The sequence below is a fragment of the Bos indicus x Bos taurus genome, chromosome 22 (genome assembly GCF_003369695.1).
Source record: "Bos indicus x Bos taurus breed Angus x Brahman F1 hybrid chromosome 22, Bos_hybrid_MaternalHap_v2.0, whole genome shotgun sequence".
NCBI classification, from domain to species: Eukaryota; Metazoa; Chordata; class Mammalia; order Artiodactyla; family Bovidae; genus Bos; species Bos indicus x Bos taurus.
The window spans coordinates 2,500,952-2,630,710 of NC_040097.1; the positions used below are offsets into that span (position 1 = coordinate 2,500,952).

The following is a 129,759-nucleotide window of genomic DNA, read 5'->3' on the forward strand; positions in this document are numbered from 1 at the left end:
TGTGTGACCATGACTTCTGGAAGACGGCCCACTCTTGCAGGGCCTCGATTTCCTCTTCCGTCCGGTAGGAACAGGAGCCCTCCCTTTTTCAGGTTGGGTGTGAGATGTCATTAAGAGGAAGCCACTCATTCAGCAGAATCGAAGTCAGCATCGTACGCCCAGCACCCGGTAGGCATTCCATACACAGAACCCCTTCACCTCTTCAAAAGTGACCCCGTGACACAATAGGAGATCCAGTCAGTCCATCCTAAAGGAGATCAGTCCTGAATATTCATTGGAAGGACTGATGCTGAAGCTGAAACTCCAATTCTTTGGCCACCTGATGCGAAGATCTGACTCATTTGAAAAGACCCTGACTCTGGGAAAGATTGAGGGCAGGAGGAGAAGGGGATGACAGAGGATGAGATGGTTGGATGGCATCACTGACTTGATGGACATGAGTTTGGATAAACTCCGGGAGGTGACGATGAACAGGGAGGCCTGGCGTGCTGCAGTCCATGGGGTCTCAAAGAGTCGGACACGACTGAGCGACTGAACTGAACCAGCCCTCACCTTGGGGCATCCATCACCCACTCTGCACACAACAGTTATCACAAAACCATTTAACAGACAAGGAAGCGGAGACTCCCGCCCAGCACAGAGCAGCCCTCGGACCTGGAGAGGCCCAGGCCTGGGGAGACCTGAGCCACTCGCGGCCTCGATGTGAGCATCCTAGGTGCCTGCCAGCGATTGCAGAGGCAGGTTCTGAGTTTCCAGCCCCTGGAGAAGGAGCAGGCCTGTCTCCAGCCTCTTGGGGGAGAAGATATGTAATTATTTCGGGCAGATTGAATACTTCTGACAGCAGGGAGGAGGGAGCGCTGAGCTTTGCAGGCCGCTGGTATTTCTCTCGCAGTGAGTGCAGCAGCCCGAGACGCTGTAATTAGGCCTGGTAATAACAGGTTCCGTAACTCCTGCACCCTGTCAGGGAGAAGAATCCATCTTATCGGTAATTGTAGGGTTGGCGGTTTCTGAATGTCTCTTTCCGCTAGGCCGGGCCTTTCCCGGGGGGGCGCTGGCAGGGCTTTCTGAGTGAGCACTTGCCTGGGCTGGGGTGCAGGAAGGTGGCGGGGAGGGGGCAAGTCCAGAGGAGCCAGCCCGAGAGCTGAAGCGAGGAGCCTGAGAGCTGAAGCGAGGAGCCTGAGAGCTGAAGCGAGGAGCCCGAAGCCGCCACCTGCGTCCTAGCCCCGGCCTCCCCGTGCCCACCCTCCCCCAACCCAGCCTCCACCAGCAGCCAGCAGGCCGCTGCCACTGGGCGTCATAGCCCTGCTGTGCTCTCGCTGTCCCTGGCTCCCGTCCTCCCTGGAGGCAGCTGCAGAGCCCTGGGTGGTCTGCAGGCTGGCTTCATCCGGCCCAGCCCTCCCCGTCCCCAGCTGTCTCTGCCCAGGCCGGCTGGGCTGCCCCCTGGGCTCGTGCACACGTGATCTTGCCTCAAGGTCTTTGCACCTGCCATTCCCTCTGCCCACAATGCTTGCCTCCAGAGGCTCCCTCCCTGGCCTCCTGCGGGTCCTGGCTTGGATGCTCCTGTCTCAGGAGCATCTGCTCCCGGGCCTCCAGCAGCTCCTGATTGGTATTCTTTCACCGTCTCCATCTCTCCTCACTCTCCGTTTCCCCCACGAGCCTCTCAGCTCCGGGCAGCCAGGGGTTTTGTCTGGCTGGCTCACTGCTGTGGTCCAAGCGGCTGAAACAATGCCTGTGAGACGGCAGCTGCCCAGTAAGTGGCTCACAGCTGACTGGGCTTGCGTGTCCTCTGCCTCACGTGAAGCTCCTTTCCACAGTGGATCTCACACAGCCGCTGGGGTCTGTACATCCCACTTTGGAACAGAATGTGCCATGAATGTGTGATGCCACGTACAGGGGAATGAGTGAATGCCCACGAACCACAGCCTTCAAGAGTCGAGGCTCTGGGGTCAGATTGGTTGCCTTCTCCACTTACTAGCTGTGTGTCCTTGGGCAAGTTGCTTAACCTGTCTGAGCCGTAGTTGTCTAATCTATAAAATGGAGACGGAAGTAGTCTTGGCTTTGCGGGGCTGTGGTGAGGACTAAGTGAGACCCGTCTGTATAAAGTGCTTAGAACAGGGCCTGGCTCACTGTTACTCTTGGGAAAATAACTCTTCCTGTAAATAAGATTGAAAAGGCGGTCAGGGCGAGGAAGTCAAAGACTGAGGGCCCTGGAGAGAAAGCTTGTCATCACGTCACCTCTGCTCTCGGTCTACACTGACATGAGCTGGAGTTGAAAGCCCTCTTTGCAGCCAGCGTGGGAGGGGAGAGGGTGCAGACTAGGGGAGACCCAACCCCATTTGTAACTCGTGTGTGGCTGGATCCGGCTCCCATTGGCACAGTGGGGTGGATAGCAGGGTGCCACGGCTGAGGCACTCAGTGGGGAGAATGTACTGGGCTGGAGGGAGATGCACTGGGCTCGGGGAGTGGTCTTTGGCCAAGGATGTTGCTGTCAGGGTCATAACTCATTTACCCTCTGTCCAAACCGGCAGCCTCGGTTCCTGGCTTCAGCCCATGTGTGGACAGACGTGTCCTTGAGTCTCCTGAATTGGCAAGTGGGTTCTTGACCGCTAGTGCCACCAAAATAGTTATGTATAACTGCTATGATACATTAATTGCTGTTCTTAAGGCAGCAGAATTGCCCCCTCCTCTGTCTTCAGTCCCCTCTAAGAGTGTAACATGCTGTGTGTGGGTGCCGTTCCCCACTAACCATTTCATCTTCTTTTTCATTAAGGATATGGCTGTGTCCCTAACAGCTGAAGCTGAAAAAATAATAGAGCAGATTCTTTTTCTTGTTGTTTTTTAATTAATTTATTTTAATTGGAGGCTAATTTCTTTACAATATTGTGGTGGGTTTTGCCACACATCGACATGAATCAGCCATGGGCGCACATGTGTCCCCCACTCCTGAACCCCCCTCCCACCACCCTCCCCATCCCATCCCCCTGGGTTGTCCCAGAGCACCAGCTTTGAGTGCCCTGCTTCATGCATCAATTTGCGCTGGGCATCTATTTCACGTATGTAATATACATGTTTCAAATCATCCCACCCTCGCCTTCTCCCACAGAGTCCAAAAAGTCTGTTCTTTACATCTGTGTCTCTTTTACAGCAGATTCTTAAAACACAGACACTTTTTCAACGCAAACAGCATTTAAACATATTCACATTAAAATCTTTTTCTTTAGTTAGTTTAAAAGACAGCGGTGCTAGGGCTTCCCTGTGGTCCCAGGATGAAAGCGCCATGATTCCCGTGCCGGGTGAGGGCTGCATCCTCGGCTGGGGAGCTGAGATCTGATATGCTGCACGTCCAGCAACGCTCTGTGGCTCACACGGTATTGTTAAAAAGCAGTTTAAAAGCCCTCTGCTGAGCATTTAATGAAAACAGATTGACTGAAGGAAGGGTAGCAATGACGCCTTTTGCATTAACAATAATATTTGGAGGCTAGGTAGAGAAAATATCAAACGAGAGTGTGGACATTTAAAACTGCTTTTTATCCGGCCTTTCTCTTTTTACTACATCTTGTGTGTATTAGAAGATGTATTCGAGATACTCAGCTTCAGTCATACTTCAAATGCCCAAAGCACTGAGGCATCTTTTGACATCCGCAGAGTCATCAGTTGACACGGATAGGACGAACTCTTAGATGTTTAGGTTTTGATTGGCTAGAGTCTCTCAGCTGAGGAATCTGGTCTTGTGAAGCTTTTTATAGTCCTCCCTGGCATGTTATAAATAATGTTTCGTTAGATAAAAGGGCATCTTACTGTGGGCACCGTGATGGCAATTGTTCATGTTCAAATAGGAGCACACTTAAAAACTGGCACATCTACGTCAGTGTCATTAGAATATGCTAAGCAGACTCCAGGGTGGTTGTGAAGTTTCTCCATGTGAATTTTTAAATGTTTCATGCAAAGCAGTCATTACCTTTGTAATTATCCCGAGAGTTCATTTGAAAATTTTCTTGTGCTTTCAAAACCTAATACAATTGGAATACAATTGTAAATCGAATACTTGGCCCTTGAAATCTTGTTCTGATGACTGCATTTACAAAATCAAGCACTCAGTGAAAAAAATGCCTTGAAAACCTAACCTGAGACCAGGGATTTGGCGTCTGAGCTTTTCCCCTGGTGAATGCATGGAATTAGATGATGCAAGACATTTCTGTGGGCACTTTATCTTGAAGGGTGTTTGCTGGTTTCTATAGAGAAAGAGCTACATTTAATACCAGATAAGATTCAGTGTGATCTCAGCTACCCCAGCTGATCATCAGAGGGCCTAATTTCAAAGAACAACACGGGAAGGATGTCCAGGGAGAATCATTTCATGATTATTTCTGCTACTGCATTTTTTGTTGCTTGTGGACTGGTGGCCATTTATGAAAGATACTGGGAGTCAGAACAGATCTCCACCACCGACTGGAAGAATTATCAGGGTGTGTGATTAACCAGGATTAAATTGAGCCTTTAGCAATGGAGGAACCAACAGATACCACCTCAGTTATGACCTTTTATTAAACCCGAACATCTTTGGGCCCTTTTAAAGTGTCTTGAACATTTAAAAATAGAAATAAATTCTGGCCTTAAAGACTTATAAAAAAACCCCACCAAATTCCTGTGACATCATCAAGCTTATCAAAACTTGACCAAGGGAATTTGGGATGTGGGAAACACAGATTTTAAAAGCTGATTTCCACATCTTTGCGATCCCATGGACTGTACCCCACCAGGCTCCTCTGTCCATGGGATTCTCCAGGCAAGAATACTGGCGTGGGTTGCCATTCCCTTCTCCATGGGATCTTCCCAACCCAGGGATTGAACTTGGGTCTCCTTCATTGCAGTCGAATTCTTTACCATCTGAGCCACCAGGGAAGCTCGTGTCTTAGAAGGGCAACACTAGCGTTCTTTCGGCGGCCACAACTTCACCAAGCCTTGTCCATCCCTTTAGCAAAACGTCTGTCGGCTGTCAACATCCGTGGATCATTATGTCATTTCAGTTTTTTAAAAAGGGTTCTAAAACCTTTAGTCCTTCAACACACTGGAGAAAATACGCGTCCTAATTCTTTGCATCTTGAGGAAGTATAGGAAGGTTCTTCTCTTCCTGGATGATCTTCGGAGGAGCTGGAAGCCTGGACTGAGAAGGATGAACTTGACTGGGGGAGCATCCATCGTCATCACCTGCACAGCATGGTCCTGACACTTCACACCCCCGGAGACGCTGGGCGCGGGAGGCCACAGACCCCACTTCGAGAAGCAGCTCTTCACAGCTCCTGTCTGGTTTCCCTTTGCTGCTGGGTGTGCCACTGACAGCATGATTCATCACCTTGTGGGTCACTGGAATGAGAGGCGCACAGACGTCTGTGGAATGTCACCGGCGGTGTTTTCATGGAGGCTCATCACTAATGTGGTATCGCCGGCACCAGATTTCAGTGAAACCCCAGGCATCCCGCTCTTGATCGCTGCGGTTCTTAACACATCTGGGTATCTGATAAGGCAGGTCCTCAACCCTCTTCTTCAGGCATGTCCTGGCCCTTCTTGGGTTCCACGTAATGGGTGTGTGTGCTGTTTGTTCCTTATTTAAATCGATAAATAGTTCACATACAATAAACTCATCATCCTAAAGTGATCAATTCAGGGGCTTTTTTGTTTGTTTTTAGTCTATTCACAGGGTTATTCTCTCATCACCTCTATCTACTTCCAGAATGTACTCAACCTCCAGGTAAACCCTGAGCCCTTTAGCGGTCGCTTCTCATTGCCCCTCCCCCCAGGAAGCCACAAATCCACTTTCTGACCCTATGGATTTGCCTGTCCCGGATCGTTGATCCAAAAGGAATCGCATGGTATGTGGCCTTCATGTCTGACCTCTTTCACTGAGCCTGAAGTTTTCCAGGTTCATTCCTGTGATACCAGGCGCCAAGACTCTGTTCCCTGTTTATGGCTGAATAATGTTCCCTTGTATGGGTAGACAGCGTCTTGTGTATCCATTAATCAGTATGGGTGTTTGGGTTGTCCCCACCATCTGACTGCCGTGAAGAGTGCTGTTATATACATCCACGTGCAAGCTTTTGTGTGCCTCATATGTTTTCCATATATACGCAGGAGGGAAGTTGCTGGGACATATGATGACTTCTGTTTAATTTTGTGAGGCCCCTCCAAACTGCCCACCACAGCAGCGACACCCTGTACCTTCCCACTGGCAGTGCCTCAGGCCTTCAGTTTCTCATCCTCGCCAGCACTCCTGAGTGTCTGTCGTTTCCTTATGAGAACTGGCCCAGTGCGTGTGAAGTGGAATCTTCTTGTGGCTTTGGTTGACTTTGCCTCCTGACTAAGGATGTTGGACACCCTCTCACGTGGGGTGACCCTCTGTACCTCTTCTTTGGAGTGGGTTCAGTGCACTTGTGTCTGGATGTTGAACAAACCTCTCTGCAGCACCGCTTACCCCTTCTCTGCCGAGTCCGTCTTCCCCTGTGAGTTCGTGCCTCTCTGGCGGTCTGCCCCGCCCTGGTGCCGTCCACCCTGGCCCCAACCATGGCAGGTGTCAGTCTGTACGTCACTGCCCCAGCCACAGCGATTGGATCCTGGGTTATCACATGACTGAGTCCTGGCCAATCAGAAATGACCAGACTCGTCTTTGCCTTCTCTTGCCCTCAAGGACCTAAAGCTGGAAGAGGGGTGTTGACGCCTCTGCACCCCTCTCTTCACCCCAACAGGCGACCTGCCTGGGCAAACAGCCTGTGCATAGGTGACCCCACGGAGGAGGTGAGAGAAACGGGCACTTGACCCCTGTAGTAAGCTTCACCTGGAAGCCGATCTACTCTTTGCCTTTTCAGTTAGTGAGGAAAAAAGCCCTATTTGTGCTTAAGACAGCCTGGGATCGGTGCCTGAAAGGATCCTAAACCATCGTCACGCCAAGCCTGTGTGACACGCAAATTCACACGTATTTCTACTTCTGCGTTTAAAAAGAATAGACTCTGCAGATATGAAATACGGTGCAGCCAGTGCTGAAATCACAAGATAACTTGGCCTCGATGGGCTTGTGAACGCCTTTCTCCACACCTCGCTTCTGAAAACCTCTGGGCTGCCTGCTGCTTAAACACCCTCCACACACCCTGAGCCGCAACCAAGCTGTCTCATGCCAACACTGCCACCCTGTTGCCGAGCAGTGTCACAGCCGGTGTCTTCCTTCACCCTTTTGCTGCGAGGAGTTCCGCCACCCCTCCCCCTTGTATCTGCTTTTATTAAAGATCTGCTGCTACTGCTGCCAAGTCGCTTCAGTCGTGTCCGACTCTGTGCGACCCCATAGACGGCAGCTCACCAGGCTTCCCCGTCCCTGGGATCCTCCAGGCAAGAACACTGGAGTGGGTTGCCATTTCCTTCTCCAATGCATGAAAGTGAAAAGTGAAAGTGAAGGCGCTCAGTCGTGTCCGACTCTTCGCGACCCCATGGACTGCAGCCTACCAGGCTCCTCCATCCATGGGATTTTCCAGGCGGGAGTCCTGGAGTGGGTGCCACTGCCTTCTCCAGTCAACTTGGCTCAATTCAAGCAGCCCCTTCCTGTGCTTCTCCTTGTCCAGTCACTTCTGGAAATCACGCTCTGGAAACCTGTGACCTTTCCTTCCGTTTCTCTATCCTGTTATGTACTTCTCACCGCAGACACGGTCTGCTCCCCTCCTGAAGGATCAAGGGGCCTTGAAAATGCTAGCGGTACTGGCAGTGCTGTGGTTTGTTTCAGGAGCTCACCACCCACCCACCCCCCCAGCAAGCCCCAAGCCCCTCCCACACCTGTTCCCTAGACAGGAAGCGCCTGTGTCCTCCTGCCCTCGCTCTCAGAAGGTCTGACACAGAGGAGACCCCAGCAGGGTCTGTCGAGGGAACACCCTGCAAGGCTCTGCCTGAGGTCTGTACTGAGCCTCCCTCTGGGCCAAGGCCCCGTGGCTTAGAGCTGAGACCCACGGCCTTCCCCACCCCACTCACGAATGGCTGCAGTGGCTCCTCTTCTCTTCTGAAATCAGATTCATAGGTAGCATTACCTACGTGCAACCCATAATCTAAGCAACTCAATACAATGCCCCAGTTGTAATATGAAAGGAGAATTACTTGTCACAGAATGACGCGTGTGCCATGACCTGAATGCTCAGGCAGGACTGTATATACCAGGAGAGAGGGTCAAGCTCTCAAGGGATTGTGCCTACTTATTATTATTATCATTTGGATGCGTCAGGGCTTCGTTGCTGCACGCAGGTGTTCTCTGGTTGTGCCCAGCCAGGGCTCCTCTTGCTCGCAGCGTGCAGGCTTCTCATCGCTGTGGCTTCCCTTGTTGCGGAGCACAGGCCGTAGGGGGCAGGCTCAGTACCGGTGGTGCACGGGCTTAGTTGCCTCGCGGCATGTGGCATCTTAGTGCCCAGGCCAGGGATCGAACATGTGCCCCCTGCACTGGCAAGCAGATTCTTCACCACCGGGCCACTAGGGAAGTCCCCTTGTTTAAAAAAAATTTTTTTTTTTAATTTATGGCATGTGGGATCTTAGTTCCCGGACCGGGGATTGAACCTGTGTCCCCTGCAGTGGAAGCACAGGCTCTTAACCACTGGGACGCCATGGAAGTCCTTGATGTTACAATGAATGCGTTTGGGTCTGAGAGAAATAAGACTCTTTATAACTGAAAAACGTCAGGGCTAAAACATACGTTTCTGCACACGGGCAGAGTGTACTGTGTATACAGCAGCTGCGGGTACAGACTCAGCCAGGTGCGGTTTACGGTAACCGGGGCTGCAGGTGGTGTTATGAAACGGTGAACAACTCTTGGCAAAGTCCGGGCAGACAGAAAGCATTGCCTTCCTTGGTTTACACAGTGTTTCCACCCCTGGCAAGTTCATGTGTATTTAAAAAAGTATAAAATAACCTTGCAAAATATAATAAACCCGCCGTGTGTTTAAATGCAAAATAGAGTGGGATTCTAGACTCTAGAGATCACAAACGGGGTGCCGACAGGCCTGCCTGGCGGGACGGCCCTGCGTGTTGAGATGTCCAGCTTCTGGGATCCTGTCTGCTGGGTGGGAGTAGCCCCGCCCTCCCAGCTACCGGAACGAACATAAACACCCGTAAAAGTCCACATGCCCCTGGGGGATAAAACTCCCTTTGAGAAATCCAAGTTTAGAAAGGAGTCTGGCAGCTGCAGGGGCCAGGCTTGTCTCTGCAGCCTTGGATAAACGGTTCCCTGAACCTCAGTTTTCTCCTCTATTAAATGGGGCTTTTTGCTGTGAGGCAAGGTGGTGCATTCATGCGTGGCAGGCTGCTCTCCCTTCCTCCCCTGCTGTCTTCAACCAGACCTCAAAGCCCTTACTCTTCCTCCCATTCGAAGAAGCTGGGCTGCCAGCCCTCCTAGCCCTGTGTGCTTCCAGAAGCTTCCGTGGGCTGGCCTTGCGTTGCATCTGTGATCACTCACGTTCCTAAAGCCTCTGCCCTCCAGAAGCCTGACCCTCTCTAGGTCTCTGATTCCTTCACACACTTGTTGCTAGGCTTGCTGTGGGCCTGGGAACACCCAGGGAGGGTGTGAAAGGAGCACAGACTGGGTCGCGGATCTAAGGTGCAGCAGAGAGGGCTTCCTGGAGGAGGGGGTATCTGGGCAAAGCTCAGCACGTGGGGAGACTTTGGACATGGAGCGCTGAGGACAAGAGCATGGTGAGTAGAGTGGGTTGGGGTCAGCGTCTAGGGGCTGGGATGTGGGAGGTGGTCAGATAGTCACTCTGTTTGTCGGGGCCGAGTTCAGGTCCTCTGTGCACTGCCTTGCACACAGCATCTCCGCTCTTAGGTCTCCCGGCCTCCAGCATGCTCCTCCAATCCTTTTGCTGAGAGAAATCTTCTCCAGATTTACTGTTAACCTTGTCCAGCCCTGCTCAGACCCTCCGTGGCTTCCAGCTCCCGCAGGACATTCAGGTCTTGACGAGTTGGACTGACCTCTATGCTTGCTCACACCGTCTGGCTTATTAATTTCTTCACTCAGTACATACTGAGCGTGTGCTGTGTACCAGATCCTGCTCTGAGAGTGCTCAGTCGTGTCCGATTCTTTGTGATCCCGTGGACTGTAGCCCACTAGGCTGCTATGTCCGTGGGATTTCCCAGGCAAGGATACTGGAGTGGGTTACCATTTCCTACTCCAGGGGACCATCCCAACTCAGGGATGAAACCCATGTCTCTTGCGTCTCCTGCATTTCAGGCACATTCTTTACCATCTGAGCCACCAGGGAAGCCCAGTCCTGCCCTAGAGGCCAGGCAATTAGTAAAACCAGAGAGGTTCCTGGCCTCATGGGGTTGACAATTTGATGAGGAAACAGACAATAAAGAAAAGACAAAAATGTTAAGATGACAGAGTTAACAGCAGGTCGGGCTTGCCAGGTGGCTCAGTGGTAAAGAATCCGCCTGCCAATGCAGGAGAGGCAGGAGACGCAGGCTCGATCTCTGGGTTGGGAAGATCCCCTGGAGTAGAAGATCCACGGCAACGCACTCCAGGATTCTTGCCTGGAAAATCCCATGGAAGGAGGAGCCTGGTGGGCTGCAGTCCCTGGGATCGCTGTGAGTTGGACACGGCTGAAGTGACTTAGCAGCAGCAGCTGAGGATGAATTCTGATCGGACTTGGTTGATCTTCACTGCCCCACTTCCTTTGGCCAGGGGTTCGTTTGGGGATGGGCACGAGTTTATTTTGGCTGATAGTATTTACAGGAAATTCTGTCAGGGACTTCTGGGAACAATTTTCCTAGAGAGAGATGTGCACCGAGTAAGCCTTTTAGCCATAGCCTCCCGTCATTTTTGAGTGAGCTGCTATCATGAGGGGATGTGACACGAGGGCTGTGGCAGCCGTCTTGTGGCCATGAGGGGAGGTGGCACAGCATGCAAAGAATCACAGAGTGGCAACATAGAAAACCTGGTTACTTCAGTGGCATCACTGAGCCCCTGGACAAGAGCAGGATCCTTACTTTGGGATTTCTTGTGTGGTCAAACGTGATGTCTCAGGCAACACTTTTTTATCTCTGTGTTACTGGTTGTAGAGTCTTGAGTTACGACTTCCCTAGGGCCTCAGGCAGGTGGAACAGGCTGAGTGGCTGGAGCCCTAGGCTGGCAGCTTCTGACTTCAGCAGCGCTGTCTGTTCCCCAGCAGCTGAACACACCTCTGCACACCCCGGAGGGATGGGGCAAAGGCTAGGAAGCCTTTCTTGAGGTCCGATGAGTCCAGTCCAACTGTTGACAACCAAGCCCCTCTCAGGAATCACCCTGTGTTCCAGTCGTTTGGAATTACTCATAGTTCCCCAGACACCCAGGCCCTGTCTAGCTCCATGCTTCTGTACTTGCTGTTCTCTCTGCCTGAATGCCCTTTCTGGCAGACTCCTACTCACCCTTCGAAACCCAGTTTGAGATGAAACGTCGCCTGTGGTGTGAAACGTCTCCAAGCTGCGCTTTGGTGTCCCTTCTGTGCTCCCTCCGCCCCGTCAGTCCCTCCCCTTGCTGGGTGGTCTCTGCTGCCGTGGACTGGGCCTCGGTCCACGGGGCCTCGGTCCACGGACTCCGTTTCTCTTACACATATGGTCCCGGTTCCTAATTCAAGGACTGGAGGCCTCCACCGAGAAGCTAATGGTTTTTGTTGGCGAGAGAGTGTTCTCAGCTGGCAGAGCGAGGACAGAGGGTAGCAGCACCTGGGCTGTTCCGAGGTGACTCTGCGCGAAGGCGGCCGGGACGGCCTGCGGCTCTCGGGGCAGGTAGAGGCCTGCCCGCTCCCAGCCCGCCCGCCTCCCTCTAATCTCTGCTCTTCTCTGCGTCTCACCGGGCAGCCTCCCAGGGGCCGGTTCCTCCCTCGCCCTCCCTTAGGCCTCTCTGCCGTCTCTGGGATTCTGGGAACACCCACCCCACACCCCGTCCTTCGCGTGTGCTCGGACATCAGAGCGGGGGACCAGTGATGGTCCTCCCCACTTTGGGGAAAACTAATTAGGCTGGATTCCTCGAACCACTTTGAAGGGAAAAAAAAAAAAATAATGCCCGCGGTAGTCGCTTATCGGAACAGTTATTACCTGGAGGCTTGCCTCTCCCCTGTGCTGGGGCAGGCTGTGTCCCCATTCCACTGCATACCTGTTTTTCTAGAAAATCCAACCTCTGAAAGCCAGGCGCTTAGGTGTGCAGAGCGAGGGAGGTGAGTTCGGGTTCCCTCTGGGCGGGGCCCCGGCCACTGAGAACCGGTTCCCAGTTGCCCCAGGGATGCTGGGCTTCAGAGAGGAGGTAGGGCTTCCAGGCCAGTGACCCGGCCGGGCCTCTGCCTCTCAGCACAGCATGGGAGGCGCTTCTGGGTCCCTCAGAACTGGGGCATGACAGGTCCTAAGAGCTCAGAGCGCCCGCCTCTGCTGACTGTCAGGACTGGGCACATGGGGTCCCCACCACCCCCAGGGAGAGGCTGGGTAGGGATCTGGGCTTGCTTCCCCAGGGACCACCCAGCCCGCTGGCCCGCTATGGGGCTCCAGCTCAGAGCCGCAGAGCCAGCTGGCGGCTGCCAGGATGCCGGCTTCGGTTGGAAAGGCCGTGCAGGGCCACAGGCAGGCAGCGCGGTGGACCCTTGGGCGGCCGGAGTTGACCTCCTGAGATGCCTGGCACATTCCCCTGTCCTGAGCTGGGAGCAGAGGCTCGGAGGGGTCCAGCCCCTGGTTAACGGACCCCCAGCTGGGCGAGGGGAGGGGCTGGCCGCCGGGCAGGCAGGTGAGGCTTGGCAGAGGGAAGCTCTCTGAGCTTTTATGGGGCTTCAGAAGTTTGGCATGGTGCAGCTCAAGGTGGGCAACGCTTCCTTCTCGGGGTGGGGGGAGGACCCCTCCCTGTCTTGGGTCCTGACGTACCTGCCGGGCAACAGGTGGGCCTCAGAAGCAGCTCATTGATGGCTCCAGGTGGGTGATGTGGGGACCCCCCACTGAGGCCTGCAGGGAGGGACCTCCGGCTCCAGATGAAAGGCCAGAGGTGCCCCCTGTCTCCCCAGCTCCCCACCTGGAGCCCGGGAACCCAGAGCCTTCTGGGAAACCGAAGTGCTTCCCTTTCAGTCTCTGTCCCGCCTGCTGCATCCTGCCAGCCTTGGAAGGGGCGTCCCAGCTGGGCATGCAGGCACTGCAGGGCCCCGATAGGAGGGAGCTGTTGGTGGGTGTGCTCCCTCGCCTCTCTGAGCCTCAGTGTCCCCGTCTATAAAATGGGGGCGAGAACGAACGGCCCCCCCACCCCAGCACCCCGAGAGGGTCTCAGAGGAGAATAAACGAGGTGAGGCAAGGCTGAACCCGGGGCTTCCTGGCACTGGCCCAGCTCGCGCAGATGCTGAGGATGGAGAGAGGGAGCCTGGGGACACCGTCCTGAAGGTGGGTGGCAGGACAGGCCTTGCTGGTGTCTGCTGGCCGACAGACCCTGAGCCCATGCTTGCCCCCCGAGGAACCCTCGAAAGCGAGCGTCGAGGGAGACTGAAGTCCGGGAGGACACTGGCAATGGGGTGATGGCAGGGACCAGGTATCTTGAGGGCTCGCTGTGTGCCAGCCCCCCGTCTCAAATGCTTTACGTGTCCTGACTCATCGAAGGCCTGCCCGCCCCGTCCAGGAGGCTGGTGTTTTATGGCCGTTCTCAACCCAGGGGTGAGGACCTGAAGCCCAGGGAGGTGGGGTCACGGCCTGTGGACATCGCACGCAGCCACAGAGCACAGCCCGAGGGTCTGAGCCGGCCAAGCTCCGCAGCCACCACTTCTAAGCCCAGGGTCACGCTGCCGTCCAGAGCAGGCACGCTTGGGATCTTCACACCGCACAGAAGCGTGGGATCAACATTGTAAAGCGGGAGAAAGGAACCTGGGAGATGCCCGCTGCACTTCCCAGACTCAGCCTTCTGCTCACACGCCATCCATGGTTGCCCGGGGCCTGCGGGACCCTACATGTGCCTCACCCTCCGCTCCATTCACCTGCCCACCCCGCCTGGTCCAGCCTGACCCTCCCGACCCCCTTGCTCCCTGGCACTGTGCCCAGCCCCTCTCCCCTTTTCCCCACGCCCAGCTCAAGGCCACCTTGACTCCCGAGTCACCAATACCACCACCCCCGCTCAGCTGGGGAGTTCCCGGTCCTGCCAGTGAGACACAGCGCTGCGGGAGGCTGACACCTGCTGGGTTTAACAGTGTGACCGTCCAGTAGATGCTGAAGGGTCGTAGAAAGTCTAGAGAATGGGAAAGCAGAGGCAGCGAAAGGTCTTAGCCGGCTCCCTCCCTGGGAGGTAGGTGCTGTTATTATACACAGGCTCTGCGTGGTTTCAGAGCATTTCCTTCAACTTCCACAGAAAGTGGGTAGCCCCACCTTTTCATTTATTTCAGATCTACCCCAGAGGGTCAGTAAGTCCCCCATTAAGCCTAAGCCACTGTCATGGGGTTCACGATAGGTCCTGTCCTCCAAAGCAGTGGACCCCCAAGAAGCTGCCGTCTTGGGTTGCAGAGGTGGGCGAGAAAGAGGGTCTTCACTGGATTCTGGTCAGAAGGGTCAGGGGCTGTGGTCACCCCATAAAGTGAGGGGTGTGTGTGTGGATAGCGCTCAGTCACGTCTGACTCTTTGCAACCCCTTGGACTGTAGCCCGTCAGGTTCTTCTGTCCATGGGATTCTCCAGGCAAGAACACTGGAGTTGGTTGCCATTTCCTTCTCCAGGGATCTTCCCAACCCAGGGATTAAACCCTCGTCTCTTGCATCTCCTGCATTGGCAGGCGATTCTGTACTGGCACATCAGTTGTGCAAAAAGTGAGGTTTGTGGGTCACTAAGTAACCCCGGCAGCCCAGAGGCCTGGCTCCTCGGAGGCCAGCGCCTCTGCCCGCACCCCATGGGCTGCAGCACAGTTGCTCAGAGCGGGCGTTCCTGCTGGCGAAAGAAAGAGGGAAGAAGCGCCGTGTGCAGAGGCAGGAGGATGGAGCAGACCAGGGAGGGTGGGGCCTCGCCCACCGTCCAGGCTGGAGCCTCGGAGGCTGGGCTGTCCCTCCAGGTCGGAGCCAGGAGAGCCTAGGGCCCAGAGAAATGGCTCCCTGGTGGCCCCCCAGCCAGCACCGTGGAGGAAATGAAAGCTACCAAGTCAGAAGGACTGCCGGGCAGCCTGGCTTCAGAGCCATTCCTCACCAGCAACAATTCCAAGAATGCGCAGCCAGAGGAGAAGGGAGGGGGCTGGGGGAGGGGATACGGGGTGGGGGTGTCCCGCCTTTCCCCAGGGAAGCTGAGGACCCAGAGCCTCAGCATCTGGAGAAGACTCCGACCCACAGAGTAGTGGGGGACGCTGGCTCGTAGGGGATGCCCACTGCCTGCCGGGTGCTGCCGTGACCCCACAGTCACACTGCTGGGGCCCAGCAGGGCCAGGACTCACACCCATGCTCACACGCTGATGGGGAGTGCTCTGCGGGAACCCCTGTGGGCAGGCCTGCTGTCTGTTCAGCTCCCTGCGTGGCTCAGAGGCGCCATAAAGGCCCTCAGAGGGGTCACTCCAGCCTCCCGCTCACTCTCTGTAGCTGCAAACACGTGCTGCCTCAGGGCCTTTGCACTTGCTGACCCCGCTGCCTGGGACTGATGTTCAGTCACTCAGTCGTGTCTGATTCTTTGTGACCCCATGGACTGCAGCACGCCAGGCCTCCCTGTCCATCACCAACTCCCAGAGCTTGCTCACACTCACGTCCATCGAGTCGGTGGTGCCATCCAACCACCTCATCTTCTGTCGTCCCCTTCTCCTGCCTGGGAGGCTCCTGCTCTATTGCCCGCTTGGCTCACTTCGTCTTTCTCCGGAAAAGCCAGTGACTTGGGCTGGAGGCAGGGGCCAGGGGGACACACGGGTGGACGTGGCCTTGTCCCCACCCTTGAGAGGAGTCTCGAGAATTCCAGTGAAGTGAGGCAGGGGCCAAGGGTGGGCAGAGAGGAGCCGTGGGGTTCCAGAGGTGAGCACGGCCTCAGCCTGGCTCAAGCAGAGGGTTCCTGGGGGAAGTGATGTTTCCTCCTGGCCAGGAGGCTGACTGGGGCCTGAAGGCAGCTGAGCGAAGGCGTGGAGGGAGCCTGGTTGTCAGGGGCCCGGGGGCCCTCGAGGACACCCAGCCTGTTCCAGGGCTCTGTGGCTGTGGAGGCTGCTGCACCGGCTCTGCTCGGAGCCCGACCAGAGGGCATGGCATCCCCGCTGAGAGGGAGCCCGGAAGTCAGCCAGCCAGCGGTTCATCTCGGTACCGGACAAAAGCTTTGTCCCGTCACAGCTGACTCATACCCCTCCAGGGTGGCTCGAAGCTGGGAAAACCATCTCCTCTCCTCTCTTCTCCTCAGATATTTTAGGGGCATCTTAGCAGGAGGGGAGAACGCTGAGCTGAGTTGCAACTTCCGAGTGTCTTGGTTTTTGAAGAACCGTTCCAGCCCTGGTGTGTTCAGATGTCTTAGAGCAGCCTTTGTCTCTACCAACCTGGGGCTCGTCTTGGGGCTTTTGTCACTGGGTTTATGTTTTAAGAGCATGCCCGTCAATTTCTTTGCTGACTGACCTCCAGCACGAATCTCTTGAAGAAGGTGCGGCGTTATGGGCCAGGATGTCCCAGACGGTGCTTCTCAGGGCGTTTTATCCGGCGTGTCCCGGGGGCCGGGTCACCATCCACCTCTGCTCTGATGTTGCTCAGTTGTGTCCGACTCTCTGCGACCCCATGGACTGTAGCCCGCCCATCTCCCCTGTCCGTGGGGTCTCCCAGGCAGGAACACTGGAGGGGGTTGCCCTTTCCTCCTCCAGGGGAATCTTCCCAACCCGGGGATCGAAGCTGGGTCTCCTGTGTTGGCTTCTTTACCGCTGAGCCACCAGGGAAGCCCCCACTGGGCTGCTGTGCTTCCCTGTCAGCCGCGGCGCACGGATGTGCCCAAAGACGGCCCTGCATCAGGTGCCTCCCTGTGGTTCTGCTGTCTGCACCCCGGAAACCTCTGTTTTAGGGATTCCAGGCTGCTTTCCCATGCAGTCCAGTGACAGGGACCAGTCAGACCATGAAGGGTCCGGTGGGAGAAGACGGGTGTTTCCCGGGGCAGGAGGGTGTATCAGACAGCAGCCCCATAGACCCCAGCTGTGCCAGGTTTGAGCACAGCTGCCTCAGGGCCTGGGGAGGCAGGCTGGGGTCTCCGAGGACTCACTCGGGTCTCTTTCATCCCCCTGCCCCTGAGCCCCTGCCAGCTGCCGTCCAGGAAGCCAGGCCAGTTCTGGGCCTGGAGTGAGGGGACGGTAGCCTGGCGGGGCTGCCAGAGACGCTCCATCTCTCGGGGATGTGGAAGAGTGTGCCGTGGAGAATGGGCACAGCTGTGGAGGTGGTGGGGGAGACTGAGGCGCCCTTTCCCTGCCTGGCGGGGCGATGGGGACTCGGGGGAGTGCCTCGGAGGTGAAGGGAAGCCAGTTCCCAGGAGACAGCTTCAGGCCTGTGTGCCCTGACATCCCAAGTGAGTGATGCTCCTGCAAGATGCCCACATGCAGAGGCTGCAGGTCAGGCATCAGAGAGCCCGCCTCTGGGTACCACGTCTGAAGCTCGCATTCATCTTCCTCTCTAGCTTCACTGTGGCTCCAACATACCAGGCACCCCAGACACATTATCAGTTCTGCGGTTGCTGTTCAACTATCCGCTCCAGCCAGACAGGGTTTGGGGTATCTGTTTGTTTATCTAATACATTCACTGCCATCACTTCCACCGCTCATGCGCCTAGAAGGTGCTCAGCAAAGACGGATGGAATGAACTCGTGCCGTCCGCTTGGAGTAAGCCTGTGGGAAGCCGTGTCTGTCCCCGGGGAGACAGGAGACACAGGCATCGGTGACGGCCATCTGGGACGTGGCAGAGCCTCTGACCGAAGCCAGCCCAGGGTTCAGAAGAGCCCAGAGGTCACTTGGTCTGCTGGCTGGCAGGGGCCAGGGCAGTGGAGTCGGGGGAGGAGCACAGTGTGGAAATCTGACATTAATACCGCAGGACCTAATTCATGAAAACATCTAATTACAGGGTGCTGCGTTTAATTGTAATTTTGGTAATGACCTGCAACTGCATACAAATTATAGGGTAATCAACTCAAAACGTGCTTACAGCTGCTGTAAATGCCGTTTAATCTAATGGGGAGTGCCCCGGCCAGGGTCTGCGGGGTGCGGACCAGGGCACGGTGCTGGGAACGTCCTCCGTCTGGCTTGTGATGTCCCCGCCAGGGGGGCAAATAGCGTGGAGCTGGGCTGTGAAGGCCAACTACCCTGCACCCCCAGCCCCCGGCCATGACGGGGGACTTGCACACAGGCTCCAATTTAAACTGCAACAGGAGAGGCTGAGGTCAAACCCAGACTGAGCCGGAAGAGATCGGAGGGTGAGCAGGAAGGTCGACCTGCTGGCTGGTCTCGGCAGGTGGGAGCCCCGAGACAAGGGCTTGGCTGTGCCGGCTGCCTTCGTACCTGCAGGATAGACCAGTTAGAGGCTGGAGTGCCTGCGGGTGTGTTTTTATTTGGGCTGCTTCCCAGGTGGCATTAGTGGTAAAGAACCCGCCTGCCAATGCAGGCAGATGTAAGAGACGCGGGTTCAATACCTGGGTGGGGAAGATCCCCTGGAGGAGGGCATGGCAACCCTCTCCAGTATTCTTGCCTGGAGAATCCCATGGACAGAGGAGCCTGGCAGGGTGCAGTCCACGGGGTCGCAGAGTCAGATGACCGAGGTGACTTTGCACGCACAGCGCTCTGAAGGGGCAGAGCTGCGTGTCCTGGACCGGGCACCCACGCTCTCGTAAGCGCATCCCCCCTCGGCTCCTGTGGTCGCCCTGCAGTGCCCTGCCTCTCACGCTCACGTGCACCATTACCGTCGATCTCGGCGGTACTGACTTGCCTGCACGTGTCCAGAGGCAGTGCCCCTGCTGAGAGGGAGGTGGGCTTCGGGGCCGGACACCCAAGGACTGAACTCTGCCCGCTGCCCCTTGCCGGCTGAGCGGCCTCGGGCAAGCGGTTATGTGCGTGCATAAAACGCTCAGCTTGCAGGCTCAGGCAACATGTTCTCCAGCTGCAAGGATGGCCTAGCGTTGCGGTAAGAGTGTGGGCTCTGCAGCCAGCCACCTGGCTTCCCATCCCAGCCCTGGCACCCGTGAGCTTCGTAAACTTGCCTCCCCTTGGACAACCCTTGTTTCTCTGTCTGTAAAAGTGGGGATGGTTGTAAGGACTGCTGCCTAGCTCAGAGAGTCTGTGGAATGAATTCATGAATAGGAAGGGCTTCGATAAAAAGAAATGTCAGCTGTGAGTCTGCGCTGCGTGCTGGGAGTGAGCTGTGGGTAAAGCAGGGGACAGGCTAGCCCGTGTTCCTGCACAGGTGCACAAGTCTCTCTCCTGGATAACTTTCCCTTGCTGATCTGCCTGGCGAACTCTTATTCATCCTTCGAAACCCAGCTGCTTTCCCCCTCTTCAGTCCAGTGCTGGCTGCTCTCCTCCTTCTCAGAGGCATCATCCATCAGGTGCCGCCTGTTCCGGTGGCATCACGTTTGCGAGGCCATTGGCTTGTTTCTGTCTCCGAGTGGGAGTGTTTGGGGGCACATTGGTGGCTGGCATCGTAACCGCAGTGGGCACGGCCGCTCAGAAGAACTTCCTAAATGTTGGTTGAACTGATCTGATTGAATTAGCGAGCAAGGAGAGGGGGGGACTCGGGGGACTCTATGCCAAGGTAGATGTTTTTGGATGTTTTGTTTAAAAAACGAAACATTCATAAGGGGAAATATATATATGTGTGTATATATATATAAAGCAGTAAATAATTACATCGAGTAAAAGTAACATTTTCCTTGTCAACCTCTTGATTCCTCTAGAGGCAGCCACTGTTGAGTCTCTGGTTCTCCACTGCACACGTTTTCTGTGCTTCTGCACACAATATGTATTTCTCTCTACACATGGACCCTCGAGACACACTTTTCTGCGTCTCCTCTTTTAATCTGCTAGTGAAAATCCTGCCGCTGCGGAGTTCACAGACCACCCCACTGGTTTTCGTGGAACGTGGTGTTCCGAGGTCCGGGTACCTTGTGCTCTATTAAGCCTTCCCCCACCCTCCCCCCACCCCCCGCCGTGTGCAGACAATGGGCAGTTTCTGGTTTTCGCGCCCCTGGGCCAGGCTGCAGGAGCAAGTCTGTACGGCCCCAGCCTGTGTGTCTGCTGCAGCGGTGAGGTCCCTCGACCGGCCGGGCCTGCCCCGCACTGCTGGGCCTTTCCCTTGCTCTCAGTGCTTCGCTCTTTCCGTGGCTCTTTGCTCGGTTGTTCTGCTCTGCTTTAGAGGGTCTAGAAGCCTTACCTATCCCATGGCTCCCGCCCCGCTTCAGGGCTCTGATGGGAAACGCCGTCGAGGGTGAGAAGAGGGACAGATGGGCTTGTCCCTGAAACTTCCACCCCGATCAGCGCCAGCCAGCTGGGGCAACACCGCCCTGTCTAGTTTTAGATGGGTTTCTTTTCCTGCAGATGTGGAGTTTCTCAGCTGCGGAACCATGTCTAAAGGCCCTTCTCTCTCCATGTTCTAGATCCAGGGACCCTGAGGTCCAGGCAGAGGGGCTTGGAGGGCAAGGCCCTGCCTGGAGCAGGGTGTGGGGGGCGGGATGTTTGGGGGCAGCAGTTGACACTCCCTTTCCCCAGGGTGGGGGGCCCTCATCGGGGGCCTGGAGCCCCGTCCCTCAGCCTAATCCCGTTTTCTGCCCAGCTGAACAGCGGAGAAGGCTTAGTTCTCGTCCCATTTTAATGCAAAGGAGGCTGCCAGGCCTGGCTTGTTCTGAGCCCGGTGACAGTGGCCGTGAATGGGGACCCCAGTAACCGGGGCAGAAGTGTGACAGGGCCCTCCATCATGGCATTGTCCGACAGCCGGGACGTTACGGCTGCTCCCAGAGCCTCCGGGGGCGGGCCGGGGGCCTCCGCCGGGTATGCTAAGCAGACAGGGGCCACCCGGCCTGGCCCGGTCAGTGCTTCCATTGTGTCCGGAGCTCGGACCTGAACAATTCAGACGGCCCCCCAGCTGCTGCCCGCCTTCCGCCCTCCTGACACGAGGCCCGGACGTGCGGGTGTGGGTAGAGGGGCTCCCAGACTGCTGCCCTTGGAGCGGCCATGCGGCTGCTGGGAGCCAGGGCGGGCACCCCTCTCTGGGGCTCGGCAGCAGCACTCGCCCCCAAGAGGAGCGTTTCCGAGTGCTCGCCGGGAGCACCTGCCAGGCGGGCCCTGCCCTGAGCCCCACGGTGACTCCAGGTCTGGTGACCTGGGCCGGACCCGGCACTCCCTCCAGCTTGCGACGGTCACACTGCAGACCAAGTCAGCAGGCCTCGGGGGGCCCAGGAGGCGTGGTGGGGGACTGCAGGGGGCAAGGAGGGCAGGGCTGTCCGGCAGAAACGAGGTGCAGGCCAGGCGTCTCATGATGCGTGTGACTTCCACGCAGTCACAGTAAAAGAAAGGAAAGGGAAACAGGTGAAATGAATTTCAGGAGTACAGTTCATGGGACTTGCCCGAAATCTCACCTCAGCACATAACCTCTATTGGAAATACTATTAACGAGACATTGTGTTTATGAAACACACTGGGCCTTTGAAATCTGGTGAGTGTCAGACCCCCGCACCGCATGTCTCAGTCCTCTTGTATCTGCCGAGACTCCACATGTGGCTGTTGTGCTGGGTGGCTCAGCTCCGCAGGGTGCCAGCGGGCACGCCCACCCTCCCCGGTGACCCCGGGCAGCCGCAGCTCCTGTCCCGCCCCTCTGGGGGGCTGGGTGGGGGCGCCGGGGTAGTGCAGGTCGGGGTGGGCTAGATGGGGTATCTCCCAAGCCCGGCAGCAGTCCCTTTGCTGGATCTGCCTTCACTGCACCCATTTCACAGATGTGGAAACAGAGGCCCATTCACACAGAGACGCGGAGGGAGGGCGCAGCTGAGCCACTCTCTGACCTGCCCCTCATCGACATTTAGCTAGGAGAGTCCTCCCCACTCCAGTCTGTTCAAAGATCTGCGAAGCTCCTTCACTTACAAAGTGAAAATGCTGTTACTGCCCCCGGAGTGGGGGAAGCTGGGATGAGGGGCAGCTGGGTGGGGCAGCCTCTGGTACATGTGTGCTGAGCAGCTGTAGGGAAGTCACTGCCCTCCTCATACAGCGTCTTGCGGGCACGTCCAGGGTCTCTGCACCCACAGCAGGAAGGCGGACACTTGCAAGCTTTGAAGGGCGGTTCCCAGGCCAAGGGTGGGAGGGCAGAGGGGGTGGGTGTGGACACAGCGCCCCTCTCCTTCCCCCTCACCAGACCCCATTGATCACAGGAGGCTCCCATCCTCAGAACCACAGACTCGCCTGCTCAGCCAGTGCATTTGCGACTGGACACCTTCCAGGCCGGAGCGGGCACAGCTGGTACCGACCGCAGACTGAGTTATGCAGCCACCAGACACGGGGCGGAGGGGGCGAGCCTGGAGGAGGTGATGGGGGCTGGGACACGCAGGTGTGGGATGCCCCCACCCTCTGCCTCCCTGCCCCTCTTCTCCCCGACGCCCCAGCATCTGAGCCTCCCCCAGCCCCCGAGCCTCCCCCCAGCCCCCATCCGCCACCACTTAGATGGGCCAAGCAGCTCCATTAGGCGGAACTGGAGACTGAGGCCTGGAGGAGGGAAGGGGCTTGTCCAGGGTCACAGAATAAGTGACCTCTAGAGTCTGGGACCCTTTCTCCTGGTCCAGAGGTACCTGGGGACCCTCCTAGCAGCCTGAGTCACACGCTGTCGCCCACGTGCTCCAGCACTTGGGAGGGTCAGCCTCAAAGCTCTCAAATCTGCCCTCTCCCTGGCCTTGGATCTGCTCTGCCTGCCGGAGGCTGAGGGGCACATTGCTTCACCTTTACGTTCTCCGTGATGCTAACCCAGTCGCTTCCCGCTGAGTCTGTTTCCTCATCTGTAACGTGGAGAGTGAATTTCACAGCTGGTTTCTGGAGAAGGAAATGGCAACCCCCACTCCAGTGTTCTTGCCTGGGAAATCCAACGGACAGAGGAGCCTGGCGGGCTACAGTCCATGGAGTTGCAAGAGTTGGACACGACTTAGCAGCTAAACCAGCACGGAGCAGTTGGGGGCCACGTGAGAAAGACCATTATAGCCTCAGCCCTCAGGACACACTTGTCTGACCCTCGACCCTGGGCATCCTAGGTCCTGGCCTGAACGGGAAGAACTGGGGAACAGTGAGGGGTTCCACACTAGCCTCGTCCAGGGAGACCTTCAAGGACAGGACATGCAGGCATGGGTGAGATCACCTGGACACAGACATGGAGAGAGCAGGGAGGATGGGCTCAAAGCTGGACCGACTTGAACTCGGGTCCCATTAATCAAGGTCTATACCTAGAAGAAGGGAGGTGAAGTTGTGCTTAGGCTGCCCAGCCCCTCCTGGCTCCTGTGCCTGGAGCTGGGTGAGAGGAGCCAACCAGGTTTGGGAGGTGACTGCACACACCACTCAGTGAGTGAGGCTGGGGAGATGCCCAGCTCCGTCTGAGTCTCTGCCGGCTGCCCCCGGTAGGGGAGGAGGTGGGGCTGTGCGCCCAGAGGGCCAGGCGGGGCTCCGGTGGCCAGAGCACAGAGTTGGGCTCCTGCTTGGCTTGGGGGAGCATGTCCTCCCAGGCAAGCTCGGCAGGATGGGGCGGGCTGACGCGTAGAGGGGGAAGCGCCACATTCAAGGAGCCTCACGTGGAGGCTGATAGATGCAAAAGTGGGCTCTGGTGTTGAGTGGGGGGCGGGACTCCGGGGTCCACAGGGCCCCTCCTGCTCAGAGACGCAGGCCTCCAGCGGGGAACAATGTTCCCAGGGAGCAGTGGGAACCACTGCTGATTACAAATTGCTCTGTGATTTTTCTCCCGTTACCAGGGCGACAGCAGGCTGAGCATCTTAAGCAGCAGTGGGATGCAGCCGGATCTTTTAAAGCCGTAGATGGTTCCCCTTCAGGCTCCACACATCCTTGCTCCACCCCCACCCTCCCTTCCCCTTGCAGCTCCAGTTCTCCTTAACACTGTTCCGTCCCTTCCTTCCTCTTTCCTTCCCCCTCTCTTTCCCTCCCACCAACGCTGCGCTCACACGAGGGGTCGTACCTGCTCCCCTCTCACCTTCACACGCTGAGCCTCCTCCCTGCGGTTCAGGGCTTCTTGCTCCCAGATCCTCTGGGCCTCAGTTTCTGCATCTGTAGAATGGGAAGGGTGCGTGCCTGGGTCATGCCCACCCCATCTTCACAGGGTCACATCCACTCACCCTGCAATTCCCGGGCCAGTGCCCCCTCCTGCAGGAACTCTCAGGAGGGCTCCAGGCTGCAGCAAAACCCTCCTTGACTCATTCATGTTCACACGTGGGTTCTTTAACCTGTGCCATTTTGTGCGGTACCCACGGGCCCATGTGTGGCTACTGAGTCCTTCACATGTGGCCGGTACTGTGTTTTAAGACAATGTTGGGGATATATTGGGTTAAACAACATATATTATTAGAGTGGCTCGCATTGCCTTCTTTTCACTTTTAGAAAATTTTAAGCCAGCTGAGTGGTTTGCATTGTGTTTCTGCTGCAAATGGCGTTAACAGGGGTAACCACGGAGCAATGGCAATGGTGGCGGCTGCTGTGGACGGGGGTGGGGCTCGTTTCATGCGGACGGAACCCCGTGACGCCGTGTCCATACTGTCGGTCTGATCACCAGGGAGAAGGAGGCGCGGAGGAGGAAGTTGCTGGCCGACGGCCCCCTGCTGGGAGGCTGTGCTAGGACCCCGTCTTGGTGGGCGTGGGGCGGGGTGTGTGTCCTTAAAACAAAGCCCACAGATGCGGGGCTTTAAGGCAGAGAGCGGGTGGCTTCAGAGCCGATGGGGCTGAGCGGGTGCTGCAGGGTGTTCAGGTCGGTAGCAAGGTCAGTGACCGCGTCCGGGGCGTCCGGGCGTGGGAAGTGCTGAGACGGTCCTCCCGGAGCCTGGAGCCCCTCGCCCGCCTCATCGCCCCAATCTCTGGCATCATCACCTTGTCCGAGTGGGCCTAACAGCCGGGTCCCACCTGCTGCCGTGTCCTGAGCCCACACGTGTGCGGCCTCGTAGCGGCTTCTGTGACTCCCTCATCTGTGAGCTTGGTATATTCAGGCGTGTGTGTCTAGCACACATGCACCCGTGGACGGGAGCCCGGCAAGCGCCTCTGTCCATGGATGTGTGTGTGTGTCTGTGTGTGTATGGCTTCCCAGGTAGCTCAGTGGAATTGTCCAGGCCAGAACATGGGAGTGGGTTGCCATTTCCTCCTGCAGTGACTCTTCCTGACCCAGGGATCGAACCCGCGTATCCTGTAGCTTCTGCATTGGCAGGCAGATTCTTTACCCCTGAGCCACCCGGGAAGCCATAGTACACACGCACGTACTGTATCCAGTGTGTGCACACATGCACACGCGTGTACATGTGAGCACACAGCACCTGCACGTGTACACACATCTGTGTGCTTCACACAGTGGCACATAGAGACGTATACACACGTACGCATCTATGTATGTGAACTGGTGTGGTCAGGCATCTTCAGTTTGTAAAAACTGTTAGAAAATGCCAGTTGGATGCCAGGGCGAGGCGGCTTCCAACCGGGGAGCGGGGAGCACTTTCTGTAGCCTCCAGGGCATACGTGGATCACTGTGTGCCCAGCAGGCGTCTAGCACGGTGCCCGCAGCCCCCGGGGCAGGACGACACGTTCCGTAAATGGATGAACGTGCTTGCGAGACAGGGGCCCTGCACCCAGGACTCTGCATCATCTCTGTGGCCAGCGCCTGGCCTGAGCGCCGGGCCCGGCTCCTGGCAGCGTGCTCGTGGGCAGGCACGTGCGTGCGGGCAGCTCGTGCACCCCTTGGACCCCCGGCTTGGCCGTCGCTCGCTCTGTGCAGACAGCTGGGCTGGCCCTTCTACATTGGCCCCTGCAGACCGCCTGGCGGCCCTGCTCCAGGCCCGGGGGGCTGACCCTGGGGCGGCTCCCACAGCCTCCCAGCCGCTGGGCGGAGGGTGAGTGGGGCTCCCTGCCCCTCCCGCAGGCTGGCAGCAGGGCAGGGGGGCACTGAGTCCACCAGGGCCTGTGGCTCCTGCCTGGCCACCCGCTGCTCCCCCGGGCACTGGTTTCAGCTTTTCCGAGCCTCAGGCCTCAGAGGGAATGTCTCCCCACCTGCACCCCCATATCTTCCTGGCTTCTCTGGCCGGCGCCTCTGAAACAGTGTGAATCACCCACCCACAGGCTGCCCGTTCCCCGCCAGGACCCCGTCTGACACACCAGGCAAGTCCTCCTGCATAGCTGAGTCTCGGTTTCTGTGAAATGGGCGTGCTCACAGGCACCACACCCTGCTGAACAGGTTAAGGCAGAGAATCCCAGTGGCATAGCCAGCCCATCGCCCGCTCCTGGCAGACGGCTCTTGTTTAACTGGGCTGCAGGGGGCAGGCGGAGAGGGCTCCACCACGGTCAACAGCTTTGACTCTGGAGCTGGACGGTCTGGACTGCGATCACATCTTGGCCGTGTGGCAGCTGTGTGACCTTGGGCCAGTGGCTCAGCCTCTCTGAGCCTCGCCTGTAAATCGGGAGTGGTAGTTACTAGAGCACCTCACACATGAGGACTCTGCACGCTCACCAGCTGGGCTGTCCCTGCCCTTCCCAAGTGGCCACGGATGCCCACGTGTGCGGGGGAGAAGCTGAGCGCCCGTGGTCTGCAGGGAGCAGCAGGCACCCCCCACCCCCAGCATTTGCAGAGTGGAAGCTGAGACCCCGGCACACAGGGCCTCGTCTGCCTCTCCGGTCACCCACCTCAACTTCCTCTGCCATGTGGCTGGCGGGTGGACGTGGCCAAGCGCTCCCGGAGGCTGCATGTGGGTCCTTTCTTCTCGGACGGAGGGGTGTCAGGTCCGGGGGCTCTGTGGCCTCAGGGTATGCGCCCTTCCTTCTGGGGTGTGTGGGGGGTCACTCCATCTGCCCTTGGGGACACACAGGGCCTTCCACCAGGCCAGCAGCATCACGGCCCCTCTCAGGGCAGGCACCCCCCACCCCACCCAACCCCGGCCGTGTAACCAGAGCCGCAGCGCGGGGAGCCTGGCCAGGGCCGGATCACACAGGTATCAGCTCACCGCCTGGGTCCCGTTTCCCTTCACACGAGGGCAGCTAACAATGGCCGACAGTCCCCACGGGGGGCCCGGCTCCCCGCCTAGGGAGAGGCCCCGGTGAGCTATCGGGCCACACGATCTCGCCCCTCAGAGAGGCTGCCCTCCCCTGCCGACAGGGTGCACAAACAGGGCCTTCAGCGGCTGCCAGCGCCCGGGGAGCGGCCGGAACCGGCCCCCCGTGCCAGCCAGGCCGCGCGGCTGCCTCTTCCCCTCCGTGTGAACCTGCCCCCCTACACCTGGGCCTGGGTTTCACCCCATGAAAGCGCTTTGTTCCCGGGCCTGGACGAAACTGGGCCCTGCCGGGCGAGGGGCTGCCCCGCCTCCACCCACAGAGCCCGCTGCCCCCCGAGGGCCCTCAGACCCCGGCGGGCTGAGGCAGCATGTCCAGGAGGCAGGCAGGGTCGGGGGTGGGGGTACTGCTGGGCGAGGGGGGCGAGGCTGCTGTCGCCTCAGGTGGCCTTAATTTTGTCTCTTTCCTGCCCCACTGGACGCCGGACTCCTTTGCTCTAGAAGTTTCTCTGCAGCGGCGCACGGGAGGCCAGGACTCATGGTCCAGGAGGACAGGCCCAGGCCTTCCTGGGGAACCCAGGAGCCTTTCTGACCCCTGTGGAGCCCTCTCGACTCTTCACCTGTGGGTCCAAGCTGATGGTGGCCGCTGGCCCGGTTGCTGCAGGCTGTGGTTCTCCGCAGCACAAGCTGGCGGTGGTGACCTCAGGCCGGGCAGAACTGTAGCCAGGTGCGAGGGGTCCCCACGGGGACATGCAGAGGCCAGGCTCCCCTGAGACCTTCCCAGCCACACCTTTCAGGGGCTAACCCTGAAGACGCCCGGTTGCAGGCTGAGACTCGGGGTTCTTTTGTTTTCAATATTTGTTTGTCTGCACAGGTCTTCATTGCGGCACGTGGGGTCTTGGGTCTTGGCTGTGTTATCTTCTACGTTGCGGCACGCGAACTCTTAGTGGCGGCATGCGGAATCTAGTTCCCTGAGTGGGGATTGAACCAGGCCCCCCCACCGCGTGGGGAGCATGGAATCTTGGCCACTGAGCCACTAGGGAAGTCTGGGACTTGGGGCTCTTGAGGGAATTCAGCCCACGCAGTGGCCTGTCCCCCCAAAAAAAACAGGCTGTGGGTCTGGGTGGGCCAGGTGCTGGGCGAGCCGGACCGTCCATGAAGTAGCCGCTTGCCCTGTGTGGCGACTCACATTTGAGAAAGATGAAATAGTGTCTCCTCCATCGCACTGGCCGCGTCTCACGTGCTCCTGGCCAGGCGTGGCCGTGGCTGCCACACTGCTCCACGTGGAATTGTCTCTGGGCGGCGCGGCCGTCGAGCCCGAGCACAGTGGACTAACACACACTTGCTGGGCACCTGCCGTGTGCCAGGCTCCACCCTGACTGTCTGCAAACCGGCGGGTCGGAGGCGCCCTCTGAGCCTTGCTGCTCACTCTCCCCGCGTGCATGTGTGCGGCATGCACACTGCTGGCACCAGAGAGAGCAGGGTCCCGGCCAAGCTCACAGCACACGGCAGAGGCATGTGGGGTAACACAGCCCTGAGGGTGATGGTCCCCAAGGGAGGTGCAGGCCGGGTGCTGGGAGCTGGTGTGGAGGAGCCCCCCAGCCCTGAACTGGGGCAAGGGATGCTTCTGTTTCTCCACCCCGAAATGTGCAGGCTGGGCTGAGAGTGAGTGCCAGGGTTTCCGGTCTGAGGTGAGCACCCACGACTCCCACCACCAGTGTTCTGTGGACCCGAGATGTGCTCCGTGCATCCAGGGACGGGGCGGCCACTACCTCCTCTTTAGCAAGACGCAGCCCAGCCTGTTCATGGCTGTGGCAGGCGGGATAATGGCCCCCCAAATCACCTGTGTCCTGGTACCTGGAGCCTGAGTGTGTTAACCTCGAGTGGCAGAAGGGCTTTGAATATGTGGATAAATCTAGGGTCTTGAGATGGGGGATGAGCCTCAGTTGCACAGATGGCCCTGATGTGATCATCGTGGCTTCATGAGGAAGGCAGGGGGTGAGGGACTCTGAAGACGGAGGAAGGGGCCAGGAGCCGAGGAGTGCAGGTGGCCGCCAGAAGCTGAGAAAGGTGAAGGCGTGGGTCTTCCTCTCAGAGGCCCCAGAAGTGACCAACCCAGGCGGCACCTGCCTCCAGCCCAGGGAAAGTGACTGCAGACTTCTAACCTCCAGACCTGGAAGTGGGTAAGTCTGCACTCAGTTTGTGGTCATTTGTTACAGCAGCAAGAGGAGTCTAATACACTGCATAGTGGTCAGCGTCACGGGTTTCAGCGCCTGACGGAAACAGCTGTGAGTCCCAGCTGCTACCATTTCTAAGTGCGCAATCTCGGGCAAACGGCTCCATTTCTCTGTGCCTCAGTTTACCTTAGCTGGAAAATGGGTCTCATAATGATGCCCACCTAATAGGGTTCAGTGCAAGCAGGTTATTCAGAAAATGCTCCCTCTTGGCATCATCGTCAGAATCTCTTGAAAGGCAGTGTGTGGTTTGTGACGGTGTGGTATCCAGAACAGGACCCTCTGGGCTGTAGAAGTACTTTGTCTTGCCTCAATGAGTTTATCCGTAGAATTGCAGTAGTGACGGGATACTGTGAAGATTAAACGAAACGCTCTGCATATCTCACTAGCATAGTGCCCGGCCCCTGGTAAGCATTTTGTCGTTCAGTCTCCAAGCCATGTCCGACTCTTTGCAACCCCACGGGCTGCAGCATGCCAGACTCCTCTGTCTTCCACCGTCTCCCGGAGTTCTCTCAAACTGATGTCCATTGAGTCGGTGAAACGATCCCCTTCATGGATCACAGCCTTGTCGTGGTGAAGGGGCCATGTAACTCAATGAAGCTAGGAGCCATGCCATGCAGGGCCACCCAAGACGGACGGGTCATAGTGAGGAGTTCTGACACAACGTGGTCTACTGCAGGAGAGTGACCACCCACTCCAGTATCCTTGACTGGAGAAGCCCATGAACCGTAGGAAAAGGCAAACAGATATGACACTGGAAGATGAGGCCCCCACCCCCACCCCAGCCCAGGTCGGCAGGTGTTCAGTGGTAAGCATTTAACCAATGCTAATTATTACTATGGGTTTCCCTTATAGCTCAGTTGGTAAAGAATCTGCCTGCAATGCAGAAGACTCAGGTTCGATTCCTGGGTCAGGAAGATCCCCTGGAAAAGGAAATAATAATAATTATTATTGATGTCATTGGATACCTGGCCCCAGTGCCCCATCCTGGGAGCCCCAAAGGCCCGGCTGAGCATGTAGCCAGGAAGACTGCCCGCGGTGCCCAGCCTGGGGGCAGGCAGGTCAGGGCCGCGCTGGCTGGCTGGGCCTGGCTCTCTGCATCTCCGCTTGCTCTGCACCCACGCCCCTCAAGCTGTCCAAACACAGGCCAGGTGCCCCAAGAGGACCCCCAAGCAGCAGCCCTGAAAAAGGCTGGCGCCCACAGCGTACCCTTGTTTGCTCTCTCACAGCCCCCGGAGCTCCCTTCCCTCTGCGTGTTTGCTGAGCTTCCTGGCAGCTGTCGGCTGTGCAGGGCTGGCCACCCGGTGGACCCGGGCCCCAGAGCTCAGTCCTCAACCTTAGCTCCCAGACTCACCTCTTGTCCCCCTGGCTGTCGAGAGCCATTGAGGAGCGGCCCAAGCCAGCATTGCTGAGCGCCCCCTGTGAGCCTGGCCCCCTTCGCCACGGCCCACGGAGGTTGGTTCCTCAAACCTTCCCGGGGACACTTTGAGCTGGTACCTTCTTTCCCCATCGACCAGCCAGGAAGCCAAGGCATGGAGCCGCCAGGTAGAGCCCCAAGTTCTCACCACTCCTAGGGGTTAGGTCTGATCTCCAGGAACCTCGGCTGCTCTGTGTGGTCCCCTCTGAAGCTGTCACGTAGAATCAGGGGCTCAGAATCACGTGATGGAGCATTTTAAAGCAGAGTTGGATATAGGAAACCGAAGACAGAAATTCTCAATGGCACTATGAGATCTTAGAGGGAAATCAGAGATCCTTTACTGTCAGGCTCCTTATGTCTCACTGCCAAGAGCCCCTGAATGTCCCGGGGTCCCCCACCTGTTCAGTCCTTCCTAGGAGGCTGGGAAAGACTGAAGGCAAACAGAGAAGGGGGCGGCAGAGCCTGAGACGGTTGGGTGGCATCACTGATGCAATGGACGTGAGTTTGAGCAAGCTCTGGGAGTTGGTGGTGGACAGGGAAGCCCGGCGTGCCGCAGTCCATGGGGTCCCAGAGTCAGACACGACTGAGCCACTGAACAGCAACAGACACGGGTGCACCTCCTTGCCCGGGCCCAGCATGGGGCTCTCGCTCCCCTAGCCCGCACATCCTCCGCGAAGCCCCCTTCCCACTTGTCTGCATAAATTAGCACCCCCGCCTCAGAGCATCTGGTGACAACCAGTGCCGTGATTCTGCAAGGCCTGCGGTTTTCCTGTTGATTTCACGGCCATCCCAGGGCGGGGGGCGGAGGAGCATCAACCACAGGCAGCGGCGGCTCTAGTTCCCCAGCAGACAGCCCCCTCCCCACCTTCACACCGTGGCTGTGAAGGGACCTCACGCAGGTCTCATCTGGGGGGTGGGGGTGGCTTAAAAGTCCCTTGACTTCCTCCAACAAAGGGAAGCTCACTTCCTCAGGGGCTCTCCAGGGCTGAGCCAGAGTCATCCTGGGGGAAGACCGCCCCCCTTCGGTGGTCCCATCAGAATGTAAAAGCCACTACTGTGTGACCCAGAACCCCCACTTTTAGGAGGCAGGAAAGCTATGACCAACCTAGACAGTGTGTTAGAAATGCAGAGATATCACTTTGCCGGCAAAAGTCCATCTGGTCAAAGCTGTGTTTTTTCCAGTAGTCACGTGCCGGAATGTGAGAGTTGGACCATAAAGAAGGCTGAGCACCAAAGAACATATGCTTTGGAACTCTGGTGCTGGAGAAGACTCTAGAGAGTCCCTTGGACTGTAAGGAGATCACTTCTTTTCACAGAGGCTGCCCCCTGCTTCTTGCAACCGAGGCCAACTCCTTGCTTTTCCTGAGTCTGCAGAAGCCTCATGGTGGGGCAGGCAGGGGCAGCCTCTGTGGGCAGGAACTGGCCCAGAGGGAGCGACAGGCCAAGTCCTCAGGGTGGGGGTGAGCGTGGCAGGTGAAACCAGCCTGGAAGCCCCAGCTTGGGCAGGCTGCAGGCCGGTCAGGAGAGGTGGGCTGCAGCAGAAGCCCGGTCCTGGGGCCCCTCTGGCCACAGTAAGGAGTTTGAATTTATTCCAGTTTGATAATAAACCATCACAGTGGCTGAAGGAAGGAGCCAGAGGAGCAGGCAGGGGTGAGAACGCAGTGTGGCCCGTCCCAGCAGGGAGAGCCAAGTGCAGCCAACCACCCGAGTCCAGGCACCCCGCGAACGTGGGGCCCCTGCCTGCTTCCTAAGGAGACGATGCCTTGGAGCAGGGAGGTTGGTCAGGCCGGGGTCTCGGGAGGGTTTTCTCAGGTGGTAGCCACAGTAGAAATAGAGCCATGGGTGTAAGCAAACCATTCACAGCAGAGACGGAAAAGGCCCAGATGGGCAAACTCACTGGTGACCAGGGAAGCCCAGGTCTCGCCTGCATCTAGTAGACTGGGGCCGGTGGGGCTGGGCAGTGCCAGGTGAGGATGTGGGCGTGAGGGCCCCTTGGTGCCCTGCGTGGGAACAGTAGCTGGTGGGGCCGCCTCCGGGGCTCAGCAATTCTGCTCCTGGAACTGGTCCCCAGACTTGCTCACAGGTCCCTGTGAAGCCCCCGTCCTACAGTGCTCTCTGGGGCAGTGAGCTCACAGATGCGTGCACTTGACCTCATGATTGCACTGCAGAAAGAATCTCTCTTGTGCCCATTGTACTGCCGAGAAGACTGAGGCTCAGCAGGTCGGAGCCCTGGTGCCCAAGGCACTGAGTGTCCGGAGCTAAGGTCTGACCCTGAGGCAGCTGTCGTGTGTCTTCAGTTCCTAACCCAGTTCCCATCACAGGGGTGGCTTCTGCTTGGAAGGTGGCTGAGAAACCGGCAGGAGGTGGGCGTGCAGGCTGCACTCTGTCCGTCATCAGGAGAAGGGGGCGGCAGAGGATGAGATGGTTGGGTGGCATCACTGACACAATGGACGTGAGTTTGAGCAAGCTCCGGGAGTTGGTGGTGGACAGGGAAGCCTGGCGTGTTGCAGTCCATGGGGTTGCAAAGAGCTGGCCATGACTGAACGAGGGAACAGGATCCTGGCATGAGTCCGGGCTCTGCCACTCAGCAGCTGTACGACTTCAGACCGGCCGCCCCTTTGCTCGGCATCCTCCAGCTTCCCATCTATGAGATGGGCACAGGGCACCCACCTCAGAGGCCTTAGTGAGGTTTCCTGGGCCAACCCCTGACACAACTCTTTCTTCTCCTCCTCCCCACTCCCCAGGCACATGGGAGAGCTCTCCCATCACCACTGAAAATTCAGTAAGGAAGGCTTCTCAGAGGGGCGGGACTCATGGAAACTGGTTTGCAGAAGCTGAATCCAGGCCTTCACCCCAGCCGCCATCCCTCCGTTAGGCAGATAGCCCAGCAGGGCTGCTGGACTCTACCTGAGCAGTGCTGCCTATCGGGGGCCAGGGGCCCTGGGTGCTCTGGATGGAAGAGCCAAGGTAGGGGAAAGGCAGACTCCCCAGGGGGGTGTGGACAAGCCTGCACCCGGGCCTGGGGGCATGTCGAGGGGTTCATAGCAACCAGGAGCCCAGCCCTTTTCTGAGCACCGGAGCCGCACCCACCTGACTGCCTGAGCAAAGACCCTTGAACTTGGCACCCTAGCTCAGCCTGGGCCCAAACCGAGCAGAGAGGCCAGGCGCTGAGCCGCCAGCCTTCCTCGGGGTCAAGCTGGCCGCTGGGCTGGGGTGGCTGGAACCTTCCAACTCTCAGAGGCAGAGACCAGGAACCAGTGGGGCCCAGCTCACAGCCGGCCTACCACCCGGGGCTCCCCGGGCAAGTGTCCCACCCATCTGTGCCGCCAGCAGGGCAGCAGCGGTGCCTGGTCACCGGATTGCTGCGACCGTGCAGTGAGCCAGTCGGGGCATTAGACACACAACGCGGATAAGCCCCTGGCATTGTTATTCCTGCAGATCCTCCGGGGAGCATGAGGGCCGTGGAATCCCATTCGTCAGGACCGTCAAGTCAGGAGAGCCCAAGTTTTGCTGCAGTAACAAAAGCCCCAAATCCCCAGTGGCTTTAGTGCAACAAAAGTTTCCTTTTCACCCATTCAACATGCCCCAAATGGGCTAGCTGTGGCTTTGCTGTGTGCCGTCGAGTCAGGCTGACGGGGCAGCCAGCATCGGGAACGCTGCCAGTCGCTGTGGCAGAGAGAAGGAAGCAGGGGCTGCTGCCAGCTCCCAGGGTGTCCGCCTGGACATGAAACGCATGACTTCCCCTGAAAACTGGCCAGTGCGGGTCACACGGCCAGCTGCAAGGCAGGACCATGGCCCTGGACGCACCTGAGGGGTGGAGAAACAGCTTATGTGTGAGCGGTGCCAGTGACCACCTGCCTGCCCACCCAACCTCCTTTATTATTGTTCAGTGGCTCAGTTGTGTCCAACTCTTTGCAACCCCATGGACTGCAGCACACCAGGCTCCTCTGTCCTCCACTATCTCCTGGAGTTTGCTCAAACTCATGTCCATTGAATCAGTGATGCCATCCAACCATCTCATCCTCTGTCGTCCCCTTCTCCTCCTGCCCTCAATCTTTCCCAGCACCAGGGGCTTTTCCAGTGAGTCAGTTCTTTGCATCAGGTGGCCAAAGTATTGGAGCTTCAGCTTCATCATCAGTCCTTCCAATGAATATTCAGGACTGATTTCCTTTAGGATGGACTGATTGGATCTCCTTGCAGTCCAAGGGACTCTCGAGAGTCTTCTCCAACACCACAGTTCAAAAGCATCCATTCTTCAGTGCTCAGCCTTCTTTATAGTCCAACTCTCACATCTGTACATGACTACTGGAAAAACCATGGCTTTGACTAGACGGACCTTTGTTGGCAAGGGACTGTTGGTCCCTTGCCAAAGGTCTGTCTAGTCAAAGCCATGGTTTGACTGTATGACTGGACAACAAAGGTCCGTCTAGTCAAAGCCATGGTTGGCTGTATGACTGGAGTCTTTATAAAAAGAGGAAATATGGACACAGACATGCGTTGAGGGCAGACAGTGTGGAGAGGGTCATATACAAGCTGAGGAGAGAGGCCTGAGCAGACAGTCTGCCACGGCCACAGAAGGAACCTGCCTGCTGATGCCCTGATTTGGGATTTCCAGCCTCCAGAACTGAGAGGTGATAAATCTCTGTTATTTAAGCCACCGAGCCTATGGTACTCATACCGAGGCTGATAAGAGTCCTGTCTCATATGGAGAGAAGTACATTAGAGGTGTGCACAGTGCTTAGAAAAGGGCCTTACTCCATCATCGATGAGGCAGCTGAGGCCCGGGGAGGCTAAGCAACTTGCCCTGGGTCACACAGCTCCGGGGTGCCTGATCTCCTGGTGACCCTGCTGAGCTCCAGTGTGAAGTCCCCTTCCGAGGGCGCTTTGCTGGGTTCCTGCCAGCCTGGGCCTTCTTTGCCCGTAGCTGGGGCTCAACCACGCCAACTGATCATCCTTTCAGAGGTCAAGGGAAAAAAACGGAACAGCAGAGAAGGGGGCCAGGCTGGCGGAGGTAGGCTCTTACTCAAGGAAGTAATTATGCATTAAGTGGAAAAGTCCACCGGTGTGTTTAGTGATTCAGCATCGCCGAGTCCCTGAGGGATGTGCAGCCCTGGCTGCCTTCCACTGGCAGGCAATGTGTCAGCATGCCTACCAGCGGTCGCCTCTCTGCCGCCATCCAGGTGTGCTGGCGGGTAGGGGCCAGAGGCAGGTGGACTGAAGGCTGCTCCAGGCAGAAGACCTTCCCCTGGGGAGAGGGCCTGGCGTTTCAGGATGCAGTGGCCTGGCACCTAATCAAGTACTAAATTACAGGCCCTGAGAGCTAAGCCTCAGTTTCCTTGTCTGTAAAATGGGTATCTCTCTGAAGAGGAAGCTCCAGGACCTGTGGCCTTTCAAGAACCTGTTGCCGGCTGGCCCCTCCCCAGCCACGCCCCATGGGAGGTCAGAGAGGATCAGGGCGAGGCTGCAGAACACACAGTCCTTCCGGAGCACCCAGGGTGGGGGCAGGGGGTGCATTTTGCAACAGCTCTGGGGCGATCCTGCCAAGTAGCCCTGACCAGCTTTGCGGGGGGCGGGGGCGGAGCCAGGGCTGGTGTGTGGGGTGGGTAAGTGGATGCTATGGACTGAATTTTAGGGGAAAGTTTACTAGAATGAAAAGCAGCCGCGATCACTACAACTCTGCTCCCAACACCCCTCCATCTTGGCCCTGGGGAGGGGGACCATAAAGCACATCAGAGAGGGGAAGGGGTTGGCCTCAGGGTGCACAGCCAGAAAGCGGCCAGGCCACGCTGCCCGGCGGGGACCCTGAGCACCCAGAGCAGGCCTGGCACAGCTAGAGTCACCAGATTTAGCAAATAAGCATGTAGGACACCAGTTAAATCTGAATTTCAGACAAACGATGAATTAGTATAAGTATGTCCCGTGTAATGCTGGGTACACGCTTGTAGTAAATGTTTTGCTTATCTGAAATTGAGAGTTACCTGGGCACTTCGTATCTTATTTGGGACAGGGAGGGGTGGGAGATGGTGGGGTTTCGACTTGGGGTCTCTCAGGCCAGAAACTCTGTGTTTCAGTCCTGACTACCACTCACTGGTCCCACAACCCCGTTGGGTTACTCACAGCTCAGCCTGGGTTTCCTCCTCGGCCTTGACATTACCGCCCGCATAAGGCTGGTGTGAGGATTCCCTGAGATGACCTTGTAAAGCCTTCAGCTGGGGGCTGGGCGCAGAAAGGACTCAATACGCGCTCCCTGTGTGTGTCCTCCACTGAGTCTGGGTGCGCAGAGGAGCTGTAATCAATCATTAGCCACGTGTCTCAGGCAGCAGGTCTCAGACACTGGGGGTCTCAGGGCCCCTTAGCGTTTAAAAAATCATTGCAGGCCCAGAGCTGTTGTGTATGTGTATATCGACATTTGCAGCGATGGAAATTAAAGCTGAGAAAAAACAGAGGTCTTTATGCATTCGTTGCTTCATGACAACGAACTCACTGTACTCACAGGAATAATGCACTTTTTTTTAATGAAAAATAGCTCTGTCTTAAAACCAGCAAAGCAGCCCAAAGAGTGGCCTTGTGTTTCACTTTGCAGCTCTCTTGAGTGAGGTTAACACAAGGCCAGCTGGGTTCTCACACCTGCCAGGGCTTTGAAGCTCTCGCGAGATCACGCCTCACGTAGCCTCTGGAAAACTCCGTGGAACACCTGCCTGCGAGAAAGTGAGAGTGAAAAATGCAAATCTCTTACTATCATCAAGAAAGTAGTTTTGATCGTTTGTTCTCTGGATCCCCTGAGAGGTTCTGGGACCTCGCTTTGAGAATCCCTGTCTAGGACTCCTTTTGGGAAGATGCCCCCTGCCCCGCCGACCCCTGAGCCTCACCTGGCCGCGATGGCGGTGGGGCTGCCCCAGGCCTGGGCGTCGAGGTGGTGGTCCGGGCGCTGCCCACTCCGCGGCGGGCCTTCCCAGCTGCTGTCGGCGCTGAAGGCAACGGGGTGTCCCCTTGGTATCTGCATCCATCCCCCCATCTCTCCAGGTAAGAGGGGCGAGCTGTGGTTGGAGGCCTGCGTCCTGGGCTGAGAGCCGGGGCTTGGTGGGGGGGAGGCGGGGTCACTGCCCTGTGGGAACAGGGCTCGGGCCTCGGAGGTGGTCTCTCTTTACACACATAGAGACACACGCACACACCGTGCACACACTCGCTGGGGGCCTGCACAGGGCGGGTTCCGGGACCGCGGGTGAACGGTGAGATCTGATGTGGCCTCCCAGGGGATGCTGGCTGCCTGGTCCGTGTCTGGCCTCTGGGTGGGTGTGCGTCTCGTGGGGGGCCCTGGGGGTGGGGGGCCTCCCGTGGGGTCTGTCTGGGTCTGGCCTGGGCGGGTGCGCGTGTGCCCTCGCCGTGTGGGTGTCTGGTCTGCCCCTTGGTGTGAGCCCCTCCGGTGTGTGCAGTCCCCCTGGGTGTCTGGCTCCTCCCCCGTGTGGCCGCGGGTCTGTGCGTGCCTGCCCACGAGCACGTGTGTGACACTTCCTTTGCGTCAGAGGCGGCCATCCTGGGGGCGGAGCCGGGGGTGACTGCAGGCTCTCCCCTTGTCTCCAGCACGTTCTTCTGGGGCCAGGAGCGTCGTCGTGGCGACCAGCGGCCACCTTGTCAATGGAGCAGATGGGCCTGTGACCACGTCCGGGGGCTCCAGCTGTCCCTGCCACCCCCCTGAGCAGCCCCCAGGGGAGGCCACCTCTGTCCCCCAGGCCTGGGCCCCAGAAGCCCACCTGAGCCCGCTGCCCCCCAGCCTCGGCCCGGGTAGGGGCCTGGCACGTCTGGGAGTGGATGTGCGTCTTCACTCGCTCTTTGTTATTGTTGTTTTTATTTTTATTAAAAATGTTTTTTTTCTTGAGACAGAGTTGGTAGACAGTATTATGTAAGTTTCACGTGTACAACATCATGGCTCACGGTGCACAGTTTTTATAGAATACGGGCGGCACTCCCTGCGCTGTGCACGGTGCCTCTGTGGTTCCTTTATTTTACACGCAGCCCCTGTCCTGCCCTCCCCACTCCCCTCTCCCCGAGAGTAGCCGGTGGCTTGTGCTCTGTGCGGGCGAGTCTGTTTCCTTTTGTTATACTCGCTAGCTGTCCTTTTTAGATTCCAGGTATAACTGATATCACACACTATTTGTCTCTGACTCATTTCACTTAGGGTGATGCCCTCCAAGTCCGTCCATGTGGCTCCAAATGACAAACTTTCATTCCTTTTCATGGTTGAGCAGTATTCCTGTGTGTGTGTGTGTGTGTGTGCGCATGTGCACACATATGTACCATATCTTCTTTATCCGTTCATCTGTTCATGGACGCTTAGGTTGCTCCGTATCTTGGCAACTGTAAATAGTGTTGCTATGAACATTGGGGTGCATGTATCTTTTTTCAATTACTGTTTTCATTTTTGTTAGATGTACACCCAGAAGTGGAGTTGCTAGGTCATATGGTAGTTCTGTTTTTTAGTTTTTTGAGAAACTACCGTATTATTTTGCAGTGTCTGCACCAATTTACATTCTCGCCAAGAGTATACAAGGACTCCGTTTTCCTGCATCCTCACCAACATTTGCTATTTGCAGTCTTTTGGATGATAGCCATTCTGACAGATATGAGGTGATGGCTCATTATGGTTTGAATTTGCATTTCTCTGGTGATTAATGATGTTGAGCATCTTTTCGTGTGCCTGATGGCCATCTGTATATTTTCTTTGGAAAAATGTCTATTCAGGTCTTCTGCCTGTTTTTTGTTTTTTGTTTTTTAATTAGATCAGTTTTTTTGTCTGTTTCCAGTATAAGCTGTTTATATACTTTGGATATTAACCCCTTATCCGTCATATTTGCAAATATTTTCTCCCATTCAGTAGATTGTATTTTCATGTTGCTGATGGTTTTCTTTGCCATACAAAAGTTTTTACATTTAATTAGGTCCCATTTGATTCCTTGTTTGTTTTTTGCTTTGGAGACAGATCCAAAAAAAAGTGTTGCTACCATTTATATCAAACAGTGTTCTGCCTATGTTTTCTTCTAGGAGTTTTATGTGTTTTGGTCTTATATTTAAGCCTTTTAATCCATTTTGAGTTTATTTTTGTATATGGTATGAAAAAATGTGCTCATTTCCTTCTTTTACAGGTAGCTGTCCAGTTTTCCCAGCACCGCTTATTGAAGAGACTGTGTTTCCTCTGTTGTGTGTTCTTGCCCTCTTTGCTGTGGGATGATTGGCCGTAAGTGTGTGGGTTTATTTCCGGGCTGTGTGTTCTGTCGTGTTGATCTGTGCATCTGTTTCTCTGCCAGTCCCAGACAGCGTTGATTACTGTAGCTTTGCATATAGTCAGAAGTCAAGAAGCGTGATTCCTCCTGCTCTGTTCTTCTTTCTCAGATTGTTTTGGCCACTTGGGGTCTTCTGCGTTTCTATACAAATATTAAAATTATTTGTCCTAATTCTGTGAAACGTGCCCTTGGTGTTTTGATAGGGATTGCGTTGGATCTGCAGATTGCCTTGAGCAGTGTGGTCACTGTAACAGTCTCTGAATATTTTAAATCCTTTACTTTTATTGGAGTAGAGTCGACTTACAATGTTGTGTTAATGTCAAGTGCACAGCGAATTGATTCTGTTACACATATACGTCTATCTGGGCTTCCTCGGTGGCCGAGCAGTAAAAAGAACCTGCCTGCAATTCAGGAGACTTGCAGGAGAGGCAGGCTTGATCCCTGGGTGGGAAAGATCCCCTGGAGAAGAGAATGGCAACCCACTCCAGTAGTCTTGGCCTGGAGAACCCCACAGCGCCTGGTGGGCTACAGTCTGTGGAGTCGCAGAGTCGGACTCAACTGAGCAACTGAGCAACACCTCCAAATACATGTCTTCACTGTTTTTACGGCTCTTTTCACGTCTCGGCTATCACAGAATGCTGAGGCACGTTCCTGGCTGGTTTCTCTCTCGTGTGTGGGGTGTGTGCATGTAAATGCCAAGCACCGGGTTTATCCCTTGCCACGCGCTTCCCCTTGGGGAACCGTAAGTTTGTCTTCTGTGTCTTTCGGTCTGTCTCTGTTTTATAAACAAGTTCATTGGTATCTCATTTTTAAAAATTACATTCCACATATGAGTGATATCGTGTGATGCTTTAACAACATTTATTCCTGCAGCCCAACGTGCGCTGTCTTTTCGTCTGCGTCTCCAGTTTCTTCGTCAGACTCTCACAGTCTTCTGAGCACCGGCCTTTGGCCTCCGTCGGTAGGCCGATCACCAGGTGCTTTAACCTTTTTGATGCAGTGGTAAATGGGATTGTTTCCTTAAATTCTTCCTACAGTTTGTTGTTAGTGTATAGAAATACAACAGATTCCTGTATATTAATTTTGTATCCTGCAGCTTTACTGAATTCATTGATTAGCTCTAGTAGCTTTCTGGTGGTATCTTTAGGATTTTTCTATGTATAGTATCATGTTATCTGCAAACAGTGAACATTTTACTCCTTTTCCAGCTTGAAATTCTTTCATTTTTCTTCTCTGAATGCCATGGCTAGGACCTCTAGAACTATGCTGAATAAAAATGGTGAGAGTGGATGGGCATGCTTATCTTGTCCTGATCTCAGACGCCTTTGGGTTTTCAACACCGAGAATGCTGTTTGCTGTGGGTTTGTCAGGTATGGTGCTTATCATGTTGAGGTATGTTCCCTCTATACCCACTTTCTGAAGGGTTTTTTTAAATCATAAACGGATGTTGAACTTTGTCACAAGCTTTTTCTGCATCTAGTCAGGTGATCACGTGATTTCAGTTCTTCAATTTGTCAGTGCGATGTGTCACACTGATTGATTTATGGATCCTGAAAAAGCCTTGCGTCCCTGGGATAAATCCTGCTTGATCATGGTGTCTGGCCCTTTGTTGTTGGCTTCAGTCTGCCACTCTTTTGTTGAGGGTTTTTGCGTCTATGTTCATCAGTGACGTTGGCCTGTAATTTTCTTTTTGCGAGATCTTTGTCTGGTTTGGGTGTCAGGGTACTGCTGGCTTCCTAGAATAAGTTTGGAAGTGTTCCTACCTCTGTGATTTTTTTTTTTTTAATAGTTTGAGAAGGATAGGTGTTCACTCTTCTCTAAGTGTTTGGCAGAATTCACCTCTGCGGCCGTCTAGTCCTGGACTTTGGTTTTTTTGGGAGTTTTAAAATTACCGATTCAATTTCATTACTGGTAATTTGTATGTTTATACGTTCTATTTCTTCCTGACTCAGTCTGGGGAGATTGTACACTTTTAGGAATTTGTCCACTTCTCCTAGGTTGTCCATTTTATCATCATTCTTTCTTGGTTAACAGATATTAACCCTCAGCTATGTGCTGGGCACTGGAGACCCAGTGGCCATAAAGACAGACAAAGTCCTACCCTCGGGAAAGTTAACAGCATGTTAATTAAACCTCGTGCTTCCTCAGTCCGTATAACGCACTAGGTCCTGTGTGTTGCAATTTACATGCATTAGTTCATTCAATCACTGCGATAATTCTGTCACCGCTCCCATTTTATAAATAGAGACAGGCAGGCACAGAGAAGTGATGTCGCTTGCCCTAAACCGCACAGCAGTAAATGGCAGAGGCAGGCTTGAACTCAGGGTGTCTGCTCCAGCGTCCCTGCTTTTAACTACCACTATCCTGCACAGCCTCTAGGAAGTGAGAAGTAGCGTTTCAGATAGCGGTACACGCCATAAGGAGACAGAAACGGAGGAGGAGGGGTGCTGAAGCCAGGGTGGTTGGTGCTGTGTCCTTGAAGTGTTGGCATTTGAACTGAGTCTTATGAACCCGAAAGAGCCAGCCCCGCAGAAGCCAGAGGGACAAGCACAGCACGCTGGGAGTGGATTCACCTGGCTGCAGCTGGGAGGCTGGCTTGACGGAGCCTGGGTGGAGGCAGAGAGGCCTGGGAGGAGGCTGTGACTTCCTCGGGGGAGAGACGATGGCAGGTCAGTGAAGAGGGCGGGCAGACAGAGGGGGGGCCCAGGGAAGCAGGGCCAGAGCATGGTGACCTGTCAGAGGTGGCTAGAGGAAGTTCATGGCACTCTGTGCCTGGCATGGGCGTCCCGACCGGAATCCACTGTCTTCCTTGAGCCTCTGTGGAGCCGGTGGAGGCTCGGGACCCTGTGTGTGGCTGGCGTGGGACAGCCTCGGCCAGAGCCCTTGTCCCTCCTCCTGGTGGGGGGCTTTGAAGCTGTCACTTCTCATTCCCCTGAGACTGTCCTCCCTTGAACCTGGGGATGGGCGACCTCCTAGGGGCTCAGGGAACATGTTGCAGTCTCTTCTGAAGCTGCAGGGCTCGGCTGCAACTCAGGTGGAGAAAAGGACTCCCCTGACCCGGGTCTCGCTGAGTGAGTCCCTTGAGTTTGGGGGCAGGGAGTCTGCAAGGATTGGGGTCCCTGGGCCTTCTGCTGGGCACAGCACATCCCCGTGAGGCCTCGGGAAGGCCCAGTTCCCAGCCCGGGGAACTTTGAGCTGGTTTTAAACATAATTGCAGAAGACATGTGAGTGTGTGCACACAGACGTGTGCTCACGTATGTACATCTGGACGACATGCAAACTTGATCCTCCCCACCCGCATGCGGATGACTCTGCCGCCTCTGGGGTGCCCTGTGTCAGGAAAGGGCTCCCCCAGGAGGCACGAGTCCTGGCCTTGATGGTCCCTCTGCTGTGCGTGTGGTCTGGGGTAGAGGCCCGCACCTCCCTGGACCTCAGTTTCTCTGTCTTGAAAACAGGAGGTTTGGTGCACATCCTAGGCCGGGTGCTGCGTGCACAAACGCCACGTTCAGCGTGCGGTCAGGCTTTGCGCCCTCCTCGCGGTGCTTGTCAACATACAGAAAGAGGAGGAGGCTTTACCCTGAAAACCTGAATACTCAGCCCTTCTTGAAAAACCACACGGTCTGGCCACAGGGCGGCCCACATCCCCACTCGGCCGCCGTGGGCCCGAGCTGAGCCGCTCACCTCCCGCAGTTTTGTTACACACGGACCTTCAACACCAAAGTCCTGGACTTCCTAATTCTTGACTTGGCCTCTTAGGATTTTCACCTATTTAGTCTGTTTTGTTGAAAAGCCACATTTAGAAATAAACCAAAGAGGGAAAAAAATACCTTTGCCCAACACAGAGCCAAATGCTTATTACCGTATGCCGTGTTTGAGGAGCCTCATCCTTGTGGGGGGAATGGCAGTAATAGTAGAAGTAGTGGGTTTTTTCAATTTTCACCGGAGTATAGCTGCTTGGCAAGGTCGTGTTGGTTTCTGCTGTTCAGCAAAGTGAATCAGCCATACGTGTATGTGTACCCCGTTTTGGATTTCCTTCCCATTTCGGCCCCCACGGGGCGCTGAGTAGAGTTCTCTGTGCCACACGGTACTTCTCCTAGTGACCTGTTTTATAAGTAGCAGTGCGCATGCGCTAATCCCGGCCTCCACCGCCCCCTCCACCGCCCCTTCCTCCCTTGGTGTTCGTGTTTGCTCTCTAGCTCCGTGTCTCTCTTTCTGCTTTGCGTGTATGTTCATCTGTACCACTTTCGGAGATGTCATACATATATACGTGTGTGTGTGTTAATATACGGTATTTCTTTTTCTTTCTGACTTACTTCACTGTGTATGACAGTCTCTAAGTCGATGTATGTCTCTGAAAGTTAACCAGTTTCATTCCTTTTTATGGCTGAGTAATATCCCATTGTGTTAGGTGCCACATCTTCTTTATCCATTCATCTGCTGTTGGACATTTAGGTTTCTTCCATGTCCCGGCTATTGTAAAGAGTGCTGCATGAACATTGGGCTACGTGTGTCTTTTTGAATTACGGTTTTCTCAGGGTGTAACCATCGGAGAAGGCACTGGCACCCCACTCCAGGACTCTTGCCTGGAAAATCCCATGGACGGAGGAGCCTGGTGGGCTGCAGTCCCTGGGGTCGCAAAGAGTCAGACACGACTGAGCGACTGCACTTTTTAACTTTTCACTTTCATGCATTGGAGAAGGAAATGGCAACCCACTCCAGTGTTCTTGCCTGGAGAATCCCAGGGACGGCGGAGCCTGGTGGGCTGCCGTTTATGGGGTCGCACAGAGTCGGACACGACTGAAGCGACTTAGCAGCAGTGGGATTTCTAAATCAATGGTAGCTTTATTTTTATTTTTTCTGGAACCTCCACACTGTTGCCTATAGTGGCTATATCAGTTTACATTTCCACCAGCAGTGAAAGAGGGTTCCCTTTTTCTCCAGTAAATCCGCTCCAGCATTTATTGGTCATAAATGTTTGGACGATGGCGTGAGGTGATACCTCATTGTAGTCTGATTTGCACGTCTCTAATAATGAGCATTGTTGAGCGTCTTTTCATGTATTTGTTGGCCATCTCTGTGTTTTCTTTAGAGAAATGTCTGTTTAGGTCTTCTGCCCAATTTTTGATTGTTTTTTGTTTGTTTCTTTGATATTGAGCTGCATGAGCTGTTTGTACATTTTGGAGATTCAGTTCAGTTCAGTCGCTCAGCCATGTCCGAATCTCCGCAACCCTATGAACCTCAGCACGCCAGGTCTCTCTATCCGTCACCAACTCCCAGAGATTAATCTCTGTCAGTTGCGTCATTTGAAAATATTTCCTCCCATTCTGATGGTTGTCTTTTCATTGCTTTTTTAATATAAAATATATTAACTATCTATTGTCTTTTAAAAAATAATTGTATTTAGTTACTTTTGGCTGTGCTGGGTCTTCATCACTGCACATGGGCCTTTTCTAGTTGCAGCGAGCAGGAGCTAGGCTCTAGTGGTGATGCACGGACTTCTCGTTGGGGTGGCTCTGTGGAGCACGGCTGTGGGGTCCTGTGGAGCACGGCTCTAGGGCACACAGGCTTCTAGCTGTGGCTCGCAGGCTCTAGAGCCGCGGGCTCAGTCGTCGTGGCACGTGGGCGTAGTTGCTCTGTGCCATGTGGGATCTTCCCAGACCAGGGAGCGAACTGGCGTCCCCTGCGTTGCAAGGCAGACTCTTAAACCACTGGACCACCAGGGAAGCCCCATTGTCTTTTACAGCGTTGTGTTCATTTCTGCTGTACAAAGTCATGAATCAGCTATATGAGTACGTGTGTCCCTTCCCTTGTGAGCCTCCCTCCCACCCCCTCATCTCACCCCTCTAGGTCATCATAGAGCGCTGAGATGAACTCCCTGTGTCACACAGCAGTTTCCCACTCACTTCAGTCGTGTCCAACTCTGTGATCCCATGTACCGCAGCACGCCAGGCTTCCCTGTCCATCACCAACTCTCCCGGAGCTTACTCAAACTCATGTCCATTGAGTCGGTGATGCCATCCAACTGTCTCATCCTCTGTCGTCCTCTTCTCCTCCCGTCTTCAGTTTTTCCCAGCATCAGGGTCTTTTCCAATGAGTCAGCTCTTCACATCAGGTGGCCAAAGTATTGGAGTTTCAGCTTTAGTGTCAGTCCTTCCAATGAACACCCAGGACTGATTTCCATTAGGATGGACTGGTTGGATCTCCTTGCAGTCCAAGGGACTCTCAAGAGTCTTCTCCAACACCACAGTTCAAAAGCATCGATTCTTCAGTGCTCAGCTTTGTTTATAGTGCAAAGTCTCACATTCATACATGACTACTGAAAAAACCATAGCTTTGACTAGATGGACCTTTGTTGGCAAAGTAATGTCTCTGCTTTTTAATATGCTGTCTAGGTTGGTCGTAGCTTTTCTTCCAAGGAACAAGCGTCTTTTAATTTCATGGCTGCCGTCACCATCTGCAGTGATTTTGGAGACCAAAAAATACAGCCCCTCACTGTTTGCATTGTTTCCCCATCTATTTGCCATGAAGTGATGGGACTGGATGCCATGATCTTAGTTTTCTGAATGTTGAGTTCAGAGTGTGAACTCAAAAAGCCAGCTTTTTCACTCTCCTCTTTCACTTTCATCAAGAGGCTCTTTAGTTCTTCTTCACTTTCTGCCGTAAGGGTGGTGTCATTGCATATCTGAGGTTATTGATATTTCTCTCAGCAATCTTGATTCCAGCTTGTACTTTATCCCCCCTGGCATTTCTCATGATGTACTCTGCATGTAAGTTTAATAAGCAGGGTGACAGTATACAGCCTTGACGTACTTCTTTCCTAGTCTGCTGGCAATGCAAGAGGCCTGGGTTTGATCCCTGGAGGAGGAAACGGCAATCCCTCATAGTGCATTCACGCACAGGCACACTGCAGTGTGGTCTAGAACACCAAGTGCTTTCCCACCAGCTGGTTCCCCACCAGCTATCTATTGTACACGTGTTAGTGTGTGGGCCTAGAAAGACGGTGCTGCTGAACCTATTTGCAGGGCAGGAATAGACACAGATGTGGACGATGGACTTGAGGACCAGCGGGGAAGGAGAGGGTGGCATGAATCGAGAGACTGGCACTGGCACGCATGCACTGACGGGTGTGAGACAGGCGGCTAGTGAGACGCTGTTGCACGCACAGGGCGTTCATCCCAGCGCTCCACGATGACCACAAATGACCCACTTTGTGCCTTCCTCTGGCTGCGTATATGCTCCACTGTGTGTGCACCACCTCTTCTTTGCCCGTTCATCTGTTGATGGACATCCAGGCTGCTTCCGTGTCCTGGCTGCTGTAACTGGCGCTGCAGGGAGCCTTGGGCTACACGTGTCTTCCTCAGGGTATGTACCTAGGAGTGGGATTGCTGGCTCATGCGACGGTTTTATTTTTAGTTTTCTCAGGAACCTCCCTACTGTTCTCCGCACTGCTTGTATCACTTTACATTTCCACCAGCAGTGAAAGACGGTGCTCTTTTTCTCCAGTAAATCCTCTCCAGCTTGTACTGTTTGTAGATTTTCAGATGATGGCCGTTCTGACCAGTGTGAGGTAATATGCCTCACTGTGGTTTTGATTTGTGTTTCTCTGATAATTAGGGGTGTTGAGCGTCTTTTCATACAGCCATCTGCAGTCTTCTTTAGAGAAGAAGTTTAGGCCTTCCGCCCATTTTTCGATTGGGTTGTTGGTTTTGTTTTTGATATTGAGCTGCATGAACTGTTTGTATATTTTGGAGATTAATTCCTGTCTATTGCTTCATTTGCAATATTTTCTCCTATTCAGAGGAGAATATGATCTTCCATCTTTATGGCTTTCTCTGCTGTGAAATAGCTTTTAAGTCCCATTTGTTTATTTTGTTTTTATTTTCATTACTGTAGGAGGTGGGTCAGGAAGGCTTTCCTGTGATTTATGTCAAAAAGTGTTCTGCCTATGTTTTCCTCTAAGTCTTATAGTGAACAGTCTTACATTTAGGTCTTTAATCCATTTTCGTGTATGGTGTTAGTAGGTTCTTATTTCAGTCTTTGACATGTAGCTGTCCAGTTTTCCCAGCACCACTTACTGAAGAGACTGTCTTTTGTCCATTGTATATTCCAGCCTCCTTTGTCAGATGAGGTGATTAGACGTATGTGGGTTTATCTCTGGGCTTTCTGTCCTGTTGGATTGACCTGTGTGTGAGTTTCTATGTCAGTACCAGACACTTTTGATGACTGTAGCTTTGTAGTATTGTCTGAAGTCAGGGAGCCTGACTCCTCCAGCTCTGTTTTTCTCTCTCAAGATCACTTTGACTATTTGGCATCTTTTGTGTTTCCATACAAAGTTTAAGTTTTTTTAATCTAATTCTGTGAAAAATGCCATTAGTAATTTGATAGGGATTACATTGAATCTATAGATTGCTTTGGGTAGTATGGTCATTTTCACAATATTGATTCTTCCAATCCAGCAACATGGTATTTCTTGCCATCTGTTTGCATCTTCATCAGTATCTTATAGTTTTCCGAGTATAGGTCTTTTGCCTCCTTAGGTAGGTTTATTCCTAGGTATTTTATTTTTTTGCAATAATAAATGGAATTGTTTCCTTAATTCCTCTTTCTGATCTTTCATTGTTAGTATATAGGAAAGCAAGAGATTTCTGTGCATTAATTCTGTATCCTGCGACTTTACCAGATTCATTGATTACATCGGTAGTTTTCTGGTGGCATTTTTAGAGTTTTCTATGTAAAGTATTATGTCGTCTGCAAACAGTGAGTCTTCTTTTCCAATTTGGATTTCCTTTATTTCTTTTTCTTCTCTGATTGCCATGGCTGGACTTCCAAAGTGATAGTGAATAATAGCGGTGAGAGTGGACATCCTTGTCTTGTTCCTGATCTTAGAGGAAATGCTTTCAGTTTTTCACCATTGAGAATGATGTTTGCTGTGAGTTTGTTGTATTTGGCCTTTATTATGTTGAGGTACAGGAAACAGGGATCAAGACCATCCCCAAGAAAAAGAAATGCAAAAAAAAGCAAAATGGCTATCTGAGGAGGCCTTAAAAATAGATGTGAAAAGAGGAGAAGTGAAAGCAAAAAAGAAAAGGAAAGATATACCCATCTGAATGCAGAGTTCCAAAGATTAACAAGAAGAGATAAGAAAGCTTTCCTCAGTGATCAGTGCAAAGAAATAGAGGAAAAATCAATAGAATGGGAAAGACTAGAGATCTCTTCAAGAAAATTAGAGCTACCAAGGCAACATTTCATGCAAAGATGGGTTCAATAAAGGCCAGAAATGGTATGGACCTAACAGAAGCAGAAGATATTAAGAAGAGAAAATACACAGAAGAGCTGTACAAAAAATATCTTCATGACTCAGATAATCATGATGGTGTAATCACTCACCTAGAGCCAGACATCCTGGAATGTGAAATCAAGTGGGCCTTAGAAAGCATCACTACGAACAAAGCTAGTGGAGGTGATCGAATTCCAGTTGAGCTATTCCAAATTCTGAAAGATGACGCTGTGAAAGCGCTGCACTCAATATGCCAGCAAATGTGGAAAACTCAGCCATGGCCACAGGACTGGAAAAGGTCAGTTTTCATTCCAATCCCAAAGAACAACAATGCCAAAGAATGCTCAAACTACTGCACAATTGCATTCATCTCACATGCTAGTAAAGTAATGCTCAAAATTCTCCAAGCCAGGCTTCAGCAATATGTGAACTGTGAACTTCCAGATGTTCAAGCTGGTTTTAGAAAAGGCAGAGGAACCAGAGATCAAATGCGAACATCTGATGGATCATGGAAAAAGCAAGAGAGTTCCAGAAAAACATCTATTTCTGCTTTATTGACTATGCCAAAGCCTTTGACTGTGTGGATCACAATAAACTGTCGAAAATTCTGAAAGAGAGAGGAATACCAGACCACCTGACCTGCCTCTTGAGAAATCTGTATGCAGGTCAGAAAGCAACAGTTAGAACTGGACATGGAACAACAGACTGGTTCCAAATAGGAAAAGGAGTTCGTCAAGGCTGTATATTGTCACCCTGGTTATTTAACTTATATGCAGAGTACATCATGAGAAACGCTGGGCTGGATGAAGCACAAGCTGGAATCAAGATTGCCGGGAGAAATATCAGTAACCTCAGATATGCAGATGACACCACCCTTATGGCAGAAAGTGAAGAGGAACTAAAAAGCCTCTTGATGAAAGTGAAAGAGGAGAGTGAAAAAGTTGGCTTAAAGCTCAACATTCAGAAAACGAAGATCATGGCATCCGGTCCCATCACTTCATGGGAAATAGATGGGGAAACAGTGGAAACAGGGTCAGACTTTATTTTGGGGGCTCCAAAATCACTGCAGATGGTGATTGCAGCCATGAAATTAAAAGACGCTTACTCCTTGGAAGGAAAGTTATGACCATCCTAGATAGCATATTAAAAAGCAGAAACATTACTTTGCCAACAAAGCTCTGTCTAGTCAAGGCTATGGTTTTTCCAGTGGTCATGTATGGATGTGAGAGTTGGACTGTGAAGAAAGCTGAGCACCGAAGAATTGATGCTTTTGAGCTGTGGTGTTGGAGCAGACTCTTGAGAGTCCCTTGGACTGCAAGGAGATCCAACCAGTCCACCCTAAAGGAGATCAGTCCTGGGTGTTCATTGGAAGGACTGATGTTGAAGCTGAAACTCCAATACTTTGGCCACCTGATGCGAAGAGCTGACTCATTTGAAAAGACCCTGATGCCGGGAAAGATTGAGGGCAAGAGGAGAAGGGGATGACAGAGGATGAGATGGTTGGATGGCATCACCGACTCGATGGAGATGAGTTTGGGTAGGCTCTGGGAGTTGGTAATGGACAGGGAGGCCTGGGGTGCTGCAGTTCAAGGGGTTGCAAAGAGTCGGACACAACTGAGCGACTGAACTGAACTCAACTGAGTATTGCTCCTCCAGGTTTCCTTTAATTTCCTTTTGTATGGAATATCTTTTTTCAGTCCCTCACTTTCAGTCTCTGCGTGTCCCTAGGTCTAAAGTGGGCATCTTGTATGGGTCTTATTTTTGTATCCATTCAGCCAGTCCATGTATTTTGGTTGGAGCATTTAATCCATTTTCATTTAAGGTAATTATTGGTATGTATGTTCCTATTACTATTTTCTTAATTGTTTTGGGTTTGCTTTCGTAGGTCTTTTCCTTCACTTGTGTTTCCCACTTGGAGAAGTTCCTTTAGCATTTGTTGTAAAGCTAGTTTGGTGGTGCTGAATTTTTTTTAGCTTTTGCTTGTCTGTAAAGCTTTTGATTTCTCCATCAGATCTGAATGATATCCTTGCTGGGTAGAGTAATGTTGGTTTGTAGGTTTCTCCCTTTCATCAATTTAAATATATCTGGCCACTCCCTTCTGGCCTGCAGAGTTTCTGGTGAAGAAATCAGCTGATAAACTTTTGGGGATTCCCTTGTATACTATCTGTTGCTTTTCCCTTGCTGCTTTTAATACTTTTTGCTTTGAATTTACTTTTTGCTAGTTTGATTAATATGTGACTTGGCGAGTTTCTCCCTGGGTTTGTCCTGTGTGGGACTCTCTATGCCTCCCAGACTTGGGCGACTGCAGTGGGCCCGTGCTGAGTGACTCATTTCCCTCAGTTTTGTTACACCAGGGCCCCGGCATCTGAGCATTCAACACCATAGTCCTGGATTTTCTAAGTTTTGATTCAGCTTCTTACGATTTTGGCCTTTTTAGAGTCTGTTTTATTGAAAAGCCACTTTAGAAATAAGCTCAAGAGGGAAAAAATACCTTTGCCCAACACAGAGCCAAATATTTATTGCTCTACACTGTATCTGAAGAATCTCACCCTTATGGGGAGAATAATAGTAACAGCAATAATTAATAATACTAATATTTAGCATTGACCCATTGCTCTGCTGCTGAAAGGGCCATGCACTTGTTACTGGGAGGGAGGACCTTCACAACAGCCCTGTGAAGTAGGGATTATTCCCCACTTTTCAGGTGAAGAAGCTGGGGCTCAGAGCACAGCTGAGCTGGGCATCTTGGAGAGAAGGCAGGCCACAGGCTTGGGAATTAACATTATTCTACGGTGCCAAAACTGTGGTGTTGGAGAAGATTCTTGAGAGTCCCTTGGACTGCAAGGAGATCCAACCAGTCCATCCTAATGGAGATCAGTCCTGACTGTTCACTGGAAGGACTGATGCTGAAGCTGAAACTCCAATACTTTGGCCACCTGATGTGAAGAGCTGACTCATTTGAAAAGACCCTGATGCTGGGAAAGACTGAAGGCAGGAGAAGAAGGGGAAGACAGAGGATGAGATGGTTGGATGGCATCACTAACTCAATGGCCATGAGTTTGAGTAAACTCCAGGAGTTGGTGATGGACATGGAGGCCTGGCGTGCTGCAGTCCATGGGGTCTCAAAAAGTGGGACACGACTGAACTAAACTGAACTGAAGGTGCCACATGAAGGCTGGCATTCTTCTTAAAGGCCTGGTTGCCCTCATGCCAGGCCCGTTCCTTACCTGGAGAGATGGAAGTCATGGGGTGACTTCTGGTATCATGTTATGTGATTAACATTAAGTGGTCTGGGGAGTGTGGTCAGAGCCTCCCCTTTGTCAGGTGCTGTGAGACAGGAGCAGGACCGCAGGACTGGGGAGCCTCTACTCATGGTAGATGCCGGAGGTTTTCCAAGGTGGGGATAAAACTGTGACCTGGGGTGGGGTGCAAGAAACGTCCATATGTTTCCTCTCCCTAATCCCATCTGTCCACCCACCTATCCACCCATTCACTCATCTGTCCACTTACCCTCCCACCCATCAGCTCATTCATCCACCCACACTCATTCACCCAACCATCTACCCATCCATCCGTCCATCTACACATCCATCTACCAACCCACCTTCTTACCCCTTCATCCATATCCAACCATCTATCTATCCACTTACCCACCCACTTACCCACCCATCCATTAACATCCGTCTGTCCATCCAATTGGGCTTCCCAGGTGGCTTAGTGGTAAAGAATCCACCTGCCAAGCAGGAGGCATGGGTTCAATCCCTGGGTCCAGAAGATTCCCTGAAGAAGGAAATGGCAACCCACTCCAGGATTCTTGGCTGGAAAATTCCATGCACAGAGGAACCTGACAGGCCTATCCATCTATCCATATACCCATCTACTCACTCATCCATCCATTCATCTTTCTACCCACCCACCCAGGCACTTATCCATCCACCTACTAATCCATTCATTCATCTATCCAGCCACTTACCTAATCATCCACTATCCATCCACTTATCCATCTACCATCTACTCACTCATCCATCCACCCATCTGTCTTCCCATGCACCCCCCACCCACTTACCCACCTACCCATTATCCATCTACCTATTCATCTACCCACTCATCCATCCATCTAGCCATCCACTGACTCACCCACCTACCCACCCATCATCCATCCATCCATCAATTCACTCATCCATCCATCCAGCTATCCATCTACCCATCCACCTACCCACCATCCTTTATCCATCCATCCACTTATCCACCCACCCACTTACCCACTTATCTATTATTTATCCATCTATCCATTCATCCATCTACTCACTCATCCATCCATTCATCCATTTACCCATCCACCAACCCACTCACTTACCCACCCATTATCCGTCCACTCATCCACTTATCCATCCTACTAGCCAATAATACATCCATCTATCTACCCACTCACTTACCTATCCATCCATTATCTATCCACTTACCCATCTTCCATCCACTCACTCATCCGTCCATCTACCTATCCATTCATCCACCTATCCATCCACCCATCCCTCTCCCATTGAGTGACCCACCCATGTACCCACCTATCCATTATCCATGCATCCACCTACCTGTCCACTCACTCATCCATGTACCCATCCACCTACCCACCCACCTTTTATCCATCTATCCATCCACCCATCTACTCACTCATCCATCCATCCATCTACCTACCCACTTACCTATCCACCCATTATCCATCCATCTTTCTATCCACCCATCCACTCACTCATTCATCTATTCACCTATCCATCTAGTGACCGACTCACCCACCTACCCATTATTCACCCATCTATACATCCACCTATCCACTCACTCATCCACCCCCTACCCACTTACCCACCCATCCATTACCATCCACTTATTCATCCACCCACTCACCCATCCATCTACCCATTCACTGACCCACCCACCTACCCACCCATCTATTATCCATTTATCCTTCCACTTACCCATCTGTCCACCCATCTATTCATCCATCCATCTCTTCATTCACTGATCCATCCACCTACCCACTGACCTCCCACCTATCCATCCACCTAGCTATCCATCTACCCATCTACTTATCCACTCATCCATTATCCATCCATCTTTCTATCCACCCATCCATTCACCTATCCATCTAGTGACCCACTCACCCCCCTATCCATTACTCACCCATCTATACATCCACCTATCCACTCACTCATCCACCCCCTACCCACTTACTCACCCATCCATTACCATCTACTTATTCATCCACCCACTCACCCATCCATCTTTCTATCCACCCATCCACTCATTCATCTGTCCATCCACTCATCCCTTTGCGTGCCTGCACATCCAGACACCCATGTAAAGAAGACAAAAAAGGTGCAAGGGAAGAAGTCAAGCAACTGTCCAGTCATTTTATTTGTCCATGCTGTGATCCAGGCCCACTGCTAGCATCGGGGAGTCTGACACAGCCTATAGGCACCGAGGGGCTCCCAGTGTGTGGGGCCAGGGGGCTGTTGTCTCAGAGGTATCAGTTTCATCAGTGTCTGTGGGCACAGAGTTCAGAGGTGCCATCTCTTCTTGGTGGCTCAACACAATCGCCAAAGATCCCAGCAACCTGCATCACACCACAAGCCCTCACCCGCAAGCAGACACCCCCAGGACCAGAAGAGCAACAGGCACACAGCACCCTGAATCTCCCAGGCACGTGGAGAGAGATACACAGATAGCCATGTACATGCAGGAGCACACAAGACGTACACGTTGGCACCCGGAAGGTGCTTGAGGGGGCGTCACACGACAGTGCTAAGCATCCCTAAAGTGTGTGTGTATGTGTGTCTCACACACATACACACACACACACAGGGAAATGCAAACACACGCATTAGAACACCCACACCCTCCTGGAGGAGAGACTTCCAGGTTGAGAGGCGCTGGACACCGGTGGACCCAGTGCAGAGGCCTCATCCACACCTTTCTGTGCCCTGGGACTGTGCCATCCAGGAAGCCCTGCTGCTCGAGGGAGCCCCTCGCCCAGCTCTGCTGCCCCGTAACTGAGAGTGCCCAGCAGCGGCAGGGCATCCTGAGGAGGAGCGGGCTCCCTTGGTGACTTCTGCCAAGCGGTTATGACGTGTCCCTGTGACAGTCACGTGGGGCCCGGGACACGAGCCTGTGCTCCACACGGCTCCGCTCAAGGTCGCCACTCGGGGGCCCTGCTCCAAAGGCCGGGGTCAGGGCCCTGCCTCCTTCTCGGGGAAGCTGACGACACCACGGCCCAGGCGTCTGGGGCTGCTCCTACCCACTTGGCCAACAGGGCTGGAGAGCCAGCCGTGTAAGTCAGGGTCTCCGTGAGGCCTGGCCCCTCCTTACCCCAAAGGGAGTACCGGGATTAAGAAGCAGCACAGGCTGTGGAATGATACAGGCGGACTCAATATAAATAAAATATTCATATAAAAATAGTCTCTTACAAAATATTCTCTCTTATCCAGTGGCTCACTTTCTAGAAGGTGGGAACTGCTGGGGGGGTTAGCATTACCTTTCCCCTCTCTCTCTCTCTCTGTTCCAAACCGGACTTTTCTAATGGGGAGATTTGAGCTGGGGAGGACTACAGGCTGGGAACCGTATTCTAGAAAACGTCTCCCAATTCCACACCAGCTTAAATCTCTGGAGAATTAGCAGCAAACAGCAAAAAAAAATGTGTGTGTGTGTGTGTATCTATATACGTAGAAAGGATGTCTGCCCTTGCGCTTGAACATCTAGTGCGGCAAGGGGGTCTTCGCGAAATCAGCTAGGAAAAAGATCTGCCTGAAGAATCACTACGCACAGTTCTACTCCACTCCTCGTCCTAGCAGCAGAACATCCCACAGGGAAAGCCAGCGGTCCACGTTGATTGCAGAAAACGGATCCCGAGGAGGTGGAAGGGTTCTTGTTTAATTAAATAAATTAATATTATTTAATATCAGAATAAATTGTTAAATATTGCTATTACTGTTGAGGCCCCCGGGGTCTGGTGTTTCAGGCTCCGCTCCGGCAGAAGGCGGCGTCTGGGTGGGGCGTGGATGACGTCTTGGGGCCCGGGAGGGGTCCCCCGCCCCCCTCCCCACCGTCAGGGTCCCCCCCCGCCCCGCCCACCGTGCCAGCAGACAAGACAAGCTCAGCAGCGCTGTGGAGGTTGGGGCGGGAAGCTATGGAGGTTGGGGCCGGGCTGCGGGAGCGCGCAGGCCCTCCGCCGCCCCGCCGCGCGCGTGGCCTGGGCCCGCCGCTCACTTGCACGTGTAGACCTCGGTGCGCTCGCTGCACGTGTTACACTTGACGTAGCAGCACCAGTGGAACTTGCAGTTGCACTGCCACACGCGGGCGTACTGGTGGGTGTTGTAGCCGCGGCCGCAGCACATGAGGTCGCAGCCGCTGGCCTGGGGCGCCGTCTTGTTGCAGGCGCGGCCCTGCGTGCCCACGCTGCCCGTCGCCGGGTCCTCCTCGCAGTAGCTGGGCGACTTCTCGATGTACACCAGCTCAGTGTCCATGGGCTTGCGGTAGGACAGCGGCTTCTTGATCTTGAGGAAGGCGGGCCGCTTGTTGCGGCTGGCGCGCACGGGCTCCACGTGGACCGCCTCGTTGTACTTGTCCTTGAGCACGTAGCCCAGCTCGCGGAACTGCGGCAGCGTGGTCCAGCAGGTCTTCGTGGTGCAGGAGCCCGACACGCCGTGGCACTTGCACTCCAGCTTCATGTTTTCCTCCAGGATCTGTGGGGGCGGTGGGGAGAGCACAGCTTGTCATGGCAGGGCCGCGGGGCGCCCCGGGGCCACCCCCCACCCGCCCTGCTGCCCCGCCTGGCGGGTTTGGCCTGTGCTTTTCTTTCCGGGAGGCTGCCCTGCTGGATCAACTGGTAAAGAATCTGCCTGCAATGTGGGAGACCTGGGTGTGATCCTGGGGTTGGGAAGATCCCCTGGAGAAGGGCAAGGCTACGCACTCCAGTATTCTGGCCTGGAAAATTCCATGGACTGTATAGTCCATGCAGTCGCAAAGAGGCGAACACGACTGAGCCACTTCCACTTTCGCTTACTATCTTTCTGGTGCCGGAAGCTCAAACCTGGATGCAAAGCCTCCCCAGGACTCACCTGCTCTCCCTGCTCCCAACCCCGAGGGGGCCTCATGCCGCTGCTTAGATCCACGCAGGCCCGTCTTAACCACACGTGGGTTCTCTCAGGGCTGCGCCGGCTTAAAATCACTTCAGAACCAACGTTTGAAAGCCAGGAGGAGACTTTCAAAGGCAGGCTGCGAGGTGTTCTGCCAGGCCAACAGAACAGGTACCCGGCAACTCCGGAGTGATGCTCGAAATTATTCATAACCAGAGCAGCTGGGCGCTGACCTGCTGGCGTGGGAGCTGGCCACAGAGGCCAGCACGGCGGTCCAGCGGCGTCTGGCTCACCTCGACCAGCTCGGCCACCCGGGCAGTGATACACGGAGCTGTGCCAGCCTCCGCCTCCCTCCCAGGCTGGCAGCCCTCAGCTCGCCCCCGTCCTTACTGTTCCCTGGAGCCGTAAGGACTGGTTTAAGTCCCAGATCTAACATGAGCCTGCTGAGCGCCCTCAGGCAGCTTGCTTGTTTCCCCATGTGCAGAACCAGGGCGACGGCTGTACTTCATTATAACCCTCCAGTGAGATGCTGGTCAGAAAGGAGAGAGGGCGGACTTCTGAGACACACAGGAAGCTCAGCTATCTAAGACACAACGTGGCACGGAAGAAGCCGGGCACAAAAGAGGACCTACTACGTGACGGCAGTGACAGAAAGTTCCAGGAAAGGCAAAGCTGACGACTGGGCTCCGTGCCATCTGTATTTTCAGAAATGGGCCGAGATGGCCCATGGCCTGGATTTTGCTGGCCCCGCTGTGGACACGTCTGAGCGACTCTCTGCGACCCCATGGACTGCAGCGCAGCAGGCCTCCCTGTCCTTCCCCATCTCCCGGAGTTTGTTCAAACTCACGTCCGTCGAGTCGGTGATGCCATCCCACAGTCTCATCCTCTGTCACCTCCTTCCCCTCCTGACCTCAATCTTTCCCAGCATCAGGGCCTCTTCCAATGAGGCAGCTCTTGGAATAGCCCAACAATTAAAGAAGACAACGTTTACCAACCCCCCCACAGGACAGGATATTTATATTGCTATCTAGGTTGAGTTTTTTTTTTTCCAGTTTTTGTCTCCTTCCCTCCCTCCTTTCTTTCTGTTGTAAATTGATTTAAACTCTGTGCATGAAGAGGCATCTTTGGGGTCACAGTGTCTCCTCCTTCCAGGCCATCTTCAGCCTGATGTCATCCTAACAGGCCCTCGCTGCTGTGCGCCAGGCACGGGATGGGCACGTGCTGGTGGGCGCCGTTTCTGGGTCACTGCGTGTGAGCGTGTGAGCGGTCCTTCATCCACACTGCCCGGCTGCCTTTGCCTGTGACAGCGACAGGCTGAGTGCGGGAGGGAGGGAGTGGCCTGGGCACACTCTGGGTCCAGGCGTTTATGTTCTTGTTTCGCTGCTAAGTTGTGTCCGACGCTTTGCAACCCCATAGACCGCAGCCCGCCAGGCTCCTCTGTCCATGCGATTCTCCAGGCAAGAAGACTGGAGTGGGTCGCCATTCCCTTCTCCAGGGCATCTTCCCGACCCAGGGGTCAAACTGCGTCTCCTGCACTGGCAGGTGGACTCCTTACCACCAAGCCACCAGGGAAGCCCGTGCACTGGCGTCTTATTTAACTCTGGGGTTAGTAGGATTCCATTTAATGAGGCAAAAACCAAGGCTCAGCTGACTCCCAGAGCGGGTCTGTGAGGTGTTCGGAGGCCAGAGTCTTGTTGTCGAGGGGTGCGAGTCAAGTGCTTGGTGGCTGAATACTTGCTGTGTGATCTTGGGGTTGTCAACCCCCTCTCTGAGCCTCAGCTGCCTTCAGTGAACATGGAGTGATGGGAGCATCTTCTCTGACAAAAGTTAAGGGGGCTGGGATAGAACCTGATGTTCCAAAAGTAGCCATTAGTTCTGCCTCTGGGCTGGGCCTGTGTGGGTGCTGGGGACACAGAGGTGACCAGGTCAGATCCCTGTCTCCAAGGACAGGCCTGTGTCCAGGGTCCTCTTGGCCCCAGACGCTCCGAGTCCAAGAGGTGATTGGTCACGATACTCAACAGGAAGGAAACCCACAGTGTCTGTACTTAAACACGCCAGCGAGGCCAGGGCACCAGAGTGTCCTGGGACTCAGCTGAACGCCTGCTTCCAGGACACCTGTTGTGTGATCCCCACATGGTGCAGCTGGTGGGGGGAGCAGCCCCCCAAGTCACACAGATGTCCCTTGTGGTCATCAGTGAGCAGACAGTCGCCAGGTGTCACCTTTCCGTGTTGGCCTAAAAAGCAGGTGTCGTATGTGTTGGGGGCAGAGTTCAGCAGGCGTTTCTGGGGCCTGATGCCCTGGCTGGTGGATCTTAGAGCATCAGAGCCTCCCACACGGATGCCTGGGGTGAGGGGCATTCAGAACAGGTTCTGACACTGAGCAGGGGTGAGGACACGGAGCACCTGGCTTGGAAGTGGTTCCCTCCGAGGCGCTTGCCCTGGAAATCACATGCCCGGAAACAGGTTCAGGGATGTTCCTGCCAGCAGAGTTTGTGACGGCTTTGTGGGCACGATCTGATGTCCGTCCATGGTAAGATGGATAAACGGAGGTGAGTGGGCTCAACGGGGCCCTCGAGGACAGGGACCTTGAACAGCCAGAGCAGCAGAGGTCAACCTCGGAACACAGTGGAGAGGGAAGGGGGCAGCCATGGGAGCGCTGCGCGGAATGACTGCGTGCATATCACGTCCAAAGGCGGCAGAATGGACTGGAGAGAAAGGAGAGTCACAGGTATACCGAGACAGGGTATCCCTGGGGTGGGAGGCGAGGCACGGCTGGCTAGGGTCACCCAGGGGCTCCTGGGGTCCTGGCAGCATTCTGTTCCTTGATATGGGCGCTTTCTCTTTATTCCTTTAAATCCTCGTGGACGATCTGAGAGCTCTTTTTGTACATGAGCTGCGCTTGCAATTTATAAAAATGCAACGGGCGCAGGAGCCCACAAGCACAGGGAGAGAGAATGCACGTCAGTAGCTCCGGGAAAACACGGATCAGCACCGCGGTGAGACAGCACGCACCACCCACCGGGGTGCGCGAGAGGAAAGAGAGGGCCGCCGTTGCAGCAGGATGTGGAGAAGTGTGGCCTCGTGTGCTGCTGGGGGGATGTGAGCAGGCGAGCCCCCAGAGACAGGCTGGCAGCTCCTCCGTGTTAAACACATGGCTACCGAATGACCCGGGACCGTGCTCCCCACCCCTCATCTCACAGGCTGAAATCCTAGCCCCCAAAGGGAGGGTAGTGGGGATCCTTTGGGAGGGTCGTCAGTCACAAATGAAGCCCTCATGAATGCTCTTGGTGCCTCGTGAAGGAAGCTCCAGAGAGCCCCTTCCAGCCCAGGAGGACCGAGAGAAGGTCCCGGCTGAGAGCCAGGAAGCGGGTCCTCACCAGGGCACAAGCCGCACCTTGAGCCCCCTGCTCCCAGAACTGGGAGAAGCACGTTGCTGTTGTTTTGCTCCTGTGCCACCCAGTCTGGGGCACTCTTCTGGAGCTGCTCGGGCACCCCGAGACACCCAGCAATTCTCCCTAGGTGTTGGGTTGGCCACAGAGGTCATTTCAGTTTTTCTGTAAGATGTTAGAGCAAGGATAACGAGAAATCTGTTCATCACCTGTGCACACCTGGGTCCATGCTTTTATAGGTGGTGTCTTACTTCATGATTCCACTTAACAAGGCAAAAGCTAAGGGTCAGCTACCTCCTAGAGCTGGTCTGTGCGGTGTTCGGAGGCCCGGGTCTTATTGCCGAGGGTGTGAGTCAAGTGGTTGGTGGCTGCTTATTTGCTGTGTGACCTTGGGATTGTCACTCCCACTCTGAGCCTCAGCTGCCTTCAGTAAACATGGAGTGAAGACAATTCGATCTTTTGTGGCAAAAGTTGCAGGGGGGTGTGGCTGGGAGAGAATCAGATGTTCCAAAAGTTGCCATTAGTTCTATCTCTGGGCTGGGCCTTTGTGGGTGCTGGGGCCAGAGAGGTGACCAGATCAGATCCCCATCTCCAGGGATGGGCCCGTGTCCAGGGTCCTGTTGACCCCAGATGCTCAGCCTTCAGGAGGAGGTAACCCGGCGAGTCAATATACTGAACAGAAGAGAAGCCTGCACACACACATCCATGTAAAAAATGGATTAAACAACGTTTACAGCAACACCCTTTACAACAGCCCCAAAGTGGAAACGACCCAGACGAGCACCGATGGGTGGAGAGAGAAAACGTGGGCCGCCCGCACGCAGAGTATCACCCATGAAAAGGGATGGGGTGCCAACCCTGCCACAGAGCACCCTGATTACGCGGCGCTGTGACCGAAGCCAGACCCACAGGACCAGGTCCGGTCTCATCGCGTTTACCGGCGACGTCCGGGAGAGGCAGCGCTGTGCAGACAGGAGGCAGGCCCGAGAAGTGGGGGGCGAGTGCTGGAGGGTGCAGGGCTCTTCTGCAGGTAAGCTGACTATGGGTGGCTGTGCACACGTGTGACGATATCAAACAGTGCTGAACTGCGCCCTTTGGGTGAGGGCCACGCATGGTGTGTGAAGTAGACTGTAACTAAGTTGGCTTTAAAAAGAAACAAGTTCTTGGCCGGTTGTGAGGAAGCACTGGGTGACACCGAGTGTGTCCCTGGTGGCGGCCCCCCAGGCGGCGAGCCCCAGCGCCAGGGCCAGACGCCCGGGCGGCCGCCTCCAGCTCACCGCCTCCCTCCTCCTCCGGGACCACCATGACCTGCGGCCCTGGCAGCACTTGCATGGGCCCCTGATCGCATGACACCCAGCCCGCTAATTAACCCTGCAGACTCTGCATTTTGAGAGCTCGGTGATCACATTAAGTCCGCATTAAGCTGGGCGGAATCACAGCCGCGCTGGCCAGGACTGGTCACTCGGACGGGCACCGAGCCCTCTCCCCCAGGCAAGGGGGCGCGAGCAGAGGAAATGCATGTGGGACAAAGCCAGGCTTGGCTGCCAGCGTCCGAGCTGCCCGGGGCGGGGGGCCTTCCGGGGCCCTCCCACTTGGGGCCTGGGCTGCAGTTCTGGGTCAGGCAGTCACGGGTCCGTGCACCTTCCCCGTGGCCTGGCCCGTGGCCGGTGCACTCAGGAGATGTCCAGAGAGAAATCAGCAACAAGTGCCTTCACACCCTGGCACAGCTGGTACCCCAGGCTCAAGCACCCATCCCGAGCTTCCAGGGTCCTAGGGGCCCTGCATCGCCGATGGAGGGAAGGTCAGGGGCCCCGGGGAGGGGCAGTGGGGGCCTGGAGCCGCCTGAGTGGACCACTGTCAGTATTTCTGCCCATGGCTGCACTTCTGGGTCCTTCCTGGCTTAACGACCGGGCCCATGAGACTGCCCGGGCGATGCCACATTGGCATTCTTGATGCAGAGACCTCTCGAGATGGAAGGAAAGGCCACCGAGAAAGCAGATTGCAAGGCCCTCTGAGTTCTGCTCCTGCCCCTCACCCCACCTGTCACCGCCGGTCAGGCAGGGCAGGGACTGGCCTTCATGGAAGTGGCTCTAGGTGAGGACCGGTGACTCACCTGGTGAGTAACGCTGAGCCACAGAACCTGCGCCCTTGCAAAGAGCCCGTGGGGAAGCAGGGCGCAGGCACCTGCCTCAAATAAGAGAATAAGCCAGATGAAGATGGTGGAGCTGGGTCAAGGGTGCGGAGTGTGGGGGTGGGAGGCAGGCAGCCGCGTGACACCGCCGGGCGGGACATCCTCTCTGAAGGAGGGGATGCTCCAGCAGAAGCAGAGGCCCAGGGCAGGCCGGGGTGGGGCAGCACAGGCCCCTTATGGGACAGACACTGGGGCCAGCGGCCAGAGGGCAGAGGTCCCGAGGCTTCGGCTGAACAGGGCCAGGGCTGCGCGGAGCCCAGGAGGGGGCCTCCCACAGGCTCTGCTGACCATGCTCAGGAGCAGTGGCTTGGTTTTTCTGTTTTTAGTGGAATATGATGTGTATTCCTGGTGTACAGCATCGTCCATCAGTCATATGTATACCAGGTGATGTGGGTGAACCTGGAGCCTGTCGCAGAGTGAAGTCAGTCAGAAAAACACACGTTTACACACATATGTGGAATCTAGAAAAACGGCGATGAAGCCCTACGGCAGGGCAGGAACAGACATGCAGCTGGAAAGGACGGACTCGTGCACACAGTGGGGCAGGGGCGGGGTGGGACGAGCTGCGAGAGCAGCACTGACGTGTACACACGGCCGTGTGCAAAGCAGGTGCCGTGCAGCACGGAGAGCTCAGCTCGGTGCCCTGCGGTGACCCAGAGGGCTGGCATGCGGGGTGGATGGGAGGGAGGGGAGAAGCGCCAAGAAGCTCCACATTCACTGGGCAAGTGTGGAGAAAGCAGAGGCCCCAGTGCATCCTTCGCCCGTTTTGCCTGCGCCTAACACCTCCGCTCAGCATAACGTACACTTATCAGCACGGTAAATTAACGAACGAGCTAAGGGCGTCCCTGGCGGCTCAGCTGGTGAAGAATCCGCCTGCACTGCGGGAGACCTGGGTTCGATCCCTGGGTTGGGAAGATCCCCTGGAGAAGGGAACGGCTACCCACTCCAGTGTTCTGGCCTGGAGAATTCCATGGACTGTATGTCTTGGGGGTCACAAAGAGTCAGACACGACCGAGCCACTCTCTTCTTCTAATATCCGCTTATTCAGTGAAGTCCGTACTTCATTCGGATCCCCTGGGTTGGGACCTTCTGTCCCCTTCCTGTTCCAGGAGTCCATCCAGGCCACCCCATGACCTTCAGTCTGCCTGTCTCCCTGGGCTGCGAGACGGGGTCTTATTGTGTGAGGACAGGACAGCCAGTGGCGGCCAGGAGCAGGATTTATGATTGTTTAACGTCCGCTCATTGGCTGTAACAAAGGCACCACTCACTCCAGTCCCGGGAGACGGTGTGTGTGAGACTCCAGGGGCATCTGGGAAAACTCTGCACCTTCTGCTCAATTGCACTGTGGACCTAAAACTTGTCTGAAACATGGTCTTTAAAAACCCCCAGGCAAGAGGCTGTACTCAGGGAGAGTCGCTGGAGTCCAGACGTGGTTGATTCTGCTGCTGACGGGGCCTCCCTGGACCTGGGTTTCCCCATTTCAAAGTCAAGGGTTTGAAGTAAATGATTCCCAAGGCTGCTTCTGACTCTAAGAATCCCGACCTCGTACCAGTACTGCTCTTCAACCCAAAGCGTTTTCAGGGGTCTGACACCCACTGAGAGATGGGCACGTCCATCCCATTTCACAGGTGAGGAAACAGGCTCAGAGAAGGAAGGGGACTCAAGACCACAGTGCAGGCTGCATCTCCTCCATACATCTGTCCGGAGCACTCCCCACCCTCCGCCTCCCCCACCCCACCCCCAGGAAACTGGCCCAGAAGGCTGCACCCCTGAGCTGGCTCTCACTCCTAGGGGCGAGTGGTCTGGCTCCGAGCACAGCTGCCTTGGGATGAATGCAGAGGCTCTGGCCAGTGGAGGCCCCGGAGGGAGCCCTGGGGGCAGAGCCAAGTCCTGATTCTCATTCCTCCCGCTCCTCCCCACCGGCTCCACGGGGTGGCCGCATCCCCCTCACCAAGGTCACAGGTCACAGCTCCCATGTGCTCTGTGCGCCCACTGGGCTCCAGCAGCCCGACCCCCTGGCCCATCCGGCCTGAGGAGTAACGGCCCCCCTGCTGCCAGCCCCAGGGAGCTGCACCCTCCCTCGGGCTCCCTTGCCTCTGTCCTCTATTCTGTTCGCCTCTCTTTCCTGCAGTGTAATGCACAAGCCACAGAGTCCACCCTCCTGAACGTGTGCGCGTCAGCAGCTTTAGTACATGTCGTGTGCAGCCATCACCGCTAAGTGCAGAGCGCTTCATCACCCGAGAGAAAGCCCATGCTGCGCAGCAGCAGTCAGTCCAATTTCTCCCCCTCTCGGGCCCTGGCAACTGCTCATCTGCTTTCTCTCTTTATAGATTTTTTTTTGCCTGTTCCGGACATTTTGCATAAACGGGCTCATACAGTGTGTGGCCTTTTGTGTGTCCGGTTCCCTGCACTCAGCACAAAGCTTTCAGAGTTCACCCCATTGCCACAGCGGTCAGCACCCCATTCCTTTTCATGGCTGAATAATACTCCCTGTGGGACCGTGTGGCACTCCATCCGCCCAGCCACCAGCCATTGGCCTCAGGCTCTCTGGTTAAAACCGTCCTGGGTTTCCGAGTCGGAGCGTGTCGGCCACCCGGCCCTGACCCAGTGCTACACCCTGGTTCCTCGCAGCAGGCCCGGGCATGAGCTGCCCCTCAACTCCCAGCCCACGCGCTCTCCCCTCCCTCCACCTCTGGGCTCTGCACCTGCCGGCCCTTATCTGGAAGGCCAATCTTTACTGCCTTTACAGAGGCTCGACCCAACAATTCCACCACAGAATATATACCCTCCGGGGTAGGCGCATGCATGTGTAAAATGACAGCCTCAGAGAGGCGTTATCTGAGATATCAAAAGGCCGAAGCGCTCTCGGGATCCACCAATGGGACCGGTTCTGCGAATCACGGGGCATCGATAAACTGGAATGTCCTGAACTGCCAGAGGACGAGGCTGCCCTGTGCTTCCCAGTGAGATGCACCAGTGGAGAGAGCAGGGGTGTGCAAAGCATGCGGAGCACGCGTTGTTTGCGCGAGATAGACTGTGTGTGTGTGTACTTGAGAGCACAGAGTGCGCGCCCCGAGCAGCAGGAGACGCTGGGAGAAGGGGCTGCCTCCGGAGAGGATACCTGGTACCTTCCTTGCCATAGGATTGTTCTTGGCGCCATCTGAATATTCTACCACTTCGGAAAAGCATAACCTCCTCCACAGAGCCTTCCCTGATTGCCAGGGCAGTCACGGACTCCCCCATGGTTTCCACCCCTGTCCTGGGCTGTTGGGTAATTTTCCCTTTGTCCCCCTGCTGACTGTGTGCCAGTTATTAATAGCCTCTGGCGTCAGGCCAGCAGCTCCCCGCGGTGGACATGGAGCCATGCCACCCAGACCCCCTGCCTGTAGCGGTGTGCTGGTAAACCGGCTCCCAAGAGAAGAAAAAGCCCAGTGTGGGATAATTGCTCCCACCATGGCCAATTTGAAGCTCCCAGTGGTTTAGCAATCAGCTTGCATATCTCCAGTATTTAATACGGGGTCTTGTGAGTGCCAGGAGCCAGCTGCAGCACACCACAGGACCAGGCAGCCTCCAGCTGTGAGACCCTGCAGCGTCCGTCCCAGCCCCACGTACCTGCCGCCTTCCCCACAGCCGGGGACAGAGAAAGCTGGGGGTCCCACGGTCTGGCCGCTCTGACGGGCGGTACCTGCTCTGGCACTCCCACCGAGGCGCTGCAGGCACACTCGTGCCCCACCCTGTTCCTCCCCACCCTCCCTGTGTGTGCGCACTCACTTATGTCTGACTTTTCGTGACCCCATGGACTGGAGCCCGCCAGGCCCCTCTGTCTGTGGGATTCTCCAGGCAGGGATACTGGAATGGGTTGCCATTTCCTCCTCCAGGGATCTTCCCAACCCAGGGATCAAACCCGCGTCTCCTGCATTGGCAGGCAGATTCTTTACTACTGAGCCACCTGGGACCCCCCTTCACTGATTCCTCATGAACAGCTTGGACCGAACTCCATCTCAGCCTCTGCTCCTGGGGCTACGAGAATGAGGAGACCCCCCCACTAGGCTGTGACACTCCTGGGGGGGCTGGGGCCAGGACATGGCCCTCCACCCCCAGCCTCGGGCAGAGAACCTAGCACGGAGTAGGTGTCGACCAGCCGCGGAGGAAGAGGAGGATTCGCTGTGCGTCTGCTCCCGTGTGCATTCCTCAGTCCTCACTCGTCGTGCACCGAGCACCTGCTCACCTCTGCTGCGGAGGCCCCGGGGGTTCTGTGAGACAGACACGGGCCGTCCTGCCTTCTCTGAGCCTGAGGACCCAGACGGAGCAGCCCTGGAATTAATACCGCCCCCAGATCGAAGTCGGAGAGTGCTGTGAAGGAGGGAGACAGACAGCAAACGAAACTTGACCCGGGAGGAGCTGCCCTGCGCAGCAAGGACCAGAAACCAGGCAGGACACGCGAGAACCCGCCCAACTCAAGACGACACAGAGGAGAAGATAAAAAATAAAAAGAGGAGGAGAGACAGTCCCCTCAGTGAACGGTTCCGGGAGGACAGCAACATGGAAAAAATGAACACAGAACACTCTCTAACACCACGCACAAAAGTAAGCCTAAAATGGATTAAAGATCTAAATGACAGACTGGATACTATAAAAGCCTTAGAGGAAAACAGAAGTAGAACACTCTTTGACATAAATTGCAGCCATATCTTTCTGGATCCATCTCCTAGAGTAACAGAAAGAAAACCAATGAGACCAAGTTAAACTCAAAAGCTCTTGCACAGCAAAGGAAATCATGAACAAAATGAAAAGACACAGGGAAATGCAAATTAAAACTACAAGGAGGTCTTATTACCTCACATGGGTCAGAATGGCCATCATCCAAGAAACCTACAGGAATTCCTGGAGAGGGTGTGGAGAAGAGAGAACCCTCCCACACTGTGGGTAGGAACGGGAGTGCGTCCACTGTGGAGAACAGTGTGGAGGCTCCTTGACAAACTAAAAATAGAATTTGCCATATGACCCAGCAGTCCCGCTGCTGGGCGTATGGCCGGAGAAAACCATAAACCCAAGAGACCAGGCATCCCAATCTTCACTGCAGCTCTACTTACCATGGGCAGGGCATGGAGGCAACCTAAGTATCCATCAACAAAGGAATGGATAAAGAAGATGTGGCACGTATGCACAATGGAATATTACTCAGCCATAAAAAGGGACAAAATCGTGCTGTTTGCAAAGACATGGATGGACCTAGGACTGTCGTACAGAGTGAAGAAAAACTCGTATACTGTCATCTATAGGCAGAAGGTAGAAAGGTGGTTCGCATGAACTTATTTGCAAAGCAGAGATAAAGACACAGATGTAGAACAAACGAATGGATACCAAGCGGATAAGATGGGGAGGGGTGAACTGGGAGATTGGAGCTGACGAATACGCACCACTGTGGGTAGCGCAGATGACTGACTCGACCTGCTGTGCAGCACAGGGGCGTCTACTCCGTGCCCTGTGGTGACCTAAACGGGAAGGAGGTCCAGAGCAGGAAGGATGTGTGTATGCGTGGAACGGATTCCCCTTGGTGTGCAGTAGAAATTAACACAACACTGGAAAGCAACCATAGCCAATGAAATTAAAAAACAAAACAAAACAAAAGGACAACCCACAGAATGGGACAAAATACTTGCAAACAATGCAACTGACAAGGGATCCATTTCCAGAATTTACTAACAGCTCAGGGGCTTCAATATTAAATAAAACAACCACCAGTCCCATCCAAAACTGGGCAGAGGAACCTAAATAGACCTTTCTCCAAGGAAAACACACAGATGGCCAAGAGGCACATGAAAAGATGCGCAGCACGGATGATTATTAAGAGAAATGCCAATCAAAACTACAGTGTGATATCACCTCACACCAGTCAGAATGACCATCATCAAAAAGTCTACAGACAATAAATGCTGGAGAGGGTGTGGACAGAAGGGAACCCTCCCACACTGCTGGTGGGAATGTAAATTGGTACATCCACTATGGAAAAAATATGGGGGTTCCTTGAGCTACTCAAAATAGAACTACCCTATGATGCAGCGTCCCACTACTGGGAGTATATCTGGAGAAAACCGTAATTCCAGAAGACACGCACCCCAGTGTCCATGGCAGCACTAAACGCAGCCAGGACACGGAACCAGCCGAGACGTCCACCAACAGTTGAATGGATAAAAAACATGGGGTACATATACACAATGGAATACTTCAGTCGCTCAGTCGTGTCCGACTCTTTGCGATCCCATGAATCGCAGCACGCCAGGCCTCCCTGTCCATCACCAACTCCCGGAGTTCACTCAGACTCATGTCCATCGAGTCGGTGATGCCATCCAGCCGTCTCCTCCTCTGTCGTCCCCTTCTCCTCCCACCCTCAATCTTTCCCAGCAACAAAGTCTTTTCAAATGAGTCAGCTTTCTCCATCAGGTGGCCAAAGGATTGGAGTTTCACCTTCAACATCAGTCCTTCCAGTGAATATCCAGGACTGATTCCCTTTAGAAATACTACTCGGCCATAAAAAATGAAATCACACTATTTGCAGCAACGTGGATGCACCTGGAGATTATCATACTAAGTGAAGACCGACCGAGAAAGACAGGCACATACGACACTGCTTATATGTGAAATCTACAAAGTGACACAAACGAGCTTATTCACAAAACAGAAACAGAAAGGATGGACGGATACCGACGAGGAAGGGGCGGGGAGGGGCGGGCTGGGCGCCCGGGGAGGACACGGACACGCTGCTGTATTTAAAGCAGATAACCAGCAAGGCCCTACTGTATAGCTCGGGGAACTCTGCTCGATATTCTGTAATAACCCAAATGGGGAAAGAGTCTGAAAAAAGAATGAATGTATGTATAACTGAGTCGCTCTTCTGTACACCTGAAACTAACAACATTGTTAACCGGCTGCACTCCAACACAAAATAAATTTTAAAAGAAAATTCAAGCTTGGAACAATATTAAAAAGTTTCTGTGGCACCTGAGAGAATGTAAAAAAATGTAAAGGAAAAGAAACTAAAATCTTCTCTAAATATGTGTGTTAGTCGCTCAGACATACCGAGTCTCTGCGACCCCGTGGACGGTAGCCCGCCAGGCTCCTCTGTCTGCGGGATTCTCCAGGCAAGAATACTGGAGTGGGTTGCCATGCTCTCCTCCAGAAGATCTTCCCGACCCAGGGATGGAACCCAGGGCGCCCCCCACTGCAGGTGGATTCTTTCTTTACCACCGGAGCCACACGAGAAGCCCTGACATTAAAAAAATAAAACTATCAAGGACCGCCCTGTACAGAGCAGGGAACTCTGCTCACGATTCTGTAATAAGTGGGAAAAGAATTTGAAACATAGAAACGTGTATGTTTAGGTGAGTCATTCTGCTATATACCTGAAACTAACCCAACACTGTGAAGCAACAATATTTCGATAAAAAGTTTAAAAACGTCAAACTTAGGGGAGATGGAGGAATGGCAGTTAAAGCCAGGGAACAGCACATGCCAAGGCCCGGAGGTGGGCGGCATGCGGATAACCCCCCAGGAGGAGCGGGAGGAGACAGGGCTGCACGCGCAGGGCAGGGGCGCTCCTGATGACCTGAGGGCCCAGGGGTTCTGGGAAGGGGCCTTCGTGCAGTGACGGATGAGGTCTGGCTGACCCCCTGAGAGACGACTCCAGAGAGGGTGGAAATGAGGTCAGAGAAGCAGAGTGGAGGGCGGGGAGGCCGTCCCCATCACCCAGGCCGGAGACGCTGGAGGCCCCGATGGAGGCAGTGGCAGTGGGGGGAAAGGGACGTGACACCCAGTGGGGAAGGGTGTGGGGCCCCGGGGTGACTCACGGGCCTCTGATGGACATGGAGGCCGTGCAGAGACCAGGGGCCAGGCCAGGAGCCAGCCTCAGGGAAGGGCACATGTCGAGGGCATGATGGGGACATTTCAGGCTCAGTGAGTGGTCAGGAAGGGGGGGCCTCTCCGGGAGCAGAAATCTGAAATCTGGCCCTGGTCAGCTTGAGCAACCACAGCAGACGATCCCGGTCAGGATCCAGTCACTTCCAAAGACTCAAAACGTGGATGAAAACAGCTAGAAGTAGGACACCCACCTCTATCATTTTTGGTATTAAAAAAAAAGATTACAAAAGCACAGGAAACGAGAGACTGAGAAAGATGACCACCAGCTAACTATGAAGTAAGAGGCTGCTAAAAAGGCAACCATCCGAAGCCATATTAACAGAGGTCAAACGTTCATAACATAGGAGGAGACAGTCTGGCCGTGTGACTTTCAGAACTGGGCTATGCCGCCACCGATGGACAGACCCAGAGAGCACGCGTACACGAGGGCGCTGCAGAGCCCAGGCTGACAGAGCTGGAACTGCCCCCCGCCCTCCCGCCAAGAGAAGGCAGATTCTGCGGTCCTGGGCACCACCCCCTACACTCTGCTGGCCTGTCCTGGGGTGGGGTGAATGGGAGGGGCTGTGTGTCCAGGGATCAGAACCAGTACCCCAGCTGCAGGGGAGTCACGGGCAGCAGATCCCAGCTCCGTGCAAAGCCAGGCGACCCCAGCACGCTGGCCAGCACTGGAGGGGCCGCGAGACGTGGGGACTTCTTGTCCTGGGAGGTGTGGGGGGCGGCAGCTGGGGTCTGCAGGGGGCATTCCTGAACCAGGTGGGGCGGGGCCGCTTTTAACCTGCTCCTCTGTCCCCCAGCCTGGCAACCAAACCTGTCTGGAGTAGTAGGAAGGATTTTCTGCACCGCTGGAGGGAGAAAAATCAATCTCTCCCTGACAGGTCCCCCAGGAAGTGCCAACAATGTACCAGGTGCTGCCCAGAGCCCGGAATTACCAGGGCGGGGCTCCCAGGCCTGGGAGGGGCCTCAGGAGAAACTCGCTCCAGAAAAAATTCCTGATTCATGACACCCAACAGATACTATCGGGGCTGGCCTCCTGGGCCACCCCAGACTTTGGGGCTGCCTGGATGATCTGGGGGTGGACTTCCTGGAGGAGGAAGTGGTCCTCTGGGGAGGGAGGGCAGGCAGTGACCGAGGGCCTCTCTCACCCCCCACAGCACTGTGAGAGGCAGCTGAGTGCTGAGACCAAAAGCTCTTGGCCAGTGTTGAGCTCCACTGCCCTCCCTCCAAATTGCAGCCCTCACCCAGCGAAATACGCAGCCCAGGACGATTTCCCCACCTTGTGGTGACCGGCCCTCCTCCAGGAATGCACCTCCATTCATCCCCGCACGGCCCTGCCCAGCCCAGCCCTCCTGGGGCCTCTGCAAATGCTACCTCCTCCTCCTCCTCCTCCTCCTCGGAGCGCCCTGGCCCTGCCCCACCCAGCCCAGGAGGACTCCTCCAGCACGGACCTCTCCCACGCCTGACACCTTTCTCTTTGTGCGCCTGTTTACCGCCAACCCGCGTGGCCTCCAAGCTCTGCAAACGTGGATTCCGCGGTGAGGCTTTCTCCAGCCATGGAAACTAAAGGGGCCCCAGCCAGCCCTCACTGCCACTTGCCACCAGTCAACTCTCCAGTTCCCACTGGTCACCGCCAAGTCCGGGCTGGTGACTCAGGCAGGCTGGGACCAATCAGAGGGAGTCCTCGGGGTTCGGCGACAGACCGAGAAATATCGACCGCTTTAGACGACCACCAGCTCACTATGAACTAAGAGGCTGCTGAAAGGCAACCATCTGAAGCCGTATTAACAGTCGTGTAACATTCGTAATACAGGAGGAGACGGCCTGGCCGTGTGACTTTCAGAACAAGAACCGTAATTTCCCACCAGAGGAGCAGGAGGGGCTACAGAGGGCAGAGCCACAGACGGGCATCTCACAGCCACGTGGTCTAACCAGGAAGGCAGAGCTGAGAAGTGGAGAGAGGAGGAGGAGTGTGTGGACGTGCTTCCTGGGAGTATCATTTGTGCCCTGGATCACGCTGGTCCTGAACCCACTACCCCGGGACCAGTTGCTTCCATGAACTAGTGACTTCCCTTTTGTTTTTCAGCTGGCTTGACTTGGGTTTCTGTCCTTGTGGCCTGAAATGCTGAGCCTGGCCGAGAGGTCCTTTTGCCTGTACAGAGCGATGCTTCACGGAAACCCCACAGCCAGTCCCTAGTTGGTGGGTTTGAAGTCACAGCAGGAAGCAGAGCTGAGAGCCTTGAACATCTCCAGCTTCAGTCCATCTGAGCCCCGCCTCCCCTGTTGGCCCACCTGGTGGCTCTGCAGGGAGAGCTCAGTTCTGGACTGTCTGTACCCCAGCTGGTGAGCAGTGACCCAGGCAGTCAGACTCAGTCTTAGCACAGCAGTACGGTGTGACAAGAGCAGCCTGAAGCAGGGCAGCAGGCACCAGAGCAAGGCAGCCCAAGAACCTGCTTCAAATCCCACCTCCGGCCACCACACGATGGTGGTGACAGAAATGGCCACAGGACACAGGGCACACTGCCTGCCTGTCCAGCCCCCTGACCACAGCTGGCCGCCTCTGACCACAGAGGGGAAAACACTGGACCCCAGCTGATAAAGAGAGACCCGAGAACACAACTTCCATTTTTTTTCTTTGGATGCTGTGGTGTGAAAGCGTGATTGCAGGAGCTTAGGCAGCCACCTTGTGACCCAAAGGCAACAGAACCAGAGGCCAACAAGGTGACAAGGGCAGACGGAAGGATGGAAACAGCTTGGGCCTCTCAGAGTCTGCAGAGCCTCTGAAAGAAACTGTATCCAGACTTTCATTTTGCAGGAAAAAGCCAACTCCTGTCATCGAAGCCACACCTAATAAGGTATGCTGGTACTTGGCACCTTGCACCTTCAGAGATCTGCTCCTTCTCGTCAAGCAGGAGCAAGTCTTTCCTCAGAGGAAAAGGTAGAGATTGAGGAGAGAAGGGCAGGGCTTCCCTGGTGGCCTGTTGGCTAAGATGCTGAGCTCCCAATGCAGGGGGCCCTGGGTTCGATCCCTTGTGGGGGAAGTAGATCCCACAGGCGGCAACCAAGTGTTCACACGCCACAGCTAAAGATCCCTCACTCCACAGGGAAGATCAGAGATCCCAAGTGCAGCCAAATAAATATTTTTTAAAAAAACCTTTTCGAGTTTTCTTTGTTCTGCACAATGAATGCTGGGGTGAGCTGGCACAGGGTGGGGGGCAGGGTCGTGGGGTGGAGGGAGCAGGCAGGCCCAAGTCCTGGTTCTGCCCCTACGTTGCTGTGTGGCTGCTGGCAAGTCCCTTTCCTATTCTGGGCCCCGGTCTCCTCTGCCTCTAGGACGAAGGCCCCAGAGGGGACTTCCCAAGAGAGAAGACAGGGACACAGGGACGAGATGGGCACATTCTCCCAGGTGTCGCTGGGGCAGGAGGCAAGCTCTGGCTGGTGCAGGAGCAGAGACAGAAGTGAGGGGGTGACCATCCCCCCCGGGGTGGGGGGCACTGTGAGTGCCCACCGCGGCCCGGCCCCTCCCTCCCGCCTCCTCCCACACCCAGGCACCTCTCCTGTCGGAACCCCACGCCCAGCTGCTGCCGCCTGCCCGGGTGCACCTCCACGATCGCCGCCTCCTCCCCACACGCCGTCTGCTCTGGCCTCTGCCTCATCCTTGCCCATCATCCATGTGGACACTGCCCTGGCCCCTGCCGCATCCTTGCCCATCATCCGTGTGGACACTGTGCCTCCTCCCATGCTCAGACCCCAGCCACTCCCTTCCAGCAGGAGACCTGGCTTCGGAACCTTCTCCAAGCTCCCCCAAGGCAGCCGACCACCTGGGAGAGGCCGCACCAGTTGAGGGGAGCAGAGAGCAGGGGGCAGAGCTGCTGGGTGCGGAGGCCTCCTCTCCCAGGGCCAGGCTGGACCAAGGGAGGGGACGTGGGCACGGGGATGGTCCCCGGGCCCCAGCTGCCCATCTCCAGGCAGCGTGTGACCCACACGGCCTGCTGCAGGGAGGCCAGCACGGGCCCCTCCGCCTCTGCGCGTGATCCAAGGTGTCCCTCGCTGTGTGTGTTAGGGCCACGCCCTGTGCCGGGCACCCCGTGCCTACTTCCTAGGGAGCCCGACAAGGTGGGGCCCCCGCTGGAGTCAAGGCAGAGGGCCTGTGTGTGCCGGGCACCTCTGTGCCCCCTTCTCCATCCCCCAAGGGCAACCTGTGTAGGCTGCACCCACAGACGCCCTGTGCCCAGCCTCCAGCCAGGCCCAGTCGGGGGAGCCCCGGTCGCCGGCCCGGGTGCTGAGGCGCCTTGATGCCGCCCGCGCCTGTAAGTAGCCCCTTCATTCAATTCCCCTGTGTTTCCCCAACTGTGCCGTCCACCAGGCCCCACCCCAAAGACAGAACAGGCTTCGGTTCTGTCTCTGTGTTCGAGGGGACACGGCCCGTGGTGGCTGCATCAGGACCAGTGACCCACAGCGAGGTGCCGGGTCCAAGGAGCCCTCAGAAGGGCAGCCGTGTTGCCAGGCGCTTAGGCACGAAGTCCCTGCGTCGCCCGAGGGTGAGCGTAGGGACGACTGCCCACATCCGGGCCCCATGCCCACTCCATGACAAGCTGCCCGGGGTCACAACTTCCCGTCTGCACACCCCTTCCTCCCGCCGGACTGTGAGCACCTCCCTGGAGGGCAGGCACCACCGTGCCTGACTCCAGTTCAAGCCGCTGACAGCATTGGCTGGTGTCCTGAGCGCGCAACAGACAGCGACTTGCTGAAGCTGCCCAGTGACCCCACCAGGCACATTCATCCTCATCACCCCCACTCTCCAGGGGAGGAAGCAGAGGCGCCACAGCCATCATAGGTGGGCAGCGCTGGGCTGGTGTGAACCCGGACTGTCGGGCTGTAGGATACAGCTGAACAGAAGGAAGGAAGACATGCGTGCCGGGTCGGCCTTGTCCCCCTGGGCCATAGTCACAGGGCTGGACAGTGCAGTGATGCCACGGCACCCACCCAGGCCCTCCTCCAGGACTGAGCACTCACCAACCAGCTGCGCAGGGTGTCAGCCTGTGAGGCCCACAGCCTCCTGGAATCATCCTCCGGGAAGACCCCCTGGAGGAGAGCATGGCCACCCACTCCAGTATTCGTGCCTGGAGAATCCCCTGGACAGATGAGCCTGGGGGCTGTGGTCCATGCGGTCGCGAAGAGTCCAAGACGACTGATGGGACTCAGCACACGAAGGAGCCCCCGCACCGAGCTCGCGGGCCCTCGTCAGGGCGGCCGTGGCCAGTGCCTGGTTGATGCTGGGTCCCTTGCCTCCCTCTGGGGATGATGCTAAAGGGACGTTTGGAGCCCAGAGCCACTCCCAGGACCCACTGGAGTCTCTGTAGACATGGCATCCTCGCCTGGCTTCTCTCCCGCTTCCCGGGAAATGCACGGCGGGTGAGTGTCCACGTCGGGGACCCTTTCCGAGGACCCTGATCTAGGGTACCGTGGAACCCGTGGGCAGGACGCCACCCCCCAGACACAGGAGGTGCCACAGGTGTGAGCGCCGCCCTGGGAGGGGGCTGCCAGCACCCCCATCCCCTGACCCCCGCCCCCCAACTCCCACTCCTTTCTCCACTGCCCCTCCTCCCCACACGTCGATCCATCATGAGCAGAAAAGCTTCACTTCACTCAGCTGCAGCTGTGTTCCTCTGGGCGACTCAGATGAAAGGGGGGGAAAGACAGCTTTTTTTTTTTTGGTAAACACGTGGAGTATTTTCTCCTTGGTCACATTCTTTGAGTCACTCTGGATGCGCTGACTCCAAGCAAGGATTCCTGCCTGCCTCCGGTGGGGATGGCTGGGGAGGCCGCGTTCCACAGAGCAGAGCTGCTGGAATGCGGCTGGGTCGGCCTGGGGAGGGGCGCGGACTCTGGCCAGGGCCTCAGAACGAGCAGCGTCAGTCCTGTCCCTGAGGGAGACGTTCCCGGGTCTGGACTGGGACCTGCTGAAGTGATGTTGGCCAGGTGACGGCCGCTCAGACGCCACCCCTGGCTCCCTGTCGTCCTGGAGCTGAAGCCTGGGGCCTGGGGCCTGCCAGCCTCTGCCCACGGAGGGGTCTGGGAGGAGCTGCTTCTCGGGGACAGACAGCCCTCACTGCAGACTCGTCTCTTTCTTGACTTGTCTCTCACACATTCAGAACACACGTGTCACCACCTCCTGTGCAAGCTCGGTGCCCTGGGGCGTGGACTGTGGCCCCAAATAAGGCAGTCAGGTACCCCCCACTATAGGGTGCGGGGCAAGGAGGCTGATGGGAGTGAGCGGAGCCACAGAAACATGTTCCTCCCGACTTCTAACATCACTGGATTGGCCTTGGCATTCATTCATTCATTCACCCATCATTCAGTCGCTGAGTTGTTGTCCAACTCTGCGAACCCATGGATGGCACCCTGCCAGGCTCCTCTGTCCGTGGGATTTTCCAGGCAAGAAGGCTGGAATGCGTTGCCATGCTCTCCTTCAGGGGATCTTCCTGACCCAGGGATGGAACCCGTGTCTCCTGCATTGCAGGCAGATTCTTTACCGCTGAGCCACCAGGGAGGCCCATCCATTCGCTCACTCACTCGCTAATTTCAACTTTCTAGCACGTGTTCTTGAATTTCTGCCCCAGGCAGGCCTGAGGTCGGTGACCGGGCGGCAGAAAGAGGCCAGGCCTCGCTCACCAGAAGCTGACGTCCTGGGTGGGGAGGCGGCCGTGCCCCCGACTGTCACACGGGCACGAGGCTGACGCTGCCCTCCCCTGCTGTCAGCCCTGAAGAGGAGTGCCTGCTGTGCTCACGGACCCCCAGCAGCGGCCCCGGCCCCCCCACGGCCCGACTGGAAAGTGCTTGCAAGACAACGGGAGCAGCTGAGTCAGGTGGGCTGTCGTGCAGTATGGAGGGGCTGTTCTGGCTGCTCTAGGTTTGGGGGGGTTGGGGAGGACCCTGGAACAATGACAACGGCTGCTGGCCAAGCGCTGGCTCCGTGGGTTCCCCGTCCCCCTCTTCCACCCCCGCGGTCGCTGCCGCCTCTCTTGCCTCATCCACACCTCCTCTCTTCACCCTGATCGCCCTAGGTTCCTTGTGGCTCCTCCCACACCCCTGGCATGCTCCTGCCTCAGGGCCTTTGCACGGCCCGCTCTCTCCACGGCTCCCGCCCCCGCTTCTTGGGGGCCTTAGGCTCAGATCTCACCTTTGCCAGGACTCTCCCTGACCCCTGCCCTGGTTCGTCTTGAGCCCCGCGGACATTAGTATCTGACATAGCACACATTGCTGTCCTCGGCTTCTCTTGTTTACCACGGGAACGCCACCTGCCCAAGGGCAGGGACTCAGTCTGCCCGCTCCTGCCATGGCCCCGGCACCCAGACTGGCATCCAGAGCAGGCCCGGTGCTCAGTAACTGAGCGTATGGCTGAGAGCAGGCCCGGCTGGAGTGGGGGTGGGTGAAGAAATGACCCCTGAGCTGACACGGGACGAGGAGGGCCAGGCTGGGCGCAGAGGAGGAAAGGGTAGGCCAGGTGGAGAGAACAGCACGGGCGAAGGCCTGCATGGAAGGGAGCCAGGGAGCCCCAAAGTGGGGAGGGAGCCGGTGGCCTAGCTGTACGGCCGCCCGCCTCCTGTGGGACGGGGACTTGGCATTGCAGCGGCTCCCTGCGGCCACCAAGTAGAGGACAGACCTGATCAGATGTGGGGAGGAGGAGGACGTGGCTCAGCCAGGGGCAACTGTAGAGGGAAGCCAGGAAGCAGAGATGCTGGAGAACCACTCGCCTCCCTCCAGGGGCAGCCCCCACAGACCGAGCCTGTGTCCACGGCACCTGCTGGGCTGCTGTCCCCAGCCAGCCCCACAAAGAGGCAGGGCCAGAGCACCCAGGGCACAGGTCCTGCCTGCGTCCATCCAGACCCTCCTTCTGGTCTTGACCCAGAGACCTGGGCTCTTTCAGGGATGGCTCCGAAGAGGATGGACTTCAAGGACGTGTGGTACCTGGACACAAGGATGGTGCAACACTCAGACCAGAGACGAGCGTCCTCGCAAAACCTGCCCACGCGTGTTCACGACAGCACTGCTCCAGCAGCCAGAAGGTAACACAACCCAAACGGCAGCATCGGACGGACAGATAAACAAGACGTGGCCTGGACCACAGGGGGAGTGTCACGCAGCCCTAAAAAGGGACGGGGTGGAGACCTCCCTCGTGGTCCCGAGGCTGAGACTCTGAGCTCCCAGTGCAGGGGGCCTGGGTTCGATCCCTGGGCAGGGCACTAGACTCCACATGCCGCAACTAAAAGGCCCCGCATGCCACAGTGAAGATCGAAGAGCCACGTGCCGCCCCTAAAATCTGGCGCGGCCAAGGAATTTAAGAACGGTTTTCTAAAGGGGCAAAGTGCCAACACCGGCCACATCAGGGATGGACCTTGACAGCATGATGCTCGGTGACAGAAGCCAGACCCCTAAGGTCATACACTGTAATGACTCCATCTGCACAAAAGGGCCTAGATAGGGGAATCCGTAGGAGAAGACAATGGCACCCCACTCCAGCACTCTCGCCTGGAAAATCCCATGGACAGAGGAGGCTGGTAGGCTGCAGTCCATGGGGTTGAGAAGAGTCGGACACGACTGAGCAACTTCACTTTCACTTTTCACTTTCATGCATTGGAGAAGGAAATGGCAACCCACTCCAGTGTTCTTGCCTGGAGAGTCCCAGGGACGGGGGAGCCTGGTGGGCTGCCGTCTATGGGGTTGCACAGACTGAAGCAACTTAGCAGCAGGGGAATCCATAGAGACAGGAAGCAGACTGCTGGCTGCCTGGGGCTGGGGGACGGGGAGCGGGGAGCTACCACGGACAGGCGTGGGGGTTCCTTTCGAGGCAGTAAAGAGTTCTAGAATGGACTGTGATGACGGCTGTGTGGCTCCGGGAAGCCCTCTGTGCATTTCGTGCCAGGCCGCTCTGAACCACTCCAACCCTCGGGGCTTCGGCACCTGCGCTCCCCTCTGCCTGCAGCACCCCTCCTCGGTTCCTCGTCTGTCCTGTTCAGGAGGTATCCAGAGGGGGCCGAGGTGCTCAGCAAGCATTTGCAGAGTGAATGAATGAGTGAGTGAGTGAATGAATGCATGAGTGAATGAATGAGTGAATGAAGAAATGAGTGAGTGAATGAATGAGTGAATGAAGAAATTAGTGAGTGAATGAATGAGTGAATGAAGGAATGAGTGAGTGAATGAAGGAATGAGTGAGTGAATGAACAAATGAGTGAGTGAATGAATGACTGAAGAAATAAATGAATGAATGAGTGAGTGAATGAATGCATGAGTGAATGAAGAAATGAGTGAGTGAATGAATGAGTGAATGAAGAAATTAGTGAGTGAATGAATGAGTGAATGAAGGAATGAGTGAGTGAATGAAGGAATGAGTGAGTGAATGAACAAATGAGTGAGTGAATGAATGACTGAAGAAATAAGTGAATGAATGAGTGAGTGAATGAATGCATGAGTGAATGAAGAAATGAGTGAGTGAATGAAGAAATGAATGAGTGAAGAAATGAGTGAGTGAATGAGTGAATGAAGAAACGAGTGAGGAATGAATGAGTGAGTGAATGAATGAATGAGTACGTGAATAAGTGAATGAAAGAATTAATGCATGAGTGAATGAATGAGTGAGTGAATGAACAAAGGCGGCCTGGCTCAGGAGCCCGGATGGCCTTTTCCTTCATGGTGGGGTCTAATAGGCCCCTGACTTAGTCCGCAGAAGACCACGCCGAAGCCCCAGGGAGCAGCTTTGGGACCGAGGACAGAGGAGCGGACTCCCCAGAGTACTGGGACAGGGCCCAGGCCCTGTTGCCTGGCACCCTCTGTGCCCTTGGCCACCCCCAGATGAAGGGCCTGGACCCCTGCGAGGTCCTGCCCGGGTGGCCAGGCACGGCTGAAGCCCTGTGAGCGCCCCCGTCCCACAGTGGAAGCGCCCTCTGTGTTGGTGTCCAGGCAGGCGGGCGGGCCCGACCTGCAGCCCCTGCTGCCGGCAGCCAGCCCAGGGGCCACAGCGCGGGGATACCTCCCCTGAGATCGCCTCTTTCCTGTCCCCGCAGGAGGCAGGTTTTTTCCAGGCTGACAAGAGGGAAAAACACCCCGGGTTATCTCTGTCCCAGGGCAGTTTCCAGCAGCAGTGGCGGGGGGGGGGCTCTCCCCCTGCCAGGGGCCGGGCGTGGTGCGGGGAGAGCCAGCTCCTTACTGCTCTGCAGCGCCGGGTGACCAGGCACGACTGAAGCCCCCGAACGCCCCCGCCCCAGAGCAGAAGCTCCCTTTGTGCTGGTGTCCAGGAGGGCTGTCAGCGCAAGTGGGCGGCCCTGTGTGCCTGCAGGAGCTAGGGAGGACCAGGAGGTCCATTGAAACCGTGTCACACCAAGCCCCTGGTGCTTTTACAGCTGAGAGGAGAGGCATCAGTGTCCTGACTTGGAGCTCCAGCTCTGCCACATCCTGGCCGAGTGATCGGGGGACAACATTTAAAGTCCCTGAGCTTGGTTCAACAAGAAGGAACAACAGCAGAGACCACAGCTGGGGTAGGGCCCCGAGGGGCCTGCTCGCAGCGGGGAGCTGGAGGAGGGGACCTCTGCACGTGGGCAGGACTGTTTATTCCCTGCAGAGGATGCCAGCCAGCCCGGGAATGCAGGCAGTGATGCTGGGTTCTTCCCAGTTGGCCTGGGGGCAACTCCCAACTAAGAGTCTGTGGGATGGAGTGAATGTCCAAGAGGGAGTGAGCGCCCTGTCACCAGAGGTATTCAAGTCGGACTGAGAGGACTCAAGATGGACTGTGCCATCCAAGAGAGGAGCCCCCTGCCACACAAGCATCTGAACTGGGGCTAGTCTGAACAGAGGTGTGCTCTAAGTGTAAAGTGATGGCCAGATTTCAAAGACTCACTATCGGAGGGGGGCAGGAAGAAAAGGTGAGTCAACCCTCCCCGTGTTTTCATATTGCACACGTGCTCAGTCACTTCAGTCGTGTCTGACTCTGTGTGACCCTCTGGACTGTAGCCTGCCAGGCTCCTCTGTCCATGGCATTCTCCAGGCAAGCTTACTGGAGTGGGTTGCCACTTCCTCCTCCAGGACATCTTCCCGACCCAGCGATTGATCCCGCGTCGTCTCTTATGTCTCCTGCATTCATTGGCAGGCGAGTTCTTTACTCCTAACGCCACCTGGGCAGCCCACTTTCATATTGGTTGCGTATTAAATAAATGACAATATTTGGGGCATATTAAAAATATTATTATCAAGTTTATGTTAATATTATGTTAATAATATTATTAAGTTTAATGTTATCTTCTCTTAACTTTTTGACGGGGCTACTAGAAAATTGAAATTACGTATGTGGTTCATATTAGTTTCTCTTGGACAGCACTGGTCAGAATTCCTGAGCTGTACCTTCACACACCCCTCAGGTGACGTGTGTGTGAATGAAAATCTGAGACGCCCTGCGGGCGCCTTGACCCAGGGTCTGGGGGACTTGGCTTTGGGGGACTGAGAACGAACAGCCTGAAGTCCAGCCGTGTTCCGTGGGATACTAAATAATCAATCTCTCGGCCCCTGAGTCACACGCTTGGTCTGTAGTGTCCTTTCTGCCAGCTGGCTCTCACCAAGAACAAACACAAACTTTCAAGAGAAAGGGGTAGTTAAGCGGGGACTGGGCTCTCCTTGAAACGAGCCATGCGCTCTCCCAAATCCACCATGCGCTGGCATCCTGTAACTTGCTGAAAAAGTCACTCAATCATGTCCGACTCTTTGTGACCCCATGGAGTATACAGTCCATGCAATTCTCCAGGTCAGGATACTGGAGTGGGTAGCCTTTCCCTTCTCCAGGGGATCTTCCCAACCTGGGGATTGAACTCAGGTCTCCTGCATTGCAGGTGGATTCTTTACCAGCTGAATCACAAGAGAAGCCCAAGAATACTGGAGTGGGTAGCCTATTCCTTCTCCAGGAATCTTCCCGACCCAGGAATCAAACCAGGGTCTCCTGCATTGCAGGTGGATTCTTTACCAGCTGAGCTATCAGGAAAGCCATGTAACTTGGTAAAGGCTGGGAAATAATCTCAGAAAACAACTGAAAAAATGGATCTGCGTGTTTAAAAAAATAAATAAATAAAACACGTAACCAACTCTCCCTAAATTCCTCCTCCTTTTTCTCTCTGAAAACTTGGCCCTGAGGTGTTCAACGGCACTAAATATAGAACTGGTGAGCAAGTGAATCACTCGAGGTGCCGGGGCGCAGGGCTGTTTCACGGTGGAGCTGTAAACCATGGAGAGCTGGGCGCTGGAATCAAAATGCTGACGGGCCTCCAGGCTGGAGGAGGAGCAGGGCTGGGACCTGTCAGGGGAGCGGGCAGGGCAGGGCCTCTCTACGTGCAAAGCAGCCCAGGTTCAGAGTCTTGCCCTTGGTTTTCCGAGACAGAAGCTGTGCCACACACACTCCTTCCAGAGTCCAGGAGGTGATCTGCCCATTGCCCCCACCCCAGACCCCAAACACACCGCCTGGGAGCTCACCTCCTGTCTCTCTCAGTCAGTGAGCAACACTGGCCTCTTGGCCTCAAACTCTTATACTTGCCGTTCCTTCTGTCTGGGATGCTGTTCCCCGCGCGGCTCGCTTCCTGACCTCCCGTTCAGCAGAGGCCTCCCCTGACTCCCTAATAGAAAATGCACCCCCACCTCCGGTCATCTCTGCCCTCTCACCCTGCTCTCCCTTCTCATCACAGCACACATTACATTGACAGTAGAGTCTATATATGTGATTATTTGTTTATCCCCTGCTTTCCCTCTGGAATGTCAGCTCCATAAAGGCAAGTAGCATTTAATCCCAGAGCTTAACACAGTACCAGACACAGAAATACGTGCTTGATAAACATTTGTTGAAGGAGTGAATGCATGGATTTCCATCTCTTTCTTTCAGCTGGTCTTGTGATCTCACTGAGATAATGTCCAACTTGCCAGCGGTGAGCTCAGCTTTTCATGCGCCCTTTCAACACAGCCTCCTTCCGAATATCCATCCATCCATCCATCCATCCAACTGTCTATCCATATAACTCTTCATCCAAACACCCTTCCAAACACTTCCTATCTATCTTTCCTCCCCTGGTGGCTCAGTGGTAAAGAACCCGCCTGCAGTGCAGGAGACCCCGGTTCAATCCCTGGGCAGGAAGATCCCCTGGAGAAGGAAATGGCAACCCACTCCAGCGTTCTTGCCTGGAGAGTCCCATGGACAGAGGGGCCTGGTGGGCTACACGGGGTGGCAGAGTCAGACACGACTGAGTGACCAAACCACAAGCACCACCTACCTTTCCAAACATCTATCCATCCGTCCACGTATCCATTCATCTAACCGTTTCCTCATATCTACCCATCTAATCATAAACATAGAACTGGGGAGCAAGTGAACCACGCCAGGGTGCCATGATTATTTTTCATCCATGTCTATATCCATGCCATGCCTGTATTATTCATCCATCCAACCAACCATTCAACCATCCACCTAACCATCTTTTAATATCTGTCCATCTAATCACACATCCGTCCACCCATCTAACCATTCATCTGACCATCCTTCCAACTACAACCTATCATCTATTTATCCATCCAACTATCCACATATGGAATTGATGCTTTTGAACTGCTGTGTTGGAGAAGACTCTTGAGACTCCCTTGGACTGCAACGAGATCCAACCAGTCCATCCTAAAGGAGAGCAGTCCTGAGTATTCATTGGAATCATTGATGTTGAAGCTGAAACTCCAATACTTGGCCACCTGATGTGAAGAACTGACTCACTGGAAAAGACCCTGATGCTGGGAAAGATTGAGGGCAGGAGGAGAAGGGGACGACAGAGGACGAGATGGTTGGATGGCATCACCGACTCAATGGACATGAGCTTGAGTTGGTAAGTTTGAGTTTGAGCTCTGGGAGTTGGTGATGGACAGGGAGGCGTGGCGTGCTGCAGTCCATGGGGTTGCTCGCAAAGGGCCAGACACAACTGAGCGACTGACCTGAACTGATCCACATAATTGACCTGCCCAACTGCTCAGTCTCCCGCCCACACAAACCAGCTCCCAGACGCTGGGACCTCCTACTGCCAGGACCCACAGTCTCCACCCTCCTTCACTGAGTTCAGCTCATGCTGCCATGATTCCACATGGCAATCACTCTTTCCCTCTGCTGTTAGAACATCAGCACCTCGGAAGCACAGGCTGTGCCTTCCCTCTGCTCTCCAGCGCCTGACAGAGGGCTGGCATGTAGATGCCAGTGAACGTTCGCTGAATCAGCAGATTTTTCTTTTCCCTGTATTTATTTGTTTTGCACTTCATACTCGACTGTGAGCTCCCTGATGGCCAAGGCCATTTTCTAGTCATCTGCTGCTAAAATCTCGCGTCTGACGCAAACAGGTGTGTTACCCGTGCTGAGTGAATGAGTCAGTGAATGCGCAGGAGAGAAGAGCTGTGGCAAGAGTAGATTCTGGAGCCATACTGCCTGGAGGCAGATCCTGGCTCTCTATTTTTTTTTTTTTAGCGTACGACCTTGGGTGAGTTAATGAACCTCTCTGCGTCTCGGTGTCCTCATTTGTAAAAAGGAGATCACAGTACTTCCTTCCTCAGTCAGAAGGAGAGAGACAAACACCGCATGACATCACCTATATGTCCGATCTAAAACAGGGCACGCGTGAACCGGTCCACGAAGCGGAGACGGACTCGTAGACGGAGGACGGCCGCGGCTGCTAAGGGTCGGAGGAGGGAAGGGTTGGGAGTTTGGGATTAACAGACACAGGCTGTTATATACAGGATGGAGAGACAAAAAAGGCCCTACTGTGTAACCCGGGGAACTATGTCAATGTCTCAAACCACAGTGGAAAAGAATACGAAAAAGACTACGTGTATATGCAAGCTAATGACTTTGCTATGCAGCTGAAATTAACACAGCATTGTAAATCAACTACAGTGTTTTTAAAAATAGTGCTTCACTAGGCTCTCATGAGATTTTTATGACCTAATATACATCAAGTACTTAGAGCAGAGCCTGGAGTAAGACAAGGGTGGGCTTCCCAGGTGGCGCTAGTGGTAAAGAACCCACCTGCCAATGCAGAGATACAGGAGACGAGGGTTTGATCCCTGGGCTGGGAAGATCCCCTGGAGGAGGGCATGGCAATCCGCTCCAGGATTCTTGCCCGGAGACTCCCATGGACAGAGGAACCTGGCGGGCTACAGTCCATAGGGTCTCCAAGAGGCGGACACGACTGAAGTGACTTAGGAGACACAAGCACTCACACAGGCAGAACAGAGCGAGCAAAGGGAAGGAGGAGATGAGGTCAGAGGGTCCCCGGGGTCCGGGTCGTGAACAGCCTCACTGGCGTTTGTGAAGACTTCAGCTTCTGCTCTGAGCGAGTTGGGGGCTGATGTAAGGCTGGGAGTGGAGAGTGGATAAGGTAACTTACGTTTGAAGGGCTCCCCTGGTGGTCCAGTCGTTTAAGAGTGCACCTTGCAACACCAGGGACCTTGGTTCAATCCCTGGTTCAAGAAGACTGCATGTGCCACGGAGCAACCAAACCTGTGCACCACAGCTGCTCAGCGCTCCCTCCAGAGCCCGTGAGCCCCAAGGACGGGGGCCCGCGTGCGCCGGGAGCCCACGCTCTGCAGCAAGAGACGCCACGGCAGTGAGAAGCCTGCGCACCCCAACTGGAGAGTGGCCCCCGCTCTCTGCAACTAGAGGAAGGCCACACGCAGCAATGGAGACCCAGCACAGCCCCAAATAAATCAATAAATATTTTAAAAAAACACCTTCCATTTGAAGAGGCTGCCGGGCACGCTGGCAGCAGGGAGACGCGTTAGGAGGTGGCTGCTGTACTACGCCAGGGAGGAGGGGATGGGGTGTGGACAGCGAACGCCACGCACGAAGGCAGAACCCGACGTGCTGGATGTAGGGAGTGGCAGGGGTCGGGACCGAGCCCAGGTCTGGGGCCCGGATGGTGGGGAGGACGGGGCTGCTCCCCCCGAGTGGGTGGGCGGGTAGAGGCAGGGGCGTGTCTGTGGGAGAAGCAGCCACAGTGAGGGCTGGGCTGGGTGGGCTCCGGGCCAGCAGACCCCCTGGAGAGGGGTAGGGGCAGCTGAGGCTCGAGTCTGGACAGACGTCTGGACAGGAGAGTGGACTCCACAGACAGCTCTGCAGCTCCAGGATTGTGGCGGAGCCTGGGTACCTCTGGGCGGCCTGGGAAGGGCCGGGGCAGAGCTCTCTCCTGGGGGAGCTGCTCTGACACCCCCAAGAGGCCCAGGGGGACCTCACCTGTCGCAGAGCAGGGAGGGCCCACACAGCGGGCTCTGCCCCTAGCGACCCCTTCTCCTCTGTCCAGTGAAGTGACCAATCTCCACGAGTTCCCGCACACCTCCTCCCCAAGTCCTCAGCGAGCCACACAAATGGTCCATGGGACACACGGAGCTTCAGAGCTGCTGCTGCTAAGTCACTTCAGTCGTGTCCGACTCTGCGACCCCAGAGACGGCAGCCCCACCAGGCTCCTCCGTCCCTGGGATTCTCCAGACAAGAACACTGGAGTGGGTTGCCATTTCCTTCTCCAGGGGATCTACCCGACCCAGGGATCCAACCAGGGTCTCCTGCACTGCAGGGGATTCTTTACTGCCTGAGCCACCAGGCGGCTTTGCAAATTATAAAGTGTTTTACAAACGTTGTTAGAATCATTATTATTTCAAACTACTACCAATCCTTCCAGGTCTAAAATACACACAGACACACACACAGACTCACACAGACTCACACAGATACACACACACACACACACAAACACACACAGACACACACACACAGACTCACACAGACACACACAGATACACACACACACACACACAAACACACACAGACACACACACACAGACTCACACAGATACACACAGATACACACACACACACACACAAACACACACAGACACACACACACAGACTCACACAGACTCACACAGACACACACACACACACACACAAACACACACAGACACACACACAGACTCACACAGACTCACACAGACACACACACACACACACACACAGACACACACACACAGACTCACACAGACTCACACATATACACACACACACACACACTAAGAAGAGACCCAGAGAGGCCGGGCAGAGTGTGGGCTGCACAGGCAGGTGGCTGAGAGGGAAGCTTGCTTCCACGTCTTCTGCCTGGGCAACCTCAGTCCACCCCTTAACCACCTGTGCCTCCAACTCTCCCCATCTGTAAAATGGGAGCAACAGCACCTCCCCTGGGGGGCCGGGGGCTCATTTATGGAGACCAGTGGTACTAGGCCAACACACAGGGTGAGACAGACCCTGCGAGGGGCGCGCTGAGCAGGGGAGGCTGGGTGGGCCCTGTCCACCCACAGCGGGCGCTGCCTGGCCCGCCCCCTCCCCGCAATGTCCCGGGGTGGCCCTGAGGTCAGGTGAGCCCCCGACCTGCAGCAGCCCTCGAGCCGGGGCTTCGGCTGCCTGTCTGCGAAATGGAGCTCATGAGGACCGCCCCACCTCTGCCCAAGGTGGTCAGGCCGGTGAAATGGACGTCCTCGTGTAGACAGAGCACAGGACCCGCGTCGCGAAGGTGCGCTGCAAGGGGGGTGCTTGAAGAAGCCCTTTGTCAGCCCAGGGGTCCTTTTGGGGGACACAACAGCACCTTGATTGCTCCTCAAGGGACACACAAGTGTCAGAATCAGGGCAAGCGACACTGCTGCGCGGGTGCCAAGCCCTCCACCGCGCCCCCACTCCGCTCCCCCTCCCCGGCCTGGGCAGATTTGATAACACCCTGAGTCCCACTCCCCCTGCAGAGCACAAAGGTGGCAACTGGCCCTGCTGGGCGCCTTCTGACTTGGTCTCGCCGCGCTGAAACTGAGCCCCGTCTGCTGCGCCCCGCCTGGGGGGCCTCACGGGGCCTCGCCAGGCCGCCCCCTCCCACCTTGGCCAGTTTCAAATGCGTGTCCCCCCCACCCCGCCCCCGGAGGGCCCGCAGCCGCTCTGGGGACGCCTTCCAAGGGAACCGCCACCCACAGCCCCTCTGCAAGGCCCTGTCCTGGGCTGGCTGGGGCCCAGAGAGGCAGCACGATTGCGCCCCTCGCTGCCAGACCTTTCCGTGTCCCCCGAGAAGTGACACAGAGGTATGAGCCCAGTGCCCACCACCCCAAGCCAGCCTGTCCATTGGGCCTTCCTGCCCGAGTCACAAGCCACGTGGCCACCTAGCCCTGGAAACGCAGACTGAGGGCCATGCTTTGTCTTACTCATTGGCAATGAATTCAAACTTCAGCCCACGTGGAGCCCGTGGCGGCCACGCAGGACAGCAGGGCTAGGAGCACTTTCAATGCCTTTGCTCTTCCAACCCTCATAATACGAAGCGATCGTCACCGTTTTGCAGAGGGAGACGCTGTGGCACAGAGAGGCATATTAAGACGCCCAAGGTCACACAGCCGAGAAACAGGAAAGCTGGGCACCATCTCCAGAGCCCAGTCCCCACAGCAGGCCAAGCCAGCCTCAGCCCAGCCCCTCAGCTCCACAGCTGTGCGCAGGAAGGCAGGGGACAGGCCCTTGCAACCCCCGAGCCCTCCAGGACCCCTTCTGGACAGCGGGCATCACACTGAGGTCGCCCCACCTTGCAGAGTGCACCCACTGGGCGCTGGCCTCCAGGATGGGCTCTGGGAGGTGCTGAGGTGGTTCTCATGCCTGCCCAGAGAGACGACAGGAGTTGGCAGGGGGACAGGATGGGGGTCCCTGGCCAGCTTCCCTAGGCTGAGCCATCCCAGAGGTCCCACGATGGCAGGAGGTGTGCCGAGTCCCAGCACGGGCCTGGGTACCCCTGGCACCTCCTCGTCCTGCACCCCCAGGATGGCCCAGGCCCCTCTCCTGCTGGCGACGGACAATGGGCACAACTTCCTCTCCACATGGCCCAGGAGAGTCCTCTCCCAGGACGAAGCCAAGGCTGCCCCAGCACTGCAGCGGCCAGGACAGGAGAGGACAGGAGGTGCCCAAATAACCTACGAGCCCCAAACCTCAGACACTGGGGCCTTCTGGGGGGGTGGGGGCCCCAGAGCATCTGAGGTGCCCCAAACAGGGTGCTGGAGAATCTCAGGATAACGTCTTGGAACCACGGGATGGAAGAAATGGGGAGAAACGTGTCTAGGTCCAAGAGGTCCTGGGGCAGGAGAAGCTGTGAGAGGTTAAAAGCCGGATCCAGAGCCAAGGCAGTGCCTGCCTGCTATGTGGCCTGGGTTGTGTCTTGACCTCTCTGGGCCCCCGTTTCCCCATTTGTAAGATGGAGACGACAACGGAGAATGGCAGCCTCACAGGACCGTGGGGATGAAGTTGGTGAGAATTCAGAACCCGGCCCCCACCTTCTCCCAGCAACCAGGCACCTGCCTTCTGGCTCATCCCATCATCAGAGCTGCAACCAGCAGCCTCCCAGCCTCCTCTGCCTGGTCCTGCCGCCTGCCTCCCCACGCCCCCACCCCGGGCCCCTCGCTAACCGGGGGACGGTGACAGCCTCCCCAAGGTCACCCGCCTCAGGCTGAGGTCCTAAGCTCCTCCCAAGACCTCTGGGCCTGCCTCTGCCTACCCGGACTGGGCTGGGAGGGGGGGGTCTCAGCAACCCAGGGCTAAGCGGGGTGCTGAAGACCAGGCCCCGTGGAGCTGGGGTCCCGGAGACATCTCCCTTCTCCGGGGAAGGGCTGGGGCTGCCCCCGCCCCCCATCACCTCCCTGCCCCTCCCACTGCTATCGCCACGGCAACATCACCCACCGGACCTGGCTGTGCCCTGCCCTTGCTGTGTCACCACGGAGAACTGGAAAAAAGCCCTCAGGCCTCCCGGGCATCCTCCCCCCAGGCCCCTGCGGGCTCCGTTCCAGCCCCTCCTCGCGGTTTCCGCTCTGGACCTGCCTGACTCCTTCCTCTGGGCCTGCACGTCCCGGCCTGGCCATGCCTGCGGGCTGTCCCCGGGGACCTCCCAGCCCCACGGCAGCACCCCATCCAGCCCACCCCCTGCTTCGGCCGGTCACGGGGTGGGGAGGGGTCGAAACAGCAAGCGGGTGCTGAGCTGGGCCGGGGTGCACGTCCTGCCCCCACACCCGCTGCCTGTGGCCTCGGCACGGTCTCTGTGATGGGTCTCTCATTTATTAAATGGCACAGTTCTCAGCGCCGTCTGGAGACCAGGACAGTAGAGGCTGGGGACCAGAGTAGGGGCTTCGGTTTTTGAGTTTTACTTCGGAACAGATACGTTATAAAAATATTTAAAGCTATGTGTGTATGTTAAGTCGCTCAGTCGTGTCTGACTCTCTGCGACCCCATGGACTGTAACCCGCCAGGCTCCTCTGTCCAGGGGATTTCCCAGGCAAGAAACCTGGAGAGGGTACTCATTCCCTTCTCCAGGTGGTCTTCCCAACCCAGGGATCGAACCTGGGTCTCCTGCAAGGCAGATTCTTCACCATCTGAGCCCACCAAGGAAGGCCCCCCCCCCACAAAAGGCAGATTCAAATGTAAAACTACAAAGCTTTTAGAGGAAAAAAACGGTAAAATTTTCGGGACCGAGAGCTCAGCAGAGAGTTCTCCGCACAAAAGCACTATTCGTAAAAGGGAGAACTGATAAATTAGACCTTATTAAAATTAAAAACATCTGCTCTGCAAAAGAATCTACGAAAAGGAGGAAAGGAGAAGCATAAACCAGAGCAGGGGGCACCGCAAACCGTGCGTCTGACAGACTAGCATCCAGAACACACAAACAATTCTCAAAACTCAGCAGCAAGAAACACAGTCGAATCAGAAATGGGCATGAGGCACGAAGAGACATTCCCGGGGAGAGCATGCTCATCTGGCAAATACACACGTGGAAAGATGGTCCGCGTCACTAGCGACGAGGGAAACAGTCGTTGAAACCACAGTGAGGACCTGCACCCACCTCTCAAACGGCAAAACTGAAAGCCAGTGACAACTCCCAGTGCTGGAGAGGATGCAGTCAAACACGCTCCCTGGCACAGCGCTGGCGGCCACCTAAGACCACGCAGCCTTCCTCACAAGGCTCAACACACAGCCACGGCACCGACCCCAGAGACCTGGAACCGTGTGTTCACACCGAAACCTGTCCACCAGCGTTCACAGCCGCCTCGTGTGCCACAGCCCCTGCCCGGAAACTACCCAGACAGCCCTGAATGGGGGAAGGGCTCCATACCATGAAACCACACTCCGTCATAGAAAGGAACAAACTCTCCATCGACGCAACGAGTTGAATGAATCATGAGGCGATTATGCTGAGCGAAAAAAGCCGATGCCAACTGGTTACCTACTGTGTGATTCCACTTATATAACAACCTTGAAATGATAAAATGTGGAAATGGACAAGAGATTAGTGGCTGCCAAAGGCTAGGAAGGCCATAAAGAAGTCTGAGCGCCGAAGAATTGATGCTTTTGAACTGTGGTGTTGGAGAAGACTCTTGAGAGTCCCTTGGACTGCAAGGAGATCCAACCAGTCCATTCTGAAGGAGATCAGTCCTGGGTGTTCAATGGAAGGACTGATGCTGAAGCTCTAATCCTCTGGTCACCTGATGCGAAGAGCTGACTCACTGTAAAAGACCCCGATGCTGAGAAAGATTGAAGGTGGGAGGAGAAGAGGGAGACAGAGGATGAGATGGCTGGATGGCATCATCGACTCCACGGACATGAGCTTGAGCAAACTCTGGAAGACAGCGGAGGACAGGGAGGCTGGTGTGCTGCAGTCCACTTAGGTAAAGACAGAGGCACGACTGAACAACAAGGGCTGGGGAGGGTACAAGGAAGGAGGGAAGCAGCTCCGGCTGCCAAAGGGAAGCACAGGAATCCTCACCACGGAACGTTCTGTGTCCTGACCGTGCCGAGCCACACCCGGCTGGGATGCCGTGTTAATTTTACAAGCTGCCGGGGAACACCAAGCAACGGGCATGCAGGAGCCTTCTGAATTCTTATAACCGCACGTGGGTTGACATCTCAACATAAACATTTTAATGTAAAAATGCAAGAAATCCATTGAAGTTTTACTGTGAGATACGCAATGAATACATGTTTGCTCTAAATATGCCCCACACAACACTGGAGACACATTCGTACTAAAAAACCCTTCAGTATCTCGAACTGGACTGGGAGGCCTGTTCTTTATCTGGCAGCCCTAGGCCTGGGAAATCCCCCCAGGTGAGAGGCGATGCCTGGCACGTCACTCGTCAGTTCACACACGCTGCCTGAGCACTTACTGTGTGCCAGGCCCCGTTCTAGGCACGGAGGAGACAGCTGCAAACTCAGGCCGCCCAGCCCTTGCCGTGCTGATGATGTAGTGGGAGGAGACGGGGGACAGACGCATTAAGTGTGTGCTTCATCACTCAGTCGTGTCTGACTCTTTGCACACCTCTGGACCACAGCCCGCCAGGCTCCTCTGTCCAGAGGATTTTTCAGGCAAGAATACTGGCATGGGTTGCCATTTCCTCCTCCAGGGGATCTTCCTGACCCAGGGGATCAAACCCACGTCTCCTGTGTCTCCTGCATTGCAGGCAGATTCTTCACCCGCTGAGCCATTCAGGGAAGCCCCGAGCAGAGACATAAAGAGATGTGTGAATAAGATGACTTCACATGGCGGTAAATGTGACAAAGCAGGACAGTGAACAGAGCTGAGGTGGACAGACGGGTGGAAAGTCAGGGACGGACTCCCAGGGAAGGAGATCTCTGAGCAGAGACCAGCAGGAATTAGCTACGCAGACGTTTGAGGGAAGGGCATTCCAGACCAGGGAAACAGCACGTGCCAAGGCCCTGAGGCAGGAACACAAGCTCGGTGGCCTCCCAGAGCATACGGCCGGGGACACGGCCGGTGTCCAGTCGGTCCTAAGCACCTTGCACTCCTCCCATCCCCTCACGTCAGAACTAGAAGACCCTCTGACACTCAGGGTCCCGCCGTGGAGGACATGGAAGCCCTGGAGGGTCGGGGTTTGCCTACAGCAACCCTTGGTCCACCTCCCTCAAGCTGCAGCTGGAAGCCGTCACATCTGGAAAGGGAAGAACCCACAGGGGCACCAGACCTGGAGCCGGGAAGGACATGGAGGCCCTCGGAGGCCTCCCCAGAGCTCAGCCTGGGCGGGCGGCCGGCCGGCTCCGGGGCAGGCGGGACCTGGCTGGGCTCAGGCCCTCAGCGTGCCACCTGACCACTCCATCCGATCAAATATGCAAGTGGCCCTCAGGACAGCAGAGGGGAGCATAGCTAAGCAGCCTTATCTGGGCCCCGCCCCAGCCACCCAAGGCCAGCGCCCTGCTGTCCCCTGGCTCCCGGGCCTTAGGGCAGGGTGGGAAGCCCGCTCCTGGGAGCACCCAGACCAGACGGGGCAGGGCAGGAAGGGACAAGACCGGCACCCTCGGCGGGCAGGGGCTGGGCAGGGACTGGGAGGTGACTCCCATTCGGGTGGAATTCCATCTCCCTGAGCTCACCTTCCTTGGAGCAAGCGGCACATTCCAGCGGGGCCAGCCCCATCCCAGCTGGGCCCCCATCCCCAGGGCTGCCTCCACGGGGCTCAGGCACCGTGCGCCCAGGAAGGGCCTCCAGAGCTCCTCTGCACGCATGGCGCTTAATGTCCAGCGAGGGCTCGGAGGCAAGCCCAGCCCGGTGCAGGAGCGTCATGGAGGCACAGAGACTGACCGCCAGGCTCCCAGCAGAAAGCCGGCTCCAAGCGCAGCGATCAGGGACCATCCACAAGGCCCACCTCCCTGTCTTCTGCGGCCCATACGTTCCTGCCCCAGTGCCTGTTTCCCCAGGGCTGAGCCCGGCTCTGGGCCTTCCCAGTACAATCTTCAGGCTAGCCTGTCCTGCTAATACCCCAGGGCGTCGGCTCTCACCTCCCATTGGTGGCTTCCAGAAGTGGCTCCAACCAGAACCTCCCTCCAGGCACGCGTGGTCCCTGGGCTTCCCCACCTGCTGCTCGTGGGGCCCCCCACTCCCAAGCCCAAGTGCACCCTTATAACCATCACCCCTCATGTCCAGTCTCCACCCGCCCCAGGGCCTGACTGCAGGGAGGTGGGCTCCCACCCATCCACCCCAGATGCAACCCGAGCTGGGTTCCCGCCCATTCTGGCCCCTAAATGGCAGTGCCCCCTGCCCACCCGTGGGCTTTGCAGGGCTGGGGCACCCGCTGCCATCCCACCCCCTGCACTCTGCTTCCCACCTGGTCCCAGAGACCTGCCCCCGGCACCCCTCCTGCAAAGCCTCTGCAAGAACCGCCAGCCCAAGGGGGATGCTTTCTCCTGGGCCTACACTTGACCCCAGCCCCTCTGCGGCCCCGTCACCGGCGGGCCCCTCTCCCACGTATATGCAGTCTGCCCCAAGGGCCCATGCTTTTGTAGGACTTCATGCCCCTGTAGAGCTTTCCTGGCGGCTCGGATGGTAAAGAATCTGCCTGTAACTCAGGAGACCCAGGTTCAATACCTGGGTTGGGAAGATCCCCTGGAGGAGGGCATGGCAACCCACTCCAGTATTCTTGCCTGGAGAATTCCACGGACAGAAGAGCCTGGGGGGCTACAGTCCATGAGGTCACAAAGAGCTGGACACGACTGAGCGACCAACACGATGCTTTTACAGCGGCCGTGACTTCTCCCTGAACTCCCTCCCTCCCGCCTGCCTTTTCCACGTGGAGGACTCCTAGGTATCCTTCAAAGCCCCGCTCAAGGGTCCCTACTTTTTGCCCTAGAGGTGTCTGGACTTGTCCAAGAAGAAGCTGCTCCCACCTCTGAGCCCCTATGAGCCTCCTGAACAGCTGCGTGTCTCCTGTACGCTCAGTCCCGAATTATCATTTTTGCTCCTCTACCCACCTCTCTCACTAGACTGAGCACCTTGAGGGCAAAAGGAGTGGTGAGCTCATCCCCTCACACAGCCCCAAAGGTGGGAAAGAGATGACGCAAAGCCGCAAAGATCCCAACACCGTCCAGGGATTCCAACCCACCGCTTTGGACGCCTCGCTCCCTCCCAAAGACCTTGATTTCAAACCTAAAGTGTGAGAGTGTAAACATTAACATTCTACAGCCCCAACCTCAACAGTCTGCGATGTCAACCCCAAAATACGGTGACCCTAAAATTCCAAAATATGTGTCCTGGTGCTGGGAAAACTTAAAGGCAAGAGAAGGGACGACAGAAGATGAGATGGTTGGATGGCATCACCAACTCAATGGACATGGGTTTGAGTAAGCTCCAGGAGATGGTGAAGGACAGGGAAGCCTGGCGTGCTGCAGTCCATGGGGTCACAGAGTATTGGGCACAACTTGGCGACTGAACAACAAAATTCCAACAGCACTCTGACTGGAACATCACATCTCCAAAGGATCTGCTGGCTCTGTCTTCTCGCCTGACCCCTCTGATTCAACACTGCTGACCACACGATTGCTCGGGACAGCAGGTCATGGCTGCAGGGGTGCCCACTGCCCCCCCAGCGCAGCCCCTCGGACACATCTGCAGGTGAAAGCCTGGCTCGGCGCCCCCCCGGAGCAAACTGGAGACAGGGTGGTCCCTGCGCGTTATTCGTCATCAGTCAGCTGGGTCGGGGGCGCCCCTGCAGCCCCAGGGCCACCCCTCGTGGGGTCTGCCACCACCCCGGCCCCCGGGACGCACACCCCGCCCCCCGCCCCCCTTTCTCTCGTACGGCTGCCAGCAAGCCCAGAGCCCCGTGGTCAGGTTGAGTCTTGTCTCCTCTCAGCAGGGGGAGGGAGCCGGCGATAAACACATCTGCGCCTCCTTCCAAGACGCTCAGCAGGACTTCCAGCTCACCAAGACCTCCAGCCCCACTGCACCTGGGGCCCACGGAAGCCTGGGGTGGGCAGAGTTTCTGGTGCGGGGTCCCATGCCTACAGGCTGCAGGGTCCTGGGCATCCCCCAACTGCGCCCCCGCCAAGACCCGGAGCAAACGGAGGCTCATCACCCGTGTGACAGATGAGGACACTGAGGCCCCCAAAGGGGTGGGCCCAGGCTGAGCCTCGGCTGCCTGGGGCTAGGCCCTGCTCCTGGCCGCTGGGATCTGGGTCCGGTCACTTGGGGTGCCTCGGTTCTGCGGGTGAGGAGCCAGGCAGGGAGACCCCCTTCCTGCTGTGCTCCGACCGAGTGGTGTGGCCACTGCCCCGGGTAGCTGAAGGCTAGTCAGGACCCGCTCCGGGCCTCTGCTTGCACCCCCAAACCACAGAGCAGCTGCGCTGGGGGTGGATCAGTGTGCACTGGGGAGCCCCAGATTCAGCCTCTTTGCTCTGGAAAATACAGCGTCTGGCTGAATGGCCATCCAGGAGGCCACCCTCAAGTGTCCTCTCAAACCAGAGTGGAGCTGTCCACTCCCAGGGACGGGAGCTTCCAGGTTAGGAGGGAGCCCGTGACCTCAGCCCTAAGGAGTGCTCCGACCATAGCAAGCAGGTGGGACAGACTTCCCTGGGCAGGCACTCCCGGCACAGGGCTGGACCGGCAGGGCCTTTAGTCCAACCCCCCGTCCCACCATCATCACCTGCCCGGTGATTCACCATGGCCAGCCGGGAGGCTCTGACACAGCGGGAGGGACAGACGGCCGCTGGTGCCTCTTCCTTGTCCGCCTGCAGGGAGCCCGGCTCCCCTCTGAGACGGGCAGGCCACCCCCAACATCGGTACCAGACAGCTCCCTCCCACGCCACACGTACGCACCGTCTGCAGTCACACCCACCCTGTGCTGAGGGCCAGCCGTGTGCCAGGCCCTGGGAAGGGCTCCCCTGCCCGCTCCCTGTCTCTTCTTGCCCTGGACCAAGGACACTCCCGCCAGCCCTGCTTACTTCCCAGGAGGAGGAGAGTGGCAAGAGCCATGATCAGAACCCAGGGGGCCCGCTTCCAGCCCACGCTATGCCGAGGGCCAGCCCGCCAGCCAGACTCCAGGCTTCACATTCTGGCTTTAACCCTGAATAGCACGTCAGTCAACCCCTCTGTGCCTCAATTTCTCAATCTGCAAAATGGGGTAACAGTGCTCCCGTTCACAAGGATGCCGTGAGGACGAAGGGAGAAGACCACTGGCCCCCAGACACGCTCGAGCAAAGCAAGGATCCCTGGCAGCCAAACAGGCAGCGCCAGGCCCCGTTGCCAGGACACGTGTTTGAGCCCCTGGAGTAACCTTCTTTCTCTTTTCCCTCTTGCACATTTTTCAAGAGTCACTGGTGACGACCAGTTTTAAAAACAAACAGCGAAAAAATGAAGTGCTTGTGCATGAAAATCTGGGTCTAAAGCCAGAGGCGGCAGCCACTCTGGGACAACCCGGACCATCTTCCAAGCTGAGCCCAGACTCTTGGAGGGCGTGAGGAGATAGTGAAGAGGGGGTGGTCCCCTCCATCCTTTTCAGCTCCAGATCTTGGTTAATCTGACCAAGGACGTGTTAGCAGCCCTGGCATGCACCCCAGGGGGATGACTTTTACTGAACTCATCTCAACTCCCGAGGCCCCCCTGGCCCACAGTCTGAGTTTTTACAGCTGATCTTGTGGATCCCAGGACTAGAGTTCATATCCACACCTCATCCCATCTTGCTGGGTTACAATGTTCTAACAGGGACACAATTACTCAGCCTTGTGGGTAACTGACCAGCGTCATACCACACAGGACCCCCGACCAGCAGCGAATGGACCACGGACTCCAGGCGAACCAGGCAAGGGCAGAGCCCCGTGCCTCATCGCCAGACCCCCAACCCCAGCCGTTAACGAAGAAGCCGTCTCGTGGCACCCGCGCCAGGCACCCCCCGGCCACCTACCTTCCGGCCTGCCTCATTATTGTGTAAGTTCATGAGAGTCCGGGCGTTCTGTTTGATCTCCCGGGCATCCACAAAGACCTTGGCGAAGCCGATGCCGTAGCGGATGTCGGCAGAGCAGCCACCCCACTTCCAGCCCTCGTCCCGGTGGTACTGGCCCTGCTTCTCCTTGTCGCAGCCGCAGTCGCTCAGGTTGCCCTGGGTGCAGGCCGCCGTGATGGCATGGGCCACGCCCGCGGCGATGATGGCGTAGGTGAAGGCGGCCTCCCGGCTCCCTGCGGGGACAAGAGCGGAAACACTGGGCTCAGGTCCGGGCATCTGGGGTGAGGAGGCAGGCTGAGCTCCGCTGGGGTCCACCAAGACCAGCCCAGTGCCCGTCCCTGGCCCCCAGAGCCCCCCCATCACGTGCACCCCAGTTCAATCCCCAGTCACTGAATGCCCTGGGGAGTGGACGGGGGCAGCGCAGGAGAGGGGCACCTGGTTGCCTGGCCTGACGTCAGAGGAGGGGCCCCCCAGCATACCGATTACCACCCACGCTCCACACTGACGTGGCTGCGCTCACGGCGTGCACACACACACACGAGGCCCTGGCGACCGTCAAGCAGCACGCCGAACACCCGCAGCGTGCAAAGGCTCTGGAGCCACAGGCCTGGGCCGAAACCGCAGAACATCAGCCTCTCCTCTGGTACTTTCAGCCGCTGCCACCCTCCCCTGGGTCTCGGCCTCCCCCATAAAGTGGGGACCCCAGGGAATAGGAGATCAGAGTTTTTCACTGGTGTCTGATGGTGGCGAACACCTGCTATGAAACTGGGTCAAGCCTACGAACGTGAACGGAGAGTGACGGCTCTTTGCCACTTTGAGCCTTCAGGTAACTAATGAAAGGACCTTTTGCAAAATGCGGTGTGCAAATGTATCCTTACGCTTCAATATATATTTTATTGTTATTTTTTGAACAATAATGTTTAAATAGAACTACTTAATAACTCTTCCCAATATAATAAAAGCAAAATTTTCAGTCAAAAGATAAGTAAGGATTAAAAAGAGAGAGAGATGAGAGTCTGTCCGCAGCTCTGGGCGCCCACCTGGCCCGTGGCGCCTGCCTGAACAGCAGCTCCTGTGCTCGGGGTCCTGCTCCTGCTGCACCCAGGTCACCTGCGGTCCAGAGGTCCAGCCCACGAGACTGTGAGCACGTGCAGACAAGGCTGGGACCTGCATCCTCAGCCTCCGTCTGACACAGATATCAGAGCTGGGGGAGGGGAGAGGGACCGCCCGCAGGGACGGGAGGACAGACCGGCATCGGGAAGCGGGGTCCTGGGGACCCCGCTCAAAGTGGCATCGAGTCCTCACTCTCTGTTCACTCTCACAGGCTTGAATCAATTGCGCAGCATGTGGACTCCACCTTCAGACACTGTTCTAAACTCTGACCTCTTGCTCCCTGGGGTCCCCATGAGAAAGGCGCTGTGGTGGGGTCCCCACCTTACAGAGGGAAGGCTGAGACCCAGCGCTGAGGGGTCGCTTCCCCATACGCTTTCCCAGCTACGTGGAGATGGGGCCTGGCCGGGAGGGAGGCTGCAGGCCCCGTGGAAGGAGGTACATGGGCCCAGCAAGAGGGTGCTGGGGTGGTCAGCGGGGTGCAAGGGTCCTGCATAGCTGGGGGGCAGGAGACAGAACCCAGCGGGGAGTCACTTGGGCTGGTGACACAGCCTCCCGGCCCCTCTGGGTCTGAGAGCAGCACCGTCTGACCAGGAAGGACAGGATCCCAGGCCCCGCGTGTGGTGTGGGCACTCAGAGCCAGGATGGGTGGGGGTCAGGGAAGCCCCTGGAGGAAGAGGCTCTGCGGGCAGAGAAGCATTTCAGGGTCTGGGAGGGGGGTGACGGTGGCTGAAGCGGGGGCCGGGGAGGTGGAGGAGGCAGCGACCCCCAAGATGCTTCAAGCCCCGGGTCACTGTCACCTGACTCAGGCAGGCCTTTTCTCACACCCCCCGCCCTTCACTGCACAGCCCCCCACCCAGGCTGCCAGGACATGAGCACCCTACCCCCCAGCCACCTTCCCCCGCCGGCCCCTGCTCCACCAACCCTGCAGACACGTAGGCCTGTCCACCTGCCGGACCCACTGCTTCACTGTGCTACGGCCAGACCCTGGCATTCTACGACAGCTCTGCTCACCCAGGGGCTCCAGAGCGCGAACACCCAAGTCCAAACCCCAGCTCGGCCATGCAGTGACTGCAACGCAGACAAGTTCCTCCTCGTCCTGAGGCTCAAGCTCTAGCTCACACTACCGAACACCAGACCCACAAGGAAACGACCCACGGGAGCACACAGACGACAGCGAAGTCAGAGCCGCACAGACAGCAGAGAATCGCCAGGTGGAGGGAACACAGAGAGTGAGATGGGGAGGAGAGCCCCGTTCCACCACTTTCTGGCTGTGTGGCCTCAGCCAGGTCACCTAACTGCTCTGCGCTCCAGTGCCTGCACTACAAAGTAGGAGAACGACCACCCACTTTGTTAGGGAGGTTGAGAGGACTTGGCAGAGTTAACAGAGAATTTAGCAAAGAGCCTGGCATGAGAAAGAAAGCGTGTGTGAGTTGCGTTTGACTCTTTGAGACCCATGGACTGCAGCCCACCAGGTTCCTCTGCAAGAATACTGCAGTGCATTCCCATTTCCTTCTCCAGGGGGTCTTCCCAACCCAGGGTTCAAACCCAGCTCTCCTGCATTGCAGGTAAGACCCTTTACCATCTGCGCCACCAGGGAAGCCCTGCGTGAGAAACTGACCCCGGGTATCAAATTGATTACTATTCCTACTGATGATGGTAGTTAACAGTCCCTTAGGAGAAGGCTGTGAGGTAAGGAGGAGTCTTCATTTGTTGAAGAAACCGGGGCTGAGAGAAAAGTCTGGCTCGTTCAGGCCACCCAACTGGTAGGGTGGCAGTGCTGAGCTGTGCAGACCAGGTACTGTCCCTGGGGATCAGATGACCGCAGAGTGCGGAGGCCCGGCTGGTGGCCTTGGCAGGTGAGCGGACACTGTGTCTCCTTTATTCGCCCCAGAGCAGAGCAGCAACTTGAGGAGGGGTGGGGCCCTGGCCTGCCACTTGAGACCTGCCCTGCTCCCCAGGCTCATCCCTGGGGCGGGGTAGGGCTGGGGACAGGGGCGGGGCTCTCCCACTCAGTGGGCGGGGCTGGGACAGGGGCGGGGCTCTCCCACTCAGTGGGCGGGGCTGGGACAGGGGCGGGGCTCTCCCAACCAGGGTCCCGGGCCTCTGAGGCCCCTGTGTAACACGTGGCAACCCAGACGTTCAGGGAGGACACCTACCCAGACCCAACAGCGATGCTGATGGCTTCTGTTCCCACCGGGATCCCCCCAGCCTATCCCAAATGGGTGGGAGAAGGGCAGCTACCCCTGCACACACACAGCTCCCCTGAGTTCAAGGTCACTCCCTGACCAGGGTGAAGTCTATCATGGGTCATGGCCTCCCCTCTCCCCCCCGCCCCCAAGCTGGCCCTCACGTCTGCACCCACGGCCCCTGGGAAACAAAGGGACCATTACTCTTAGCTTCCGAGCTCCCAGGACCCAGGAACCGGCTGCTCAGGTCCAGATGCGGAAGGGCCACTGCTGACTCCTGCTACTGACTTTGGCCTAGACCTTGCCCACCAGTGTGAGACTAGGACTGCCCAGCCCCATACTTCCCCTTCCTCACTGACCACCAGGGAAGCTCCCCTGGGCAGGGGGCTGGCTGTGCAACTCTTGTCAAGCCTGTTCACCTGTCGAGGCCTCTATTGTTCCCTCTGTGAAATGGGTGTAAGAGCATCTGTGAGTCATGGGCCGGCAGGAGGCCGACTCACTGCGCCCGGCACGGAGTGACCGTCCCGTAAACAGTTGATACCGCTGCTGTGACTGTTATTAAAGATCTTTCTTAAGAGAATATACGTATTTGGCTGTGCTGGCTTTCAGCTGAAGCATGCGGAAACTTGAGCTGTGGCATGCAAACTCTTAGTTGCGGTGGGCTCTTAGTTCTCTGACCAGGGATCGAACCCGGGCCTCCTGCATTGGGAGGGCAGGGTCTTAGCCACTGGTCCACCAGGGCTGAAGGACACAGCTGCCTCATGCAGAGGCCGGTGTGTGGGAATGACCCAGCATCCGGCTGCCCGGCCAGACTCGGGGTTCCTGGCCTGTTTGGCTCCAACTGTTGACAGCCCCCATGACAGCGCGTGAGGGCGGGCTGAATGAATGAGCAACTCCACCCTGCCAGAAGCTGGGTGACCCTGGGCACATCACTGAGCCTCTCTGAACCTCCATTTCTGTATCTGTGAGTCTCACCCACCTGGCCCGTGGCCGGCGCATGAATAAGCGGGGGCGAGAATTATGATAATTGTAACAGATGGAATCCCAGGCCTCCTGGGAAGAACGGAGAGAAACTTCCATGCCTCTGCGTTCTCCATCGCCCTCCTGCAGTGTCAGACTCGTCTGCTGGCTGTTGCTCATGCCGCACCGACCACTCCCGCTGGCTCTGAGCCTCACCCCTTGCAAGGCAGTGCCGTGTCGTGTCCCGAGGGCCTGCTACAGAGCGGGTGCTCAGTGCGTCATCTGTTTAGTGAATGAATGAAGGCAGGCTCCCAACAGGAGCCAAAAGCCGAGGGCGCTTCGTTGAGCACTTATTACTGGCTCCGCGCTTTGGGGAAGAGCTCTGCTCAGCTGTGGGCGAGGAACCCAGCTGATCAGGGTCCAGAGAGGCTCTGACCTGGCAGGTGCAGGGCAGGGATGGGCTGCGCCTGTTTGGCACGACCTCGCCGTCGCCCCACTCAGGGCATCGGCACAGAGTCAGCCTGAGGCCTGGGGTTTGGGGGCTTTTGGGGATGCAGGGAGAGGCTAGAAGAGAAGGGACCTTGGTGAAGCAACTGCTCTGTTCCAGACCCACACTTGAGGCTGTTTCCCAGTGGCCCTGCGGGTGGCCACCATTCTCCACAACGTTACTAAGGAGGAGGAGACCGAGGCTCTGAGAAGCAAACCAGCCCGGACTGGGATTCCGGGCCCCGGTCAGTCGGCAGGGTCCTTCCTCAGTCCCAGCTCCCTCCTCCCTTCCTGGCTCCTCACTGCATGGGAAAGCCCACACTTGAGAGAGGTTCCTTTGGCATAAGGCATAGACCCCAATCAACATGCCTTTATTTCTGCCATTCAATGGTTATTGGTTAAAACATCAATAAATCACTTATAAGACCCATTCAGATGGGACGGGCTGCTGAGAACAGAGCTGACAGCAGAAAGAAGGTAGACAAGGGTCCCAAAATCTTAAACCCTCAGACTCTCCGCGAGAGGCCACCTTACACGCCGCCCACCCACGCCCTCTGCCCGCCCAGGCAAACAGCAGTTCCTGACTGGGTCTGTGGGAAACGGGGGCTCGGGGAGCGGAGCTCGGGAGCACAGCCAGGATGCCAACCCGGAGGTCACGGGTCGCCTCGAAGGACTCCCCCGACCCCGATCACATGCGTGCTCCCGGGACCCCCCTCTCTCGGCCTGGGGAAGGCCCTCCGGTGGGGCGGTTTCCCGAAGCTGTGTACGTGAGTCTCCCTGGACACACGTACACACGTGTCCCTGGGGGCCTGCTTTACTGCTGCAGGAACGGGACGAGGTGGTGACCCACTGGCACCCGCTTCATAAGAGGAAAAGCAAAGTCGTGAAATGCTTCCTGTGCACCAGGCTCTTTCCTAAACGCTCAGTGCAGATCGACTCGCCTCATTCTGGCATCCCCTGAGGTGTGTGGTGTCATTATCTCCATTTTACAGACGTGAACACTGAGGCCCAGAGAGGTGGTGTGCTCTGACAAGGACCCAAACCCGGTCAGCCTGGCCCCAGAGTCTGACCCTCTCTCCTGCCTTGATGTCAGGACACCCGCTCCAGTCCCTGGCCAGGCTCTTTCCGGACTCTTCCTCATGGGGCCAGTGGGCTTGGCCATCGCTGACCATGCCCTCCAGGGGCAGACTCGGCCCCCTCTCGCCTTGACCACCCCGCGTCCCTCCGGTCCCTGAGCAGAGGAAGAGCCTCCATCCGCCCTGCCTCTCCTTGGCCCCCGACCAAGCCAAGTGCCCTGTTCCTTCACTCCACAGCTATTTCCTGAGCACCTCCTGGGTGGGGGTTACTACGCTGGGGGCTGAGGAACCTGAGGGAGGGATCTGGGCGAAGCCTTGCCTTCTGGGGGGACAGACAGCAAGATCGCATCACTCAGGCAGCCCAGGGCCCTGCAGAGTGTAGGACAGGGAGATGACAGGGGCAGGGAGCTCTGGGGTGGGGCTTCTGCACAGGGAGAGAGGGCTCCCGGCCACCAGGGTCAGGCAGCCCTGCCCTGGCATGGGCAGCGGTGGGAGCAAGCATGGGAGGAGATCCTGCCAGCCCCACCGCCTGGCCTGGGCAGAGGGCCCTCTGTCTTCAGAACCAGAGAAAAGTACCCAGCACCACAGACATAAAGCCCAAGGTTCCTCCTGGACCCAGAGCTTCACAGAGGCCGGGAGACTTGCCCAGGGTCACCAGTGAGTCAGCGAGACCTGAGGGTTAGGAGCAGGGTCTCCTGGCTACCAGCAGGAGTCCTGCCCTCACCGCTGCCTCTGGATCCTCCACTAGGCCACCTGCACCTGCAGGTAATTTTCCAGCCAGAAGCCCGGGTGGCCTCAGCTCCGAACTTGTCTATGATGGAGCCTCTTCGTCCCTCCTACCTGCTCCCTACTCAGCGGGGTGACCCTCAGCAAGGACTCCGGCTCCCCAGCCTCAGCTTCCCTGCCTAGGAAGTGGGAACCGCCCAGAGGACATGACCCAGCTGCCCTGAAGATGAAACGAAACCTCTGTGTTCAGAGAAGCCCAGTTCCCTGGGAGGTTCTTCGTAAAGACTGGAGTTATCAGGGAGATGAACCCGGGGAGCCCGGCTGACGCCCTCCCCGCATTCCAGCTCCGTAATGATCCCGGCGGGGACAGAGGAAATGAACTGGTGTCCGAGCCTGCCCGAAAGATTCCATTCCACCGCCCTGCGCAGCCGCTGCAAATGGTTTGCACCGGAATATTATCTGGGTGTATTTACGGTATCTTACTGGAAACCACAAAGTGCACTGTATTTTTTTTTCTCTTTTGCTATTTAAAGCTGATGGGTCAGAGAGTGAGCAATCTGCAGTGACACCGGCCGAAATATATGATGATTTGGAAAACATACAGATGGAAAAAGGTGGCCTCTGCCAGCCCCATGGCGTGGCACTCACAGCCCTCTCTGGGCTCAGAATGCCACACCTGGCTGTCTCCAAGCCGAGGAACTGGGGTACCCCTGGATGAACGGAAGAGTGGGGGCTTCAGGGGCTCGCGTCTTGGCTGAGCCTGGCTGATGGGACAGGCCCACAGAGCTGATCTCCAGTCCCCAGCGTCCGCCCTTCTCTCCTGCCTCCACTGCAACCAAGCATCTCCACCCGGTGAGCAAGGCTGGAGTGCACTGCTGCTGCTCGTCAAGGGTCAACAACAAACCTGCAGAAGATTGTTCAAACACCTGAGGTTCTTTTAAAATACTCGTACAGTGCAGTACATTGGCCCATAGGTGTATCAGAATCTAATTCAAAATAGCCATACAATTGACTGACACTCACTCAGATGGTAAAGAATCTGTCTGCAATGCAGGAATTCCCGGGTTGGGAAGATCCCCTGCAGAAGGAATTGGTAACCCACTCCAGTATTCTTGCCTGGAGAATCCCATGGACAGGAGAGCCTGGCGGGCTACAGTCCATGGGGTCGCACAGAGTCGGATATGACAGAGCAGTTAACACACACATGCGTACTGTATCTTCCTGTGGTTTAATTACAAATACATTTACAAAAAAAGAAGAAAGGCTCAAGGCATTCCTTCCTTCCTCCAAGCCTTTCTGCCTTCAGTCTGCAAATACCCTTCCTCTCCCACTGACCTGGTGACAGGCCATGTTACCCAGTGGTCTCAGAGCAGGGCCCGGAGCAGGGGAGTGCCGATCCAGCTGGGTTGACATCCCAGCTCCACTTCCCGGGGGTGGGGCCTGGGGTGAGTTGTCTGACCTCTCAAGGCCTCAGTTTCCTCCTCTGTGAAATGGGAATAATAAAGCACCTGCCTCCTAAGGATGTTAGGAAGATGAAACAAGCCAAGGCACCAGCCACCAAATCAAGAGCAGGCCTGGAAGGGGTGGGTAAGCAGCGGCTCTTCCTAGGAGGGTTTGTGGTCACCGTCTCCCTCAAGGCGCAGCTCGGGGTCCCCTCTGAGGGGCCTTCCTGACATCCTCTCTGTGGCTTGTGGCTCAGCACCTTCACCATCCTTATTCTGTGTTGAATTCAAAGACCAGTTCAACACAGAGGACCCAGGCTACTGATCTGCGACGCCTCGGCAGTTGAATGAATCAACGTGCGTGTGAAGGCGTGCGAGAGTGTGAGAGTGTGTGTGTCGACCAGAGGAAAGCTGGCAAGAGAACGTTTTAACAAAAGAGTCATCTCAAAGAATAGTGTCAGGAGAGCTAAAACCCAGGATGAACTGAGGCTTGCAAAAAAAAAAAAATGCACACAAGACAAAAAGTCCTTTGTTAGCTGCGTTCTAAACAAGAATAGGGAAAGAATAGGTCTTTTGCTCTGGCAAGATGGCGTATTGTTAAGAAATGGCAGAGAGAAAGTGGAGCTGGCCCGCCCCTTGCTTCTGTGTGTCTCTCTGGGAAGGTCTTCAGATCACCCCTCCAAGCTGTCATCCGCTCACCAGACATGGGCTCCATCCACCCGCCCAGCCCGAGATGGGGGAAAGACGGAGCCATTGTGCAAGGCATGCGGATTCCCAAACCGGCCACCGCGGGGAGAGGGGCGAGCTGCTCTAGACCACTTGAGAGGAGAAGCAGTGAAATGGGGTGGGAGCAGAAGCCCAGAAACGCATCCATGTAGCCTTGCTTGTAGGCAGAGGAGGGTGGCCCCCAGCGCCTGAGTCCTAGGTCACCGGTGCCCTTCCCTGGAAAAATTCCGCAGGGGCGTACCAAACAGGAGGTCGTGAGTATTTGAAAAAGAATGCAGCCGTCCCCAGGAGCGCATGTCAGGAAATCACCGTTTCTCTGTTGACGATAATGCTGGACTCCTAGCAGATTTCTATATGTGCTAAGAATCTGATCGTTCCCATATCCTGCCTCTTCCCCAGACACAAGGGAGAGAGGGTCTTCAGAGAGCTCTCCCCACTCCCGTCCCCTGGCAGACCCTGTGGGAAGGATCCCTCCCCACCCCTGTCTCCAGCCCCTTTCTGCCCCCACCGGCCCCCAGCATCCCGCCAGTGCCCAGGTCACTCTGCTGGGGCCACACCTGCAGGCCGCCTGTGACTGCCCCTCCCTACCACGCCCTTCCTCTCCTGGGTGGCGGCGGCCCACTCTAGGTGACCCTGCGGGCAGCCTTCCATGCTCCAGCCGGGTGCCATCCGCCTGGCGCCCAGCCCTCTTCTAGCAGACTCCCAGGGCACATTTCAGCCCCGACTTCGCTGTCTGTCCCCAGCAGATGGTGGGCACCCCAAGGGCAGGCCCGGTGGCTGATTCATCAGCTGCTTATCACACGGAAGACTCCAGTAAATATCTGTGGGGCCAATGAATGAATGAGGGGTGGACACATGGGGCGGGGGAGTCCCACGGGCACTTAAGTCCCATGAATTCAACCAAAGGCACCTAAAGCAGAAGTAAAGGTTACATACTGCACGGATGGGGCTGTAACCTGGTGTAAGAGTGTGGAGAGTCCTTGGGAAACTAAAAACAGGGACTTCCTGGTGGTCCAGCAGCTAAGACCCAGTGCTCCCAAGACAGAGGGCCTGGGTTCCATCCCTGGTCGGGGAACCAGATCCAAGGGGTGCAACCAAGTGTTCACACGCCACAGCTAGAGACCCTGCATCGTGCCGCAAGTGAGGCCCGGCACAGCCAGATACACAGACGAACGTGTTTTTAAAAGATTAAAAATAGGACTAGCATATAGCAATTCTACTTCTGGGTATGCAGCCAAAGAAAATGAAAGTGGTAACTCAAAAATATTTGCACCCTCAAGCTCATCACAGCATTATTTACACTAGCCAAGACACGCAAGTATCCTGAGGATCTATTGACAGACGAATGGATAGGGAAGTGATACATACGTACATAGAGGCATGTGCGTGTACACGAAAAGAAGTGAAGGTGTTTGTCACTTAGTCGTGTCCGACTCTTTTTCGACCCTATGGACCTAGCCCACCAGGCTCCTCTGTCCATGGAATTCAGGAAAGAATACTGGAGTGGGTTGCCATTCTCTTCTCTATGGGATCTTCAAACCCAGGGATCAAACCCGAGTGTCCTGCACTGCAGGCAGATTCTTTACTATCTGAGCCACCAGGGAAGCCCATATATATACATATATAAATACACACACACACACACACACACGTGTATACATACAACAGAATATTACTCACACACAAAAAAAGAAAGAACTCCTGCCATCTGCAACATTCTGGATGGACTGTGAGAAAGACAAATACTATATGATCTCACTTTATGTGGAATCTTAAAAAAATATGAAAAAAATACTGCGTGAATCCTTTGCACACAGTGCATCTTCACTCTATCTGCTGTACGTATGTTACAGGCGCACAGGAATGGTTTCCTGTACGTGTATAGAGAAGCAGGGATTCCGAATGTTGTGGCTGATTTAAGGCTTTGGAGAGTGACGCTGGCTGGACCTCACAGTCCACATCCACATCAGATACTGGGACGTGGCCCTGCTGTGCCCTCGGGGAAGGACGCTGGACTTGGGGGCGGGTGACACACTTTCAGTGGATTCCTGGGCAGTCCGAAAGCCGTGGGACGGGCATGGCCCATCTACGAGGGTCCCCATGGGTAGTCCGAAAGCCGTGGGACGGGCATGGCCCATCTGTGAGGGTCCCCAGAGCACCGTTTCCTGGGGTGGGTGCCTTGGAAGAGCAGTTCCAGCAGACTGTCAATGAGCCCGAGGTCTGGGGAGACGGGACCCCCAGGGAAGCCTATTCAAGGTGCTCTCTTGTCTGCAGGACTTCTCAGAGCCTCTAATGCAGGGAGTACAGCATGCTGAGGTCCCAAACTGATCATCCAGGGAGCCCTCCTTTTCACCCCAGAGCGGCAGGTGGGGGTGGGGAGGGCTAGAGACCTGTGTTCCCCAGAACAGACAGAGTAACAGGACCTCTTGAGTCGCGCCTTGGTGCGGGAGCGGTTTCCCCGAGGCAGTGACCTAGACAACACTCATTCTACCTGAAGCAATGCAAACGTGGGAAGAGAGCTAACAGAAAGCTGGGCTAAGACAGGTCAGAATGACCGCAGGCAGGACTGAACCATCAGGGTTGCATTTCGGGTCAGAAACAGAAAGCATTCGCTCAAAGAGGACGGAGCACGTCCCCCGTGTGCGGTGCGCCCAGACCTGGGCCGGAAGACAACCAAGACCCTGGAGGGTTCAGAGCGGCTGGGCGCGGAGGGCAGAGTGGGGCGGGCCTGCCCGGGAAGCAAGCTTGTCTCCATGTGTTTCCTGAGCACCTACTGTGCGCCGGGCCCTGGGGTCACACAGAGAAGACGGTTGACAGGCCCATGCTCCATGGACTTCCCCACGGCCGCGGACTGATGTCAGACACACACAGCCTTCCCAAAGCACGCAGTCACTTCTGAAAGCGGTAAGTGCTGTAAAGACAACAGGACGGAGTGACCTGTGGGGCGGCTGTCACGGCCAGGTGGTCAAAGAAGGCCTCCTGGAGGAGGTGGCATCCAGGGGGAGGCCTGCACGACGCTGGGCTATGCAAGGTCCCCACCATCACTCAGCAGCTTGGCCCTGCGGCCCTTCTGCTCTGACCCCTGTTCCAGAAGGAACTGGGGTGGGGGGGTCTGCACCGTCCCTTGGGGCTGCACAAGCAAGCAAATAGAGAACGTGCCCTGGAGCAGCAAGTGACGTGAAGAAAACCACGGAAGGGGAGGGGCAACGAGGGACGGGCAGTCTACGCTGCGCAGCAGGCCCTGGTGAGTGGCGGGCATGCGAGCCGAGGGTGGAAGGAGCAGAGGGCGTCCAGGTTGGGGACCAGCCGGGGCAAAGGCTCCGAGGTGGGAAGGACTTGTCACGCGTGAGGGTGGGGGGGGGAGATGGGGTCGGGATGCAGGTTACGGAGGTCAGCAAAGGACCGGGGGACGGTTAGCATCTTGTTCTCAGAGCAACAGGGAGGGTTTTACAAAGGGAAACGCCATGGTCCAAGCAACCAAGAGGACAGGCTTTGCTGGGGGCCGTGTGGTTGGCGGGGTTGGGGGGCAGTGTATTAGGGACTGATGGAGTTGGGCGACAGCTCTCTGAAGATGGAGATTCCAACCAGGAGGTGATGATGGAGCTGGGGAGAAGTGGACAGACTGGGCGATGTGCTTCGTAGAATCAAAATGAGGAGCTCAGGTTAGAAACGGGAACGACAGCCTCTCCCCTTTCTATTCCACTTCTACTTGTCCTGGAAAAACCAGGAATAAAGTCCAGAGCACCTCCAGTTCCTTGAGTTTGTCTTCATAGCAGAGAGGCACGAGGGCCTCCTGGAAGGGTGAAGGGATGCCCCCGATGGCCCACATCCTCTGGGTGCCAGGGCCTTACGTCCTGGGGGTGCTGCTGCCTGCCTCCTGGCAAGGTGGGCCACGGGAGGTGGACACGGGCGCTCACTTGGATGGCCCACGGCCCACTGCTACCACCAGCCTGTTGGATACATGGCGGCCTCGGGAGTCATATGTCTGTTAGGACCACACGAACAAGAACTTCTGCAGCCACAGGAAACTCGGCACCCATCTCAATCTCAACACAAAACCTCCGTGTGACATGGTCAGCCTCCACCTGGTGCTGAGCTGAGATGCAGGTGCGAGAGACCAATGCGGTGATGGGTGAGGAAGGGCCCCCCACCCCCAATCAAGGCTCAATAAGAAGATGAAAGATGGGGGTGAAGCCCCATGTGACCCACCCTCCTTGGGGCCCTGCCCAGGGACTGGGATGCAGCTCTCACCCTCTACCCATGGCACGACGCGACTGCGTACAACCTGATGGAAAATGGGCAACAAGAATGAATGGGCAACTCACCCAAGACTAAATCTGCTCGGCCAGCAAATTCGGGAAGAGATTGCAACCCCTTGACTTCAAGGACATGCAAATCAGGGTGAGAAAGCATTTCACATTGCCCCGCAGGCAGCGAGGAAGACCTCTGGGTGATCCCTAGTGCTGGAGCGGGTGCAGGTCAGCAATGCGGGCTGGGGCAGCAGAAAGTGTGCAGTCACTGGGGCAAGCAGCTCTGTCCTCACCCGCCACCACCAGCAATTCTGCGGCTCACTACAGACGCCAGAGACACAGACGGGGGCCCAGGGACATGCGCACAGGGAGGCCTGCAGGGGCCCTGTTAGTAACAACCCAGATGGCCCTCAGCCAGTGTGTGGGCACACAGATGGGATCTACTCACCATGGCTGATATGATTCAACCACGGCCACAAGGGGGACTTCCCCGGTGGCCCAGCAGTTAAGAATCCGCCTTGCAATGCAGGGGACTCAGGTTCGAACCCTGGTGGCGGGAACTAAGATCCCACATGCCACGGAGCAGCTAAGCCTGCGCACCACAGCTACTGAGCCCTAGCACTCTGCAGCCCGAGCACCACAAGTAGAAGGTCACGTATGGCAACGAAAGGTCCCAATGCTGCACCTGAGACCCGACACAGCCAAATAAAAAATATGTTTTTAAAAAAAGAGCTACAAGAAACGACACATACCAGCTCTGTTAGCGGCGATGGGAAAAAAAGTAAATTCCAAAAGACCGCATGTTACGTGATGCCTTTCCTCTGTAAAATTAAACACAACTCAAAACAATGTGCTTCAGGGGGATCTATCAGTAGGATAAATCAGACATCAAGATTCAGGAGAGACAAAGTGTGGCTTGGGAGGCGGAGACAGAAGTTGCCTGAGAAATGCTCACAAGGGTTCTCCTTGTCATCTTGGTGGATTCTAGGGGGAGTTCATCGTTCTATTTCAGCAGAGGAAAAGCCTGGAGTGGGGGCTGAATGCTTTCCTGGGTCCCCCGGGGCCACACTGTTGATAAGCCTGATGAGGGGTCACAGAATGCCTGGTGTGTAAGGCCCTTGATAGCTGGCCTATGGTCTCACCTGAGGCTCCTGATCCCTGAGGCCGCAGACCCCCGCTGCCCCTCCCCTTAGCAATCACACGCCCATGTTTTTTCCCTGCGGTCCCCTCCGCCTGGGATCCAATTCACTGGCCAGTGAAATTCCTCCCACCCTTCAGGACCCAGAGCAAAGCCATCTCCACTGTCCAGTCTGCTCTTTCCACCTGGGCGTCTCACCTCTGAGCACCCAGCTCTCCTCATATGCTTTTCCCTAAAGTGCAGACCATCCTGCTGTCTGGTTGCTTGTTAAGGGCTCAGCTGTGTCCCTCAAACTTCATACATTCAGCCCTAACCCCCAGGGCCTCAGAATGTGTCTGTATTTGGAGGCACAGCCTGTAAAGAGGGGGTTAAGTTACAATGAGGCCACTAGGCTAAGCCATCTTCCAACCTGACTGGTGTCCTTAGAAGAGATTAGGGCAGAGACATCAGGGCACCTGCAGACCAAGTGAGCACACAGGAAGATGGAGACCATCTACACACCAAGCACGGGGCGGGCCTCAGAAGAAGCTGACCCTGCCTGGGCCCTGATCACAGACCCCATCCCCAGGATGTGCGTGGGAGCTGCCCAGCCTGCGGCCCTTGGCTTGTATGGCCGCCCGAGCTGCCCCCCTCCCGGGAAAATGGTCGGAGTGCGGCTCCCAGGCCCGTACAACATCAGCCCTGTTGTCCACGGTCCCTGTGATGGTTTGGGATGGATGGACGCTCCCGAGTCAGGCCCCAGATTCGATCAGATTGAGTCCCAGGTCCCTCGCAGGCCTGTCACTCTAAAACTGCAATCCCAGGGGTATTCCTGGAGCCTCTGTTTGCTTAAAACCCCCGAGGCCACCTCTCCTACTGGAGCCTCCTCTGCAAGAATGCTCCTTGCCCCAGGCCTCTGCTCCTGCTGGGAATATACTGGTAGTATAAATGAGAAGTGCAGACTGGTGGTATCCGCCCCGCCCCCCGCCTCAGCCTGCAGCAGACCCCTCAATTTTGCAGCTCTGGGCAGCTGAGGAGCTTCATCCCGGGACTCCCTATGCTGGAGGCCCACTATTACATGGATGCCACCATGCCTGGCACTATCACCACGCCACCAACAGGCAGCTATTCCAAGACTGCCAGTGAGACTGGGGTCAGCCCAGCCCCAGGAGGCCGTGCCACTCGCTGTTGCGGACCTTGGGCAAGTCCCCCTGAGCTTCAGTTTCCCCATACGTAACACCTCACTTGTTAACAAAGATCCAGCTAAAATGCCAGAGCCCGGGCGTGGGTCCCAGAAACAGGGGGTAGGGGCGTGGGCAGGAAAAGGTGAGAAAAGCACGAGGGACCACGAGCGAGGGCTCAGAAGACGGCGGGAGAGGAGACGAGGTGCAAGGGATGCACGGTACCTCGGTGTCGTGTGCTCGGGGAACAAGGTGAGGCTGGGTGGGCGGGAGGATGAGAAGGTGAGAACAGAGGAGGACCGGGGGTGCGGTAGATGGATAAGCAGGTGGGATTTCATCCCAAGGCTGGGAGAGCCTCCCAAGGAGGCTAATCGGGAGACGACAGATTCCAGTTTCCATTTACAAGGGACATGAGGTCTTCAGGGCGGCCAGGGACAGGTAGGGGGCTTGGGGTGCCCGGGGAGCCCCGAGGTGCTCCCGAAGGCTGGGGTGAGGACACGGGGCAGTGGGCAGATCCAGTTGGATCTTTCCGACACGAACTCAATTTGCTGCTGTCAGGGCCGCGGGAGATGGAGAACCCAGGGATGCCCCTGGAGCAGTCAAGAGGGCTGGGGTGAACCACAGCGGCTCAGGGACCCCAAGCTGACCTCACTTCCAAAGAAGCGCCCCACTTCTCAGCTCAGCAGTGGGCTTGCAGGGTTCCCGGCCCCACCAGGTCCAGACGCACACAAGCGAGAAAACACACAACGCGGCCTTCCCCACCCAGCGCGGGCCTCCCGGCCACCAACACCCCTCCGATGCCCTTTCCACCAGGCTTCCCTCATGATCGCCTTGGAGACCGGATGCGCGGCCTGGCACCGTGTGTGTGGCTGTGCGTGTTTTACCGCACAAGGCACCATTCCCATAAGACAGGGGCTGGAGACCCGAATGCCCACAGAGGCCAGGTGGCCCGTATCAGGGCAGTGGGTGGACATGTAGGGGCGGGCCCTGTGGCGTGACTGGGCTGCCCAGGCTCCATTGACAGGGTGCGGTGTTCTCAGCTGCAGCCCATCATTAGCTCAGCGGACACAGGTATAAGCTATCAGTAGCTCTTCCGAGTTTTGCAAAAGCAGCCGGAAGTTCATGTTTTTGGTGAAACGGATAACTTGAAAATTTGAGCATCAGCTTGCAGACTAGCACCAGTGCTGTGTCAGCCAGTTCGCCTCTGGGCCCCTGGTCTGCAGCTCCGCCGTGAACAGATGGTGGCGTGGATGCAAACCAGAGAGCTGACCCCCTCACCGGACCTGAATTCTGCACCTGCGGGATCCCACAGCTGGGCTGTTCCACCCTGGGGCAGGGGAAGGAGATCCTGGAGCAGTCCCGAGGCCTCCTGGTCTCCCCATGGCCTGTCAGACCCCACTCGGGGCGCCCAGGTAGCACATACCCACTTTGAGCTCCTTGCCGAAGACAGTGCGCTCCCCCAGTGCCGAGCAGTTCCAGCGGCCGTTGCGGAATTGAAACTGACACTCGTCCAGGCCCATTTGCGAGCCTTCTCCTATGACGATGATGGCGTCGGGCCGGCTCTGGCAGATCGCCCGCTGTCTGGGAGCCAGGCCTGGGATCTTGTTACAGATGATGCTTGCGCCCAGAGCTACCACCGAGGAGAAGCCACTGGAGCAGGGGACACAGAGAGACGGAGCATTAGGCCAGCAAGGTGGACGGGCGGGGCACAGCCTGCAGACCTTGCCTGGGTGTCCAGCTCTGCCTCCCCCGACCGCTCCCATCACAGGCCTCTCAGCTTCTGACACTGCACGCCCAGCCCACGTTCACACGTTTGTCATTCCCAGCACTTGTGTATATTCAATATTAGGCGTAATTCCCTTTTTAGACACAAAGAAAGATGACGCCGGCAACAAACATACTGCCACACGAACTCAGCCAGCTGCCTTTGCATCTTTGGGAGGATTCAATTGAGACGAAGTTTAGAATCATGCAAAATGGAACTGATAACTGTTTAGGGATCATCTCTGTTTCATCTTGGATGAAACTGCAAAGGTAACCCCTCAGTTTCACGAAGCAGTTGCCTCTAATAGGGCAGCAGGTGCACAGATATTAAAGAAAAAACACTTAGACGTGTTATAGATGTATCATGGATGTATGCATTTCATTATAAACACATCTTTAAAAAGCAACTCTAAAGAGAAAACAAAAAAGACAGAAAAATAAACAAGAAAAAAACAGAAAAAAATTTTTAATGTGAAAAAATAGAAAAAATAAAGCAAAATTAAAAAGCAATTGTGAATAAAAGTTGCAGTCTTTCCTTCCTGCAGGTGCATGGAGTATGTGGATCCCACTCCAAACATGAGTGGCCTAGAGCACGCTCACGACCTTGGCAGTGAGGTTCCTGTCTTGCTCACTCACTCGCTGCACGGGTCCATACCAGACACCTGTCAGGGCACCAGGCTCAGATAGGTGAGGCCCTGCCCTCGAGGGGTCACCAAAGGCCACAATGCATGCACCAGATAAACACAACAGGCCATTCAGCGATGCCCACTACTGAGAAAATAATGAAGATGCTGTGATAGCAAGTAGGGGTGGGCTTGGGAGGGGAGGGGAGGAGAGGGGAGGGGAGGGGAGGGGAGGGGAGGGGAGGGGAGGGGAGGGGAGGGGAGGGGAGGGGCCGCTTCAGCTGGAGTGGTCAAGGAGGGCCTCCCGGAGGAGGTGACAGTGCGGTGGAGCTTTGAAGGGTTGGGAACCAGCCGTGGGAAGGACTGAGGTAGAGTATTCCAGGGGGGCGGGGGAGGGGGTGTGGCGGGAACAGAAGATGCAAAGTCCTGGGAGGGGGACAAGCTTGGGATCGCCAAGGAACAGAAAGAAGCTACAAAAGCCAGCTGGGAACCAGGGCTCAGGGAAGGGCAGAGCCCAGAGAGAGGTGATGGCTGGCGGCAGGAATTTTCTCCATGTGTGCCGAGGCACGGGAGGGCTGGAAGCCGGTCACTGGCAGGGTCCCCCCACCTCCAGCCCCGGGCGGGAGAGCACTGCGGGACAGGACGAGGCAGGGAGCGTGGGCAGGCCAGAGGTGGCCATGGCTTGGCCTTGGTGGAAGTGGTGCGGGGTGGCTGCAGATGAAGTGACCCAGCGTTGTGGAGGGCTCGGGCAAGGACACAGGAAAAGAGAGGCGACCGTGTGAGTTGCAGGTGTCTGGCTTGAGTGTGGGGCCACTTCCTAGCATCAAGGTAACCCCAGAGAGGCTCTGATGCCAGCGCTGACCATGGAGCCAGCCCTCTCCTTACACAAAGATGGCCCACGTGTCTGGAGCTCCCGTTGTGTGTAATCCTTGAAAAGTCATCGAGCATCCTCTGAACGAGAAGACCTCAGTCGGGTTGTAGTAATGAGCTCCTGTTGACACGGCCAAGGTCAGTGGCCCCACCGACCAAGTGCCTCATCCTTCCTGCCCATCCTGGGCTGTGGGAAGTCGATCTGGGGTTGGGATTCACCAAGGGGAGGGGCCCCTGCTACTCTCTAAGTGTGTAACAGACCACCCTTGCCCTCTTTCCCACCACACCTGCCACACACCAGCCCTCCTCCTCCTGCCTCGGGTCCTTGATCCTCGCCGGTCCCTCTCCCGGGAAGCTCTCGCCCCCCGAGCTTCACGTGCTTGGCCTCTTGCCATCAGCCATGTGACCTCGAGGGTCCCCTCCCTGACCATCCCGCCTAAGGGAACCTGTCTTCCCACTCCATCCCTCCTAACTTTCCATCCCAATCACGAGCCTCAGAAACGTCACTCAGGCTGCGTGCCTGCCACACAGAGGCACCCCCAACTCGGACGCATCCGTGAGCTTTGCAGGGTGCCTACTATACGCACAGGCAGCATGGCTGTGCCGCCACACACACTGGACCACGAGGCCTCTCTGAACAGCCCTCCTGGGCAGGGACCGTCACGTCCATTTCACGTGTCCCCTCTGCACAGCTGAAAGCCGAGGCTCACAGAGGGTGAGACCTGGAGACTGACAAGTGCTCTCGGTCATTCGTCTCAGCCTCTAAAACATGGAGCTAGAAGGGTGTGCACTATTTGAGGAAGAGACAGCATAAGAAGAATAAGTCAAGCAGAGATGCTCTGGCCACAAGACGGGAGATGCCTCTGAACACCTAGCTGACCACCAGGAAACCCCCTCCACCGGCAGAGAGTGAAATTATACATTTGGGGGAAAAATAAAATTCAGAGGCACAAATAGTCTCAAAGCTAAGCGCTCAGGCCTAGGGTGCCACCAAAGCTTCCTTCACCTAGAAGCTGTGTGACCTTGGGCAAGTTACATCTCCTCTCTGCGCTTAGGTCTCCCCATTGCTAAAATGAGGGTATTAACTAGGCCTCCTCTCAAAGGGCGGCTGAAAAATTAAACGTGGGAAGTGCTCCCAAGGTGTCAGGCACACAGGGAGCACTCAATAAATGAGCTGCTATAGTAGTTACTGTTATTGGGTCTGATTGTTCCAAAAGGCTGGTGCCTGAGTCACCGGAACTATCCAGATAAGAATACACAGGTGCCTTGCCATCCATCGGAACCAGAAGGCCTCTTGGGAGAGAGCTGTGAAACTTCACCCTTCATGCCCATTTTACAGATGGATAAGCCGAGGTGCAGAGAGCAGCAGGGCCTGGCCGCAAACCACCCTGCCACTCCCCGCCTGACCTGGCCCTCTCTCCCCACCCCAAAGGGCGGCCGCAGGACGGAAGGCGGGGGCTCCAGTGCTCCCTCCCTCCGTCCCTCTGGGCGGCTGGATCCCTGCGGGGACCGTGAGGTCTCGGCGCCGGCGGCGGGAGGTCGGGCGGGTGGGGCGGCCAGGGGAGGTTATTTTCTGTTGTTTTCCCTCTCTCTCTCGGCTCCCGGGTCCCTCCGCCCCGTTTCTAATTAAAAAGGAGATAAAGCCGCACGCGGCCAGCGCCAATCAGCCCCACCGGCTTCCTGGATGCGCGCGGGGCGGTGGGGCGCGGGCCAAGATGAAGATTAAAGCAGGGGGGAGAAAAAAAAGCAAAGCCACCCAGACGCGGGCGAATCAATAACACTTAAAACAGCCGCAGGCAGGCAGCGCGCGAGCCCCGCAGCCGCCTCCCGGCCCGCGGTCACGGCTGGCAGCCGCCTGGTCCGCTTCGTGCGCACCTGCTGGCCGCCGCGGCCGGTCAACTTGCGAGATCGCCGGAGCCGCGGGGCGGGGAGGCGGGGGAAGCGAGTGACAAAACACAAAGGGTCCATCACACACACACACACACACACACATACACACCTCGCCGCAGACCCTGCAGTCCGCTCCCTCCCCAAGCGGAGCTGGGGGCGCCGCTCGTGTGAAACCTGCCAAGGTGGCCCCGGCGCGTCGGAACCCCCCATCCATCCCTGGAGCCCCTGCCCCCACGCTTCACGCGCACTATCTCCGAAGTACAAAGGGTGACTGGCCCTGCAAACGCAGCTCCAAGACGCGTCCCGGGCCGCCCCCTCCCACCTTCCAGCCCGAGCGGCCCCCCCACCCCCCCGGCCCACCTACTAGAAACGCCAGGGTGAGGTGGGGAGGGCCGCTCGGCGGACGCGCCGGCCGCCTCGGGTGCCCAGCTTTAGGGGGCGGGCTGCCCCGCCTCTCGCCAGCGCTGGCTCGCGAGCTTGCGTCCCTGGGTGTCTCGGGCCATCTCCAGCTCTACCCTTGTGTGCGTCTGCTCGGGTGGCTGGCGCTGTCCCCTCGGCCCGGGGGTCTGAGGGTCCCTAGAAACGCGTGGTGCCCAGGCTTCTGTGCTTTGGCCCAGCGAACGTCCCTCCCTGCGGGTACCTGTTCCCTGCTCTCAGACCCGCCCCGCCTGCCACCCGGGGACTGCCCTGCTCTAGGAGCGGCTGTGCCCGCCCCTCTGTGGACACTTTCTCTCGGGCTCTGGGGGGCTGAGCTCCCTGGGAGCTGCTGTGGTCCTGGCTGGTGGTCCCATGCCCCGGTCCGAGTGTCCCTGGGAGGCGCTGACCCTTTGCAGCGGGGGACCCTCTTCAGAGTCCTCCGCACTGGAGCGTCCAAGCTGGGTTGTCCTTAGCTTGGGGTGGGGGGGCTTCCTCCCTCGGGCATTCCCAGGACGGCCGTGTCTCTGGAGCTGTGCGCGCCCCTAGGGCTCGCGCCTGCGGGGGCCCTCTGTGCGCCCACAGCTCCCGCACCTCACCCCCTCAGCCTATCTGCGGAGCCAAGGAAGTTGGCGGCCGGCGGCGGCTCGCGGGCAGCTCAACCCCTCCCCGAGACACGCCAACTTTGCCGGGACGCGCGTGCAGGGGGTGCGAGCGGCCCTTACCCGATCCGGAGGTAGACCATGCCCAGGCTGAGAAAGAGGTGGCCCAGGCAGCGCCGCGCTTTCCGGTTCATAGTCCCCGCTGGCCGCCGGGGCCGCGGGCCGGGCCGGGCTGATCCCGCGGGCCGGCCTTGGCGGGGCAATCCACATAGCCCGCCCTGGAGGCGCGGGCCGAGGCTTCCCGAGGCCGTCTGTCGTGCGCCCGTCCGCGCGCTCGGCGCCTGAGCCTCGCCGGGAGCGCGGGAGCCACCGAGCCCCGGGGAGGAGGGAGGAGCGAGCGCGGCGCGGGGCGACGCCGGGCTGCGCGCAAGCGGCCGGGGCGAGTGTGCGAGGCGCGGGGCGTGCGGGGGCGCTGCAGCCGCCCGCCCCCGCCCCTCCCACCGTCCCCCGCCCCCTCCCCGCCCGCCTCCCCGGAGCGCCCGCCCCGCGCCCCCGCGCCCGCGGGACAGGGCCTCCTGCTCCGAGCGCGCTCGCGCTTGCCCCACGCGCTCCCGCGGCGCCCCCTCTCGGCTCCGGGGCGCCCAGCCGGGTGGGGGGCAGTGGGAGTCCTCACGAGCCGCCACTCCGGCTCCAACTCGCCAACTGCGGGGCGAACGGACGCGCAGGGACAGCCCTCCGGTTGGGGGGGAATCGGAGCTAAGCCGAGAACCCTCGCTCGCGCCCGGGCCTGCCTCCCGGTCCCTCTGAGTGCTCGGAGCTGGGTGGGGGGGAGGGAGGGGTCGTGGAGAGCTCACCCCCCGTCTCCCCAGCTTTGGGGGAGGGCGCCCCCTTTAGCAGGGCTAGTGGCGGAGGAGAATGACTTGGCTCAGCGTATTCCTCCTCACCCCCGTCTATTCGAGGCGGGGCGGCAGGTGGGTGCCCAGGTGAGACAGCCTCCGCTGGAATCCCGCTCCTGGAGGGCAGTCGGAGTCGGGCGGAGGCCTGGACTCCCCGCTCGCAGCCCAGACGCGGGGCGGCCGAGCCGCCTGAGGGCTCCGGGCGCAGCCGGCGGCTCAGCGCGCGCTCGCGGCGACACCTGGCGGGCGGTGCAGGTAGGCCTGGCTCGCTCGCGGGGACAGCGTCCGAGCTGGCCAGAGGTCCTGACCCCTTCCCGTGATACACAGCCCAGTCCAGTGAGCTAGGGGCTTTGGGACTCAGATTGCAACGAAAGAAATCGAGGCTCAGGGCAGCGAAGGTGTTTTCCCAAAGACACCAGCTGGAGGAGTGGCCGAGCTAGATTGCAAACAAGGCGTGCGTGACTCTAGTGAACAGCTCCCAGCTCCCCAGGGTTATCACTTCTGAATGGCTTTGCTAAATCACACAAGGTCAATGAAAACCACTATTCTAGCGTCCATTCCCGTTGCACAAATGTCTGTGCCATGCCCCAGGATGGGCGCCGTGGATATTTTAAGGAATAAGTACAACATCCTTCTCTCCGAGCTGATGGGGGAGGCAGACCCGAAGTAAACAAGTGCATAATTGGAGACGTCAGAGGGGCAGGTGCAGATGATAAGACAGAGTGATGGGGAGAGACAGCACTGGGGCTGGAGGGTTGATTTTAGACATGAGACTTGAAGGGCAGGGATGAAAGGGTCCAGCAGAGCAGGAAGGCAGGACAGAGGCTCACAGGTGGGCAGGAGCCCCAGGAGGGGATGAGGGCTGTGCTGCAGAGAGACGGAAGGCCAGCGAGGCCGGAGCGGGGAGATGGCATGCGGACCCCGTGGAGCCCCATGGCAGGCGAGCAGCTATCCTCCGCCTGTTTCTCTCAGCCCTGAGCAGCCGGCCTCCAGAAGGCCCCTCAAATGTGCTCTTTCTTCTCTACACGCACCATCAGTCTTAGACCAATGACACACTCAGGTCACAGATGTTAGGGAACATTCAGAACCAGGGACTGGTTCACGACCAGGACGTTGGGGCAGGTGGATCAAATAAATCATTCAGTGTCTGCCGTCCAGAGGCAAGTAGTTTGAGGGCCAGTTTAACCATCACATAGGTAGAACGTGCTGCATGCCGGGTGCTGTCATCAAGAACATCAGCAGATTAACTCAGTCCTCTCACGATACGATGAGATCGGTGTTACTCTTCTTGCTAATATGAACGGAGTGCTGGAGGGAATGGGGTGGGGAGGGCTGCAGAGGTGAGGCCCAAGAGGAGGCCTGGGGATAAATTCAGGGTACAAGCTCTGGGAGATGGTGAGGGACAGGGAAGCCTGGGGTGCCTCAGTGGGGTTTGAACGAGTCAGAACAGCTCAGCGACTGCACAACAAGGAAAGTGAATAAGTATGGGCCTTCTCCGAAAGACAAGTGGGGTGTGACAGGCTCTGGTTTGTGCTTCAGAAGGCACATGGTGGCTATTATGGGACCAGTAGAGGGAGGCAGGACATGAGGTGGGAGGTTGTTGGGAGAGAGGGCTCAGGTTGGTGAAGACTCAAGGAGACCAGTGGATGCAGACAGTCTGAAGGCAGGGAGATGGGGTGAAGAGGCCCCAAAACAGGCTTCTGCCCTAGGAGGCAGGGTGGTTGATGAGGACAACACGGAGCTGGGCAGGAGAAGCTGGTCTGAGGCCCATGAACTTGGTTTTGGAGGTACCGAGTTTGATGTGCCTGTAGGTCACTGATTGGACAGGTGAATGTGTGTGCCGGGAGAGAGGGTGTGGGCTTCCGAGGGTGACTGAGGTCTCCGCAGCCAGCAGTTGGTTAAGCCAAGGCAGGGATGGGATACTGCCTTGGGAGGCAGAGAGGCTGAAAGTGTGAAAGTGTTAGTCCAACCCTTTGCCATCTGGTGGACTGTAGCCTGAACAGGCTCCTCTGTCCATGGGATTCTCCAGGCAAGAATACTGGAGTGGGTTGCCATGCCCTGCTCCAGGGTCCCCAACCCAGCGATTGAACTCGGGTCTCCTGCGTTGCAGGCAGATTCCTTACCATCTGAGCCACAGGGGAAGCTGAGTATGATGGAAGAAAGGCTGAGTATGATGGAGAGAACCAGCTAGGGGCAGGAGCAGCAGGAGCGGCTTGGGAGTCACTGAGAGAGCCAGGAAGGAGCAAGGAGCCTGCAGGGTCAGACCCTGCCAGGGAGGCGAGGGCATTTGGCATTTAGAGACCCCCTCTTGAGCCACCTGCAGCGCGCCTGGGGCAGGGCTGGGGCAGGGGGCTTTGGCGCCCCCTGCTGGAGTCAGAGAGAGGCTGCTTGATTCCCAAGGGTTGCAGTAATGGGTCCTAACACCCCTGGTGGAGTGGTTGCCAGACCAACTCTTAAGTGTGGGCTCTTAGAACAGGTCAAAGCCTGGCTCCACGTTTGTCTCTGTGACCTTGGGGCGGGTCCTCACAGCTCTCCTTGGCACTCCTGTAAACTGGGGGTGGTAACAGGTTCTACCTCTGAGCATCGTGAGGTTTGAGACACTCACATAAAGGGCTCAGAAGGCGGCCTGGAGCACAGAAAGGGCCGTGCACGCATTTGGGATGTTAAATCAATGGGGGTGGCCACAGATGTCACTCGGCGACACCACTGATCAGGAAAGGACATTGTGTGTAAGACAGTCTCTGCCTTCATTTGTGCTTACGAGAAAAATGTCAGCAACGCAAACCAGAGGTGAAGCTTTCATCACTAAAGTATTTGGAGGGCATGGAGATTCCCAAGAGCCAGGCTCCCAGTGACCTGCTGCCTGGGGCAGCCTGTGGTGAAAGTCAGGGCCTTTCCAGCACGAGCAACACAGAGCCGTGGGGCATGGGGCAGGGAGCTCATGTGGGAGCCCGGAGAGTGACATTCTCCTTGGTCGCTACTCTGCCTGGCTCCGAGGAAGTCACTGCATGTCTCCTCCTCTGTAAACTGGGGTGAGGATGATAACGCTACCTCACGAATTATATGCAGTCATGTATGTGAGCATTTAGCAGAGCGTCTGGTAGATACCATGCACTCAGCATGTGATAGCTATTTGATGCTGATGAAGATGATTTCCGTGATAATATTGTATATTGGGATCCAGCCCTTTAGGACCTTCAGGAATCTTAAAGGTCATCTAGATCAGTGTTTTTCACACTTCCAGGTGCAACAGAATGACTTGGTTACAAAAAAAAAAAAAGTGCCCAGGTGCTCTCCTGGATTTCCTGGTGGAGGTGGGCATGGCTTCTCTGCTTATAACCAGCTCCCCAGGTACCGGCCAAGTCTGGCTTCACTGGAGTCCAGGCCTCACGCAGAGCCCAGCCCCCTTGGGACCTGTCTTGGCTGAGTGGCGGCCACCGTGCCCAGAGCGCTCACGAATGACAAACTACACCACTGCTGCTGCTGCTGAGTCGCATCGGTCGTGTCCGACTCTGTGCGACCCCAGAGACGGCAGCCACCAGGCTCCCCCGTCCCTGGGATCCTCCAGGCAAGAACACTGGAGTGGGTTGCCATTTCCTTCTCCAATGCATGAAAGTGAAAAGTGAAAGTGAAGTCGCTCAGTCGTGTCCGACTCTTAGCAACCCCATGGACTGCAGCCAACCAGGCTCCTCCGTCCATGGGATTTTCCAGGCAAGAGTACTGGAGTGGGGTGCCATTGCCTTCTCCGACAAATTACATTACACACTCACAAATTACATTACAAGGCCATTGTACACTAACGATAGTGTGTGGGAGGGGATGGGGAGCTTGGAGCTCACTTCGATTCAGGTAGGGGAAGAGCAGGTCTCCACCGTTTCTGGGCCTTGATGTCTCCAGCTCAGACACAGCTGGCTGCCCTATATGTGCATCTCCCCCAAAGGAACTTCTGCAGACACTTAGTTTTCCAGAGACAAGCCCAAGGGTCCAAGAGTGAGAATTTTAAAATTGTCTTATTTCAGTGCAACGTGAATAGAACATCCACAGATCTTGGACGACTGGGGATGACAGCTTTCTGACTGAAGGCCACCCTCCACTGACTGCCCTGCTTGAGTTTATCTCTGTGTTGACTGCCATTGACTATATTTAATCTGTAACTTGCTGACTTTAGAAGAGCCTATACTTAGTTTTATGATAGTATATACTAAACAATGTAATACAGGCAGACCTCTGAGTTATCGTGGGTTTGGTTCCAGACCACCAATGATCCAGACAGTAATGCAAATATCTCAATAAAGCAAGTCACAAGAATTTCTTGGTTTCCCAGTGCATATAAAGCTATGTTTATACTTTACTATACGATAGTCCGTTACGTGTGCAATAGCATTATGTCCAAAAAAAGTACACACTTTAAAAATACTCTGTTGCTAAAAAACGCTAACCATCATATGACCCTTCAGTGAGCTGTGGCCTTTTTGCAACAGTAACGTAATGCCCACCCATCAGAGATCACCTTAACAAATAGAATAACGTTGAAAAAGTTGAAATATTTCGAGAATTACCAGAATGTAGCACAGAGACCCAAAGCGAGCAAATGCCATTGGAAAATGGGCGTTGATAGATTTACTGAACACAGGGTTGCCACAAACCTTCAATTTGTGAAAAATAAAAATAAAAAAATCTTTGAACCACTACAGCGAGGCATGCCTGTAACAAAAATTGGTCAAGTGAACATTTGGTGGAGGGGAGGAACACACAGACAGCCTCCTCAAGCTCAAGAAGCACTGTCCATGATTGTTTCCGAGGACTGTCATGGTTTGTGAGCCCATAGGTGGAGCCTCACATGGGATTTTCCACTGACCTTGGGGTTAAAGTCATTACAAGGCCATTGTACACTAACTATAGTGTGTGGGAGGGGATGGGGAGCTTGGAGCTTGGTGGTACCGGAATCCTGTTTGTCACTTCTGGACTCCATCCTTCCCGTCTGTACGCTGAGCAGCTTGGGCAAGTCTAGTGCATCTTCCAGAGGCACGTATAGGACCGGACGCCTGTTTGCCATGAGGAGTCTGCAGCCAGTGGTTTTATCTGTGAGACTTCACGTCCAGGCCAGAGTACCAGGAACACGAGGAGCTGGTGGCAACAGATGAAGAGGCCAAGTCCCCCTTCAGAGCCCATTTCTGCCCGTGTGACCTTGAACGAGCGACTCATCCCCAAGACTCTGTTTTCTCCTCTTCCTGCCACAGGCGCTCATCCTTCTGCCGTAAGGTCCCTGAGAAGCCCCTTTTGGAAAGCACCTGGAGCTATTCTTAAACACACATCTGAGTGCTCCAGCCGCACGGGCCTCAAGGACTGCTGGCAGCTCACGTGGGCTTCTGGTCACCTTGGGAGCAAGGTGCTTATCACAATTCCGCCCCCAAGGTCTTCCTCAGGATAATCTGTCCCTGGTGATTCATCTCATGGGCTGGGTCCTTCCTCTTGGGCCTGAAATATCTCCCTCCCTCCACCATTCCTGGGTCAGGCCTGTGACCCCCCCACACACCATGTGACTTCCTCCGGGGACTGGCCGTGGGCCCCTGCCCGCCAGCCAGTCCTCCAGTCCCTGGCTGGGGACCCATTTTGGGCCTGACATATTAGGCAGGGCTCAGTCGGGGCGGAGGAAACCCGCAGCGTGTTGTGCTGGGGAAAAAGTGCATTCCTATGTCTGGCCCCCACCCTGGTCCAGCCGCGCCTCTGCCTTCAGTGGGCTGGGCTTCCGCCGCACATCCTGCCCCAGCCTGGCCCTTTATCACCCGGCTGCCACGTGGTACCCTACCCCTCGGGCACACACATCTCCAGGGCGGCTTCCGGCCTGGCTGGGGCAGAGGGCTTGGCCAGTGTGGAAGCTTCCCCCCAAGTTTGTGGAAGCGATCTTTTTCTGGAGCCAAGGACAGCTCTTTGGAGAAGGTCAGGAGATGGGCACACACCTCCCAGCTCCACGGAGAACTTGCTCTGTGACTTTAGGCAAGCGAGTCTGCCTCTCCGATCTTAGCTTCCCCAATTTTAAATAGAAAATACCATCTCCAGTTGCTGTGAGACTAAAGAAGGTAATACAGGTACACTGATGCCCAGGTTCTACCTCCAAGCAGTAAATCAGCATTTCTGAGGGGTAGGTCCCAGGCACTGAACACAGTGAAGGATGGAAAAAATGGTGAATTGCCAAAGCTTTAAAGCAGACCAACATGGGTTTGAATTCTGGCTCTGTTATATAATGACGGTGCCTTGAATAGATCATTAGCCTCTTAGAAACTCCGTTGACTTGTCCATCAGATGGGAAAATAGTACTCACTTCCCAGTGAAGTCATCAAGGACTTCCCTGGTGGCTCAGATGGTAAAGCATCTGCCTACAATGCGGGAGACCCAGGTTCGATCCCTGGGTTGGGAAGATCCTCTGGAGAAGGAAATGGCAACCCACTCCAGTGCTCTTGCCTGGAAAATTCCATGGACGGAGGAGCATTGTAGGCTACAGTTCATGCGGTCGCAAAGAGTCGGACAGGACTAAGCGACTTCACTTTCTTTCCCAGTGCTGGTAGGAGAGTTAAAGGGAGTGATTCCTACCAGCTGCTTGGCACTTAGGAAGCACTCAAGTGACCCTGTGAGGATGGACCCTTATCCAGTCACCACTAAACATCCAACAAGTCTGTGCCTGACCCACAGCTGGCACTTCAAACATCTGTGAGTAAATGATGAGGCTGTTGTGACTATAGATTAAAAGGTGATGAAGAAACACAAGTTACCATTGAAGATGAAGCTTCTGTCTTTTGACTTAAAAAGCTACATTTCCCAGCATTGTCCGCAGAACTCTGTTCTGGCCAGGGAGACTCAGGTGCAAGTCTCCAGGCTCCTGGTCCCTTGGGTTCCCCCTTCTTTGCTGACCTCTGGCCACCATCTTGAGAAAGGTGGCAGACTGGAAAACAAGAAGGATCCGGGGACGTGGTCGAGCTGCCATTGCAGCTCAGGCTGCCCAACTCTGGGCTTTATTATTTTCCCCCAAGCGAAAGAAACTTGGCGTAGACCCCTGGTTGGGAACTTTTGTTTCTACGATAGGAAAGGGGATGCGCTGAAATTCCTCATTGTCCTGCTCTCTGTCCACAGCTCTCAGCCTCCAGGTAAATCTAGGACAAGACTAGCAGCCTGTGTCACTCATTCCCTCCTCAGACCTCTGGGGCTGGGTTAGAGGCACCATAGGGAATCTGCCCAGCTCTGAAACTGAGCCCTGGGGCAGAATTAGCTATATGTCTTGTCCAGCCCCCTCTGGCCTCCCCAGAAGGTTCAAGGAGAGAGAGTGACTCTCCCCTTCCCCAGATGCCAACCTCGTACCAAAAGCTCCTGTCTCCTGGGTAGTCTTTGGAGTCAGGAAAATCTAACTCGGAATCTTGACTCCTCCACTGATCTGCCATAGGCAACGTGTCTTTGAACAAAGCTCGAGGTTCACATTCATCAGTCGAGGCTGTGCCCACCAAGAGATAAAACTAAGCATGTATATCAGAGGGGGAAAAGCCAAGGTAATAGGGCTGGAGGTGAGTAATGCTCCCAATAAACCCAGAACTGAAATTAAATATCCAAGGGAAGGGAGGCAGCAGAGTAAATGTAATATCAAAGGCCTTGGAATTATGAAAACAATAGCCCAACAGCAGAATGTTGGGTGTGGGCATGAAGAAAATGTGAGGAACTTACTTTTTTCATGCTCCGTATTAGGGAAAAGGGCTTCCCTGGTGGCTCAGAGGGTAAAGCATCTGCCTGCAATGCGGGAGACCTGGGTTCGATCCCCGGGTCAGAAAGATCCCCTGGAGAAGGAAATGGTAACCCATTCCAGTACTTTTGCCTGGAAAATGCCATGGACAGAGGAGCCTGGTAGAGTACAGTCAATGGGATCACAAAGAGTCGTACATGACTGAGCAACTTCACTTTCATAGTAGGGAAAAATTGAGCCAAGAGCAAAACGTGTAACTTAAAGAGAATCAGTGACCCCCAACTTCTCAATGTTCTTCATAATCTTGGCGGGGGGAGTCTTGTAGGAAATATCTGTTATGGTAGCAAACAATCAAATTAGCAACTGCTTTTATTTCATTTAAATTCTCTTTGTTAAATTCAATAAGCTTCATATATTTTAAAATTTAGCAAATAGTGTGATGCCCTTCACAGAATTCTTTCTGATTCCTTTTGCCCTCCCTCCCTTCCATCCAATCTCCCCCCAGTTTTTTCTCCTTCTTGCCTCCTGCCATATATAGGCCTACAAAGATATCTGTGATGATGTTGCTAATATTAATGTTGGACATTTGGGGTACTAGAATTTGCTATGATTACCCCTACCCCCACCCCCAATTTTCGCAGCATTTTGCTATCTAGCTTGAATTCTTTAGAAAGGCATTTAGCAATTTTATGAAGATAAAATCATTTCCCCCCAAAATTAACAGCACTTAGTTCATAGGGTTTGTGAGCATTGAATAAGATGACCAGGAAAGCACCTGGTGTAGCGTGGTCCCCAGATCCCTGCCTTGTCATATCATGTCCTGTCCCTGCTCCTCCCACGTGGAAGCCCCATTCTTCTCCCTTTGGCAAATGTCTATTCATCCTTCAAAGCCGA

At 56.1% G+C, this 129,759-nt stretch overlaps 1 protein-coding gene across 1 annotated transcript; it reads right to left on the reverse strand.

Moving 5' to 3' along the window:
- Positions 1-54,758: 54,758 nt before the first annotated feature.
- On the reverse strand, positions 54,759-120,668 carry WNT7A (Wnt family member 7A). Its single transcript, XM_027523070.1, has 4 exons — positions 120,367-120,668; positions 115,504-115,730; positions 98,779-99,050; positions 54,759-57,111 (listed from the first exon to the last, which is right to left on the reverse strand). Exons 1-4 carry the CDS (start codon positions 120,435-120,437, stop codon positions 56,632-56,634), a joined length of 1,050 nt encoding a protein of 349 aa, XP_027378871.1. The 5' UTR covers positions 120,438-120,668; the 3' UTR covers positions 54,759-56,631.
- Between the last annotated feature and the right edge of the window lie 9,091 nt (positions 120,669-129,759).

Bases quoted from the DNA above. Each gene is read 5' to 3' on its own strand.
- WNT7A (XM_027523070.1), bottom strand. From the start codon at position 120,437: ATGAACCGGAAAGCGCGGCGCTGCCTGGGCCACCTCTTTCTCAGCCTG. The intron at 99,051-115,503 runs GTATGTGCTACC...TTGTCCCCGCAG, and splicing joins CGGCAAGGAGCTCAAAGTGG to GGAGCCGGGAGGCCGCCTTC. The intron at 57,112-98,778 runs GTAGGTGGCCGG...CCGCCCCCACAG, and splicing joins ATAATGAGGCAGGCCGGAAG to ATCCTGGAGGAAAACATGAA.